This window comes from Coregonus clupeaformis, chromosome 27 (assembly GCF_020615455.1).
Source record: "Coregonus clupeaformis isolate EN_2021a chromosome 27, ASM2061545v1, whole genome shotgun sequence".
NCBI classification, from domain to species: Eukaryota; Metazoa; Chordata; class Actinopteri; order Salmoniformes; family Salmonidae; genus Coregonus; species Coregonus clupeaformis.
Genome location: NC_059218.1, coordinates 6,649,949 through 6,794,127, shown reverse-complemented (window position 1 = coordinate 6,794,127; position 144,179 = coordinate 6,649,949). Strand labels below are relative to the sequence as shown.

The window sequence follows — 144,179 nt, the reverse complement described above, 5'->3', positions numbered from 1 at the left end:
TACCTATCCCAGTGTACGAGATGATGACCCATCTGAGCATGTGGACAAGTTCTTTCAGGTACATTAACCCCCAAGCGTATAACCCCCTCCCATCCCACCCCCATGTCTGACATTTGACATGTTGTTTAAAACCTTCTGTCCTTCTGTTTGTATTGTTTCTGTCCTAAGGCTTTATTGTTTGGTTATTGTTTGATGAGAACTCTCGTCTGTTTTAATTTTCCCAACCTTAAAGCTTCACATTGTGTCACTGTGGAGGTTAGTAGTACTGTATGTAATCATACAAGATCTTTAATGGCCATCTTTAACAGAAAATGGATCGGAACAGAGACGGGGTTGTGACCATTGATGAGTTCATAGAGACCTGTCAGAAGGTAAACACATCCTCCACAAGCTTTACTGGTGAAAAGATGCCCAGACAAGCCACTGGCTATTACATGGTTTTAACTTGTCTGGCTAACATCCCAGGTATTCCTGTAGTTGGTAGACAGCAAGTTCTGTCAGGTTTGTCTTACAGAACCAGCACAACATGTCAGAGGAGCATAAAACATATGAACAGCTAAGAACAGTACTGCCATAAGTAGTGTTCAATTGACATTGTGTCCAAAAAAAACAGATTCCTTAACTCTTAATTTCTCTCACCAGGATGAAGATATCATGGCCTCCATGCAGCTCTTTGAGAACGTCATCTAGATCTAGGAACGGACAGAGAACATGGATCTATGTATAAATCCTGATGACCTTTTATTGAGTCCAATAACAGACCCTACAAGCCCCTCCCCTCTTTAACAATAACAGACCCTACAAGCCCCTCCCCTCTTTAACAATAACAGACCCTACAAGCCCCTCCCCTCTTTAACAATAACAGACCCTACAAGCCCCTCCCCTCTTTAACAATAACAGACCCTACAAGCCCCTCCCCTCTTTAACAATAACAGACCCTACAAGCCCCTCCCCTCTTTAACAATAACAGACCCTACAAGCCCCTCCGCTCTTTAACAATAACAGACCCTACAAGCCCCTCCGCTCTTTAACAATAACAGACCCTACAAGCCCCTCCCCTCTTTAACAATAACAGACCCTACAAGCCCCTCCCCTCTTTAACAATAACAGACCCTACAAGCCCCTCCGCTCTTTAACAATAACAGACCCTACAAGCCCCTCCGCTCTTTAACAATAACAGACCCTACAAGCCCCTCCGCTCTTTAACAATAACAGACCCTACAAGCCCCTCCCCTCTTTAACAATAACAGACCCTACAAGCCCCTCCGCTCTTTAACAATAACAGACCCTACAAGCCCCTCCGCTCTTTAACAATAACAGACCCTACAAGCCCCTCCGCTCTTTAACAATAACAGACCCTACAAGCCCCTCCGCTCTTTAACCCCTCACCGTTTGATAATTGAAGATTATTTGCACACATCAAAATGAGGACAGTAAACATTTAGCAGGGGGCATAGGGGAAATGTGACTCTAAACATTTAACTCCATTATGTATGGTCCTGCTGACAGTTCTACTTTCCTTACCAGGGAATGGCAACATAAGAAGTGAAATGTTAGAACACTGTACAGTAGTATGTCTACTGCTTATGCCTGAACAGATTATGATACTTTGCATGTTTGCCTGGGAGTAGTGTAAGTTAATATTAACACAGTTGAATGTAAGTATGAATTTTGTTATTGAGTAGCCTGAAACAGTTCAAATATTATTGTATTTGTTTGTGTGTGTGTTGGGGGGGTTATAAGTTGATATTCACACAATCACAGGAGGCCGGTGGCACCTTAATTGGGGAGGACGGGCTCATAGTAATGGCTGGAACGGAATAAATTGAATTTTATCTAACACATCAAACACATGGTTTCCATGTGTTGTGTTACCATTCCATTCACTCCATTCCAGCCATTATTATGAGCCATCCTCCCCTCAGCAGCCTCCTGTGCACACAATAGCTTAGAAATGTAAAAGCTTTTAACATTTCTGTACCCTCGGGTATAGCTCATCAGCATTGTGATTGGAAGGTGGGATTTATTGATCTTGCCATATCATATACCTACTCGCACCATACATACAGTACAAAACAATCACACTAAGGTACTTAAGTGTTACCCAGAAATGATTTGATATTGAGATCAAAATGGCTGCATTGGACTTTTAAGTTACATACACCATGACCAACATTGACATGTGCATAATGTTTTAGCCAGACTGGTCTGACAGCATTCCTGCCAGATACAACCAGAGGTACATCCCACTGGGCAAAAACTGGTTGAATCAACGTTTTGTCGTTATGAACATGAATATTTGAAATACATTTTCTGAATCAGTCATCTAAAGTAATGATTTGGTTGTGAGGATAGTAGGAGTACAGTTAAGATGGGTCGGAACTCAGACACTGAGGCTACCTCTGTATTGGAGTGTTGTGAAGCAAGTATTTTTTTGCACCGTATTTGTGGAACAATCTTGAACATTTTCTTAAATTGGATGCCTTGAGGGCAATACAGAAACCTGACTGAGGACCTTATTACTGATGAATGTGTTTATTTTTATGACTGTGTTTTGTTTCTACTTGCATTTTGTAATTGTATTTGATGTGTGCCTTTCTGTAATTTCTGTAATTCAGGGCTTATCTGTATGACTCCCTGATAAAATAAAGGATTAATAAAAAAACACTCAATCATGCATGATACAGCATCACTAGTACAATGGAGAATAGAATCATAGTGTTTAATGGATCAACCAAACTGTACATGCTCTTGTGTTTATTTGTTAATTGTAAAAAGTAAAGATGTGAGTAACAGATACACTACATGACCAAATGTATGTGGACACCTGCTCATCGAACATCTCATTCCAAAATAATGGTCATTAATATGGAGTTGGTCCCCCCTTTGCTGCTATAACAGCCTCCACTCTTCTGGGAAGGCTTTCCACTAGATGTTGGAACATTGCTACGGGGACTTGCTTCCATTCAGCCACAAGAGCATTAGTGAGGTCTGGCACTGATGTTGGGCGATTAGGCCTGCTTCGCAGTCGGCGTTCCAAATCATCCCAAAGGTGTTCGATGGGGTTGAGGTCAGGGCTCTGTGCAGGCCAGCCAAGTTCTTCCACACCGATCTCGACAAACCCTTTTGGATGAACCTCACTTTGTGCACGGGGCCGTTGTCATGCTGAAACAGGAAAGGGCCTTCCCCAAACTGTTGCCACAAAGTTCGAAGCACAGAATCGTCTAGAATCGTCTAGAATGTTAAGATTTCCCTTCACTGGAACTAAGGGGCCTAGCCCGAACCATGAAAAACAGCCCCTGACCATTATTCCTCCTCCACCAAACTTTACAGTTGGCACTATGCATTGGGAAAGGTAGCGTTCTCCTGGCATCCGCCAAACCCAGATTCGTCTGTCTGACTGCCAGATGGTGAAGTGTGATTCAACACTCAAGAGAACGCATTTCCACTGCTCCAGAGTCCAATGGCGGCGAGCTTTACACCCCTCCAGCCGACGGTTGGCATTGCACATGGTGATCTTAGGCTTGTGTGCGGCTGCTCGGCCATGACTGTAAGTCGCTTTGGATAAAAGCGTCTGCTAAATGGCATATTATTATTATTATATTATTATGGAACCCCATTTCATGAAGCTCCCAACGAACAGTTATTGTGCTGATGTTGCTTCCAGAGGCAGTTTGGAACTCGGTAGTGAGTGTTGCAACCGAGGACAGACCATTTTTACACGCTACGCGCTTCAGCACTCGGTGGTCCCGTTCTGTGAGCTTGTGTGGCCTACCACTTCGCAGCTGAGCCATTGTTGCTCCTAGACGTTTCCACTTCATAATAACAGCACTTACAGTTGACCGGGGCAGCTCTAGCAGGGCAGTAATTTGAAGAACTGACTTGTTGGAAAGGTGGCATCCTATGACGGTGCCACGTTGAAAGTGGCTGAAATAGCCGAATCCACTAATTTGAAGGGGTGTCCACATACTTTTGTATTTATAGTGTATTATAATCAATCTAGTATCCTTGCATGATCAGTCTTGTCCTAAAATGTGAAGAAGGAACAGTCATCCACTTAATAGCCAACAAGGTGTTCTCAGACTGAAGTATGTAGCGAACGATAGAGATGCGGAAGAATTCCGTTTTAGTCGTCAGGCAAGTTGACAGAGGAGGTCTCATGGAAGGTGAGAAGTCAGACTATTTTAACTTGCTATTATTTGGTTATTATACAATCTTAGTTTGTTGTTACTCACAATCATGATGGATGGAAATACATATTTTTCAAACAAAACAACAAAATTAGAGTTAGCCTAATCCATGCACAACTGGGGTTAGGAACATGCTGTTTGCTTATTTCCTATTCATTCTGGGGGGGTTTTATTATGAAAATAAAATAACTCCACGCCCATAGGTAAGAGAACACAGCCAAAAGCACGGCAAGGTGCAGAGAAGTAGATTGTCACAAAGAATCAGTTCTTTTAAGATGGACAGATTCTATCAAGAGAAAGGGAAACATGGGCCAATGGAGTGGAGTTCATCCTGGCATCAGTGGGATATGTTGTTGGACTTGGAAATGCCTGGCTTCAAAAGTGGTGGAGGTAAGCATAAGCCTGGGGGTAGGGGCCAGGTTGGCTGCTCGGGGTGAGGCCGGGTTGGCTGTTCGGGGTGAGGCCTGGTTGACGGTACTCAATGTACTTTTTTTAATCACTTTGGCACATTTTTCAGGCGTAAGTGGTATATTTTAAAAACTCAAAGTACAAAATTCTAAACTGAAAACACGTGTAATGCCCCCTATCGTATGTTCAGAACCTTTGATTGTGCATTCATTGGGGTTAACAAATCTTTCACTCCTGAGTCATTCATGCAAAATCTACGTTTTAGGTGAAATAACATGATAACATTTAGTTTAGTTAGCAATACATCAGATAATGACAGGCTCACCATTTAGTCATTTTAACTACCATTTAGTCCAAAAGCAAAAAAATGCAAGATACACATTTCAAAACTGTTCTTTCTGATGTGCTGAATAGAAAGAATAGGAGATGGTAAATATAATTTTCCATACAATATTTGACTATAACTTGACATGCACAATTTTGAAAGAAAATTGTATCCAATGGCATGTTGTGAGCATGTTGAGAAATATGTCAGTCTTATAGTTTCATTTTCCTTGTACAGTACATACGTAGGACAAATCATCAGAAATGTGGGTATTGTAAAGCAGTTGGCTACTGTAAAATGCACCCTTTCTACGTGACTTGTCAACTGATACAGTATCGCCTATCTCTTTGCTTGAAATTCATCAGCTTACAGTGAATCAATGAAATTCAGATTATATATAACCCAAGTATTTCTGCAGTGCATTGTACACTACACTATAATTCCAAATGGTAGCACATAAATTGATGTCAAATTGATAGATTTGAGGTAAAAATATACACATTTACAGTGTTCAGCTGTTATCAAACTACAGTTTTTTTTATCGCTTTGGTACTCTTTTCACAACTATGTTGTGAATTTTCAAAACTCTTACTGGTAACACTTGTTACACAGCCAGTCTTACATTCAAAACCTTTCACTGTGCATTCATTTTGTTTGTAGACATCTTTCACCACAGAACCAAAATATAAGTTTACCTTGAAAAATAATGTGTACATTGGTTTAATCACCAAAACACGACATAATGATATCTTCTCAATTTAGTTAGTTTAACAGCCAATTAATCCAATCAATCAATCAGATGTATTTATAAAGCCCATTAAGGCTAGATCGTTCTCCAAGATGTTCAAATGTTCATAGATGATCAGCAGGGTCAAGTAAAAATCACAGTGGATGTAGAGTGTGCAACAAGTCATAACCACAGGAGTAAATGTCAGTTGGCTTTTTATAGCAGAGCATTCAGAGGTCTCAGAGCATTTCGTATTATTCTGTTTGTAAATCCGAGACACTCCATTTAGTATGGTATTTTACGTTTCATATGGTATGTATTAATTTGCAGAGGTGGGACAAAGTCATTGTTATGCAAGTCACAAGTAAGTCTCAAGTCTTTGCCCTCGAGTCCCGAGTCAAGTCGAGTCAAAGATGAGGCAAGTCCCAAGTCGAGTCAAAAGTCAAAGCCATCAAGTCTCAAGTCGAGTCCAAAGTCCTACCATTTTAGTTTCGAGTCATTTCAAGTCCTCTTACCACAGAAATAAAATGTATACAAATCATGTATGTCTGTAAGATTTGTATTTATTTAAACCTTTTTATACAATAACATTAATCAAATACAGCAAAAAACATAACATTTAATTTTCACAAAAAAATGCTTGTATTTGAACAGCATATTGCACTAGAACAATGCAGAGAGAGAGAGAGAGAGAGAGAGAGAGAGAGAGAGAGAGAGAGAGAGAGAGAGAGAGAGAGAGAGAGAGAGAGAGAGAAGAGAGAGAGAGAGAGAGAGAGAGAGAGAGAGAGAGAGAGAGAGAGAGAGAGAGAGAGAGAGAGAGAGAGAGAGAGAGAGAAATGGTTTACGGGGAAGGACAAACACCAAAGCTCTGGAAGTAAAAACAGTGTGGGAACCTGCACTGCAAATGAACAGATCTTACTCCATGTGAAACTCCTACCACAGGAGAGAGAGAGCTGTGTGGACAGGTGATGAGCAGAGAGTGAGTGTGTGTGCGCGCATGCGTGCTGTGGACAGGTGGAGGGAGGCCCCTATACTGCATTGCATTTGCAAAAGATCAAATTGGCCAAAAGTCTGTCAGTCGTTTGTGCACGATGGGGACGCAGAATGATGCCACCATGGCTGAAAACTCGCTCCACTGGAGCACTAGAAGCAGGCACTGCCAAGACTCGGATGGCTACTTGAAAGAGTGAAGGAAGAGTCTTACTGTTCAGTGCCCAGAACAAAAGGGCATTCTGTCCTTCTGCCATGTCAATGTAGTGACTTAGCTGTACTGCTGGTGGGGTCCCAACATCCCTTTTCTGCCTCTTATGGTATGCAGCAAACAGCCCTTCTCCTTCCATGTCCTCTAGTTCTTCTTCAGCAGGCACCGGCACAGGCTGCTCTGTCTCTGCAGCATCTTGCAGGATCAATTCTAAAAATAAAAATAAAACGTGTCACAACAGCAGAAACAAAAGAGCCCTTATTTCTGATGTTGATGATACTGTTCAAGACTGAAATTTTTTATTATTGTTAAAGTCAGATTAATATCACATTAGATCCTATATCAGATTAAGATCAAATTATTGTACGTTGCATTTAAGTTGCATTGCAAGTCAATAATATTTACCTTTAACTCGTTGTGCCACCTCTGCCTTGATGTCACGGTTGACCAGCACATGGGGGCTCAATCCACAGCAGACAAAAGGCTGGATCCAAGGCAGCTGCTTTCAGGTAGACTGTGTCTGAAAAGGGGGCAGTGATCCCTTCTTGAGACTGGGCCATTTTTACATTAATGAAGATCCCAAGAAATCTTTTTTCAGGGATGCCTGCAGACCTCTGACCAGGCCACTCAGGAAACGAACTTGAGGCTTCAGCTTCTCAAGATGGTGATTGAGGGACAAGATGGATGGAACAACTGCACTGATTGTAATGACTTTCTCCCCCTGTGTCAAATCAGTTGCTTCTCCGAACGGTTTTAAGATGTCCACCAACTCCTTCAGCAGATTCCACTCTCGTGGTGTGAATGACAGTTCTTTATGCCCGGCCTTCTCAAGAACTGCGCAGAGCTTTTGCTGATCACAATGAAGGACTGCTTTTACCTGCCGCAGTGTGGAATTCCACCTCGTGCTCACTGCAGCAGGGATGCCTCTGTGCTCCCAAATTCACCATCGAAGATGTCTTTAAACGTTGTGCTTGTGTGGAGCAGGGAGCTAAGTTTTGATAACTTGGAGAGAGAAGGACATGCCGCTTTTGTTTCTTTCAAACCGTCTCCCACAACCAGCTGCAATGTGTGTGCAAAACACTGCAGGCGCTGTTTCTTTGCCATAGCAGCATCGACGGTTTGCTGGTCTTCTTGGGTTAAGTCATGCCATAGCTCAGGATCATCAAGATTATCTCCAGCATCTTCATCTTCCTCCTGTTCGCTGGGGGAAGCAGACTGTAAATGCCTTGCGCATGTTAGCAGCATTGTCACTAATTATATAGTCCAATTTAGCTTTGATGTTGTATTCATCACATATTGCCTCAAATTGGTCACAGATTCGCTCTGCTGTGTGAGAGCCTTTGAAGCGGTTGCAGGCCAAGAGATTAGTCTTTAGCTGTACCCTCTCTGCATCTCGCTCCATCCAGTGCACAGTGACACCAAGGAATCCCCCTCATCTTTCGATCAGACCAAATGTCCACAGTGACTGAAACATGGTCAGTGTTGCTCAATTGAGTTTTTAACTTTGACCGTCTCTCCTCAGCAAGGCTCTCTGTTTTTGTGGTCAGCGTTCGGCGACATACTGGGGTATACTTGCTGTCCAGCACAGCCAGAAAGTGACGAAAGCTCTTATTTTCCACAATAGAAAAATTGCAATCAATAATCAAGTCAGACAGTATCGCATTGGAGATGGCCTTCTGCTGTGGGTGGGTCAGGCTGTAACGCCCTACACGAGTGTCAAGGAATTGTGAGATTGAAGGCTGTTGTGGTTCATCTACGATGATTTTGTTCATCTGGTATTCTTCATACCTGTAACAGAGAAGAATATGAAACAGATGTCAGAAAATCCTTTACAGCCACACATGTTGTATTTGAAACTACTCTTTACTCATATCAATGTTGTTGTGTTAATATTCATTGCCTATTGTACACTACGGTTTACGATAATACATTTCAGTTTCAGTGTATGCAATATTAAGAATATTTTCACTGCTTCAAAATTCATAAGAAAGCCCTTTCCCTCAAGAAACTGAAGTCATATGCTTTATAGCAGTGGTTTTCAAAGTGGGGACGGGGACCCTTGGGTGCCAGCGAGGGGGTTCTAGGGGGCCATGGCAAGTTGGCATGAAAAGTATAGAAAAACAAAATAATTGAATAAATTAAATAACTAAAGTAAACCAAATTAAACCAAAAATAAGCTAAACAATATTCCCATTAGTTAAGAACTGCACTATAATAATCTATTGCATCTCTGAACATTACTACTATAATCGTTATTATTTTATTATATACTGTATATATCCCAGTGGTGCGCTGCCTCACAGACCTACTGTAGACTACGGTAGCACTCTGTCCATGCGCTGTCTGCTGTTTGGGCATGATATGAAAAGGGAAGGCTAATGGTGGATCTACTGTGACTGTGTTATCATTTTCCTCTTTACAATGTATACGTCTTACTATGTTTCCTGTTGTACTTGGATGGGTTTAGGGATGCACCAACTACATCCGAGTTGTGAAAGGGGGTGCATTCATTGTTTAATTGTGATATTTTGTCTTCAGCGACAGTTCTGCTTAGTTGTGATTAACCAAAATTACATAAACGACCTCAATGAGGCAGCACACCAGCAACTCTGAAACTGAATTCTAAAACGCTTAACGTGAAAAACGCTTAAGCGTTGCTTAATGCTTAATATACTAAGACAGTAATATTATAAGACCAAACTCTGCAAATATCATATTAATAAAGCATACTATGTACAAAACATCAGATGAGCCCAGAATATGAACGCAAACACGTTTAATAACACGTTGCGTTTTCCTCCCATAGAAAACCATTATAAGAAAAGGCTTAACGTGTCTTATGTACTAAGACAGTGTTATTAAAAGACCAAACTAAGTAAATATCATATCAATAAAGTATACTATGTACAAAACATCAGATGAGCCCAGAATACATAGTAGTCTACATAAGACATGTTAAGCCTTTTCTTATAATGGTTTTCTATGGGAGGAAAACACTTAACGTGTTGTTAAACGTGTTTGCGTTCATATTCTGGCCTCATCTGATGTTTTGTACATTTAGTATACTTTATTAATATGATATTTATAGTTTGGTCTTTTAATATTACTGTCTCAGTATATTAAGACACGTTAAGCCTTTTCTTATAATAGTTTTCTATGGGAGGAAAACGCAACGTGTTATTAAACGTGTTTGCGTTCATATTCTGGGCTCATATGATGTTTTGTACATAGTATACTTTATTAATATGATATTTACAGAGTTTGGTCTTTTAATAACACTGTCTTAGTACATTAAAGAACGTTAAGCGTTTTTCACGAAAGCGTTTTAGAATGTCCATATAATAGCAGTTCAAAAATCCATATTTTTGTAAGCATGAACCAGCAAGGGAGACGTGCGTTGTCTCGTTGATACAGTAAATATGCAGCAGCTAGCTAGTAAGTTACGGTACATCCGATAAGGTGCGTAGCATTCGTTCAAAACTTACCTTTCTTTGTGCAACTTCAGGTGTCGAACAAAGTTGGACGTTGTGGCAGCTCCGTCTGTAATCTTCGATCCGCATGTTTTGCAGATTGCAACTCGTTTTTTGTCGACTACCTCGTAATTTTTATAGCCAAACCAAATTATCTTCGGTATCATTTTGACAACTGGCGCGTTGTTGCTTGATGTGCTTCATTGGTTGTCTTGCAATGTGCCTGCTTAGATGCTGTCGAATCAAAACAACGTGGGACTACAGTGATTGGATAACGTGCAGGCAGCGCGCGCTCTCTGTATGCATACAGGTGGATGGTGCACATTTTTTTCACAGATGCAGATAAACGGAGAGCGGCGCGGCGCGTGAAAATTTTTTTTCCCCAGTTTTCATGGGAAGTAGCAAGTCTTCTCGAGTCATAAGGCGCAAGTCCAAGTGAAGTCACGAGTCATTGATGTTAAAGTCCAAGTCGAGTTGCAAGTCTTTGTACATTTTGTCGAGTCGAGTCTGAAGTCATCAAATTCATGACTCGAGTCTGACTCGAGTCCAAGTCACATGACTCGAGTCCACACCTCTGTTAATTTGTGATGTCCATCACCCATTTAGTATTATATGTTACGAATTACAATTTGTATTATTTGTTACGAATTTGCAAAACGTACCATATGTTACAAATTTGGAAATGTCCTTCACAGTTTTATTTGAGACGACTGTACAACCATCAAGATTAATTGTCAGATCAAATAGCAGATCAATTTTTTTCTTGGGACCTAGAACTAGCATCTCTGTTTTGTCCGAGTTTAAAAGTAAAACATTTGCCGCCATCCACTTCCTTATGTCTGAAACACAGGCTTCCAGGGTAGGCAATTTTGGGGCTTCACCATGTTTCATCAAAATGTACAGCTGTGTGTCATCCGCATAGCAGTGAACATTGACATTGTGTTTCCTTATGACATCACCAAGAGGTAGAATATATAGTGAAAACAATAGTGGTCCTAAAACTGAACCTTGAGGAACAACGAAACTTACCATTGATTTGTCAGAGGACAAACCATCCACAGAGACGAAATGATATCTTTCCGACAGATAAGATCTAAACCAGGCATGAATTTGTCCGTGTAGACCAATTAGGGTTTCCAATCTCTCCAAAATAATGTGGTGATCAATGGTGTCAAAAGCGAAGATTGCTACGGCGCATGACCATCTGGGTAGGGGCTGAGTGGCTAGGGTTGGAGGAAAAGGAGACAGAAAAGGAAACAAAGTAGAGATCAGAGACATGGAGGGGGTTTGCAGTGAGATTAGTAGGCTAACAGCCTCTAGTGAAGATGAGGTCAAGCGTATTGCCTACCTTGTGAGTGGGAGGTGATTGGGAAAGGGGGAGATCAAAAGAGGAAAGGAGTGGAAAGAAAGAGGTAGAAATAAATAAATTGAAGTCTGCGTCGGGAGTTTAAAGTTGCCTAGTACGATAAGTGATGAGCCATCATCGGGAAATGAGCTCGTCAAGATGTCAATCTCATTGAGGAACTCTCCAAGGACACCTGGTGGATGATAGATGACAACAACTTTAAGCTTGAGTGGACAAGTGACAACATGGAATTCAAATGAGGAGATAGACAGGTGAGAGAGGGGGAGAAGAGAAAATCTCTATTTAGGAGACATTAGTAGCCCTATGCCACCATAGTGACGACTAGATGCTCTCGGACTATGGGAGAACATAAAGTCAGATGACGAAAGAGCAGCTGGAGTAGCAGTGTTCTTTGGGGAAATCCATGTCTCCGTCAGAGCCAAAAAGTGTAGGGACTGAAGGGCAACATAGGCTGAAATGAACTCAGGCTAATTTGCTGCAGATCGGCAGTTCCAAACACTAGGAAGACTAGGAATTCCATATGGCTGTGTATGCGCAGGGTACACTAAATTAGAAGGGTTGCAGCCACGGGGTGTTGAGCGTCTGTAAAATGTACAGGGAGAGGAGCGAACTGGGATGGAAAACACACATACTTGCCAAAGCTATAAAATAGCTAAATGAGATCAGAAAATATCTAAGTAAGATACTCAAGTGAGAGAGTGGTGTGGATCCTTCCTCTTTCCTTTCTCAAACAACTCTGCAGAATGTCTTTGTTTCGGCGACAGTCTTCGTTTTGGTGACAATACTGCCGCTGAAAAAAACAGTGGAGACTGAAATACTAGCACTAAATTCCTAGCAGAGTTGAAAGACATACCTCCCAGCACTGACTGCTGATTGCCTGGCAGAGGTGAAGAAAACACTCCCTACAATACAGCACACCCACAATTTAGCATGACTGTTACACAAATTGGCCTGAAACTAATCTAAGTCCACAACGACAGTCACAAGTTCTGAGCAATTGGACAGTTCAAACACCAATGATTAACTAGGTGAAAAGATGGAAGCTTGTACAGAATAAAAATATTGCAAAACATGCATCCTGTTTGCAACAAGGCACTTAAGTAACACTGCAAAAAAATTGGCAAAAAATGAACCTTTTGTCCTGAATAAAAAGCATTATGTTGGGGGCAAATCCAACACAACACATCACTGAGTACCACTCTTCATATTTTCAAGCATGGTGGTGGCTGCATCATGTTATGTGTATGCTTGTCATCAGCAAGGGAGTTTTTTAGGATAAAAATAAATGGAATACAGCTGTGGAAACGCACAGGCAAAATCCTAGAGGAAACCTGGTTCAGTCTGCTTTCCAACAGACACTGGGAGACGAATTCCCCTTTCAGCAGGACAATAACCTAAAACACAAGGCCAATTCTACACCGGAATTGCTTACCAAGACAACATTGAATGTTCCTGAGTGGCCTAGTTACAGTTTTGACTTAAATCGTCTTGAAAATCTGTGGCAAGACTTGAAAATGGCTGTCTAGCAATGATAAAAAACCAACTTCACATAGCTTTAAAAAAAAATACGAATAAATGGCAAAATATTGTACAATCCAGGTGTGCAAAGCTCTTAGAGATTTACTCAAAAAGACTCACAGCTGTAATCGCTGCCAAAGGTGCTTCTACAAAGTATTGACTCAGGGGTGTGAATACTTATGTACATTTAATATTTCTGTATTTCATTTTCAATAAATGTGCAAAAATGTCTAAAAACATGTTTTCACTTTGTCATTATGGGGTATTGTGTGTAGATGGGTGAGAGAGAAAAATCAATTTAATCCATTTTGAATTCAGGCTGTAACACAACAAAATGTGGAATAAGTCAAGAGGTATGAATACTTTCTGAAAGCACTGTAGTTCTCAAAATCTGTGGTAAACAAACCAGTTTACATGTAAAATCTATAGGTTTACAAAACGTCACTGAGCTCTTCAGTAAGGCCATTCTACTGCCAATGTTTGTCTATGGAGATTGCATGGCTGTGTGCTCTATACACCTGTCAGCAACGGGTTTGGCTTAAATAGACGATTCCACTTATTTGAAGGGGTGTCCACATACTTTTGTATATATAGTGTATATACAGTATCAGTCAAAAGTTTGGACACACCTACTCATTCAAGGGTTTTTCTTAATTTTTACAATTTTCTACATTGTAGAATAATAGTGAAGACATCAAAACTATGAAATAACACATATGGAATCATGTAGTAAGCAAAAAAGTGTTAAACAAATCAAAACATATTTTACATTTTAGATTCTTCAAAGTAGCCACACTTTGCCTTGATGACAGCTTTGCACATTCTTGGCATTCTCTCAACCAGCTTCATGAGGAATGCTTTTCCAACAGTCTTGAAGGAGTTCCCACATATGCTGAGCACTTGTTGGCTGCTTTTCCTTCACTCTGCGGTCCAACTCATCCCAAACAATCTCAATTGGGTTGAGGTTGGGTGATTGTGTAGGCCAGGTCATCTGATGCAGCACTCCATCACTCTCCGTCTTGGTCAAATAGCCCTTTCACAGCCTGGAGGAGTGTTTTGGGTTATTGTCCTGTTGAAAAACAAATGATAGTCCCACTAAGCGCCAACCAGATCGGATGGGGTATCGCTTCAGAATGCTGTGGTAGCCATGCTGGTTAAGTGTGCCTTGAATTCTAAATAAATCACAGACAGTGTCACCAGCAAAGCAACCCGTACCATCACACCTCCTCCAACATGCTTCATGGTGGGAACCACACATGCGGAGATCATCCATTCACCTACTCTGCGTCTCACAAAGACATGGCGGTTGGAACCAAAAATCTCAAATTTGGACTCATTAGACCAAAGGACAGATTTCCATCGGTCTAATGTCCATTGCTCGTGTTTCTTGGCCCAAGCAAGTCTCTTCTTGATTTGAGATGGTTTGGGATGAGTCGGACGGCAGAGTGAAGGAAAAGCAGCCAACAAGTGCTCAGCATATGTGGGAACTCCTTCAAGACTGTTGGAAAAGCATTCCAGTATATATACTGAACGAAAATATAAACACAACATTCAAAGATTTTACTGAGTTACAGTTCATGTAAGGAAATCAGTCATTTGAAATAAATTCATTAGGCCCTAATCTTTATATTTCACATGACTGGAAATACAGATATGCATCTGTTGATCACAGATACCTTTAAAAGAAAAGGTAGGGGCGTGGATCAGAAAACCAGTCAGTATCTGGTGTGACCACCATTTGCCTCATGCAGCTCGACACATCTCCTTCGCATAGAGTTGATCAGGCTGTTGATTGTGGCCACTTCAATGGCTGTGCGAAGTTGCTGGATATTGTCGGGAACTGGAACATGCTGTCATACACGTCGATCCAGAGCATCCCAAACATGCTCAGTGGGTGACATGTCTGGTGAGTATGCAGGCCATGGAAGAACTGGGACATTTTCAGCTTCCAGGAATTGTGTACAGATCCTTGCGGTGTGGGGCAGTGCATTATTATGCTGAAACATGAGGCGATGGCGGCGGATGAATGGCACGACAATGGGCCTCAGGATCTCGTCACGTTATCCCTGTGCATTCAAATTGCCATCAATAAAATGCAATTGTGTTCGTTGTGCGTAGCTTATGCCTGCCATTACCATAACTCCACCGCCACCATGGGGCACTCTGTTCACAATGTTGTCATCAGCTAACCGCTCGCCCACACGACGCCACACACGTGGTCTGCAATTGTGAGGCTGGTTGTCCATACTGCCAAATTCTCTAAAACGACGTTGGAGGCGGCTTATGGAAGAGAAATAAACATTAAATTATCTGGCAACAGCTCTGGAGGACATTCCTGCAATCAGTATACCAATTGCACGCTCCCTCATAACTTGAGACATTTGTGGCATTGTGTTGTGTGACAAAACTACACGTTTTAGAGTGGCCTTTTATTGTCCCCAGCACAAGGTGCACCTGTGTAATGATCATGCTGTTTAATCCGCTTCTTGATATGCCACACCTGTCAGGTGGATGGATTATTTTAGCAAAGGAGAAATGCTCACTAGCAGGGATGTAAACAAATTTGTGCACAACATTTGAGTGAAATAAGCTTTTTGTGTGTATGGATCATTACTGGGATCTTTTATTGCATATCATGAAACATGGGACCAACACTTTACATGTTGCGTTTGTATTTTTGTTCAGTATTTTCAGTTGAAGTCGGAAGATTATATACACCTTGGCCAAATACATTTAACCTCAGTTTTTTACAATTCCTGACATTTAATCCTAGTAAAAATGCCCTGTCTTAGGTCAGTTAGGATCACCACTTTATTTTAAGAATGTGAAATGTCAGAATAATAGAAGAGAGAATGATTTATTTCAGCTTTTATTTCTTTCATCACATTCCCAGTGGGTCAGAAGTTTACATACACTCAATTAGTATTTGGTAGCATTGCCTTTAAATTGTTTAACTTGGGTCAAACATTTCGGGTAGCCTTCCACAAGCTTCCCACAATAAGTTGGGTGAATTTTGGCCCATTCCTCCTGACAGAGTTGGTGTAATTGAGTTAGGTTTGTAGGCCTCCTTGCTCGCACATGCTTTTTCAGTTCTGCCCACACATTTTCTATAGGATTGAGGTCAGGGCTTTGTGATGGCCACTCCAATACCTTGACTTTTTTGTCCTTAAGCAATTTTGGAACTTTGGAAGTATAATTGGGGTCATTGTCCATTTGGAAGACCCATTTCCGACCAAGCTTTAACTTCCTGACTGATGTCTTGAGATGTTGCTTCAATATATCCACATAATTTTCCTTCCTCATGATGCCATCTATTTTGTGAAGTGCACCAGTCCCTCCTGCAGCAAAGCCCCCACAGCATGATGCTGCTTCACGGTTGGGAGGGTGTTCTTCGGCTTTCAAGTGTCCCCCTTTTTCCTCCAAACATAACAGTTCTATTTTTGTTTCATCAGACCAGAGGACATTTCTGCAAAAAGTACGATCTTTGTCCCCATGTGCAGTTGCAAACCGTAGTTTGGCTTTTTCATGGCGGTTTTGGAGCAGTGGATTCTTCTTTGCTGAGCAGCCTTTTAGGTTATGTCGATATAGGACTGTTTTACTGTGGATATAGATACTTTGGTACCTGTTTCCTCCAGCATCTTCACAAGGTCCTTTGCTGTTGTTCTGGGATTGATTTGTACTTTTCGCACCAAAGTACGTTCATCTCTAGGAGACAGAACGCGTCTCCTTCCTGAGCGGTATGCTGGCTGCGTGGTCCCATGGTGTTTATACTTGCGTACTATTGTTTGTACAAATGAACGTGATATCTTCAGGCGTTTGGAAATTGCTCCCAAGGATGAACCAGACTTGTGGAGGTCTACAATGTCTTTTCGGAGGTCTTGGCTGATTTCTTTTGATTTTCCCATGATGTCAAGCAAAGAGGCACTGAGTTTGAAGGTAGGCCTTGAAATATATCCACAGGTACACCTCCAATTGACTCAAATGATGTCAATTAGTATATCAGAAGCTTCTAAAGCCATGACATCATTTTCTGGAATTTTCCAAGCTGTTTAAAGGCACAGTCAATTTAGTGTATGTAAACTTCTGACCCACTGGAATTGTGATACAGTGAATTACAAGTGACATAATCTGTCTGTAAACAATTGTTGGAAAAAGTACTTGTGTCATGCACAAAGTAGATGTCCTAACCGACTTGCCAAAACTATAGTTTGTTAACAAGACATTTGTGGAGTGGTTGAAAAACTAGTTTTAATGACTCCAACCTAAATGTATGTAAACTTCCGACTTCAACTGTATATAGTGTATATAGTGGGGGAAAAAAGTATTTAGTCAGCCACCAATTGTGCAAGTTCTGCCACTTAAAAAGATGAGAGAGGCCTGTCATTTTCATCATAGGTCAACTATGACAGACAAATTGAGATTTTTTTTCTCCTGAAAATCACATTGTAGGATTTTTAATGAATTTATTTGCAAATTATGGTGGAGAATAAGTATTTGGTCACCTACAAACAAGCAAGTTTTCTGGCTCTCAGAGACCTGTAACTTCTTCTTTAAGAGGCTCCTCTGTCCTCCACTCGTTACCTGTATTAATGGCACCTGTTTGAACTTGTTATCAGTATAAAAGACACCTGTCCACAACCTCAAACAATCACACTCCAAACTCCACTATGGCCAAGACCAAAGAGCTGTCAAAGGACACCAGAAACAAAATTGTAGACCTTCACCAGGCTGGGAAGACTGAATCTGCAATAGGTAAGCAGCTTGGTTTGAAGAAATCAACTGTGGGAGCAATTATTAGGAAATGGAAGACATACAAGACCACTGATAATCTCCCTCGATGTGGGGCTCCACGCAAGATCTCACCCTGTGGGGTCAAAATGATCACAAGAACGGAGAGCAAAAATCCCAGAACCACACAGGGGGACCTAGTGAATGACCTGCAGAGAGCTGGGACCAAAGTAACAAAGCCTACCATCAGTAACACACTACGCCGCCAGGGACTCAAATCCTGCAGTGCCAGACGTGTCCCCCTGCTTAAGCCAGTACATGTCCAGGCCCGTCTGAAGTTTGCTAGAGTGCATTTGGATGATCCAGAAGAGGATTGGGAGAATGTCATATGGTCAGATGAAACCAAAATATAACTTTGTGGTAAAAACTCAACTTGTCGTGTTTGGAGGACAAAGAATGCTGAGTTGCATCCAAAGAACACCATACCTACTGTGAAGCATGGGGGGTGGAAACATCATGCTTTGGGGCTGTTTTTTCTGCAAAGGGACCAGGACGACTGATCCGTGTAAAGGAAAGAATGAATGGGGCCATGTATCGTGAGATTTTGAGTGAAAACCTCCTTCCATCAGCAAGGGCATTGAAGATGAAACGTGGCTGGGTCTTTCAGCATGACAATGATCCCAAACACACCGCCCGGGCAACGAAGGAGTGGCTTCATAAGAAGCATTTCAAGGTCCTGGAGTGGCCTAGCCAGTCTCCAGATCTCAACCCCATAGAAAATCTTTGGAGGGAGTTGAAAGTCTGTGTTGCCCAGCGACAGCCCCAAAACATCACTGCTCTAGAGGAGATCTGCATGGAGGAATGGGCCAAAATACCAGCAACAGTGTGTGAAAACCTTGTGAAGACTTACAGAAAACGTTTGACCTGTGTCATTGCCAACAAAGGGTATATAACAAAGTATTGAGAAACTTTTGTTATTGACCAAATACTTATTTTCCACCATAATTAGCAAATACAGTCATTAAAAATCCTACAATGTGATTTTCTGGATGTTTTTTTCTCATTTTGTCTGTCATAGTTGACGTGTACCTATGATGAAAATTACAGGCCTCTCTCATCTTTTTAAGTGGGAGAACTTGCACAATTGGTGGCTGACTAAATACTTTTTTTCCCCACTGTATTTTTGTCCAGGGTCTGGTCTTGTGTTTGTGGTTTACCCAGAGATCTTCTCCACCATGCCTGTTGCCCAGCTGTGGACCTTCCTCTTCTTCCTCATGTTGATATTGCTTGGCCTGGATAGTCAGGTTTACCTCAGAACCACGCCAAACACACACACACACACACACGCTTATCTCAAAATTAGTAATATTTTACTGCACAGCAAATAATCTCATCCAAGTTTTGAATGTTTTGAATCATGCTGTATTGTACTGTGAGTTTCACAATTATTTTCCACCCCAAAATCTGGTGCTAAGGAAAATGTCACAATGAATCTGTTTTTCCTGAAAGATGTTGTCACTTCTCCTCCCGTTACTCCCCTCCGGCGCTCTGATTCGCCGGTCTACTGAGCCACCGGTCTGAGCGCACCACCTCGGCAACACTGGAATGGAAACCCAACGCACCCTAATCACCTCCAGCGCACCTGCACCTCATCATCTCATCACCACCCCTATATAGCCCTGGACTGTTCAGTGTTGTGTGTGATTGTTAGTGTCATGTTGTGTACTCACGCTTTGTTGTTCTCTTGCGCAGTGTTAAGTAAACATTTACATTGTTGATTCCTGCGTCTGTGTCCTGCCTCTTCGTATCCTCAGTACTCGTCACAGATGTAACGTTTTTGGTTTTGTCATGATTGCACATTTGGAGCTCCTGGTGACTTGCATTATGGATACCTTGGATCCTAACATTGTCTGCACCCTGACGCATAGGTAGCTGATGGCTCTGTTACTCTGCCTCCTGACTTTTCTGCTTGGACTTCCCTGCATTACCCGTGTGTGTGTGTGTGCGTGCCTCTATGACATTTGTATGCTACTCCACTTACTGTAATGTAATGTAATACTAGATATTATATCCTACCAGGGTAGTTACAAACAGCACAGGAATGAAATCATCAACATGTATTGATCACATCTTTACTAATGCTGCAGAAATTTGCTTTAAAGCAGTATCCAAATCCATAGGATGTAGTGATCACAATATGTTAGCCATATCTAGGAAAACCAAAAGTCTGTGCCTAATATAGTGTATAAGAGGTCATACGATAAGTTTTGTAGTGATTGTTATGTTGATGATGTAAAGAATATTTGCTTGTCTGTGGTGTGTAATAAGGAGCAACCAGACGCTGCACTTGACACATTTATGAAATTGCTTATTCCAGTTACTAATAAGCATGTACCAATTAAGAAAATGACTGTAAAAACTGTTAAATCCCCTTGAATTGATGAGGAATTTTAAAATGGTATGGTTGAGATGGCAAAAGGTATGACAAATAAGTCTGTCAGCACAACCAATTGGCAAACGTACTACAAATTGAGAAATCATGTGACTAAACTAAAGAAGAAGGAACTATACTATGAAACAAGCCTCCTGTAGCTCAGTAGTAGAGCATGGCGCTTGCAACGCCAGGGTTGTGGGTTCGTTTCCACGGGGGGCCAGTATGAAAATGTATGCACTCACAAACTGTAAGTCGCTCTGGATAAGAGTGTCTGCTAAATGACTAAAATTTAAAATGTAATATTCTTATGTTCCTTTTGGTCTTTATTACAGGGCGGGGTTTATGTCTTCCAGCTGATGGACCAGTCTGATGTTATATCAATGATGGTTATTGCTTTATTTGCAGTTGTTGCTCTCAGCTGGATGTTTGGTATGTGCTCCATTATTAGCGCATTGTATCTGTTTTCCTCACCTGGCCCTAAATGATTGTGGACTGTTGTACAATATGACATTATTCATTGGTTTCTATCTAGAACAGCTATGTTTGCAAGGAAATGTCTGGCAATTATAAACTTTTCCTCAGACCTCATTATTTTTATGTAGACATGATGATGATGATGCAGTTCTTCTGTTTGATTATGTACCATTTGAACGCCTTTACTCAATATTATTGATTTTCAGGAGTACAGCGGTTCTCTATCATGGTAATGAGGATTCTGGGAAGGCCTCCAAACATCTTTAAGGCCTGCTGGTTGGTGATCTCCCCACTGCTCATTGTGGTTAGTCTACTAGATTTTCATTCATGCACTAACTATCCTGTAACTGCCTCTGTCGCCAGTTTATTTCATGTATTAGCACTTTAGTTATTTCATGTATTTGCACTTTTTATTATTTAATTTCTTCTGAATTGTACGTTTACAGCAAGACGGAACTAATTATTGGTTCCGCCCGAGTGTTGTCACCCGAGCGCCTTTTAGCGACGCACCGAGGAAACTTTACCGCAAAAAGCGAATTATTTTTCCACTGTTATCATGTTTAAGTGCATACTTACAAAGAAAGTATACAGAAGAAGATAAAGGACATTTAAACGGATGTTTAGCACCTCTGTGTGATAAGCAGCAATGAGTTCTCACGGGTTGACCAGCATTAAAGCCCTGTATTCAAATCAAGACCTCTTGCCTCATGCCTGTCACTGGAGGAGCTACAGTGAGAACTCATCTGCTCTGCATGAGTAGACGAGGAAGACAGTACCAAAGAGCCGTGATCCATGGACAAGAAGGGACATCTCTACATCCAAGAGTGTGCATCTGCTCCTGACATTTACACAGCCGCAGCATCCACAGAAGAATCCAGGCGCCTTACCATGAATCCAGCTGATGCAAAGAAGCTTAAACTATTTCCCACAAGAGACTGACACATTTTTGCCTTCATATTCATACGGTATAGTTGTGTGTATGTTTAAGTGTTAACTAAGCTATAACCAAGAGACTGAATTTTGCATTTCATAGAACAACGTGATATTGATTTGTGTGAAGTAGATGTGAATATGTTCTAAAAAATAATATTAGTGGTAAAAATAGTATAAATGTGAATAGCTAATGGGAGCTGAATCACTTAGCTACAGGCCAAATTAGATATAACCCAAATTTAAGTACACCAAGTAACAATGTCAGAGCCTAGTCTTACCTCTGGGAGAAAGCAGGTTAATGTAGGTGAAAGTATAGAGCAGCAGTGCATAGACATGCAACCACAGGCTACTAAAGGCACAAGAGCTAATGACCACACTTCCTCACAAGAACCACGAAGAAGCCAAAGAGACCGAAAGTTAACAGAAAAGGGCCAAGAACTGTACAATGAGCAAATAAGAAGATTTGCTCACCGTTTCACTGTGAGCTATGAGGAGTGGAAGGCTATTGCTAAAGACGCCAAGCAAGCTTTGAGTGGACAATGCTCAAACAACCTGCTACATGAACACATAAGCAAAATAAGTGCTGCCTCAGAGAATCTGAACATTGCTTATGATGAGTTAAGGCACATAGACAACCCTGACCATGACACACGTCGCAGAATTGACACCTGTGATGCAGTAACCAGGAAGATCATCCAAACTGCAAAAGATCGTTTGGAGACAGCAGATAACGGTGGAGGAGATGAACAACGAGGCAACAGGGCGACATCGTCTATATTCAAGTCTGTAGCCTCAGACAAGATAAGTATCAAATCCCAATGCACTAAGTCCTCTCATGCTCAAAGCAGCTCCAGACATTCAAGTCAGATTTCTGTTAGCAGACAAGATGCCGCTGCTGAAGTTGCTGCCAATGAAGCTTACTCTAGAAGTACTACTAGAACAAGAGTGTTGCATTGAGGAATTGGAAAGGCTTGAAGCTGAAGCTGCAGAGAGACAAAAGGTGCTAGATGCAAAGCGGAGACAACTGGAGCGACTAGAGACAGTTAAAAAGTTCCAAGGCTGCTAAGGCACGTCAGCGAGTGTATGATCAGAGTGAGTGCTCAGATAAAGAAATAAGCAGTCTACTCCATCAAAGTGTCTGTATGAAGGAAAAGGAAGAAGTTAAACATGAAAATAATCTGTTGCAGCACCATTCTTCACCACAAGACCGGGCACATTCAAAGCAGGATGACAGCACAGCAGCTCTTGTTAGAGCACTTGCAGAGTCCATCAGTGCAGGTCGTCTTCCCTATACCTGAACCAACAATATTCAATGGCGACCCACTCAGATTCAATGACTGGAAGGTTTCATTTCAGAACTCATTGATCGGAAAAACATTCCAGCCAGAAGAAAATATATATTACTTGCGAAAGTATGTGGGTGGACCTGCTAAAAAGGCTATAGAGAGCTACTTCCTGCTTGGTTCAGAGTCAGCCTATCACGCAGCATGGAGGATTCTCGAGGAAAGATATGGAAATCCATTCCTCATAGCCAAAGCATTCAGAGATAAGCTGGAGGCATGGCCCAAGATAAGCTCCAAAGGCAGTATCGAACTTCAAGAGTTTGCTGATTTTCTTCGGAGCTGTGAGGCTGCTATGACTCAGATCAGAGGCCCTCGAAGTACTTAATGACTGCAATGAGAACCAGAAGTTACTTGCAAAGCTTCCAGACTGGCTGACCTCGAGATGGAACAGAAAGGTCATAGAAGTGGAGGAAGAAAGTCACACATTCCCAAGCTTCCAGCAGTTTGTAAAGTTTCTCACACGTGAAGCTAAGATTGCAAATAACCCAATAACATCTCTCCATGCTCTGAAACCTGCTGAAGGTGAGCAGATCAAGGTTTTAAAGAACAGAGCTCTCGGAGCAAAGGTACTAGCAACTAACTCAGATAAAAAAGCTTCCTCCACAAGCTGTGTTTTTTGTGAGAAGTCAGGTCACAGTCTACACAAGTGTTGGAAATTTATGAATAAAACCATCTCTGAGCGAGTCAAGTTTGTTCAAGGGATGAAGTTGTGCTTTGGCTGTCTGAAGCCTGGCCATCGCTCAAAGGAGTGTGAAAATAGAAGGATCTGTGATACTTGTGAGAAAGGACATCCAACCTGCCTACACGATAATCGCAGCAAAGAAAGAGGAATGTCAACAAGGACTGATGGAGAAATTGAGAGTGACAAGTCAAGAGAAGGAACGACAGATCGTTCACAAGAGAGGGTGACAAAACCATCACGCGAGGTAACATCTAACAGAGTTATCCAGAATGTTAAAGGCACCCATACATCCTCAGTCATTCCTGTGTGGTTGTCCACTACAAGTAAGCCAAATCATGAAGTTCTTGTGTACGCTCTTCTCGATACACAGAGTGACACGACCTTCATCCTTGAAGAGACAGCAAAGGTGCTTCACACTAAAAATGAACCAGTCCAGTTAAAGCTCTCCACAATGGCTTCAAGAAATACAGTGGTGCCTAGCAGAAGGCTGACTGATCTACAAATAAGAGGATTCTACTCCGATAAGATAATCTACCTGCCAGTAACTTACTCGAGAATTCATCCCTGCAAACAGAGATCATATTCCCACACCAGAGACTGCCAAGGCATGGTCTCATCTTGAGCACATTGCAGATGAAATTGCTCCTCTGCAGAGCTGTGACATCGGCCTACTAATTGGCTACAACTGTCCTCAAGCTCTTGTACCAAGACAAGTGGTTGCTGGAGAAGAAAATGAGCCCTTTGCTCAGAGAACAGACTTGGGTTGGAGTGTAGTCGGCTATGGCAACCCATGTCTTGACTTTGGAGATGCCTTTGGAATAAGCCATCAAGTCATTGTGAAGCAAGTGACATCAGTTCTTCCAAATCTCCCAAACGAAGTGCACTATGTCTGTAGAACACAGATCAAAGAAGTAGTCCTTCCAACAGACGTCATCAAGGTGTTGGAATCTGATTTTGTAGAAAGGGCTTCAGAAGATGAACACCTTTCTCAAGAGGATCTCCAGTTCATGTCAATTATGGAGAGTGGCATCAGACTCAAGGATGATGGGCACTATGAAATGCCACTTCCCTTCAAGAAAGGAAGACCAAACTTACCAGATAACAAGGTATGTGGCATCCACCGTCTCAGATGTCTGGAGAAGAAGTTAAAGGGAAATGAGCAGTACTGCAGAGACTATAAAACCTTTATGGATGAGACAATAGCTTGTGGAGACGCCGAGCTTGTCCCTGAAGAGGATAGCAAGACCCCAGCGTGGTACATCCCCCACCATGGGGTGTATCATCCCCCAAAAAGCCTGGTAAGATCCGTGTCGTTTTTGACTGCTCTGTAAGGTTTCAAGGGACAGCCTTGAATGACCATCTCCTGACTGGCCCAGAGTTAACAAACACCTTGGTGGGAGTTTTGTGTCGGTTCAGAAAGGGTCGTGTGGCAGTTATGTGTGACATAGAATGTATGTTCCACCAGTTCCATGTTAAGCCAGAGGACCAAGATTACCTCAGATTCTTGTGGTGGAAGGATGGAGATCTTAAAGCCCAGCCCTCCATCTATCGAATGAAGGTCCACTTGTTCGGTGCAGCTTCATCACCTGGATGTGCTAACTATGGCCTGAAGCACCTTGCCGCTCAAGGACAAGGACGCTTTAGAGAAGAAACCATCAGGTTTATCCAGAAGAACTTCTACGTCGATGATGGATTGGCAAGTGTAGAATCTGAAAACCAAGCAATCCAACTAGTGAAGGAAGCAAGAGAGCTTTGTCGCACAGGCAAACTTCGATTGCACAAGTTCATCTCCAACAGCAAAGAAGTCTTAGCCACAATTCCTGAGGAAGAGTGTGCTAAAGCCGTCAAGGACCTGACCATGATGTTGGGAGAACCACACATGGAAAGAGCACTAGGAGTACAGTGGTGTGTGACTTCTGATGAGCTGCAGTTCAGAGTGGTTGTCAAAGAAAATCCACTTACCCGCAGAGGGGTCTTGTCCACAGTTGCCTCGGTGTACGACCCACTTGGATTTGTGGCACCCTTCATCCTGGTAGGAAAGCAGATCCTGCAGCAGATGTGTCGTGACAAGCTCAGTTGGGATGATCCTTTGCCTGATGACCTTCGACCCCTGTGGGAGTCTTGGTTGCAAGATCTAAAAAACTTGGCTGGTGTGAGAATCCAAAGATACTATCTGCCATCAAGCTTCAAGGTCCAGCATTATGAGCTCCACCACTTCTCTGACGCCAGCGTGTCAGGCTATGGAGAGTGCTCGTATCTAAGAGCAGTCAGTACATCAGGTGAGGTCCACTGCTCCTTGGTCATGGGAAAGTCAAGAGTTGCTCCTACTAAAGTCACGACCATACCAAGACTCGAGCTGTCAGCAGCAGTGGTAGCAGTCCGGACCAGTGACATGCTCAAGAAATAACTAGAAATAGACTGCCAACAAGAATGTTTCTGGACTGACTCAAAGGTTGTACTTGGATACATCAGTAATGAAGCCAGAAGATTTCATGTTTTTGTAGCAAATAGAGTTGAACGCATCAAGCTAAGCACAGAGGCCAGACAATGGAGATATGTAGCTTCAGAAGACAACCCAGCTGACCACGCCTCAAGGGGTGTCACAGCAGAACAACTCACAGCTTCTAACTGGTTCACAGGTCCAGACCTTCTTTGGCAAAATGAGCTACCAACTGGAGTTGTCATGGTGGGAGAGATCGAGAGCAGTGACCCAGAGGTCAAGAAAGCTCAGGTTCATGACACTCAGGCAGAAGAAGCAAAAACAATTTTAGATCGTCTACACAAGTTCGCTGCTCTGGCACCCCAATGGTGGAACAAGCTCCCTCACGACGCCAGGACAGCGGAGTCACTCACCACCTTCCGGAGACATTTGAAACCCCACCTCTTTAAGGAATACCTGGGATAGGATAAAGTAATCCTTCTACCCCCCAAAAAAAAATTGTAAAGTGGTTATCCCACTGGCTATAGGGTGAATGCACCAATTTGTGAGTCGCTCTGGATAAGAGCGTCTGCTAAATGACGTAAATGTGCCCTTGAGCAAGGCACTTAACCCTAATTGCTCCTGTAAGTCGCTCTGGATAAGAGCGTCTGCTAAATGACTAAAATGTAATGTAAATGTAAGAATGGTGAAGGCTGTTGCCAGACTCAAGCGCCGTGCTAAGGAAATCAAAGGTCTCAAGCCAAAGTCCTGTGAGGCCTCGAACTTGGAGGAAAGGAAAGAGGCGGAGCTGACCATAATCAAGATGGTCCAGGAAGCAACTCTCTCTCAAGAAATTCAACGCCTTAGACATCATAAGGAGACAAAGGTCAAAGACAAAGCCAACCAGTTGCACAAACTATGTCCGTTCCTGGATGATCAAGGTGTAATCAGAGTAGGAGGCCGCTTAGCTAATGCTGCCCTACATCCACATGTGAGGCATCCAGCAGTACTTCCTAGAGACAGTCATGTTTCTGCATTGTTCGTCAAGCACTATCATGAGAGAGTGTACCATCAAGGTCGAGGAATGACTATAAATGAACTCCGATCCAATGGCATATGGATCCTGGGTTGCAGCAAGCTTGTTTCATCCCATATTCACAAGTGCACAAGTTGCAGAAGGTTCAAGATGCACAGAGCAACAAAGGATGGCAGACCTTCCAGAAGAGCGGATGGAAACAACTGCTCCATTCACTTACTGTGGAATGGACTGCTTCGGACCATTTCACATTAAGGAAGGAAGAAAGGAGCTAAAGCGTTATGGGCTGTTGCTCACCTGCATGTGTTCAAGAGGAGTTCACATTGAAGCACTTGATGACTTGACCTCAGATGCCTTTATCAATGCTCTGCGTTCATTCATCGCCATTCGTGGATCAGTAAGGCAGATAAGGTGTGATCAAGGGACAAACTTTGTCGGAGCAAGGCGTGAGTTCATTGAAGCACTGAAAGAGATGGATCAAGAAGAGCTCAAAGAACTAATTATTGGTTCTGCCCGAGTGTTGTCACCCGAGCGCCTTTTAGCGACGCACCGAGGAAACTTTACCGCAAAAAGCGAATTATTTTTCCACTGTTATCATGTTTAAGTGCATACTTACAAAGAAAGTATACAGAAGAAGATAAAGGACATTTAAAAGGATGTTTAGCACCTCTGTGTGATAAGCAGCAATGAGTTCTCACGGGTTGACCAGCATTAAAGCCCTGTATTCAAATCAAGACCTCTTGCCTCATGCCTGTCACTGGAGGAGCTACATATCCTATCCACTAACTATCTACACTTACAAAGGACCTTTCTTTAGAATTATGTTCATAAATCATATTTCATCAACTTCGTTGCCTATGAATAGTATCCTTTGCTTATGAAGTCTTGGCCATAAGACAAAATCTGAATATGCTTCTTTTACCTGCAGATTCTATTGGTCACGGCCATGGTCCAGTACACTCCGCTTCAATATGGGAAGACGTATCGCTACCCAACACGGGCAAACAGTGTTGCATGGATCATCTCCATGCTGTCCATTCGGTGGATCCCTGTAGGAGCCATGCATGAACTGCTCAGCAGGAAAGGCTATTTTTTGGCAGTAAAGACTGACAAGCTTCTATGTGAAGGTGCATGAATCCACATCCACTGTACTGTATTATAATATACGGTGTCTCTACACATGGAGGGTCTGATCCTCTGTACAGCCTATCTGAGATCATTCCTCTTCGCCAGGAGAAAGACTGACCATTACATTTTGAGTCATGGGGTCTCAAACCACTGAGGCCCCATTTATAATATCGCCCAACAGTATTTCATGTTGGTTTATTGCAAGATGATTTTGATATTTAGGCTATGTGGTGTGGTGGATGGTGTTGCAGCTTGTATTGTTGAACGTGGGTTTCATACTCTATTCATCCCGACAGTCTAATTAATATGAGATGGTTGTTTCTTAGCATCTTTATTAGTACCAAAGTCTGTTAAAAATTTCCACTGCCTGTGCCTTATGTGGACAGCAGTAGGATATTTAGTCTGCACACACTCGAGACCAACAATGTAGTTATATGTCTACTATGATTTAGGGCAGGCCTATGTGTTTATGTACAGTTTGTGTCGGTCATTGGATGCGCTCTACTGCTAGAACTCAATAGTACAACATATTGTCAAATAAGGCATCCTGGAGGTCTGTCTAGATGTACATCTTTGGAGGAGATGTACTCTAAGGTACTATACCTTACTGAAGTCTGTGAGATGTACTAACTCCTTCTATATCATTGTCTTTTTAACTATGGACAATAATCAATAAAGATAATAAAGACATCTAATTGAGAGACCTTCAAATGTCAAGTCTTCTCTATTCCCTGTCGTTAAGGTCAGTCACAAACATAAGAGCACATGCTGTTCTGTCACCATGACAGGAACAACTGCCAGGAAGTGTGGGGGTGTGGGAGAGAAAGGACAGATGCCAGGCAATGAAGAGTGCTGCTAGAAATGTGGAGCATTTACATTTACGTCATTTAGCAGACGCTCTTATCCAGAGCGACTTACAGTTAGTGAATACATATATATTTTTTAAATATACTGGCCCCCCGTGGGAATCGAACCCACAACCCTGGCGTTGCAAACGCCATGCTCTATCAACTGAGCTACATCCCTTCCGGCCATTCCCTCCCCTACCCTGGACGACGCTGGGCCAATTGTGCGCCGCCCATGAGTCTCCCGGTCGCGGCCGGCTGCGACAGAGCCTGGATTCGAACCAGGATCTCTAGTGGATCTCTAGTGGCACAGTTAGCACTGCGATGCAGTGCCTTAGACCACTGCGCCACTCGGGAGCACTGAGCATCATTGAAATAATGATTCAAATTGTACACTAAGATCAAATGCAGACCTTGCATTGGTCGAGCGAACAATGAGCAGAGGAAGTGGGTGAGAGAAAAAAAGGACAATTAGCTTAAACAATTAATCGTGAGCAAATAGTAAGGGGGATATGTTTTTCTAGAGAGGAGCAATGTTACCATTATGAGGCTGTTGACTGGATGCTGTAAACATGAATGGCAGTTGTGTAAGGTAACCATTGGAGACCCAGAGCAGTCTAATGCACTCTGGAGACAAAACAGACTGATCCACTCCAGCATCACCAGGAAAGGTTCTAAAATATAACACCTCTTTGCTTTGACAATTATACAATCCCTGATGCAAATATGGTTATATACAGGATGAATGTGTAATTTTGTGTTGATTGGTATAACTATGCTATTATTGTGTTATATAGTACTGTTATATAAAATATAATTGGAAAGATCACTACTTTTCCCAAAAAAAGTAGTACTGTTGTGTACCGGAGTCCTAGCTAGCAACCAGTGTCCTTCGCTAACGCCTGCCAAACACCTGCCTCGCCGTCATTAACAGAACTGAGGGAAAACAGTGCCCGACATGAGGGACGAAGGACACTGTCTACCGTTGTCCCTAGCTAGCTAGCTATCGGCGTTGTCGCCCATGCCTCTTCTGTGGAGTTTATCCAGAGCGACTTAAGTGCATACATTTTCATACTTTTTTGTACTGGTCCCCCTTGGGAATCAAACCCACAACCCTGACATTGCAAGCACCATGCTCTACCAACTGAGCCACACAGGATGTTGGATTCCAACATTATAGTGCATTACCGCCACATACTGTACTGGAACGCTCATATACTGTATATATTTCTTTCTCAGTTTACTCCATATTGGCTTAAATGGGTATCTGTTTTTTCGCTTCCCTCTGGAAAATCAGCTGTTAATATGAAATAAATACTAATAACTACATTATTTCTGTTGCCATTTGTCATTATGGTGTATTTTTACTTTGCTGTGTTATGCTGCATTATAATGTTGTAGAATAATGTTGCATAATCGCCTTCTGGTGTAAAAACAAAAAAATATGTTTTAAGTGAGAAGTAGGCATTGGTCTGAAGCTGAAAAAGAAAGGAAATTGGATACCTACTAACCCCAAAAAATATTTTACGAAAACATTTTTTTTCCCAATGACATGTTGTGCTAAGTAAAAAGGTTTAAGTAAATGCATGCAGGCATCACATTACTACAATACAAAACAGCTCGCTCAATCAAGCATGAGCTTGTTTTCATATAATTCAAAAAAGCTTGAAAAGGTAGTGGAATGGGATTAGTGTGGTGTGTGAAGAATCTAATACTTGAACTTGTATGGGGTACAAATGTTTGAGAAGGTTTGAATGCTAAGCAACCTGCATACACATTGTTTGAAGTAATAGACCAACATAGCTACTGTAGTAGGTCAAAGCCGTGTACTGGAAAACCTTTGTAGAGCATGGGTGGAATAGGCATTGTGGTGCTCCTGAATTTCCTTTATTCTTTGGCTTCAGACCAATGCATACTTCTCACTTAAAACATTGTTTTTTGTTTTTAATACACACATAGATATGTCAGACCAGATGGTAACCAAATTTTCTTGATACAAACTCAAAACAGACTTCATTAATTTGGAAAGGTTAGCATGACTAGGATTAGTGTGTGCACTTACATATGAAAAAAGGTCAGCACGCACATGAATGTGATTTGCAATTGAAGCTTCTATTGAATATGATTTGCAATAGAAGCTTCAATTGCAAATCATGTTCAAGTGAGTGCTGGCCTTTCTTAATTTGTATATGATTGATTCATTTGTTCCAAGCACCCAAATTACTGTCACGATCGTCAGGGAGAGACCAATGCGCAGCGTGATGAACGAACATACTTTAATTAGTTAAAGTGTAAACACAATACAAAACAAGAAACGACTCGTGAAGTCCACGGTATCAATGACCGAACACGGAACAAAAACCCACAAACACAAAGGGAAAACAGACAGTTTAAATATGGCTCCCAATCAGAGACAACCAGCCAACAGCTGACACTCGTTGCCTCTGATTGGGAGTCACTCAGGCAAACATAGAAATCAACAAACTAGAACCCCCAACATAGAAATAAACACATAGAATAAACACACCCTGGCTCAACAAATAGAGTCCCAGATCCAGGGTGTGACAGTACCCCCCCCTAAAGGCGCGGACTGCGACCGCGCCTCAACTAAACAAAACAGGGGGAGGGCTGGGGCGGGCATACCTCCTCGGCGGCGGTTCTGGCTCCGGCCTTGACCACCACCCTCCAATACACCCCCATAGCGCCCCTGGTCCAGTCTGGCCCGCCGGCTGGAGCCGAACTGGACTTAGCAGGAGCGGTTAGCTTCAGCTCCATCGTGGAGCAGTTGACCGGTACCTTACCAGGCACCGGTGACCCAGGCACGGGTTGTGCTGGACTGACGACGCGCACCCCTGGCTTGGTGCGTGGAGGAGGAACGGGCCTTACCAGGCTGACGACGCCGCACCCCTGTCTTGGTGCGTGGAGGAGGGACGGGCCTTACCAGGCTGACGACTCGCACCCCTGGCTTGGTGCGTGGAGGAGGGACGGGCCTTACCAGGCTGACGACTCGCACCCCTGGCTTGGTGCGAGTGGCAGGAACAGGCCGGGCCGGGCTGGCGACGCGCACCGTAGACTTGGTGCGAGTGGCAGGAACAGGCCGGGCCGGGCTGGCGACGCCGTACTGTGGGGAACAGGCCGGGCCGGGCTGGCGACGCGCACCGTATACTTGGTGCGAGTGGCAGGAACAGGCCGGGCCGGGCTGGCGACGCGCACCGTATACTTGGTGCGAGTGGCAGGAACAGGCCGGGCCGGGCTGGCGAGCGCACCGTATACTTGGTGCGAGTGGCAGGAACAGGCCGGGCGGGCTGGCGGCGCGCACCGTATACTTGAGTGCGAGTGGCATGAACAGGCCGGGCCGGGCTGGCGACGCGCACCGTATACTTGGTGCGAGTGGCAGGAACAGGCCGGGCCGGGCTGGCGACGCGCACCGTATACTTGGTGCGAGTGGCAGGAACAGGCCGGGCCGGGCTGGCGACGCGCACCGTATACTTGGTGCAGTGGCAGGAACAGGCCGGGCCGGGCTGGCGACGCGCACCGTATACTTGGTGCGTGGAGCAGGGACAGGCCGGGCTGGGCTGTCGACGCACACCGTAGGCTTGGTGCGTGGAGCAGGGACTGGCCGGACTGGGCTGGCGACGCACACCGTAGGCTTGGTGCGTGGAGCAGGGACAGGCCGGACCGGGCTGGCGACGCACACCGTAGGCTTGGTGCGTGGAGCAGGGACAGGCCGAACCGGGCTGTGGAGACGGATAGGAGCCCTGGAGTGAAGAGCGGCCACAACCCGTCCTGGCTGAATGCCTACCCTCACACACTCTGTGTGAGGCATCCGCACTAGGACGTACAGGGCGGTGTATCCGTAACCTGGTGGCCTCCAGAATCCGCCCCTTTTTTGCCTCCGTCAGCCCCGTCGTCCATGCCGTGTGCCCCCCCCTAAAAATGTTCTGGGGTTGCCTCTCGACCGCCCGACGACGACCCTGATCACGCCGTTGCTCCTCTCTACGGCGCGCCTCCACCGTCTCTTCTCCCGGCGCTTCCTCCCATGTCCAGCCCAAGAGCTGCCCCTGGACACGCTGCTTGGTCGTTGCATGGTGGGTTTTTCTGTCACGATCGTCAGGGAGAGACCAATGCGCAGCGTGATGAACGAACATACTTTAATTAGTTAAAGTGTAAACACAATACAAAACAAGAAACGACTCGTGAAGTCCACGGTATCAATGACCGAACACGGAACAAAAACCCACAAACACAAAGGGAAAACAGACAGTTTAAATATGGCTCCCAATCAGAGACAACCAGCCAACAGCTGACACTCGTTGCCTCTGATTGGGAGTCACTCAGGCAAACATAGAAATCAACAAACTAGAACCCCCAACATAGAAATAAACACATAGAATAAACACACCCTGGCTCAACAAATAGAGTCCCAGATCCAGGGTGTGACAGTACCCCTAAAGGCGCGGACTGCGACCGCGCCTCAACTAAACAAAACAGGGGAGGGCTGGGCGGGCATACCTCCTCGGCGGCGGTTCTGGCTCCGGCCTTGACCACCACCCTCCAATACACCCCCCATAGCGCCCCTGGTCCAGTCTGGCCCCGCCGGCTGGAGCCGAACTGGACTTAGCAGGAGCGGTTAGCTTCAGCTCCATCGTGGAGCAGTTGACCGGTACCTTACCAGGCACCGGTGACCCAGGCACGGGTTGTGCTGGACTGACGACGCGCACCCCTGGCTTGGTGCGTGGAGGAGGAACGGGCCTTACCAGGCTGACGACGCGCACCCCTGTCTTGGTGCGTGGAGGAGGGACGGGCCTTACCAGGCTGACGACTCGCACCCCTGGCTTGGTGCGTGGAGGAGGGACGGGCCTTACCAGGCTGACGACTCGCACCCCTGGCTTGGTGCGAGTGGCAGGAACAGGCCGGGCCGGGCTGGCGACGCGCACCGTAGACTTGGTGCGAGTGGCAGGAACAGGCCGGGCCGGGCTGGCGACGCGCACCGTATACTTGGTGCGAGTGGCAGGAACAGGCCGGGCCGGGCTGGCGACGCGCACCGTATACTTGGTGCGAGTGGCAGGAACAGGCCGGGCTGGGCTGTCGACGCACACCGTAGGCTTGGTGCGTGGAGCAGGGACTGGCCGGACTGGGCTGGCGACGCACACCGTAGGCTTGGTGCGTGGAGCAGGGACAGGCCGGACCGGGCTGGCGACGCACACCGTAGGCTTGGTGCGTGGAGCAGGGACAGGCCGAACCGGGCTGTGGAGACGGATAGGAGCCCTGGAGTGAAGAGCGGCCACAACCCGTCCTGGCTGAATGCCTACCCTCACACACTCTGTGTGAGGCATCCGCACAGGACGTACAGGGCGGTGTATCCGTAACCTGGTGGCCTCCAGAATCCGCCCCTTTTTTGCCTCCGTCAGCCCCGTCGTCCATGCCGTGTGCCCCCCCCTAAAAATGTTCTGGGGTTGCCTCTCGACCGCCCGACGACGACCCTGATCACGCCGTTGCTCCTCTCTACGGCGTGCCTCCACCGTCTCTTCTCCCGGCGCTTCCTCCCATGTCCAGCCCAAGAGCTGCCCCTGGACACGCTGCTTGGTCGTTGCATGGTGGGTTTTTCTGTCACGATCGTCAGGGAGAGACCAATGCGCAGCGTGATGAACGAACATACTTTAATTAGTTAAAGTGTAAACACAATACAAAACAAGAAACGACTCGTGAAGTCCACGGTATCAATGACCGAACACGGAACAAAAACCCACAAACACAAAGGGAAAACAGACAGTTTAAATATGGCTCCCAATCAGAGACAACCAGCCAACAGCTGACACTCGTTGCCTCTGATTGGGAGTCACTCAGGCAAACATAGAAATCAACAAACTAGAACCCCCAACATAGAAATAAACACATAGAATAAACACACCCTGGCTCAACAAATAGAGTCCCAGAGCCAGGGTGTGACAATTACTTGTTTATACAAGAGGATTTGGAGTTGAGCATGTTCTCTATCTTCACTTAGTGTGTGCACTATCTTACCGCCACATTTTTCATTAGTCAAAATGCTCTTTCGTAACCTGTTGATTGGAACTGGGCAAACAGGTCACTTGTGTACAGTCAGTTGTGGAAAAAGTACCATTAAAGATACCTTAATAGAAAATGACTCATGTAAAAGTGAAAGTCACCCAGTAAAATACTACTTGAGTAAAAGTCTAAAAGTATTTGGTTTTAAATATACCTAAGTATCAAAAGTAAATGTAATTGCTAAAATATACATAAGTATCAAAAGTAAAAGTAAAACTATAAAAAATCCTTATATTAAGCAAACCAGACGGCACCATTTTCTTGTTTTTAAAATGTAGGGATAGCCAGGGGCGCACTCCAACACAGACATAATTTACAAACGAAGCATGTGTGTTTAGTGAGTCCGCCAGATCAGAGGCAGTAGGGATGACTAGGGATAAGTGTGTCTGTCCTGCTAAGCATTCATAATGTAACGAGTACGTTTGGGTGTCAGGGAAAATGTATGGAGTAAAAAGTACATTATTTTCATTAGAAATGTAGTGAAGTAAAAGTAAAAGTAGTCAAAAATATAAATAGTAAAACAGATACCCAAAAAAACTACTTAAGTGGTACTTTAAAGTATGTTTACTTAAGTACTTTACACCACTGTGTACAGTATAGTAGTGCTGTGTCGGCAGAGCATGGGGAATGTTCTAGACCTCACATTCAATGAGGTGCCATTTGTTGTCTTGTTTGTTTGTTGCCGTGTGTGCAGCCTTTGGTTTTGAAGTGCGGTGGCGTGTGTAATCATCAGCTTTAATTCCTGTCTTAATGACATAGATTACAATGGACTTGACGGACGGTCTCTGTACTGCTGAGTTTGTTTTGGTTCCCTACAGCTACAGTACATTGAATTGAGCTGTGCATTACTACTGTTCCTGTGCCTTCATCTCATTCAGAACATATCATTGACAAAACTCTAAAACATACAGTATATTAGAATTCTTCTTACCTGGGATCATTTTCTAACACTTGAACAATAGATTGTGCTCAGATTTGCTTACATAACATTTTACCAGTGTATTTTGTCTTTGCAGGAATCTCAGGTCATGATTGGCCAGCAGAAGCTTCTCCTCCTGTGGGCATGGATGTTGCTGGTGGCAGCGCTGTACCCAGGTGTCCTATGCAAAGGCTGGGGTGGATTCAGGGGCTGGGGAAAGAGTGTAGGGGTGGGAGGCAAAGCGCCCACCTCCCAGAGCGGTGGCTCCTCCAGACAAGGGCTGAAGATGGCAGGGGCAGCAGCCACCGGGGCACTGGGTGGGGCTGCCATTGAATACAGGCTGGGGTCACTCGGTAGGCCAAGACATGGCTACGTGGGGGGGTATGGCTACGACGCATTCTCATCTGAGGAGGACCAGAGATTCTACAATCCTGAAGGCCAAGTGCTTCACAACCAGTCTGACTGGCGCCGCTACAGAAACACTGCTGGTCCCGGACATGGCCCCATGAGTAACATCCTCCTCACACTGGGATCAATGGTGCCTTTCTTCTTAGGGGACTGGATGAGGGGCATCTGGTCATAAACCATTTCCTTGGAAGTGGATTCTATCTGAATTACTGGTCCGAAAGACTAGTGAGTGGACTGAATTTGAATTCAAACTCATTTTGAATAAGTCCTGATCTTGTTGTCCTTTGGCATAGGCCCACCACCACCTTTACAAAGCTATACTCATAGGAACTTCATTAGGGAGGGGGGCTCCTGTCATATTGTGTTGTAAAATCATGTGTCACTTGTCACTGTCAAAGATCCTTTTTCAGCTTCATCCACTGTAATAACTGGATGAACTAAATTAGGATGTTGCAAATATGTTCCTATTAAGATCTACTTTGCTGTGATTTTGATAATGTTATTACTCATATTTGGTCATTGCAATAAATGTGTGATTATTCACTAGCTTTTATATCTGCAAAAAGCAAACATATGTTTTTTACATTTTATATTATTTTCTATGGATTTGGTAATATGGGATTCTTCACAATGCTTGATTGATCTACTCTGGTCCACTAATAAAATGTAGATGTGTGTGTGTGTGTGTTGCTATATTACGCTCATGTTCATTATGATGCATGTGACAGTAGTTAAGTTCAGGACCATATAGAGACAACATGGATAAGTATAGGAGGAGCAGTAAATATTAAATAAAGAGTGTTTCCCTCCGCATTTGGATTAAATAAATAATAAAAGAATGTAAGGAAATCTCAACATAGTACTTTCAAATATAAGCCTTGTGTGCAAGGCTTCTGCGAAGAGAAAACATGTTTTTTTTAAACGTATCCCAGAAACACAAAAACTGGTTTTGATTGAATAATAGGGCCTTAGCTCACAATAAAATACATGTTTTTGTGTATGAGATGAGTTGAGATCTTTGTGTTCTGTTGTAAAGATAGCTTAAGGATCATTTAACAGACAGTAATGGGAATTGTAATGCTGCAACTAGCAGGCAGAAACCCTGTCTGTTCGATTTTCTCACAGTAGTGACTGTTCTGTAACAATTTCCCTTGAGGCAATTAGACTCCTAGCAACAGATGTGTCTTTTAAAGCTTCAATGTGCTCTGTGAGATTGTCACGGTAACTGCCTTCATGTTTTTCTAAAGAGAGAATGGCTGATCATGTGTTTTATTTAGTTTTTATTCATCCTGTACCTGGAAGAATACATCAGTCAGATTTGAGCAATATTTAAAGGCCAAGTAACATTCACCATTTAGTTCTAGCATGGCAAAGTGGTTATTTTAAAGTTCCAAAACACATTAAAAGAATGCATGTTGTATGTTCCTCACTAAATACATGCTTGGGAAAAAAGGAAAAGAGTTGTTTATATCCATTCGGCAAGAGAAATAAGTGCACTTCTGATAACCAGGGGACAGGAGGACATGGAGAGGGAGACTAGATGGGGAGGTAGAGAGGTATGGGACAAGGTAATAGGACATTTTTTAACCAATTGCTGCAGACCACATAAGATGGACCCTTTACAGTACAAATATAAACATCACAGCAGAGTATAATGTACCGTTTAGTTCACACAAAAAACATTTCTGACCAAATTGATTTCCAGCTAATATCTGGCAGACAGGTGACATAATGCTTTATGTAACGTGGAACCACACTGGCAAAAGACACTGAATCCCCAGTCAGGTGATAGCTTCCTTATTTCATGTTCTATCACATAATAACACATAACAGGTTACAATTGGCTAAAATTGAAATTGGTTAGTGCCTACGTACAACCTGATAGATATCCAGAGTCAATAGAAAGCTTTATACTGTATGTCCTTGTAGTGTTTGTGTGTTAGTGTTAGTGTTATATACAGAGATATATCGTAATAGATACACAGATACAATATTAAAGCATCATGCATTTGGCATGACCTGACCAAATTAGTGTTTTACAGAACAAAATACAGTGATCAACAGAGTATTCTACCAGAAACTGCTCTGAAACAATGCAATGAAAAAATAAGTGCAATAGAAAAGAAGTCTAGAAGTACTACAGCGAAGATCCAAATTGACAGGGGATCAGTGCAAATGTTAGAGACACAAATGAGATGGGCCATTAGACAAACAGTAAAACTATATTTAAGCTCAAATGTCCCCATAAAATGTGGAGGAAATTGACCTTATCGTGCACCTGTGTCCCTGGAAGTTATTTTCCACTGACTTCCTTTCCATCATAATGACACCTGATAAGTGAAAGGAGTGGTTATATCTCCACCTTACTTATTTAACCTATTCTCACAAGATATCAGTGGCATGATGAGGAAGGGGGACTATGAAATGAAGCTATTCCAGACAACAGGGACACACCTAATGTATGTCTCAGTGCAGCAGAAGAGTGCTGCTCAGGACCATGAGGAGGCTGGTTATCAGCTGTACCAGCCCCTGACCGAGGGGGTTGCTGCGACTGTTCAGATTTTTGTTGTTGTTGTTGTTGCTGCCGCTGCTGCTGCGTTCAGCTGTCTGCTTCTCCAGGAAGATCTCTGAGTAGTTTATGTACAGCTCCACACACTTCCGGTTCTTCAGCTGCTCCACCAACGCAGGGTAACCAATCTCTTCAATGCTCACTGTGGGGCCGTCAACCTCCTCCTTATCTTCTCCAGCTATCTCCCCAGGAGCAGGGGTGAGAGGCTTCACTTTGTCTGTTCCCTCCTGGTTGCTAGCTGGACTGCTGTTCCCCACCTCAGGAGTGATGGGTATGCTCTGGCTGTTGGATCCCTGGGGGTTGTTCATCTGGTTGTTAGGTGTGGCCTGGGAGTCTCTGCCCTGGTCCTGCAGAAGGTCTTTTCTCTTCATGCAGGTATCCATGAAGCTGTCGTAGGACTCTGCCCGCGGTGGTACTTTGTAGGTGTAGTCCCGGCCATAGTCGTTTTCGTCTGTGGAGCGTTCGCCGTATTTGCTGTACATGTAGTTGTTGTAGGACTGCTCCTCCTGAGGGTTGCGGAAGTTGAAGTGTGGACGAGGGAAACGCCCAAGGCCGTAGCCAACCGCCATACCTGCCACGGCCCCAACCCCTGCAGCCATAAGAGCCTTCTTAGCAAAGCCCTTGGACTGAGTAGAGGGGTAGTGCCCCATACCCTGAACTGAGCGTGAGAAGGGAGAGCCACCTCCCATACCTCCGTGCCCACCTCCATAACCATAGCCTCCACCATAGCGGGGACTGAGGATCTTATTGTTTGGGTTCCAGTTGGGTTGGTAACCTCCTCCCATCCCTCCACCAGGGTAGCCCCCTGCCTGCCCCCAGCCAGTATTTCCCCCTCTTACTGGGTAACCTCCAGCTGGGTAACCTCCGGCTGGGTATCCCGGATTGACTCCTCCTCTCCCTGGGTTCTGGTTGGGGTAGCCTCCTGCTGCAGGATAACCACCAGCTGCAGGATAACCACCCGCAGCGGGGTAACCTCCAGCTGCTGGGTTCTGGTTAGGATATCCCCCAGGATTTGCCCGGCCTGGATACTGCTGGTTGGGATAGCCACCTGCTGCAGGATAGCCACCAGCAGCTGGGTAACCTCCAGCTGCAGGATTCTGGTTTGGATATCCCCCAGGATTGGCTCTGCCTGGATACTGCTGGTTGGGATAGCCACCTGCTGCAGGATAGCCACCAGCGGCTGGGTAACCTCCAGCTGCAGGATTCTGGTTTGGATATCCCCCAGGATTGGCTCTGCCTGGATACTGCTGGTTGGGATAGCCACCTGCAGCAGGGTTTTGGTTAGGATATCCTCCTTGGTTGGTTCCCTGGCCTGGATACTGCTGGTTGGGGTTTCCACCTGCTGCAGGGTATCCACCGGCTGGGTTCTGGTTCTGATTGGTACCTCTCCCTGGATAACTACCTCCTGCTGGGTACGGGTTGGGGTTCCTGTTGGGGCTCTGGGGTTGTCTGGGGTAGCTTCCCGTCTGTGTGTTTGATGTTTTCGCCGGATTTTTTTCTGAGCCCCTGTTGTTGGATGATGTCTTTTTGCTGCTACTGCTGCCACTTCTCTTGGCCCATGTAGAGTCAGTATGAAGCAGAGCCAGGAGGGCCAGAGACACCAGGGCCAGCTCAAACAGCTTTCCCATGATGACTGCCCTGGAAAAAAATATGATGATGTCATTAACAGTAAGTACTTGGACCAATAATTTTTCTGAAGCCTCATCTCGTTATTCCTGTTGACTTAAAACTGAGCTAACCCTCTCATGTCACTGACACTCCTGTCACTGACTGTATAATTGATTTGCTTAATTAGTTTTCTGGATATCAAATATAAGCCAAAGCCTACCCTGTTCTGTTGCCAGAAGATTAACCTTAAAGTAGCCTAACAGAAAATTAATGTAACATAATATTATTAGGGACAAGATTTCCCTGATTGTTCAATAGGCTGCATAGAATTCCAGAGAATTCCAGCAGTTAGGCCTATATTTTTCAGCTTTTATTTAGGCTAATCAGTAGGCTAAACATAATAAAATAGGCTACCACGGTGCCATAAAAGCCAACAAATATCCAAGGGCAGTTTGGCAGTTTTATTAAAAATAAAATATGGCATAGGCTATATATAATTTGCTTAATTAGTTTTCTGGATCTCAAGTATAAGCCAACGCCTACCCTGTCCTGTTGCCAGAAGATTAACCTTAAAGTAGCCTAACAGAAAATTCATGTAACATAATATTATTAGGGACAAGATTTCCCTGAATGTTCAATACGCTGCATATAATTCCAGAGAATTCCAGCAGTTAGGCCTATATTTTTCAGCTTTTATTTAGGCTAATCAGTAGGCTAAACATAATAAAATAGGCTCCCAAGGTGCCGTAAAAGACAACACATATCCAGGGGCAGCTTGGCTGTTTTATGAAAAATAAAATATGACATAGGCTATATATAACTGGACGTGAAGGCAAATTAAGCTATATGCGCAGTTCTATTTTTCGGAACCGGACCCGATATTCGCATATTATGTTACGGTCTTTTTCAATAAAATGGCGCTCTAGCGCTTTTACGCAGGACAGCCCGGGCTGTATGGTCACCTGCTACTCCTTTATAACTAATGTGAATATCGTAAAATAACCTACCGTTGGTGATTCGAGACGATTCTGTACCCTTTGTAGAAAAGTAGTATTTTTCATCCGTTTCTCTGTTATGGTTCTGTGTCGTTCGCTCACTACTTTGATTCGGAAGGGAGGTGTTCCTATTTATCACCGCACATAGGCTAGCCTGGCTACGTCAGTCACCACGGCACTACTAGCTATAATAAGTTTCATGTTTTACAAACAAAACCACATTTTCTTACCTTACACAAGAAATTGAACTATATTTTAAGACCATTAAATACTCTACCAACAAAAAAGCTGTTAGAATTATACATGTGTGTATGCCCCTTAAGATCCTTGTGTAATGTGATATTGTCCCCCTAGCCCAGGGTTTCCCAAACTCGGTTCTGGGGACCCCAAGGGGTGCACATTTTGGTTTTTGCCCTAGCACTACACAGCTGATTCAAATAATTAACTAATCATCAAGCTTTGATTATTTGAATCAGCTGTGTAGTCCTAGGGCAAAAACTCAAACGAGCACCCCATGGGGTCCCCAGGACCGAGTTTGGGAAACGCTGCCCTAGCCCAATTGTCCTTTGTATAGTCTTTATATATAATAATAATAATAATAATAATAATAATAATAATATTATTAATAATAATAATAATAATAATAATATGCCATTTAGCAGACGCTTTTATCCAAAGTGACTTACAGTCATGTGTGCAACATTTTTACGTATATATACTTGTGTTCCCCCATGTACTTTTTGTATTGATTTGTTGTTAATAATAATAATATATCTTTTCATGCTTGCTGAGAGAATGCGAAGACTGTGCTAAGCTGTCATCAAGGCAAAGGGTGGCTATTTGAAGACTCTCAAATATAAAATATATTTTGATATGTTTAACACTATTTTGGTTACTACATGATTCCATATGTATTATTTCATAGTTTTGATGTCTTCACTATTATTCTACAATGTAAAAAGTAGTAAAAATAAAGAAAAACCCTTGAATGAGTAGGTCTGTCCAAATCTTTGACTGGTACTGTATGTAGGCTGTTCATGAAGTGCCGATGTGTAGCCTAGATCAGGGGTTCCCAATGTGGGGTCCGCGGACCTCCAGGGGGTACTGCAGGAGGTCCAAGGCCAGATCTCAACATATAAAATAAAAACATGTAGGACAACAATAATTTGTTCATGAATATTGCTAGCAACAACAGATTAAACAAATTTTGGACAAGGGATCCGTGGAAAACGTTTGGGTGCAATACAATGTAGGCTAATATTATTCATCCACAATTTATGTTCTTAACCCTTAAAGCTCAGACGCATAGGGTTGTCAAATCTTTGCCTGCCGACAGTACTTAGCACCTCTTAGTCTCGGCAGTCAATTTATTTTGTGTTCACACAGCAAAGACCTTGTAAGTCGTCAGCCTTGTTAAAATACTCCAAACCAGAAGTTGGCAATAGCTTTGTTTGGCAATGCATATCAGTGCGTATTGCTTATGGTCTAGATTCCAAGCTATCTGCGCCAATGTTGCTATTTTGCAGAAAGACCCTTGTTGATACTAGCCAGATGCCCACAGCTATATAACTACCTAGCAAGATGACGAGGAAACAATTTAATTCACTCTCCATAATCACATACTGCCAGTGCCAGCCCATAGCAAAATGTTTAGCTAGCTAGCTAACGTTAGCATATTTGCTAAATAGCTAAGGACACTAACTCGACAGTTAACACATGCAGCTGTTTCATGGAAACTAGCTAATCCATTGTGATTTAATTATAATGTCAATACTAGCTACAGTGGTTAGCTAGCTTGGAGAAAGTATTTAATATTGTGTGTATTGCATCTGTGCACTTAGCTAGCTACCATCCCATAGCCTACATAGAGCTCGCCAGCTTGTAGTCCTAAAATCCGGAAATGACTGGTTCGTTCAGCCATTCCTATGGGGAAAATGAATGTGGAAAGAATAGGGTTTGGGGATGAATGCCGGAAATAAGGTCTGAGATTAACAGAGACTTAGAAGATCTTATACGTTTTGTTCTATGAGATAATATCAGTCAGTTATAGCATGACCTTTATGAATTATGAAGCCTTTATGTGCTTTTTTTAAATTACATAAATGCTTCACAATTTTACAAAAAGTGACATTGGCTGATAAAGATTATCTCACAGGATATTGGTATCCACAGTACTCCAACTTAATTATTCTTGTATTCCCAAAAAATTTTGTTTTGAACATAATGCACTGTAATTCAATCTTTAAAACAGCAAAATGTTATCTCTTCCCCAAGGCAAAAATGTGTAGAATTGCAAAAAATTCCTTTAAAGCTGCAACATCTTCTCTCTGATGCAAAGACAGGGGCCTTTAAAATGTTCTTTCCCAGGGCCTGTCTTGCTTAGTCTGGCCATGCACTGCAGAAGTAATTGTACAACTTTTATTGCACTCTATGGACAGTGGAGACGTCATAATACCCATAAAACCTAGCAGTCAAACACAGAAATATTCAAATCATTTTTTCACTATTCATTTTTCCCATAGGGGATTTTAAAACCACTTCAAATAAGGTCTGTGTTTCATGTAGGCTTTCTCTGACGTGACGTTTTGACAACAGTGTAAATCTCTCTCGGACAAGGTGACTTTTATCAATATATTCGGCTCCATTTACTTTCAGATTCGAAAATTCTAATTTGCATCAAAGTAGACATAATGCAAGACTACAAATCCCTGCAAGTTCCTGCATGTCATCTCTAGCTAGCTACTACCTACCTTGATCCAAAATGAAAGATATATTGAACATTTTCATTTATTGTTCCATATTTGATATAACTAATATTTGTTGGCTTGTTTATGAATTTGGTTATGTCTTTTTAGGAAAACTATCCTAGTAGCAGTCAGATATTTACAATGTGCCATGAATACCAGGCTAGTTTTTTGCAAAGAAGCTAGCTAGCTACCTACATGATATTAGCAACATACCTTTATTTTACCAGATCCTTTTCTCCTTCAGCTGGTGGAGGAGTATACCAAACATTATGAGGATCTTCCTAATATTGAGTTACAAATGGAGAAAAACTGGATGTGTAAGGTAGGTTTAATATAAAATACTAAGTTAACTCCAGCAGAATGACAAACACACTTAACAGACCCAAAACAAGGAAGCCATGCCTAAACACAGCTATATCAACACCCTTCTTGTCAATTTAACACTGTCCATGTTGCTGCTGTCAATTGTGAGCAGCACATTTAACACTGCATTCAACGGGAAGGGAAAGGCGATACCTAGTCAGTTGCAGAACTGAATGCATTCAAACGAAATGTCTTCCACATTTAACCCAACACCTCTTCAGTCTGAACCCCAGAATAAGCAGGAGGACAGCATTACACAGGTGAAAAAAAGGTAGCAAAAACAGTACACCACAACACTTAAACGTGTTACTGAGTCTAGATGTTATCCAATTAGGAGAAGAACAAGAGAAGGAAGCAGCATGGGGAAAATGGGTGAAGGTAGGGTGGGTTTATAGAGATAAGATGGAGAGTTCCAAAGTGTCTGAAGTTGAGGGACCATGGGGCATAAAAGGCATAGTGTGGAATAAGGGGTAGCTAGAGGGATGGTTGGCCATGGAATAAACATAAAACGGGGTGCTGATGTGCTTCTGCACCCCTTTTAGGTTGTTGTCACAAATATCCGGCCCATGTCCAGTCATACTCGGGGTCTCAGCATGTGTCCCTCGACGTCATTCTGTCTCAGTTGCAACATTCATCATGGTCATCGTGTGTCTGTGAATCACAACATTAAAGACGATGAATGATCACAGCATTTCCACAAATTGAGCCATACACAATACAATTTAAGCAATGAGGACAGCATTTTGTTGACTACATGGTGGTTTACATTATGTCTACTGTGTGTGAATGATGGAAGAATCTTGCCCCAGCTGTAGTGCTGCTTAAATGTCTTCGGGTCTGCATCTATAAAGGTCAAGTACAAAATGGAGGAAGTTAACAATCAGTGGCTTAGATTGAATTCAATGTTGACACTAATGATAAACTAAGCAATAAGATGCAACAAACTACTACACATATGAAAGACTGTACCACACAGGCCAGTACATTGACCTATAGATGGAGAGGAACCTAAAGGTACATACAGTAACAACCAATACTACTCACCGACAGTGCTGCCTTGGCTGCAGTTTTCTAGTCCGCAGCTGCTCCCTTCTTCTTAGCAGCCACCGCCTTGGCATCAGTCAAGTTAAACTTTAACTTGAGAATGGATCATGCGTTATATATCAATACCATCTAAATGAATCCCACTCCCCACCCTCAATTGTACACTAAGTAAGGTGGAATATTTTGCTGGTATTTTACAAATGTTCCGTCCCAAAAATAAATAACTTTTCTCCGGGGTAACCCAGTATTTCCCGCCAAAACCAGAAGTGTAATTCAAAAGCATTATAAAGCATATAAATAGGCCTATGTCTGGATTTGATTAGAGCTTTGATCAAAAATTCAAGCCTGATGCTACCTGAGAAAAACATAAAAGCCCATAGACGTAGCTAGCTACATGCTCTCTTGGGTAAATAAATGAAACAAGCTCAAGTAAGCTAATCGTTTTGAGTGTGAACTGTATTACTTTACTGATCGAACCCGGGTCTCTAGTGACGCCTCTAGCACTGCGACGCAGTGCCTTAGACCGCTGTACCACTCGGGAGGCACCGCAAATTCTATTTTAATTTTGAAATATAATAGGGCCTATTTGTATAATTAGTAGGTTGACACATACAGTGCATTCGGAAAGTATTCAGACCCCTTGACTTTTTCCACATTTTGTTATGTTACAGCCTTATTCTAAAATGGATTGAATAAATAAAAATGTATCATCATCAATCTACACACAATACCCCATAATGACAAAGCGAAAAAAAGGGTTTTAGAAATGTGTGCAAATGTATTAATATATAAAAAAACGAAATACCTTATTTACATAAGTATTCGGACCCTTTGCCCTAAGACTCTGAATTGAGCTCAGGTGCATCCTGTTTCCATTGATAATTCTTGAGATGTATCTACAACTTGATTGGAGTCCACCTGAGGTAAATTCAATTGATTGGACATGATTTGGAAAGGCACACACCTGTCTATATAAGGTCCCACAGTTGACAATGCATGTCAAAGCACAAATCAAGCCATGAGGTCGAAGGAATTGTCCGTAGAGCTCCGAGATAGGATTGTGTCGAGGCACAGATCTGGAGTAGGGTACCAGAAAAATATCTGCAGAATTGAAAGTCCCCAAGAACACAGTGGCCTACATCATTCTTAAATGGAAGAAGTTTGGAACCACCAAGAGTCTTCCTAGAGCTGGCTGCCCGGCCAAACTGAGCAATCGGGGGAGAAGGACCTTGGTCAGGGAGGTGACCAAGAACCCCCTGGCCAGACGGAAGTCACTCCAAGTAAAAGGCACATGACAGCTCGCTTGGAGTTTGCCAAAAGGCACCTAAAGATGCTCAGACCATTAGAAACAAGATTCTCTGGTCTGATGAAACCAAGATTGAACTCTTTGGCCTGAATGCCAAGATTCACGTCTGGAGGAAACGTGGCACCATCCCTACGGTGAAGCATGGTGATGGCAGCATCATGCTGTGGGGATGTTTTTCAGCGGTCTCTGAATGTCCTTGAGTGGCCTAGCCAGAGCCCGGACTTGAACCCGATCCAACATCTCTGGAGAGACCTGAAAATAGCTGTGCAGTGACGCTCCCCATCCAACCTGACAGAGCTTGAGATGATTTGCAGAGAAGAATGGGAGAAACTCCCGAAATACAGGTTTGCCAAGCGTGTAGATTCATACCCAAGAAGACTCAAGGCTGTAATCGCTGCCAAACATGCTTCAACAAAGTACTGAGTAAAGGGTCTGAATACTTATGTAAATGTGATATGAGTTTTTGATTTTTAATACATTTGTAAAAATGTCTAAAAACCTGTTTTTGCTTTGTCATTATGTGGTATTGTGTGTAGATTGATGAGGGGAAAAAACAATTGAATCAATTTTACAATAAGGCTTTAACGTAACAAAATGTGGAAAAAGTCAAGGAGTCTGAATACTTTCGGAAGGCACTGTACACCTTTCATAATATTTCCCCTTATGTTATTAGCCTACCACCTCTTTTTCTCTCTAATGTTGCTTCATTCCTTCCTCGCTTTCAACAGTTAAATTAAATACGTTTCGTTGTCCTTATCTTCATCATTCGAATGACATGCTTGAATAATATATGACTAGAATTAGAGCAAGTCTCTTCTTCTTATTGGTGTCCTTTAGTAGTGGTTTCTTTGCAGCAATTGGACCATGAAGGCCTGATTCACACAGTCCCCTCTGAGCAGTTGATGTTGAGAAGTATCTTGTTACTTGAACTCCGTGATGCATTTATTTGCGCTGCATTTTCTGAGGCTGGTAACTCTAATGAACTTATCCTCTGCAGCAGAGGTAACACTGGGTTTTCCATTCCTGTGGTGGTCCTCATGAGAGCCAGTTTCATCATAGCGCTTGATGGTTTTTGCGACTGCACTTGAAGAAACCTTCAAAGTTCTTGAAATGTTCCAGATTGACTGACCTTCATGTCTTAAAGTAATGATGGACTGTCGTTTCTCTTTGCTTATTTAAGCTGTTCTTGCCATAATATGGACTTGGTCTTTTACCAAATAGGGCTATCTTCTGTATATCCCCCCTACCTTGTCACAACACAACTGATTGGCTCAAACGCATTAAGAATGAAAGAAATTCTACAAATTAACTTTTAAGAAGGCACACCTGTTAATTGAAATGCATTCCAGGTGACTACCTCATGAAGCTGGTTGAGAGAATGCCAAGTGTGTGTAAAGCTGTCATCAAGGCAAAGGGTGGCTATTTGAAGAATCTCAAATCTCAAATATATTTGGATTTGTTTAACACTTTTTTGGTTACTACATGATTCCATATGTGTTATTTCATAGTTTTGATGTCTTCACTATTATTCTACAATGTAGAAAATAGTAAAAATAATGAAAAACCCTGGAATGAGTAGGTGTTCTAAAACTTTGACTGGTACTGTATATCTTTACCATATCTATGCAAACTAGTATTCTTCCTGAAGATTTGAAAATTGCCAAAATTATCCATCTTTATAAATCTGGGGATCCAATATATTTTATAATATAATAATAATATGCCATTTAGCAGACGCGTTTATCCAAAGCGACTTACAGTCATGCGTGCATACATTATTTTAATTTTTTTTGTGTATGGGTGGTCCCGGGGATCGAACCCACTACCTTGGCGTTACAAGCGCCGTGCTCTACCAGCTGAGCTACAGAGGACCATTTTACAAGTTATCGCCCAATATCTGTACTACCATGTATTTCTAAAATCCTAGAAAGATTGGTTTATACGAGAATGTTGAAACATTTAAATAAACACTGTATTCTATATGAGCACCAATATGGTTTTCGTAAAAACTACTCCACAGATATGGCTCTTTTGCAACTCGGGGATAAAATCTTTACAGCCCTTAACAACAATTAACACACTCTTGGCATCTTTTTAGATTTATCAAAAGCGTTTGACATGGTTGATCATGAAATATAACTTTCTAAATTGCATTATTATGGTTTTCATGATTATACATATAATTGGTTATATAGTTATGTTTATGATAGAGAACAATTTGTTTATGCAAATGGAGGTGCATCTACCAAGGGCAAGATATCCTGTGGTGTGCCTTCTACCGTACTTCCCATTCTCTTTGCTGATGATACCAATTTGATTTTATCACACAAGAATTTTGATTCACCAATTAATGAAGCCAACACAGGTATGGCCAACATTTCTGAATAGTTCCAGATAAACAAATGATAATTAAATGCTAAAAAAAAAATCAACTTTATTGTATTCACTAGTAAGAATAAGAAATATTGTATAAAAAAATAAAAATAATAAAAATAGGAGCCAGAATCTCAATTGTTGGGAATGAAATGGAACAAGTCACATCCACTATATTCATTGGAGTTCTAATTGATTCAAAGTTATCATCTCGGAAAGATCATATTCTATTTGTCTGTAGCAAAGTGATGAAATCTGTTGGTGTCATCAGAAAGATTAGTGGTTCATCATGATTGCTTCCTAACTCTATACTATAGCTTCATTTACCCATATATCTCATTTACTGTAATCATGTCTGGGCCAGTACATATGCCTCCTACCTACACATATTACTCATCATACAAAATACATTTGCAAGACTAGCCAACTCCTCTAATTACCTGGCTCTATCTGCACCTTTGTTTAAGAAACTCAATATCTTGTCTATTTACGACATTAATGTACGCCAATTATGCACTTTCATCTACAAATACTCATACCTCCCAGACAGTTTACCTGAACCCTTCAATGGATTCTTCCAGATTAATTCTGAAATCCATCTATATAAACACAAGACACTGCGATAACCTTCACCCTCCCCACTGCCGCACCTCACATAGTCAATTCTCTATCAGATACAGAGGTACCATACTCAGGAATTCTTATCTTCACATTGCCAAAACCTCATCATCCCTCAATAACTTCAAGCGAAGACTGGGGGTCAGCTTGATGAACCAAACTACCCAATAATCCCCTCCATGTAGCCTAACTCACACACTCACACATAATCAAACATTGTTTTTCTTTAACAGATTGAACAAACTTTTTTTTAACTTATATATTCACCTATACAGTGGGGAGAACAAGTATTTGATACACTGCCGATTTTGCAGGTTTTCCTACTTACAAAGCATGTAGAGGTCTGTAATTTTTATCATAGGTACACTTCAACTGCGAGAGACGGAATCTAAAACAAAAATCCAGATAATCACATGATATGATTTTTAAGTAATTAATTTGCACTTTATTGCATGACATAAGTATTTGATACATCAGAAAAGCAGAACTTAATATTTGGTACAGAAACCTTTGTTTGCAATTACAGAGATCATACGTTTCCTGTAGGTCTTGAACAGGTTTGCACACACTGCAGCAGGGATTTTGGCCCACTCCTCCATACAGACCTTCTCCAGATCCTTCAGGTTTCGGGGCTGTCGCTGGGCAATACGGACTTTCAGCTCCCTCCAAAGATTTTCTATTGGGTTCAGGTCTGGAGACTGGCTAGGCCACTCCAGGACCTTGAGATGCTTCTTACGGAGCCACTCCTTAGTTGCCCTGGCTGTGTGTTTCGGGGTCGTTGTCATGTTGGAAGACCCAGCCACGACCCATCTTCAATGCTCTTACTGAGGGAAGGAAGTTGTTGGCCAAGATCTCGCGATACATGGCCCCATCCATCCTCCCCTCAATACGGTGCAGTCGTCCTGTCCCCTTTGCAGAAAAGCATCCCCAAAGAATGATGTTTTCACCTCCATGCTTCACGGTTGGGATGGTGTTCTTGGGGTTGTACTCATCCTTCTTCTTCCTCCAAACACGGCGAGTGGAGTTTAGACCAAAAAGCTATATTTTTGTGTCATCAGACCACATGACCTTCTCCCATTCCTCCTCTGGATCATCCAGATGGTCATTGGCAAACTTCAGACGGGCCTGGACATGCGCTGGCTTGAGCAGGGGGACCTTGCGTGCGCTGCAGTATTTTAATCCATGACGGCGTAATGTGTTACTAATGGTTTTCTTTGAGACTGTGGTCCCAGCTCTCTTCTGGTCATTGACCAGGTCCTACCGTGTAGTTCTGGGCTGATCCCTCACCTTCCTCATGATCATTGATGCCCCACGAGGTGAGATCTTGCATGGAGCCCCAGACCGAGGGTGATTGACCGTCATCTTGAACTTCTTCCATTTTCTAATAATTGCGCCAACAGTTGTTGCCTTCTCACCAAGCTGCTTGCCTATTATCCTGTATCCCATCCCAGCCTTGTGCAGGTCTACAATTTTATCCATGATGTCCTTACACAGCTCTCTGGTCTTGGCCATTGTGGAGAGGTTGGAGTCTGTTCGATTGAGTGTGTGGACAGGTGTCTTTTATACAGGTAACGAATTCAAACAGGTGCAGTTAATACAGGTAATGAGTGGAGAACAGGAGGGCTTCTTAAAGAAAAACTAACAGGTCTGTGAGAGCCGGAATTCTTACTGGTTGGTAGGTGATCAAATACTTATGTCATGCAATAAAATGCTAATTAATTACTTAAAAATCATACAATGTGATTTTCTGGATTTTTGTTTTAGATTCTGTCTCTCACAGTTGAAGTGTACCTATGATGAAAATTACAGCTGTGTTGTTTTGATATTTTTTTGTGTGCTTTTGTTTTGTACTAAATTGCAAAAAAAAATACTTTAAAATTAAATATATATATATATATATATATCCCTTCCCTGATGGACAGCTAGCATGTCACCACCCGTGGGGTCTGGGGAAAAGTCTACACAAACGATGAGCTAAAGTAACTAGCTAGCTAAACGTTAGCTAAATATCTCTGCCCTGGTGGGCTAACATTAGCTAGCATGTCATCATGTCGAAAAATGTGACTACACGAACGGTGAGCTAACGTTAACTAGCTGGCTAGCTAGCTCACAAAGGACTTGTGGGCACAATGTTTTCCCATACAAAACACAAAACGGTTTTGTTCCACGAGTGCATCTGTTGTACATGACTAATCAAATGACCTGTGAAGTCAGTTATACATGTCAGCAGGGATGAAAATTAAGCTAACCCGAGGCTAGTACTTTTCAGACTGGGCTAATAGACAATGTGCCAAACTAGCGTGACACAGCAGTGAAATGGCTAGTAGAAAATGTGCCAAACAAGCCTGACACTGCAGTGAAATTTTGCCTTTACAAACATTGCATCCCCCATTCTCATCGATGGGGCTGTAGTGGAGCAGGTTGAGAGCTTCAAGTTTCTTGGTGTCCACATCACCAACAAACTAACGTGGTCCAAGCACACCAAGACAGTCGTGAAGAGCGCACGACAAAACCTATTCCCCGTCAGGAGACTTGGCATGGGTCCTCAAATCCTCAAAAGGTTCTACAGCTGCACCATCAAGAGCATCCTGACTGGTTGCATCACTGCCTGGTATGGCAACTGCTCAGCCTCCGACTGCAAGGCACTACAGAGGGTAGTGCGTACGGCCCAGTACATCACTGGGGCCAAGCTTCCTGCCATCCAGGACCTCTATACCAGGTGGTGTCAGAGGAAGGCCCTAAAAATTGTCAAAGACTCCAGCCACCCAAGTCATACACTGTTCTCTCTGCTACCGCACGGCAAGCGGTACCGGAGTGCCAAGTCTAGGTCCAAGAGGCTCCTAAACAGCTTCTACCCCCAAGCCATAAGACTCCTGACCATCTAATCAAATGGCTACCCAGACTATTTGCATTGCCCCCCCTCTTTTACGCTGCTGCTACGCTCTGTTTATTATCTATGCATAGTCACTTTAATAACTCTACCTACATGTACATATTACCTCAATTACCCCGACTAACCGGTGCCCCCACACATTGACTCTGTGCCGGTACCCGCTGTATATAGCCTCGCTATTGTTATTTTACTGCTGCTCTTTAATTAATTTGTTACTTTTATTTATTTATTTTTTAGGGTATTCTTTCTTAAAACTGCATTGTTGGTTAAGGGCTTGTAAGTAAGCATTTCACTCTAAGGTCTACACCTGTTATTTTCGGCGCATGTGACAAATACAATTTGATTTGATTTAGGACCTGAATGTTACACGGGCTAGTAGAAATTGTGGTCTGCTGGCCAGTGCCCAAAATCCTTATGTTCCATCCCTGCATGTCAGTCCCTTTCAGACGATCCCCCATCACTGTTGGTCCTCCTCAGTGACCTCACGGCTGATATTTTTAACTTTCCTCTTGAGAATTAGAAGAATCAGAAGTACAGTCGTATAGCTCATCGCAATATTTCACCTCTTCCCGCAAATAGTACCCTAGACTGTCCTGATCATCTAGTTGAGCATTCCAGATAATTCCTCCATCCCAGCAGAAATGTCCCATCCACATAGTAGGATTTTATATGTGCAGACCAAAGCCCAGTCTATTTGACAGTTACTATAGTCAAGTCTGTGGGTTATGGTATTTTAATATAGATGTTACCATTTTAGTAATCATCTTAGCTAGCTAGTAAAAGTAACTTCTTTTTTTTGTCTTTCAGATGGGCGGACTGGAAACCCAGTGACAGCACTCGGGTCTGCAGCTGCCATTTTCCGGTGGGAATGAGAAATGGCCCTGTATTTACCAGAAAGGTAGCGAATCCACCATTACAGAAGAGGAAGATCCAGACTGTTGATTGGGAAACAAAAACAAACAATGAGGCATGTTTGTCCAAGATGGGTTTGGTGTTATGATAAACAATGCATTTTTTGTCCAGATAAAGATGTTGATACGGCATTGAAAAAGACCCACCACTGACCAAATGTCTCTTTGTTTTCCATTCCAACAGGAGTGCATCCCTCAGGCCTTCCGGTGCATGGGCATCCTGTGTCAGTGTGATCCGAGAGCAAGAGTCCAGTTGTAATGTCAAGGGGTGCTGAAGGTGGGTGTGGTGCAGGAATCAAGCGCAGGACGCAGAAGCTCAGTCCAAAAGACTTTAGTGAAATATTCACGTAGTAAATGAGCACAATAAGCCCGGAGGCGAAATAACGGCGCACACAGGCGTCAAACAAACGGCGCACTAACATGTGCGAAAACCTCTCCAAACACTGGAGGGAAGTACGTAGCTCAAACACCAAAACAGAAGAGCAATCACACACAACCACAGACACACACAACGAGAACTAAATAGGACACTAACGAGGACTAACTAGACACAGGTGTACAACATCAAGACAAAACCAAACGAACATGAAACATAGATCGGTGGCAGCTAGTACTCCGGGGACGACGACCGCCGAAGCCTGCCCGAACCAGGAGGAGGAGCAGCCTCGGCCGAAACCGTGACAGTACCCACCCCTTGACGCGCCGCGGCTCCAGCCGTGCGCCGACCCCGGCCTCGGGGACGACCAGGAGGACGCGGAGCAGGGCGCGCGGGATGGTCCCGGTGGAACTCCGACAGGAGAGATGGGTCTAGGATGTCCCTCCGCGGCACCCAGCACCGCTCCTCCGGGCCGTACCCCTCCCACTCTACGAGATACTGGAGACCCCCCATCCGGCGTCTTGAGTCCAAGATGGACCGAACGGTGTACGCCGGAGCCCCCTCGATGTCCAGTGGGGGCGGAGGAGTCTCTCCTATCTCACCTTCCTGGAGTGGACCAGCTACCACCGGCCTGAGAAGAGACACATGGAACGAGGGGTTAATATTCTTATATTCAACAGGTAGATGTAACCTATAACACACCTCGTTCAATCTTCTCAGGACTTTAAAAGGCCCCACAAACCGCCGACCCAGCTTCCGGCAGGGCAGGCGGAGGGGTAGGTTTCTGGTAGAGAGCCAGACTCGATCTCCGGGTGCGTACACCGGCCCCTCACTGCGGTGGAGATCGGCGCTCGCCTTGTGACGACGGATGGCCCGCTGCAGGTGGACGTGGGCAGCGTTCCACGTCTCCTCCGAGCGCCTCATCCAATCATCCACCGCAGGGGCCTCGATCTGGCTCTGCTGCCAAGGTGCCAGAACCGGCTGGTAACCTAACACACATTGGAAGGGGGTTAGGTTGGTAGAGGAGTGGCGGAGAGAGTTCTGGGCCATCTCGGCCCAGGGAATGTACCGAGCCCACTCCTCAGGCCGGTCCTGGCAATACGACCTCAGAAACCTACCCACATCCTGGTTGACACGTTCTACCTGCCCGTTACTCTCCGGGTGGTACCCTGAGGTAAGGCTAACCGAGACCCCCAAACGCTCCATGAACGCTCTCCATACTCGGGAGGTAAACTGGGGGGCCTCGATCAGACACTATATCCTCGGGTACCCCGTAATGCCGGAAGACGTGGGTAAATAGGGCCTCTGCGGTTTGTAGGGCAGTAGGCAGACCCGACATAGGGAGAAGACGACAGGCCTTAGAGAACCGGTCCACAACGACCAGGATGGTGGTATTCCCCTGAGAGAGGGGAAGGTCTGTCACAAAATCCACCGAGAGGTGGGACCATGGTCGTTGTGGAACGGGCAGGGGTTGTAACTTACCCCTGGGCAGGTGTCTGGGTGCCTTACACTGGGCGCACACCGAGCAGGAGGAGACATAAACCCTCACATCCCTGGCTAACGTGGGCCACCAGTATTTAGTGCTAAGACAATGCACTGTCCGGCCAATACCCGGATGTCCAGAGGAGGGTGACGTGTGAGCCCAGTAAATGAGTCGATCCCGAATCTCGAGCGGAACGTACTTCCGACCCTCAGGACACTGTGGAGGGCTGGGGTCGGTACGCAACGCTCGCTCGATTTCAGCATCGACCTCCCACACCACCGGTGCCACAAGACAAGACTCCGGTAGTATGGGAGTAGGCTCAACGGACCTCTCCTCCGTGTCATACCGCCGGGACAGCACATCTGCCTTACCATTCTGGGACCCAGGGATGTACGTGATTTTAAATACGAACCTGGTGAGAAACATACTCCATCGAGCCTGGCGAGGGTTCAGTCTCCTCGCTGCCCGGATGTACTCCAGGTTCCGATGGTCAGTCAAAATGAGGAAAGGGTGTTGAGCCCCCTCAAGCCAATGCCTCCACACCTTAAGGGCCTGAACTACAGCTAACAGCTCCCTGTCCCCGACGTCATAATTACGCTCCGCCGGGCTGAGCTTTTTAGAGTAAAAAGCACAGGGGCGGAGTTTAGGTGGCGTGCCGGACCGTTGAGAGAGAACGGCCCCTATACCAGACGCGTCCACCTCAACCTGAAAGGGTAATGCAGGATCCGGATGCGCCAGCACCGGAACCGACGTAAACAGGTCCTTCAGTCTCCTAAAGGCCCTGTCCGCATCAGCTGACCACTGCAGGCGCACCGGACCCCCTTTCAGAAGGGACGTGATGGGAGCTGCCACCTGTCCAAAACCCAGGATAAACCTCCGGTAGTAATTCGCAAAGCCCAAGAACTGCTGCACCTCTTTGACAGTGGTTGGGGTTTGCCAATTACGCACAGTGGACACACGATCCACCTCCATTCTCACCCCTGACGCGGACAACCGATAACCCAAAAAGGAGACCGACTCCTGGAAAAACAGACATTTCTCTGCCTTGACATATAGGTCGTGCTCCAACAGCCTCCTCAATACACGACGCACCAGGGTTACATGCTCGGCTCGGGTAGACGAGTACACCAGAATGTCATCAATGTACACGACCACCCCTTGCCCCTGCATATCCCGGAAAATGTCATCTACGAAGGATTGGAAGACTGATGGAGCATTCATCAACCCATATGGCATGACGAGATACTCGAAATGACCTGACGTGGTACTAAACGCTGTTTTCCATTCGTCGCCCTCCCTAATGCGCACCAAGTTATACGCGCTCCTGAGATCCAGTTTTGTGAAAAACCGCGCTCCATGCAATGACTCCTTCATGGTCGCAATCAGAGGGAGTGGATAACTGTATTTCACAGTAATCTGATTGAGACCACGGTAATCAATGCACGGGCGCAACCCTCCATCTTTTTTCTTCACAAAAAAGAAGCTCGAGGAGGCGGGAGAAGTGGAGGGCCGAATGTATCCCTGTCTCAAAGATTCTGCTATGTAAGTCTCCATAGCTTTTCTCTCCTCTTGAGACAAAGGATACACGTGGCTCCGTGGGAGCGCTGCTCCTGCCTGGAGATCAATCGCACAATCCCCCTGTCTATGAGGAGGCAACTGCGTCGCCCTAGTTTTACTAAACACGAGAGCTAAATCCCCATATTCAGGCGGAATGTGCAGTGCGGGCACTTGGTTTGGACTTTCCACCGAAGTCGCCCCCACGGAAACACCCAGACATCGCCCCTCGCACTGAGCAGACCACCCATCGAGAGCCCTCTGTTGCCACGAAATAGCAGGGTTATGGGTGCTTAACCAGGGAATTCCCAGCACCACTGGGTACGCAGGAGAGTCGATCAGATACAGCTGTATAGTCTCTTCATGACCCCCCTGCGCACACATCCTAAGTGGTGCTGTGATCTCCCTAATCAACCCCGACCCCAACGGGCGGCTATCTAAGGCATGAACGGGAAAAGGTTTGTCAACAGGTAGGAGAGGAATCCCTAAATCTAAACAAAACTTTTGATCAACAAAATTCCCAGCTGCGCCTGAATCTACTAGCGCCTTATGCTGGGAATGAGGTGCAACCTGTGGAAAACAAACAGGTATACAAAAGTGCGCAACAGAGAGCTCTGGGTAAGTGGGGCGTCTACTCACCTGGGAGGGCTCCCCAGTGCGTGGCCTGTTGTCTTCTCCCCGGAGAACCCTCCCCAGCACCTGGCCGCAGTGTGCCCTCCACGACCGCACTTGGTGCAGGAGACAGGCCCCCTCGGGCTCCTCCTCCTCCTTTCTCTAGCGCCGGCACCCCCAAGCTCCATAGGGCTCGGCTCGGAGGTGCCGGAGGGCGGAATGGACGGACCCCCCTCGGGACGTCCACGGGTGGCCAGCAGGGTGTCCAGACGGATGGACATATCGACCAACTGGTCGAAGGTGAGATTGGTATCCCTGCAGGCCAACTCACGTTGAACGTCCTCCCGTAGGCTACATCGAAAATGGTCGATGAGGGCCCGTTCATTCCACCCTGCGTCCGCCGCTAGAGTCCGGAACTCCAGCGCAAACGCCTGTGCGCTCCTCCTCCCCTGTCTCAGGTGGACTAGACGCTCCCCCGCCGCTTTGCCCTCAGGTGGATGGTCGAACACGGCCTTGAAGCGACGGGAGAACTTGGCGTAGGAGATGGTGGTGGCGTCCATCTTCCTCCACTCGGCGTTGGCCCATTCCAACGCCTTGCCCGTGAGACAGGAGATGAGGGCGGAAACGCTCTCGTGTCCCGAGGGCACCGGGTGTACAGTGGCCAGGTAGAGCTCCACCTGCAGGAGGAACCCCTGACACCCGGCAGCTGTTCCGTCATACGCCCTCGGGAGCGAGAGCCGAATCCCCCTGGGTTCCGGACCTGGGACTGGTGGACCGGCCGATGGGGTTGGCAGGGTAGGTGGAGGTGTGGGTACCCCTCCGGCCTCCCATCGGTGCAGGGTGTTGATGACGTCCTGTAGAGCAGTCCCCAGTTGTCGTATCTGGTCATCCTGGCCGCGGACATGCTCCTCGAGCGACTCAGGCGTGACTGTTGATCCTGCTGATTCCATTCAATTGGTGTGTGATTCTGTCAAGGGGTGCTGAAGGTGGGTGTGGTGCAGGAATCAAGTGCAGGACGCAGAAGCTCAGTCCAAAAGACTTTAGTGAAATATTCACGTAGTAAATGAGCACAATAAGCCCGGAGGCGAAATAACGGCGCACACAGGCGTCAAACAAACGGCGCACTAACATGTGCGAAAACCTCTCCAAACACTGGAGGGAAGTACGTAGCTCAAACACCAAAACAGAAGAGCAATCACACACAACCACAGACACACACAACGAGAACTAAATAGGACACTAACGAGGACTAACTAGACACAGGTGTACAACATCAAGACAAAACCAAACGAACATGAAACATAGATCGGTGGCAGCTAGTACTCCGGGGACGACGACCGCCGAAGCCTGCCCGAACCAGGAGGAGGAGCAGCCTCGGCCGAAACCGTGACATGTAAAGACTACAGCAGATCGAGCCTGTGGACGGACAAGTCAGTAACTCAAATGTGATACAACAATGAATTTGTAGATAAACAGTGTCTGAGCAGTATGTTTGTCATGTTTGTGTATGGCTCTCATTTCCTAAGATTGGGTGTTGAGGGACCACTTGTCACATTGCCCAAGGTGTGTTTTTGTTATGATAAACAATGCGTTTTCTGTCCAGATAAAGATGGTGATACAGCATTGAAAGACCTACCACTGACTAAACGTCTCTTTGTTATCCAGTCCAACAGGATGGCATTCCTCAGACCATCCGGTACATGGACATCCTGTGCCAGTGTGTTCCGAGCGCGAGCATCCAGTTGTGGAGACTACAGCACATCAAGCCTCTCTCTCTCTCTGGGGGTAAGACATAATTTAAACATCACAGATATAAATTCCCACTGTGCCCATGATAAAATGCAATGTGAATTGTGTTGTACTACTGAATGAAACTGAGGAGATGCACTCAGACCAGCCTTTGTGATTGAACTTACGTTAACCAATACTTTAGTTGGCTGCTTTGAGTAAAACTTGTATGTAATATAACCTATTCTGGGAGCATGTGTGTATGAACTATGCAGAATATTTTTGGACCATTGGCTTCTCTGAATTCAGGTACTGACAGGAGGACCTCTGAGTCTGTCAGAGGTCAGAGGTCATCACGCTGGATGGGAATGGTGGTGGAGGCTTTGGTGGTCCACACAACGAAGAAGCAGGTGTCCCTTCCAGTGATGTGCAGCTGACCTTGGACCTGGTGCCAGTAAGGATGGTCTTCACGGAGGCAGTAAGACCCTCCCTCCTTGATATAGAAATCCTTTGACTTAACTGCCTCTTCAATGGTAAGGTCCCTTGCACCATAGGGACACTTGACCTCGACCACTGCTGTGGTGCCACCAGACCATCCGGTTAGGCACCCAGGAACCCAGACCCCTGACTCCTGCATATCCATCCCTGTAGCCATATTGAATGATGCCTTTGATGCCCTCCTCTTCGTTATCTGTGCCCCACTTTACAGACAACACCCCATCCAACGACTTTGATCTGAGGACCCTTTTTAGCAGTGACAGAGTAACGCTTTTGGCCCTAACCATTGATCCATAATTGCTGGCCGTCAACCTCCCTCTTTTCATGGTGTGCCAGTTGGGGTTGGTGCGCTGTCCAACTGTTGCCTGCCATATAGCCTCCTGCTGCTCCACCGACAGCGCCATGCCAGCCAGGATGCCTGCATGCCCCAGGTGCCCTTGTTTTTTAACAATGTCCGGTACAGACAGGGATGACAGGGAGGGTAACAGTTGTTCTGCCTCAGGTTCAAGGAGACATTGCATTCCACTGAACCTGTCCCGGAGACGGTTCCTTAGCCACTAAAGATCCTCCTTGTAGTCTTTGGCCGGGTACAGGTCCTCCACTAACTGCACCTGGTTGGGCACGGCTGGCTTCCTCCACTCACATTTCACATCCGTACGGCTGATATTGTGAACCATCAAAATAGGCTGCATGGCTACACTTATGAGCTCCACGGAGGCATTTGCATGTGGTAAAGGGAATCAATCAATCTAATATATTTATAAAGCCCTTTTTTCATCAGCAGATGTCACAAAATGCTTATACAAAAACCCAGCCTAAAACCCCAAACAGCAAGCAATGCAGATGTAGAAGCATGGTGGCTAGGAAAAACTCCCTAGAAAGTCAGGAACCTAGAAAGAAACCTAGAGAGGAACCAGGCTCTGAGGGGTGGCCAGTCCTCTTCTGTCTGTGCCGGGTGGAGATTTTAAGAGTACATGGCCATTAAGGACAGATTGTTCTTCAAGATGTTCAAACGTTCATAGATGACCAGCAGGGTCAAATAATAATCACAGTGGTAGAGGGTGCAACTGGTCAGCACCTCAGGAGTAAATATCAGTTGGCTTTTCATAGCCAAGCATTCAGAGGTTCAGAGGTTGAGAGAGAGAGAGAGAGAGAGATGCCAAGCGCCAAATGACTTTGAACCTCGAGACTTCCTTAATATTAGAGATTGGGCACCAGCTGTTGTTAACAAAGAGACACACACCTCCCCCCTTAAGCTTACCCGACGCTGCCGTTTTGTCCTGCCGAAGCATAGAAAAACCAGCTAGATGTACAGTGGGGAAAAAAAGTATTTAGTCAGCCACCAATTGTGCAAGTTCTCCCACTTAAAAAGATGAGAGAGGCCTGTAATTTTCATCATAGGTACACGTCAACTATGACAGACAAACTGAGAAATTTTTTTCCAGAAAATCACATTGTAGGGTTTTTAATGAATGTATTTGCAAATTATGGTGGAAAATAAGTATTTGGTCACCTACAAACAAGCAAGATTTCTGGCTCTCACAGACCTGTAACTTCTTCTTTTAAGAGGCTCCTCTGTCCTCCACTCATGTTGAGGACAGAGGATTGAGAAACTTTTGTTATTGACCAAATACTTATTTTCCACCATAATTTGCAAATAAATTCATTAAAAATCCTACAATGTGATTTTCTGGAGAAAAAAAATTCTCATTTTGTCTGTCATAGTTGACGTGTACCTATGATGAAAATTAAAGGCCTCTCTCATCTTTTTAAGTGGGAGAACTTGCACAATTGGTGGCTGACTAAATACATTTTTCCCCCACTGTAGCTGTAGAATATTTAATAAACTACAATTTTCACATGAGGACAAACTTTTAATTGGTAACTTGGGATTTTATCACTTGACATATCAATCATACAGTGGGAAGGATCCTATAAATCAAGACTGTGTGAATGCATGTACCACTCCAAATAAATAAATACTGTGCCTTTGAAGATTTTTCTTTGGTTATGCAACTACAATACAGGCTGGATGTCTAAACAAAGTCAATAATTGTGAATGTCAATAGATTTTTACATTCATTCACATCAATGACAACGTTCTGGAACGGACCAATCACTCACCTAAATGTGGTATCCGGGGTAATCTGGTTAATGATTTATATAATTGATTAAGTGGTTCTATCCTTGTTGAATGTTGACAGCTGTATAGAACACATTGTATTGCTAAGATGCTCAAACTTAACTTAATAGCTACTCTCACCAACACAGGATAAACTTTATCCCTCATGCTGGCCCTGACCAAACCGGTAAGTTGACCCTCACTATAGCTGCACTTCTCCACATGGCCAGACTTATAGTGGTCTTCTCCCCTTTTAATGCTCTTCTGCTCATCCTTGAAAAATGCCATAAGGTCTAAAATCGATACCAAAGTCGATATACTGTACAAACAATGATCTAGGCTAAGTAAAACAAAAGTATTTTTTGATCTACTGCCCTGCTTACTAGCTAGCTAAAGTGTAGTCAGTGGCTAGCTAAGACAGAAAGGGGATGTAAGAAGTTCAACACTTTATTCAATTCATTTCAATACAGCACATGGGTTCATCACAGATTGGGCACAGAAGGTCTAATCGCACTGGTGAGTGAATGGTAGCTTACATTGTCGGCTAGAGATGACGTGCAGGAGCTTCTGCAAGAATTTGTAGACTTGCTGAGGACTCCTCTGTTGCTAATTAGCATTTCAAATATTTTTGAGTAAATTGAGGCGAATATATTGATAAAACTCACCTTGTCCGAGAGAGAATTACACGGTTATCAAAACGTCACACCAAGTTAAGCCTACACCAAACACATATTTAATTTGAAATGTTTGTCAAATTCACTATCTGAAAAATGAATGGTGGAAAAACGATTGGATATTATGGGTATTATGGCATGCCCACTGTGGGGGACTATTGTGCAAATTTCAAACTTGCCCAAGACAGTCCACAGAATTGTCAATTTCTTCTTCTCTGATATAATGGCGTTCGCACAAATTTTATGTGAATGCCGCCACCAACTGTACGGGTAGTGAACTGGAGAAAACATTTAAATCCATTACAGAAATGGAAAATAAAAACAACATCATACAAAATAAAATAAAATAATCTATCAAAAACCCCATCCCACTCATTCAGTTATAGTCCAATACAAATCACACACCCCTGCACAGGCTCAGGAGCCTGGGAAAGGGGATCATCTTCAGTCAGTATTCCCTGCAATGTTTTAGCTGTTAATTCTTGAATAACCAAAAACCTTGCAGCCGCAGATACAATTATGTCCAGCTTCTTGGACTTCTTGCTCGTTTGGGCAGTACAATTAATCACTTGCGCAATAAATGGCACACAATCCACCTTCTTCACTATCAATGTATCTGTATCCTACAACTGATGTACGATATTCTGAATCTCAACTGGCTGCTGGGCATCCACTGCCATAGCTTCCTCAGCTCCACTCGCTCCTTCAACAATTTTCTGTGCCTCTGTGTAGGAGACCTGCTTTACAGCCCTGATCAGTGCTACTTCAAACTCCTTCACTCTAGCGGTGCACTCCATAAATTCGGCGACGTGATTTCCACCACAATTGCATCACCGTAGATCATCACGTTCTTCACCAACATATTGCTTCTGTCGTCACACACTTGATACATGCCATACCTTTTGCAATTTCGACACTGCAAAGGTTTATTCAGAAACGCTCTCACTGCGTATCTTATGTATCCCAGCTTCACATGAGTAGGCAGGTACTCCTCTTCAAACACCGATTCACTTTCCTCCTTCTTTCCATCTACTACACGGTTTAGGCGATGTGCTCCAACGACTTCTGGAATCTGCTTTGTCAGATAACTAGTCATAATGTCCAACGAGACTCCAGATATAACATATTTTATTGGTGCTTTGCTCCGAAAATCTAAACTTTCCTGTTAACATATAGACTAATATGTTATAAATTGTGTTCTTACACTGGTACAGTTATGCCCTATGAGAGATGTACAACTGCGCATGTGTGAAAATAAAGAAAGGGCATTTTCCCGCGTTCTGGTTGAAACACCAACGATGAACATGTGTGTTTATTCCTCCGTTAAGTAAGCCGGTATTCCTGTCCTGAAGATGACAGCACCAACAGGTTATGGGCCCAGGAAGGAACATGGAAGCCGATGGAATAGATTATGTTTCGACGGAGATGAAAAAAACTACGAGTTATAGGAGACGAAGTTTTTGGGACACTTGCGTTTGCTAGGGCTAAAGGCCACCATATTGAGCGTGGATGAAGATGAAGAAGACGGAGAGAAAAATGAAGAAGCCTACGCCGAATTGATACAGGTTTTGGATGATAAAAGTCTTTCCCTGATAATGAGAGAAGCAGCAGATGATGGGAGAAAAGCGTTGAAGATATTGAGGGAACATTATGCAGGTAAAGGGAAGCCACGTGTGATTAGCCTCTACACTGAGCTAACTTCTCTTCAGAAAGCCAGTGACGAAAGTGTTACGGATTATATCATTCGTGCTGAGACGGCTATTACAGCACTGAGGAATGCTGAAGAGACTTTAAGTGACGGGCTGTTGATTGCAATGATTCTGAAAGGTTTGCCCGAATCATTTAAGCCGTTTGCCATCCACATAACGCAGAGTGACGAGCCGACAACTTGTGGCAAGTTCAAAACCAAGTTGAGGAGCTATGAAAGCACCGAGAAGTTTAGCGCCATTTCCACTGACGACAACGTGATGAAGGCAAGTAACATTAAAGTTAGCTGGCCAAGAGGAAGAGATAAAGGGACCGAGATAACCTGCTTCAACTGTGGCCAGAAAGGGCACAAGGCCAGGGAATGTAGTGTTACTGGAGAGCACAGAGAACGGAGACAGTGGTGTAGTTTTTGCAAGCGCTCCACTCATACTGACGCAAATTGCAGACGAAAAAGAAGAGACAATGTGAAACAAGCAACAGATGCTGAAGGCCACACATTTGCATTCAAAATAAGTGACTGTCAGGTTCGTGGACTGAAACATAAAGGGCTGATGGTTGATACGGGAGCAACGTCACATATAGTCACGGACATCGGGAAGTTTAAGGAGTTTGACGAGACTTTCAAACCGGAAAAACATTCCGTGGAGCTGGCTGACGGAACAAGAACGAATGGTGTCGCGGAGAGGAGAGGTGCAGCGGAGGTTTACCTGAGAGACAACACGGGTCGTCGGGTGAAAACAACGCTGACGAAGGCGCTGTACGTGCCGTCGTTTCCACAGGACATTTTCTCTGTTAAAGCAGCGACAGCCAACGGAGCTTCAGTCAACTTTCGACAGGGGTGTAACAAGCTCATCCACAAGAACGGTACCACTTTTGACATCGAGGAGTACGATAGACTTTACTATCTTAACACTGTAAGTGATGAAAATGATGATGGCTGTCATGGGTGCTATGATATTCACACATGGCACAAAATTCTTGGCCACTGTAATTTTGAGGATGTGTCAAAGTTAGAAAATGTGACAGAGGGAATGAAAATCACAGGTAAGATTGACAAATCTACCCTCAACTGTGAAATCTGCACACAGGGAAAATTTGTTCAGAGCAGAAACAGAGAGCCTGATGAAAAGGCAAAAGCAGCTCTTGAGCTTGTGCACACTGATTTGGCTGGCCCTATTGAGCCAGAGGCGAAAGATGGGTTCAGATATACTCTAGCATTTACGGATGATTATTCAGGGACAGTTTTTGTGTATTTCCTAAAAGCAAAAAGTGATACTGTAAAAGCTACTGAGAAGTTTATTGCTGATGTGGACCCTTATGGAAAAATAAAGTGTGTCAGGTCAGATAATGGCACAGAGTACACAGCCAAAGAGTTCCAGTCACTGCTCAGTAAGAATGCCATAAGACATGAAACTTCAGCCCCTTACTCACCCCATCAAAATGGGACCGCTGAGAGAAATTGGAGAACACTGTTTGAAATGGCAAGATGCATGCTACTTGAGAGCAACCTACCAAAGAAATTGTGGACATATGCTGTAATGACTGCTGCAGTAATTCGCAATAGGTGTTACAATAAGCGTGTAGGACAGACTCCACACTACATGTTTACTGGGAGAAAGCCTGATCTTTCAAAGATGAAAGAATTTGGATCTGTTTGCTATGCATACAGACAGAACAAGAAAAAGTTGGACTCAAGATGTGAAAAGGGTATTTTTGTCGGGTATGATAAAAATAGTCCAGCATACCTAGTCTACTACCCAGACACTGGAAAAGTTCTTAAAAAGAGATTAGTCAAGTTCGTTACAAAGGTGTAGTCGAACGCCAAACTCAGACAGATTTGGAAATGAGTGATGATCTTCATGGGGAGAGATTTCAATCCCCCATGCCAAAAGCCAAGATGGCAGATCAAAATTCCGAAGAGACACAAGATGTGCAAATCGAGACTTCAGATAGTCAGAGTCCACGCTATCCAGACAGAGAGAGGAAGAAGCCCCAGTACTTAAAAGACTATGAGTGTAAAGTGAAGTGTGATGACCAGATACCACCTAGTGTTGACTACTGCTACAGAGTAATGTGCAATGCACCACAAACCTTCAAAGAAGCAATGATTTCACCAAAATCAGAGATTTGGGCTACTGCTATGAAGGAGGAGATGGATTCCCTTAGGGAAAATGATACATTCACATTGACCACACTGCCAGAGGGTAAAAATGCAGTGGGGGGCAGGTGGGTCTATGCGGTCAAAAACAATTCAGATGAGACTGAGACATACAAGGCAAGATATGTTGCAAAGGGATATAGTCAAGTGGCAGGAATAGACTATAAGGATACTTTTTCTCCAACTGCAAATATGACATCAGTACGTTGTTTGATGCAGCTAGCAGCTCAGTATGACTTAGAGTTACATCAGATGGATGTCAAAACAGCATATCTACATGCTCCTATTGACTGTGAAGTGTACATGGAGCAACCAGAGGGTTTTGAAGTCAGGTCAGATACAGGTGAGCAACTAGTCTGCAAACTGAACAAGTCACTGTACGGCCTGAAACAGTCAGGAAGGAACTGGAACAAAATGTTGCATGATCACCTTAGTGAAAATGGTTTTACACCGAACCCAGCTGATCACTGTGTTTACAACAAACAAACTGCAACAGAAAGAATCATTTTGATAATTTGGGTCTATGATCTAATTATCGCTGCTAGTGATAGTGACTCACTCACAAGTGTAAAAGAAATGTTAAGTCACAATACCTATCACAATACCTATCAGAACCAAAAGTGCAACACTGGATAACAGCTAACATGTGTTGAGGTACTTGAAGGGGACAATGAATCAGGAGTTGTGTTACAAAAAGGGGGTGGAAAAACTCAACCTCGTAGCATATAGTGATGCTGATTGGGCAGCAGATCAAAGTGACAGACGAAGCATAACAGGGTATTGTTTTAGTTTAACTAAATGTGGACCTGTTATTTCATGGAGGTCTAAGAAGCAGCCAACAGTAGCTTTATCTACATGTGAAGGAGAGTACATGGCACTGGCTGCTACTACACAAGAAAGTTTGTACCTTGTACAGTTATTGGGCCAGATGGATAGTGAGTGCCAATATGCACCAGTAACAATCTTTGAAGATAACCAAGGTGCAATTGCTCTGTCAAAGAACCCAGTATGTCGTCAGAGATGTAAACATGTTGACATCAGATATCATTTCATTCGATCTGCGCTCAGTGATGGCAAAATAAGTATTGAATATTGTCCAACGGCAGACATGGTTGCAGATGTTTTGACTAAACCTGTAACGAAGTTCAAAAATGACAAATTCTTGGGTTATATGTTTGGAATGTAAACTGACATTTGTGAGATGTATAACTGTAAGCTAAATGTGTTGATAGTTAGGTTGAATACGACTTGTACAGTATAAGAGCAAGTGGGGGTGTTAACATATAGACTAATATGTTATAAATTGTGTTCTTACACTGGTACAGTTATGCCCTATGAGAGATGTACAACTGCGCATGTGTGAAAATAAAGAAAGGGCATTTTCCCGCGTTCTGGTTGAAACACCAACGATGAACATGTGTGTTTATTCCTCCGTTAAGTAAGCCGGTATTCCTGTCCTGAAGATGACAGCACCAACATTTCCACTTCAGATCCTGATCATTTATAGAGCCATAATGCTTTCTCCTTCTGCTCTTTCGAGATGCAGGAAATCAAAACAAAAACACTGCTGGTCACTCTGACTGACTCTACCTTTCCTAATGCCTCCTTTACCATCTTCGTGACCTGAAATGCATCCCCCAGAAATACATAATTGTTGATTAATCGCACTCCTACAAAAAACTGATGTTCGTTTACAACTTTCACTCTTTTTGCTTCATTTTCCGTTGTCACTGTCTTCCATTTATTCGCACCGACTTCACTCAACTGCACGCCATGGACCAGCACTTCTGCCATCTCCTCTGACCCCGACAATCACATTTGAAATGCGTTGATCATTTATATCGCTGCAGCATAAACCATGGGGTAGCAACTAAATATGCCGTAAACTCCACAACACATTTTTCGAACGGGGGTGGTGTCCGTCAAACTAGGAGACCGAATTATCAATTTAAACAAATGTAGCCCATTTTATTTATTACTAAATTTAGCTAACATTAGATAGTTAATCCAGAGATTCTTACCTTTGCCTCGATTCAGCAGTCTCGTCCAGCTCATCATGGCCCTGGCAAGTAATGTGAAGCTTGAGACAGGCATTTGTAGTTCTGTGCGATAGCCACATTATCCGCTAATTAGCATTTCATTTTGGGGGGGTAGGCGAATATATTGATAAAAGTCACCTTGTCCGAAAGAGAATTACACGGTTATCGTTATTTAAGTCATGTTTTTAACTAATCTGAGGGTAGATCTTTTGCATTTTGACTCAGAAAGTGATCTTGACTCAGAAAAGGTTGGTAACTATTGCCCTATGGGAAAAATGTCTGGTGGAAAAACAATTGGAACCATTTCTGTGTTTGAATGACTAGGTTTTATGGGTATTGTGGGGATCTATTTTCTTATAACTTGATGTGATGCCTAGCTTAGAAAGAATACATTAATGATTAAACATAATAGGTTTGTGCTGTACTGATATAGATTGTTTAACATAACAAGCTGTGATTAATGTGAGGAACCGTTATGGGGGTAGGCTGAGACAGACTTGTGACTCACATACACACACACACTGCCTCTTTGTTAAACCGCTCAAGGACGTGTTCTGCTACAAAGATGTCTGAGGTTGCTGACTCGAGACAAGTTGTGGAGATAACAACTAATGCCTGGCAACAGTGAAGCGCCAAGGGGCTGGGATCAGCCTGTGCGCCAACGATAGGCTGAGTAAGTCTAAAACCACGCTCAGTCTCTACTCTGATAGGCCTGCTTAGAGCAGGAACTATCTCTGTCAGAGTATTTAAAGAAGAACTTATAACAGTGGCTCAGTTCTCTGACTGCCCTGCGTGGTTTTTCAGTGGGCCCGTATATACGAACATCATATTTACCATTCAAGTGTTTGCATTAATTAAAATACTAGTATATCTTAGAAGTCGTGTTGACCTCTTTTGTTCCAATACCAGATTTGAATTGACGCAACTTAACAGTATTATGACTCATACTGTGGTACTCTATAGGGCAGTGGTCACCAACCTGTTCTGAGTCAAGATCACTTTCTGAGTCAAAATGCAAGCAGAGATCTACCACTCAGATTTTTTTGGAACATGACTTAAAAAACGTAATCCTATTAAAAACAGTACTGTAGCAATGAGGTTTGTGAGGTAGGCTATAGGCCCAATACATTATCACCGCATATTAGCTTTGCTTGAATTGCCCTGCCAATGCATTGCTGTTTGGACCATTAAAAAATATATATATAATTTTTTTTCAAAATTTGAGGTAGGCTATATCATCACACCAGTAATAGATCCGTTGTTGTTGTATTACTTGTGAGGCACAGCTGAGTGAGCATACATTTAAATAATTTGCTTTTTATTTTTATTTTACTGGGCTGAAGGTGCCTGCTCCATCTGATGGTCAGTCTCAGTGGAGGGAAAGAGCACCAGACTGATAAAGGTCCACCTCTCAACATCCCTCCACTCTCCCTTTCCTCTGCTGATGCTGACCCGCTGATGCAAATGGGACACTGTCTTCCAGCTGATGGCGAAACTCGAGTCGCACCGCATTATTTCTGCCTCATGCACAAATTCATGTTGTTACTCCTATGAACAGAGAAAGTGAAATATTCCTTGATATAAAAAAAAACACAAACCGATAATAATAACAATGCAAGCCTATCCATACACTTTACTACTCATTCATTACAGCTGCAGTACTGGTTGTCCCGTGAGTGGAAGTACGGAGAATGCACATTTTATGGCTTATAAAAGTACTGAATAAAAAGTGTTGATAGTGCTGAGTAACAAAAACATGAGGGCACCGGTAAAAGGTGTTATTTCTGGAGTCCCGTTGGACATTGATAATCAATATCTTAGGCTAAAAATTCCAGGAGTAGTTAATGCACGTCGCTTGACCCGTATGGAGAATGGGAAAAAGGAGCAAAGTTTATATGTATAATTTATGTTTAATGAGTATTTATCACCCTATGTAAAGTTGGGATATATAAGATACGCCATATGAGCGTTCCTGCAAAACTGGATGAAGAACATTGAAGGGGCAAGAGGCCACAGTTCTGAAGAAGATATGGCGGTGGCTGCACCACAACCAGTTGCAAATGTTATACTTCAATCAAGTGATCTGGATGCACTTATTGTGAAAAAGGTGGCTTTTGTAGCATTTATAGCCACAGTTATTAATTGTACTGCACAAGTGTCACAGAAGTCCAAGAAGCTGGACATCATTATAAATGCAGCCGATACGTTTTTGGGCCTCCAAGACTTAACGGCAGAAGCACTACAAGGACCACTGTCGCCTGGAAATGTCCCGCCATCACAGAATCCTTCTGAGCCTGTGTAGGGACCTGATTAAAACAGAAAAGCAGGTAGATTTAGTTTAACATTTCGTTACTGATAGTTTGTATGTCATTTTTAAAATTTATTTTTATGTTTTTAGACCCTTATTATCCCCCTGTACAGTAGGTGGCGGAATGCATTTATAATTGTTGTGAACGCCATTATATCAAAGAAGAAGAGGAAGAGGCGAAGCGACAGGGTCGACTCCGCCCAAAATCTGTCCGCGCAGATTAAGCAGACCAAGGATGGTGTTTTTTTTATGGGGGCAATGAGTGTTACATTTGATCAAGTGAATTGCTATTTTGATAGGTGAGGCTTATTTGATCGAATAGAAGCTGAATAATGCTTAGGTTGTTACGAGTGTATTGGTATGTTTTCTACAACAGATCATTAACTAGACCGTTCCCACCTGATCTCGCCTGACATTCGCCTTTGCGGACATGTATTTCCATTGTTAGAGCGGTCAGTCGACCATCTTGTCAAGTATAATAGATCATCTTTGATTAATGTAGAGAGAGCCTGCATTTGCGTGCGCAGATGTGACGTCTGGCCGAGGAATCACAAGACTGGAGGACCGGTATTGCGCTGTCGGCGTGCATTTGTGTGTGACTGGAAACATGTCCGCAAGGATTGTGCACACCGGAAAATCAATGAAATCCACCAAAACCTAAAGAACCAGTGCAATTTGACCCTTCAAAAGAATTGGACATACTCCGGGACCCTTTTCTACGGTTGTGTTACCTCTCTGACTCGCGTTTTAGCCTATACAGTGGCAGAAGTATCCAAAACGAATGGTGGAAGTCGAATAGTCTCCAAAAGTAGGCTAGGCCGAGAGTGGAGTGGAGTGGAGAGTGAAGGGCTCCGCAGGTAGATACGGGCGCTCGCTCTTGAGGAATGTTATCCGTACTCTCCTATGGAAGACTAGTTGCGAGGGCTGTCCTTAGCGGACTCTCTCAAACTGATGGTCGGGATTACAGCCTGGTCACAGCTAGTTGTGGGTTTGGGAAAGACTTTCGTAAAGGGATCTTGAAGAAAGGAATGTGCTACGGGGATGACGCTTGTTTCATTGCCCGGCATAGGTCCGCCGATGTATTGGGTAAGTCTCACTTTAATATTCCCATTATCTGTTTGGTAAAGACACCGTTAAAGTAACCTAATCGTTTATTATAAGAAAACAAAAGCCACCGTGAAATATGCAAGGTATTTTGGGGGATAATAGGCCTATAGCATTTTCCATATTTTACCTTAAATATGTAGCCTAGCACGTGTCGCCAACCCATGTCACGAAAACAAGGGGATATTCCCTATCCCTACCCCTTACCTGATTTAACCTCTATCGTCTTAAAAGTTGGCACGGTGTTTTCCGATGCTTGCCTTCTACGGTAGGCTACAGCTGTGGTCTGTAGGTCTATAAACCACCGAGAAACATTGCGCTAAGAGTTACAAAAAATGTATACTTTGTTGAAGATGAATTGTAAAGACCTTTCACCTAAATACATTTTTTCTGGACAAGCCCTCCTACCAGCGCTACTAGTGGCGATACTGTGAACATGTATACAAAGTTATACAATGTATACACAACTATTTCATAGCGTGACAAATGTGGAAGTCGCAGGTTGATTGTGGCTATAAATTGTTAGCCTACAAATTGTGCCGCCTTTCGATGCTAAGAACAATACGGTTTGTTGGAAGAGTTAAACAAAATGTATCGTTCTGTTATGATAGCCTATAGCTTAATATTCATTAGCCTTAGCCTATTTTGCTGTGGATTTTACACATTTCACACACGCTTAGGGGAAACTCGCTATCCCATGTTTTCTAAAGGTCAGAATGGTTGAGCATGGAGGCAGCCATGTTTCCAGGACACATTCACGTTTCAGACTCATGAGGGGGAAGTGCTTTTGTCCTTACAGCAATCGACCGTGTGTTGTCGTTTTACCGGTTGTCCGACCATATCATTATCAAGTTCTTATTTACCAGATGTCACACTTCACATTCAGAACGGTGCCTAAAGCAGGGTTGCACCACTGCGATATAATAAGAACTGGAGACTACGTCCGAGATGTCCGCCTGTTGTTTTCAAGGTAATCTACTGACGTTTGCATACGACGATTCATGGACCGTCTATATCCGGGTTGCATCCGGTGTATACGGACCAACATCACATAGGGCGGATTCGATTATGCTAAGCCACGGGGCACAAGTCTATGGCCCGTTAAACAATGGGCGAAAGGGGGAGGGAGGAGCGCCCTTCTCCAATCTAACAGTAATCTGTGTGGCTCGGTCATTTTGTCAACAAGGCTGTATGGTACATCATCCAGAAACATACAACATCTCTTTTCCATAAAATACATGTTTGAATTTCAATTTTTCATTGGGAAGGCAGGTAAAGCCTTTTTATCAAAAAGCAATATTTTTTGCATGGGAACTCTGAATCCTAGTAATTACTACACATGCTTAATTACTTTTTTTGAGCTGATTTTGCCATGGGCATTGAAGGCGCATCTGGCTCACGCCCCGGAGGCAGCCAGGTTCCAAATCGGATGCCATCAACTTTCAGGCGATGCAAAACACGCCTACACGGGCGCCCAGGTGGGATTTATCGAACCCACTCATAGATACACAAAGGAGGCAGGGCTTAACGTGACCACGCCCCCGAGTAGGGTACAGCTGTAGGGTACTCCCGTTACTCCTGTTGTTAAATTGCCTACTTTACTCATAATCCGACAACAGCTTTATTCTTTTTTTAATCATTTGTTTATTTTCTCCCCCTTTCTCCCCAATTTTGTGATCTCTAATTGCGATCCAATTACGATCTTGTCTCATCTCTGCAACTCCTCAATGGGCTCGGGAGTGGCGAAGGTCGAGTCATGCGTCCTCCGAAACATGACCCGCCAAACCACGCTTAACACCCGCCCACTTAACCCGGAAGCCAGCTGCACCAATGTGTTGGAGGAAACACAGTTCAACTGACGACTGAAGTCAGCCTGCAGGCTCCCGGCCCACCACAAGCAGTTGCTAGAGCGAGATGAGCCAAGTAAAGCCCCCCCGGCCAAACCCTCCCCTAATCCGGAAGACCCTGGGCCAATTGTGCGCCGCCCTATGGGATGCCAGGTCACGGCTGGTTGTGACACAGGCTGGGAACGAACCCGGGTCTGTAGTGACGCCTCAAGCACTGCGATACAGTGCCTTAGAGCGCTGCGCCCCTCGGAAGGCCGTTTAATCATTCTATAAACATTTTGGATATGCTTGGTAGCCATGATTTTTTTTTTTTACATACTTCCATGTCATCTTAATCAACAAACTAAATCATACCTAAAAAACACTTTCATTCTAAACGTAAAAATGTTAGCATGAACAGATAGACTGTCGCGTGGAATGTACATCACGATTATCAACTGCCCTGTTCAGAATGAGCAGAATTACACATTTACATTTCAGTCATTTAGCAGACGCTCTTATCCAGAGCGACTTACAGTTAGTGAATACATTTTTTTTTTTTATACTGGCCCCCCGTGGGAATCGAACCCACAACCCTGGCGTTGCAAACGCCATGCTCTATCAACTGAGCTACATCCCTGCCAGCCATTCCCTCCCCTACCCTGGACGACGCTGGGCCAATTGTGCGCCGCCCATGAGTCTCCCGGTCACGGCCGGCTGCGACAGAGCCTGGATTCGAACCAGGATCTAGTGGCACAGTTAGCACTGCGATGCAGTGCCTTAGACCACTGCGCCACTCAGGAGACTTACACAACATCCATGTGTAGCAAATAACTAGCAGTTTTATGGAATACATTTCTATCTGTAACACTCTTTTGTACCTCATTGAATATAGTTAGGATTAGGCTAGTTCATCATTTTAGCTTGGTTTAAGTTGCCCTGTTTTCTTGATAGGATGTAGGCCTAACTCTGCATTATGTTAAGGCAGTGAATGAGATGCCTTTCAAAAACATGCCCTATTTGACTGGTAGAAGAGCAGGATGAGACATTGCAACAAGTCGTGCCGAACTAAAATGAAATGGTTGGATGTCTAGTGTAGGCTACTGCCTGCCTCTACCAGTGGGAACCTTGGACCTGAAACATTACTGCAGCAAAGCTCTTCAGTATGCTCATTGTGTCTAGTGATGATACTTTTGGGAGTTTTTACATGGATAGCTTTAGTCTGCTCATGCTTTAGGGAAATACAGTGGTGCTCACATTCAGGTCTACTGATTTCTCATGATGGACCACATCAGGTCAGGGGCTGAGGGTGAGCTGCTTTCCTCTGTGGCTAATTAACTGGTCATGGAGACAGGAGACAGGATCAAACACCCACAGAGACTGCTGGCTCTGGGCTTATGTATACAGTGTCCCACCTGGGTGCTATATTACTTGTGTTTGGCTAACAAAATCTGTGGACGGGGAGGATTCCAACCTGGCCTCTGCTGATCATTATAGACCTCCCTATACCCAATATAGTTTTAATGTCAATGTAGTTTTTAATCTCTTGGAAATGCCCGTTTTGCCATGGCGAGAGTAGCGTTGGGCCTGTACTATGTGCTGCTGTGGAAGGTGGTGTAGGACATGCATCTGTGTGTGTGTATATGGAAGTGTGTGTTTGTGTTTTAGGCACCAACAAAGAGTGTTGCTAAGCTAGCAGAGGGGGCTCCGTGTCAGTGTTGCCAACTCATTTTCAGGGGCAGTTTCAAATAAAATAAAATACATTTTTATTGGCCCATGCGCTGAATACAACAGGTGCAGACATTACAGTGAAATGCTTACTTACAGCCCTTAACCAACAGTGCATTTATTTTTAATAAAAAAGTAAAATAAAATAACAGTGTTGAGGAAAAAAAGAGCAGAAGTAAAATAAAATAACAGTAGAGAGGCTATATATACAGGGGGGTACCGGTGCAGAGTCAATGTGCGGGGGCACCGGCTAGTTGAGGTAGTTGAAGTAATATGTACATGTGGGTAGAGTTAAAGTGACTATGCATAAATAATTAACAGAGTAGCAGCAGCGTAAAAATATGGGGTGGGGGTGGGGGGGCAGTGCAAATAGTCCGGGTAGCCATGATTAGCTGTTAAGGAGTCTTTTGGACCTAGACTTGGCACTCCGGTACCGCTTGCCGTGCGGTAGCAGAAAGAGCAGTCTATGACTAGGGTGGCTGGAGTCTTTGACAATTTTGAGGGCCTTCCTCTGACACCGCCTGGTATAGAGGTCCTGGATGGCAGGAAGCTTGGCCCCAGTGATGTACTGGGCCGTACGCACTACCCTCTGTAGTGCCTTGCGGTCGGAGGCCAAGCAGTTGCCATACCAGGCGGTGATGCAATCAGTCAGGATGCTCTCGATGGTGCAGCTGTATAATTTTTTGAGGATCTGAGGACCCATGCCAAATCTTTTCAGTCTCCTGAGGGGGAATAGGCTAGTGGCAGGTCAATTTGTTGCTAAAAGTTGCATAATGACGTTGTCATTGCGTCATTACGTAGAATACACAATAACGTTACTCAAATTGACTGGCCATCTTGGCGGAAAATATGATTTGACATTTGTTAGTTTAGATTTGTTTGTTTATTATCACATATTTTTATTTGTAAAAGTTATAAACACAACACTTTATATGATCAACAATTCTTTTTAAAAACACAACACGTTGAATTATTGAAGAATTACACATTACATATTATTGAACAATTAAATTTTATTAATTTTCTTTTTAACTAGTAAACCTACACATTCTGAACAAGTATAGTTTTAAGCAGTGTATTGGTAGTTAGTTAACATGCTACCTAACTGATCAACAATTATAGGTATAAGCTAATAACAAGGTATATATGCGATCTTATTGAACAAGCAACTTAACTCAAATAATGATGTGTGCACTAGGCATCTCTCCAGGTTGTTGTGCTGCTTGGCTGGCTAGCTGCTCAATGGTTTCCTCCAGATATTGCCACTGTTCTCGCTCACACAGCAGTGCACACTGCCACCATCAGCTGTGTGTCTCCGCCAGTTCCAGGAAGTCCACTCCTTGCATACATCATTTGGCTGAACAGCCGTTCAACCTCCGCATTTGAGTGTGGCAAGGAGAGGGCAGCGAGTGCAGCTTTGCACAGTTCTTCAAATGGATTTGACCCAGAAGAGTCTGTGTAGTTATTTACTTCACTCCAAAACTCGACTGTATTTTCAGTTGAGTCCCACCTAAACAGATGGATGTTTGTATCAATTGTTTGTGGCTGGTACCCCAGTAGCTCAGCTACTTTAAGAATTTCAGTGGTGCCTTTATTGTGCTTTAGCGTTTCCTTAACACTGAACAAGGCCATGTTTTGCAAGGCTTCTAGGTTGTCTGGGAGCCTTGCTTGCTGCTCCTTGCTTAAAGCAACAATGTAGTTGGTGCACTGTCTCCGAATGACCTTTTCGTCCTCTGGCGCAAGACTGAGTTGGTACACTGTGCTCTCGAAAAGGTACCCAAGGTATGGTTATGGACTGAGATGTCCATCAATGGCAACCTTCAGGACATCAATTTTTGCCATAGGGTTGACTACTCTGCTGCAAGTTGATGTTAAGAGGTGTACCAGATTGTCCAAAAGCTTAACAGAATCTGTTTGCTCTCCCTCAAATGACTTCACGGCAACTTGTACATCGGACAGGATTGATTTCAAGAATGTCAGGTAGACATAGTTGGTCTTGTACATGGCGTGGAGCACATCCGCCATGTAGCAATGCTCACTGGCCTTGGTCAACTCAAAGTGGAGTTTCAGTTCTTCCCACTGGCTCAATAAACGAGTTACCGCAGGCTCAATCGATAGCCAATGTGTGGCACACACTTTGGTGATCTGCAGGGATTTCTGGCCACAATTAATGGTGGCATACACTGCTTTGTACGCCTCGCGTCGTTTTGGGGAACTCGAAAACCAGTTGTAGGTTTCCCTGATTAAGTACTCAACACTCCTAGGGATGGTTTCTTTGGATAATGTACTGACAGCCAATTGTAAAGAATGGCACACACACCGGATGAGTACCAAATTGGGCAATGCACATTCTTCCTTTAAAATCTTGTGCACCCCAGTCATCACGGACGCATTATCAGTGCCAATACCCTGAATATTCTATTTTTTAAGGTTACACTTCTCAAGAAACTCAACTACCGCCTTTGCTATTGATCTGGCATCGCCCCCTCCAATTCAACCAGCTCGAGAAATGTGGACACAACAGTTATTGTTTTAGCACTGAAATACCGAATCACCACACCCAGGTATTTCGAGACACTGACATCAGTGGACAGAACTTCTCATCCCCCACATCTGATGTTACCCTTTTGAGAAAATAAGGAGCCTGTACTCCCCTAATCATTTCTGTGCACTTGGTGCATTTGGAAGTTTGTTGCTGCCACAGAATCTGAAAAGGCAGCTTTGCAAGTCATAGCTAAATGGTTGCATGCTAGCAGCGAACAATGCTCTGCAATGGCCATTGCCATAGTAACATCTGCGCTTTTGCAGTTATCCACTTTCTTAACCAACTGATTTATTTATATGCTTTGCTGTAGCACAATGTTTTTGGATGTCATACATTTTTGCAAGCATATCTGATTTGCAGTACGCACAGTATGCCTGACAATATGCCTCAGTTATGACTGAGTGTGACAGAGAAAATTGTTTTAATGTTTGGCCTGTCTGGTGACATCACCAGGCAATACATTAGATAATAGACCAATAAGAAAGTTCCAAACCTCTCTGCCAATAAAAACTAGTTTTCAGTTTTCCCCTCCCAACCAGACTACTCCCAGACAGTCCTAGAAAAGTTATTGCTTGAGAAAATGCTCTTTGCTAAGAAGCTATTTTTGTTTCTTTTTTTACCATTTGAATTGAAATCATAGTAAGGTACTTAATTGTTACCCAGAAATGATTTCATAATGAGATAAAAACAGCTGCATTTAAACTTTTAAACTTTGCATTCATTGGTTTTTGTTTGGCATACATTTTAAAGTGAAAAATCTGAGTCTCCGCATCATTCTGTTAACGTGGAATTGCCTGCATGTTATCACCGGGTGGGTCAAACAGCTGTAAATCAAGGCAGGGGCCCCTGATTTCACTCTGAACTCACTCACTCCTCCTTTGTCGGTGAGTTAAGCATCAGCAGGTTGTTCAACAACTGCATGTCCATAATTTTCTATTTGAATCGAGTGGTGTAATTCGATTTGTTAATTTTGTGTCACTCGTGTACCTTTGGGTAATCTGCAGTGATATGCCTAGGTCCAGGATGAGCAGTTTAGAGCAGCTCATGGCTTGTATTGTTTTGTACTATTACTTGGTGTTGTTTAAGGATTGGTTATTTCTCTTTCTTGCTGGAGTCCAGACAGTGATGTGAGTTGATGAGTAGTTTGTCTGTTCAGTGGTAACCAGAGGATGGATGTCTGGTCTTTGTCTCTTGTCACCATGCAACTGGGAACAGCGAACAGCTGCAACTTACAATGACAAAACACAATGCCCAGCCAGACAGCCAGGGTGTGTGAAAGAGAGCGTGAAGGCGGGGTTTGACCTCTAACCCCTTTGTGCAGGGTTTGACCTCCAACCCCTTTGTAGGAGTTGACAACATTGGTACTTTACTTGGTGGTATTACAACATTGATGGTAGAATATGGCAAAGATAATCAATCACTGTTCTGATACTTATACACTTTCCTTTTGCTCTGTGTGCCTCAGGTGTGGCGGATGGTGTAGGTGGATGGAGGGACTACGGGGTGGACCCGTCCCAGTTCTCTGCTACCCTGATGAGGACGTGTGAGCGGCTGGTGAAGGAGGGCCGCTTCACCCCCAGCAGCCCTGTGGGCATCCTCACCTCAGGCTACTACGAGCTCCTACAGAACAAAGTACCCCTGCTCGGTGAGCAAACACAAAACACACATTCTCTCTCTTTTGATATTTACACTATTAAAATAATAATAATCAATATTGTCAATGGGACAACAATAACCAAGGGTCAAAATAACCGTTGAACAATAACAATATAGAGGACATGTGCAGGTTGGTTGGTCTGTCAGACGCTGTCCCTCATCTTATGGCAGGCAGCAATGTAGTGCGCTGCCAACCCACAGCTCTGTGCGTCCTCCCCCAACAGGACGGGTAGCCTATTCTCATCAGAGAGGTCTTTGAAACCTTGAAAAATGGTTTCAAATTTGGGTAAATGACACTAATGACACCATGGTCAAATAGTTAGCCACGGTGTACTGTCAGTTTAGGGCCAGATAGCACTGCATTTTACTTTGTGCTTGTGTTTCCCAATAAGCAATGTAGTTTTGTTTTGACTGTGTTGTAATTTGGTTTATTCTGATGGATTGGATGTTCTGGTCCTGATGCTTCAGTGTGTTAGTAGAACAGGTTTGTGAACTCAGCCCCAGGACCAGCTGGATGAGGGGACTCTTTTCTTTGCTCAGCTCTTGGCATTGCAGGGCTTGGTAATGATATGAGAGGGGGTCACTGTGTTTTTAGATGTTTCCAAAACTTAATTGCAATTTTTTGAGTTTTTATTATTAGTGGATATTGGCCTAATTCTGCCCTGCATGCATTGTTTGTAGTTTTCCTCTGGACATGTAGGAGAATCTTACAGAACTCTGCATTTTTTATTATTTTTATTTATTTCACCTTTTATTTAACCAGGTAAGCCAGTTGAGAACAAGTTCTCATTTACAACTGCGACCTGGCCAAGATAAAGCAAATCAGTGCGATTAAAAACAACAACACAGAGTTACATATGGGGTAAACAAAACATAAAGTCAAAAATACAACAGATTGCATGCAGGGTTTCAATGGGTTGTTTGTCCCATTTGGTGAAATCTTGTTTTGCAAGTGGACCCCACACCTCGCTGCCATGAAGTGCAATTGGTTCAATGACACATTCAATTAGTTTTAGCCATATTTTAATAGGTATTTGAATTTGTTTTTTAATGGTGTAGAATGCCCTGCGTGCTTTCTCTCTCAGTTCATTCACTGCATCATTAATGTGTCCACTTGAGCTTATTTTTAAACCTAAGTAATTGTAGTGTGTGCAGTACTCTATATATTTTGTACCAATTGAGAACTTTGGTCTAATTCCCTGAGATCTAGGTCTTCTCTGGAAAATCATTATTTTAGTATTTTTGGGGTTTACTGCCAGGGCCCAGGTCTGGCAGTACTGCTCTAGCAGGTCCAGGCTCTGCTGTAGGGCATGTGCTGTGGGTGACAGCAGGCATAGGTCTTCTGCGAAGAGCAGGCATTTAACCTCTGAATTGTGGAGACTAACACCAGCAGCTGGGGATTTTTCTAGAATAGTGGCCAATTCGTTTATGTAAATATTGAAGAGTGCAGGGCTCAGATTGCAACCCTGGCGAAGGCCCTGCCCCTGATTTAAATAATTATGTTATTTTCTTGCCAATTTGATGCTGCACGTATTGATTTAATTATGTCATGTGTTTTACCACCTACACCACCTTCAATAACTTTGTAGAACAGTCCTGTATGCCAAATAGAATCAAAAGCTTTTTGGAAGTCGATAGAGCAAGCGTACATTTTGGTATTATTTTGGTGGACATGTTTATCTATCAGGGTGTGTAGGGCGGAAATATGATCGGTCTTGCGACGTTTTGGTATAATTCCAATTTGGCTTTTACTCAAGATATTGTGCTTATTAAGGAAGTTTAGAACTCTTACATTTATAATACTACAGAAAACCTTCCCCAGGTTACTGTTCACACAAATGCCTCTGTAATTGTTAGGGTCAAATTTGTCTCCGTTCTTAAAGATTGGGGTTATGAGTCCTTGATTCCAGATGTCAGGGAAATAACCTACACTCAGGATCAAATTCAACAGTTTTTTAATATAGCCAATTGACATTTTGCACTAGTGAATTTGAGCATCTCATTTAGGATGCCATCAGGTCCACATGCTTTTTTAAATTTGAGGGCCTGAAGTTTCTTATAGAGCTCCTGGTCAGTTACTGGGGAGTCCAATGGATTTTGATTGTCCTTTTATAGCTTTTTCTAATCCATTCAACTTCTAATGAATTTAGCATTGTTCTGCGTTTGTGTCAATTTGAACGGTGTTGTATAGTGTTTTAAAATGGGTTAATTTTACAATCTGCACCAAACCAGTTGTCATCTGTGGTCTTTTTTGTTTTGCCTAAATATACACTACTGTTCAAAAGTTTGGGGTCACTTAATTTTTCTGTCCATTTACAATAACATCAAATTGATCAGAAATACAGTGTAGACATTGTTAATGTTGTAAGTGGCTATTGTAGCTGGAAACGGCTGATTTTTAATGGAAAATCTACATAGGCGTACAGAGGCCCATTATCAGCAACCATCAGCCCTGTGTTCCAATGGCACGTTGTGTTTGCTAATCCAAGTTTATCATTTTAAAAGGCTAATTGATCATTAGAAAACCCTTTTGCAATTATGTTAGCACAGCTGAAAACTGTTGTGCTGATTTTAAAGAAGCAATAAAACTGGCCTTCTTGAGACTAGTTGATTATCTGGAGCATCAGCAATTGTGGGTTCGATTACAGGCTCAAAATGGCCAGAAACAAATAACTTTCTTCTGAAACTCGTCAGTCTATTCTTGTTCGGAGAATTGAAGGCTATTCCATGCGAGAAATTGCCAAGAAACTGAAGATCTCATACGACGCTGTGTACTACTCCCTTCACAGAACAGCGCAAACTGTCTCTAACCAGAATAGAAAGAGTGGGAGGCCCCGGTGCACAAATGAGCAAGAGGACAAATACATTTGAGTGTCTAGTTTGAGAAACAGATGCCTCAACTGGCAGCTTCATTAAATAGTACCCGCAAAACACCAGTATCAACGTCAACAGTGAAGATGCGACTCCGGGATGCTGACCTAGGCAGAGTTGCAAAGAAAAAGCCATATCTCAGACTGGGCAATAAAAAGAAAAGATTAAGATGGGCAAAAGAACACAGATACTGGACTTTTTCTTTGCAACTTTCTCTCTACTATTATTCTGACATTTCACATTCTTAAATAAAGTGGTGATCCTAACTGACATAAGACAGGGAATTTTTACTAGGATTAAATGTCAGGAATTGTGAAAAACTGAGTTTAAATGTATTTGGCTAAGGTGTATGTAAACATCCGACTTCAACTGTGTATATACAGTGAGGGAAAAAGTATTTGATCCCCTGCTGATTTTGTACGTTTGCCCACTGACAAAGAAATGATCAGTCTATAATTTTAATGGTAAGTTTATTTGAACAGTGAGAGACAGAATAAAATAAAAAATCCAGAAAAACACATGTCAAAAATGTTATAAATTGATTTGCATTTTAATGAGGGAAATAAGTATTTGAACCCCTCTCAATCAGAAAGATTTCTGGCTCCCAGGTGTCTTTTATACAGGTAACGAGCTGAGATTAGGAGCACACTCTTAAAGGGAGTGCTCCTAATCTCAGCTTGTTACCTGTATAAAAAGACACCTGTCCACAGAAGCAATCAATCAGATTCCAAACTCTCCACCATGGCCAAGACCAAAGAGCTCTCCAAGGATGTCAGGGACAAGATTGTAGACCTACACAAGGCTGGAATGGGCTTCAAGCCCATCGCCAAGCAGCTTGGTGAGAAGGTGACAACAGTTGGTGCGATTATTCGCAAATGGAAGAAACACGAAAGAACTGTCAATCTCCCTCGGCCTGGGGCTCCATGCAAGATCTCACCTCGTGGAGTTGCAATGATCATGAGAACGGTGAGGAATCAGCCCAGAACTACACGGGAGGATCTTGTCAATGATCTCAAGGCAGCTGGGACCATAGTCACCAAGAAAACAATTGGTAACACACTACGCCGTGAAGGACTGAAATCCTGCAGTGCCCGCAAGGTCCCCCTGCTCAAGAAAGCACATATACAGGCCCGTCTGAAGTTTGCCAATGAACATCTGAATGATTCAGAGGAGAACTGGGTGAAAGTGTTGTGGTCAGATGAGACCAAAATGGAGCTCTTTGGCCTCAACTCTGCCGTGTTTGGAGGAGGAGGAATGCTGCCTATGACCCCAAGAACACCATCGTCAAACATGGAGGTGGAAACATTATGCTTTGGGGGTGTTTTTCTGCTAAGGGACAGGACAACTTCACCGCATCAAAGGGACGATGGACGGGGCCATGTACCGTCAAATCTTGGGTGAGAACCTCCTTCCCTCAGCCAGGGCATTGAAAATGGGTTGTGGATGGGTATTCCAGCATGACAATGACCCAAAACCCACGCCAAGGCAACAAAGGAGTGGCTCAAGAAGAAGCACATTAAGGTCCTGGAGTGGCCTAGCCAGTCTCCAGACCTTAATCCCATAGAAAATCTGTGGAGGGAGCTGAAGGTTCGAGTTGCCAAACGTCAGGCTCGAAACCTTAATGACTTGGAGAAGATCTGCAAAGAGGAGTGGGACAAAATCCCTCCTGAGATGTGTTCAAACCTGGTGGCCAACTACAAGAAACGTCTGACCTCTGTGATTGCCAACAAGTCATGTTTTGCAGAGGGGTCAAATACTTATTTCCTTCATTAAAATGCAAATCGATTTATAACATTTTTGACATGTGTTTTTCTGGATTTTTTTGTTGTTATTCTGTCTCGGTCACTGTTCAAATAAACCTACCATTAAAATTATAGACTGATCATTTCATTCTCAGTGGGCAAACGTACAAAATCAGCAGGGGATCAAATACGTTTTATATTACTGTTCATTGAACAAGTAAACTTTTAGTACAATAGGTATGTGTGCGCATTTAGTGCAGATGTGCGCACTCCGCGTAGCTGCGCTGGTCCTGCTGTTGGGCCCTGTGGAGTGGAGGGGGGCCAGGTCTGGGCCGTGGGGCTTCCTCTCTGGTCTGGTAGAGGTGGTGGTCTAATGCGTGGTAGTAGGCTGGGCCTGGTCCAGTCTGGCTAAGCCGATGGGAGTGGTGATGCTCTGGTGGTGGGTGGGGCCTGTGGGGTGTGCTGGGTCTGGTGGGGCTATGAGGGGTCCTGGGGCTCCTTGGTGGTGCAGTGGTCTGGTAGGGGTCTCTGAGTGGTCCTCTGTCCAGTGTGGCATGGGGTGTTTGTCTACCAAGTGCCACATCCTTTAGAGACTTGGCAAACATCCCTACTGTCTGCTTCCTCCGGTGGGAGTGGTCGTGCAGATGCTCTGGGGTGATTGTTGGGTGGTGAGCAATGTTCGGGAGTAGACCACACCCTCTGGCGATGTCAGCGTTGACTTTCTGAATAGTACGGGGATGAAAGTCTTTGCGGGGCAGCAGAGTGGGAGATGTGGGAGTTGGGGAACCACTCAGAGGCCCTCTCTGCTACTCTGTTGACCAGGCTGGGTACTCTCTCCTGCTCCTCTCGTTGTTGGTGCCGGTGTGAAAAATAATAATGTGGCCTGGTGTGCCAAAGTCAGCCTGGGACAGGATGTGGAGTGCATCCTGCGTTTTTGGGCACCATATTTTGGACACCTTGTGGTTGGGGAAGAGTTTATCTTCTTGGATGAATTTCCCATTTGAGTCAATGAGGATGGCCACCTCAGTGGGTTTTACCAGAGTAGTGGGTTTACGGTGTGGGGCTAGGGCTGGGGTACACAGGGCCTTTGTACAAGGAGGGGTGTGTCGGGGGGCCAGAGAGCTTCTCTCTGTAGTAGGTGTCCCCATGTGAGCCTCCTTGTTGACTGGGGGTGTGGGTAAAGGGTGATCGGTGGGGGGGGTGTTAGGGGTGGTGAGGGGCTGCAGCTTCTCTCTATGGGTCTCTACAGTCTGTTCTCTATGCTGCAGCACCCTCTTGATGACAGACAACTCATTTACCATCTCCTCTTTTACCTGCACCAGCTCTCTCCTCATGGTGGCCTTTACCTCCTTAAGCTCTGTGGTGAGGCTCTCTCCTCATGGTGGCCTTTACCTCCTGAAGCTCTGTGGTGAGGCTCTTTCCTCATGGTGGCCTTTACCTCCTGAAGCTCTGTGGTGAGGCTCTCTCCTCATGGTGGCCTTTACCTCCTGAAGCTCTGTGGTGAGGCTCTCTCCTCATGGTGGCCTTTACCTCCTGAAGCTCTGTGGTGAGGCTCTCTCCTCATGGTGACCTTTACCTCCCTGAAGCGCTGTGGTGAGGCTCTCTCCTCATGGTGGCCTTTACCTCCAGAAGCTCTGTGGTGAGGCTCTCTCCTCATGGTGGCCTTTACCTCCTGAAGCGCTGTGTTGAGGCTCTCTCCTCATGGTGGCCTTTACCTCCTGAAGCGCTGTGGTGAGGCTCTCTCCTCATGGTGGCCTTTACTTCCTGAAGCGCTGTGGTGAGGCTCTCTTCTCATGGTGGCCTTTACCTCCTGAAGCGCTGTGGTGAGGCTCTCTCCTCATGGTGGCCTTTACTTCCTGAAGCGCTGTGGTGAGGCTCTCTTCTCATGGTGGCCTTTACCTCCTGAAGCGCTGTGGTGAGGCTCTCTCTCAGCTCCTGGACAGAGTTCTTCAGCTGGGTCCTGCACTCGTTGATCTGGTCATATAGAAGCTCTGTGTCTGGGCTGTAGGTGGTGTAGCTGGGGGGCTGCTCCTTTAGCTCAGTAACCCATACCTCTAACAGAGCCAGCCTGTCTTTCAGCAGGCTGATGGTACTGTGGTCTTGGCTCTGGTGGTCGTAGGCAGGCAGGGGGGAGGACAGACCTGTTGTGTGGCCTGGGCACCTGCTGTTGGAGTGCCTGAGGTGAGGGGAGAGGTCGGTGTGCTGTCCTTGTCCTTTTTGGTTTCTGCTATCTTCCTTAGGATGGGGAAGTCCTGTACAAAAGAGCTGAGTGCAGCCTCACTGCCCTGGACCATGACAGTGCCGTTCTGGTACATGTTTACCGTCAGAAACCTGTTTTCCTGGTCCTTTTCGCTGTCCTAAAAAATGGATTTGCCTTCCCTTGCAGATGCCTTTCTTTGTCCTATAGCTGAAATGCCTGGTTACAGCTGTATGCCAGGCAGTAGTGTGGTCTGTGTAAAATAACAGTTTTGTAACAGTTGTGTAAGGGCTATTTGACCAAGAAGGAGATTGATGGAGTGCTGCATCAGATGACCTGGCCTCCACAATCACCCGACCTCGAACCCAATTGAGATGGTTTGGGATGAGTTGGCCCGCAGAGTGAAGGAAAAGCAACCAACAAGTGCTCAGCATATGAGGGAACTCCTTCAAGACTGTTGGAAAAGGATTCCAGGTGAAGCTGGTTGAGAGAATGCCAAGAGTGTGCAAAGCTGTCATCAAGGCAAAGGGTGGCTACTTTGAAGAATCTAAAATCTAAAATGTATTTTGATTTGTTTAACACTTTTTTGGTTACTACATGATTCCATATGTGTTATTTCATAGTTTTGATATCTTCACTATTATTCTATAATGTAGAAAATAGTAAAAATTAAGAAAAACCCTAGAATGAGTAGGTGTGTCCAAACTTTTGACTGGTAGTGTATATATAATTGTCTATTATTTTTTACAAATCGATACTTGGAGTCAGTATCAATATAATATCGTCCAAAATGATATTGCGATATGTAACTGTATCGATCATGTAACTGAAATGGTGCCGTCCTTTAGTCTGCCGCCACCCAGTTCTAAGGTCCAACTCCACAGAAGTCATTGGAACAAACATTTGGCAAAGTCCCTACTCCCGCAGCCCCCTCCTCGTGACCATTTCACCCCATTGCAGAGCACCTAAAAGGTCAGTGGAAGGAGCAGTAACTGACACTGCTCACGGGTCCACACGTTTGTTTGAAGGCACTGGCATGTGACAGACTTGGGCCACATTTCAACTTAGACCCAACACCACAGGCAAGGCTGCCTGCAAAGAGAGCCACCGCTATCCACCAAGTCACACAATGTTTGTCTTTCAAAAGTGACCCGTTTCTTATTTTGGGATAGTGGGAGAGCAGCTAAAGGTCTGTGTTTGACTGTCCCTTCAAGGTCAGTGGCAGTCTAGGAGCTGCAGAGTGGGGACAGGGGAAGGACATGGCATTTGTTTTTGGTCTCTGTGCCAGACTGACTGATCCAACATGATCTCACACACTCCTTGCTCACAAGGAGAAAGGCTATCAAGTGATGGCTAACCATATGTTTTTCTATTCCCCCCCTCTTCCCCAGGGAGCAGCACAGCCTGTATCGTGGTCCTGGACCGACGGAGCCATCAACTGCACACATGTAATCTAGGTGACTCTGGTTTCCTGGTGGTGCGGGGGGGAGAGGTGGTGCACCGCTCGGACGAACAGCAGCACTACTTCAACACCCCTTTTCAGCTGTCCATCGCTCCCCCAGGTGCAGAGGGAGTAGTACTCAGTGACAGGTCAGACTACCTCCCTCACTTCTCTGACCCTCCACCTGGTCTCAAATTAATATTTCTGTAGAGAACTGGCTTTAGACCAGGGGTGTCAAACATACGGCCGCATTTAATTACTATTATTATGTTGTTGTTTTTTTGCTATTTGAACGGTTATTACAGTGACCAGTGTAATTTGGCTGACCAATAACCGTCATCCAAAATTCCACGACAGTCACAGCCCTATTCGCCCAGACCCCTTTCCGCTGGGCATGTTCTTTTTCTGTCTCCAAGAATCTTGGAAGAAGAGGCATTCTTTTGAGCTCCTCCATGTGTTTCTACACCTTTCATGTTTTATATTGCAGTCTCACTTTGCATGAACACGCACACTTGCACATTGTCACAATTCATGCTCCCATGCATACCACTCAGCAAACTCACACACACCGACTCATGTGTTCACATTTACTCTCTTTCTGGCATGGAGGGGGTTTAATAGGGTGAAACTGTTATTTCAGGAGGAGATCTGACTGACGAAGCGCAGTTAGAGTCCCATCTTGTAAAATTCATTTTTCACATCATTGAATTACTCAGACTTTTCCAGGCAGCCTGTTGACGCAAACTGTCCTCATTGACGCCAAGGCCCAAGATGGCCAGGTCAACTGAGACGGGTTAGAATAAAACAACAGTCTTGGCTTAATCAGGGGCAGAGGGTACAGCCAGCTCCCATGAAATGAACCTTACTAGGAGCCAGTGAGCATGCTGGGCCTGGGGGGTGGGGCTGGAGCAGGGCAGGCAGCACTGTGTTCCAGGAGGAATCAAGTGTCTTATTACCCAGGCATCAGCTGTCCCTCTGGCGCACAGTCACTTTTGACCTGCTTCCTCCTGATCATATTTCTGTTTGTGAGGAGCACTAGTACTGTCTGTCTGGTAGCAGCTTTCTAGGGCCCTCTGACTGGTCCTGACTGACAGTCCTGTGTTTTCTTCGCCAGCCCTGAGGCCGCTGACAGCTCCTCCTTCGACGTCCAGCTGGGTGACATCATCCTGACCGCCTCGGATGGCCTCTTCGACAACATGCCCGACTACATGATCCTGCAAGAGCTCAAGAAGCTCAAGGTAACACATTACAGTACCTCATAACTGCTTGCACACACTCTTATATTTACAAATTCACTTTAGTAAATACCTGCACACATTTCTTTGGTCCTAATGCTAATGGTTGTATTTCTCAGAGCACGAACTATGACAGCATCCAGCAGACGGCACAGAGCATTGCAAAGCAAGCCCATGAACTGGCCTATGACCCCAACTACATGTCCCCTTTCGCTCAGTTTGCCTGTGACAATGGTCTGAATGTAAGAGGTACGTATCGGGTTCTTGGGAAGTCCTTTACGTCCCTAATAACACCTCCAGCATCACTGTCAGTTTGAAGATTGGGCCATTCAAGGTTGACTTTGATCTCTGGAAAGCCAATTGACACATTCTCTTTTGTCTTGTGTCCTGCAGGGGGGAAGCCTGATGACATCACAGTGCTGCTGTCCATTGTGGCAGAATGCACAGACTAAGTGTGTGTGATGTTTATTGGAACTGTTTACTTCCTTCCCTCTGTCAGTCTTCCACCTGCCTCCTTCTCAAATGCATTGCTTCCTGTCGGACGGACTGGGGAGCCCCCCCTATCCCTTCACTGACCTTCCCATCTCACCGCCACAAAATAGAACACGCGCTCCTCACCACAGAATTGGGCTCCATCTCTATTCTTCCATTTTGTTTTGGGACTGTAGTGAGGAGGCAGGCAGCTAGGACTTTCTCATGTTGATCGTGATGCAGGAGGAGCAGAACGGCATGTTGGTTCCCCACTTCATTGGGACTGCGACTGAATGGCAGTCCTGAATGCAGGAGAGTTTGCTTTTGCATGGAGTTGGGCTTGGTAGCCCTGAAACAAGCAGCGGGTATTATAAGTCAAGTAAGCCATGGTTTGGGGTTGGGGAGATGTGGTTGTGTTGCCTATATATTTTGAATGTCTGTGTTGTACGTGTTGTAGCTGTGTGACTGTCTGTTCCAAGTTGTCTATGTGTGTGTGTGTGGATGAATACTAAGACTGGGGAATTGAGAGAGACTGGGTTGTGGGGTTTAGAGAAGTTGCAGTGACTTGTGATCAGAAAGGATGTAGATCTGGGTTTGGTGTCAGTGTCTTGGATTAGGATAAAGGGGTAGCTGGACAGTGTAATTTACTAGCTCAGCTAGCAGAGATCTCTCCAGAGTGCCACCTATAGGCTAGTCTGAACTGTTACCACATTGAGGGTACTGAAAAGTTCTGTCGCTGCACACATCCTCATGGGTTAGTAAATATTGTGTGTCATGTACAGTGAGGGGAAAAAAGTATTTGATCCCCTGCTGATTTTGTATGTTTGCCCACTGACAAAGAAATGATCAGTCTATAATTTTAATGGCAGGTTTATTTGAACAGTGAGAGACAGAATAAAATAAAAAATCCAGAAAAACGCATGTCAAAAATGTTATAAATTGATTTTCATTTCAATGAGGGAAATAAGTATTTGACCCCTCTGCAAAACATGACTTAGTACTTTGTGGCAAAACCCTTGTTGGCAATCAGAGATCAGACGCTTCTTGTAGTTGGCCACCAGGTTTGCACACATCTCAGGAGGGATTTTGTCCCACTCCTCTTTGCAGATCTTCTCCAAGTCATTAAGGTTTCGAGGCTGACGTTTGGCAACTCGAACCTTCAGCTCCCTCCACAGATTTTCTATGGGATTAAGGTCTGGAGACTGGCTAGGCCACTCCAGGACCTTAATGTGCTTCTTCTTGAGCCACTCCTTTGTTGCCTTGGCCGTGTGTTTTGGGTCATTGTCATGCTGGAATACCCATCCACGACCCATTTTCAATGCCCTGGCTGAGGCAAGATTTGACGGTACATGGCCCCGTCCATCGTCCCTTTTGATGTGGTGAAGTTGTCCTGTCCCTTAGCAGAAAAACACCCCCAAAGCATAATGTTTCCACCTCCATGTGTTCTTGGGGTCATAGGCATCATTCCTCCTCCTCCAAACACGGCGAGTTGAGTTGATGCCAAAGAGCTCCATTTTGGTCTCATCTGACCACAACACTTTCACCCAGTTCTCCTCTGAATCATTCAGATGTTCATTGGCAAACTTCAGACGGGCACGTACATGTTCTTTCTTGAGCAGGGGGACCTTGCGGGCGCTGCAGGATTTCAGTCCTTCACGGCGTAGTGTGTTACCAATTGTTTTCTTGGTGACTATGGTCCCAGCTGCCTTGAGATCATTGACAAGATCCTCCCGTGTAGTTCTGGGCTGATTCCTCACCATTCTCATGATCATTGCAACTCCACGACATGAGATCTTGCATGGAGCCCCAGGCCGAGGGAGATTGACAGTTCTTTTGTGTTTCTTCCATTTGCGAATAATCGCACCAACTGTTGTCACCTACTCACCAAGCTGCTTGGCGATGGTCTTGTAGCCCATTCCAGCCTTGTGTAGGTCTACAATCTTGTCCCTGACATCCTTGGAGAGCTCTTAGGTCTTGGCCATGGTGGAGAGTTTGGAATCTGATTGATTGCGTCTGTGGACAGCTGTCTTTTATACAGGTAACAAACTGAGATTAGGAGCACTCCCTTTAAGAGTGTGCTCCTAATCTCAGCTCGTTACCTGTATAAAAGACACCTGGGAGCCAGAAATCTTTCTGATTGAGAGGGGTTCAAATACTTATTTCCCTCATTAAAATGCAAATCAATTTATAACATTTTTGACATGTGTTTTTCTGGATTTTTTATTTTATTCTGTCTCTCACTGTTCAAATAAACTTACCATTAAAATTATAGACTGATCATTTCTTTGTCAGTGGGCAAACGTACAAAATCAGCAGGGGATCAAATACTTTTTTCCCTCACAAGGCAGAGAGTGTCTTCACTTTGTCACTGATAAGGATGCAAAGGATGATTATTTAGCTATTGTGCCAGATGTGTACACAAGCATTCACAATATATAAAGGGTTGAACCTTAAGTAAATATTCTCAATCCCTCCCTTCCATGGGCCAAAAGAACCACGACGTTGAGATGTCCATACCATGTTCGACTCGGTAGTAGTGTGTCAGGGCAATGACATTAGCATGTCTGCGTGGCATGTCTTTGTCAACGTGTTTTTGTGTGTGTGTGTCTATGTTATGTATGTATGTATGTATGTATGTATGTGTGTTATATATATATATATATATATATATATATATATATGTATATATATATATATATATATATATATATATGTGTTATATATATATATATATGTATATGTATATGTGGGTGTAGGTTCTTGTTTGAATGTTGTTGATATGTGTTAACTTGCAAAGCGAATGGTAGCATCTGGGAATGCTTTCAACCGAAACAATAGGTCAGGTATGAATTATTAAACAAAGTTTTATTTTTATAACTTAATGTTATTAGTTTGAGAGCCATGATGTGACAGTTGAAATGTTATCCAACATATGGATTCACCGTTTGATTATTTTGTGAAGCTATATTTTGCTTAATGGATGGCAAATAAGAATCATGCCATCTTACTATTAAGCAAGAATCAGTCTTTGTGTGGTGGGTGTCATCTCAAAATTGTAGTTTTGTTCTAGATTTGTTCTGTCTCCCAATAATAATTACCTGCTGCTTTTATTTTGTCAATTAAATGTGTTTAAGACTGTACATTTATGTGTGTCTGTGTGTGCGCAATTTCATTATTTCATGAAAGCTTGAAGTTGATCATCCTATTCTGGTCTTGGCATGCTGTTGATTCTTCTGCATAATAGCAGAATACACACCCGTCTTCATTGTTAGCCAATGTTTGCTCTGTTATGAAGCCGGCGCACCAAAGAGGAGTACTTGCTATCTTTTCCCTCTTGTGTTCATTTTGGTTTGGAGACTAATCTGCACCAATACTGTAACATAAAATGTATTTTCTATTTGAAAATTGAGAGCATATCTGTCAATCAGTTTGACAGGTAAACCGTCATTCTGCTTGTGGGGAATGATGCCCAGTCGTATTTACGGTGCAAAAACAGTCAAAGACCACTAAGGTGTCTTTTTAGTTGTGCCTAGAATACAATGTGACCAGAACGGGTTTGAACATATGTGTGGCTCTAGTTACATGTGACAGGTAGTATGTGAGAAACAAACAACAATGCAGGTTTTTGAATCCTTAAAGAAACCAAATAAGGAAAGCCATAGCTTCACAAGCATGACCAGGGTACAGCTTCTAATCTAAACCCTGCAGTCAGGCTAACAGTGTAATGGAGACCAATGTTGTCACTGTATTGATCATCTAGCTTACTTTAGTATACAAATAATTGAAAAGAACGTCAATGGTTACATTTACGTTTGTGGAGTAAATACTATTTCAATTTGGTTTAAGTACGTTTTCTGTAGCCTTTGAGACTTAATTTCATGAATATCATCTGTCCTATGCATTCTATCTTTGCATGACAAGCTATTTGTACTACTGGAATTTTCTTACCTGCAAATGTGCCCCCTAATACCTGATCTGATTTTGAGACGAGAAGTCATCCTCTATGGTTTAAGGACACTTATCTGTTACATGTGCTGAACCAGGAAGGGCGGGGCAGGTTGTAGTGCTGTTTATTGATAATGGTGAGGACCGATTCCGCCTTAACAAATAGATCTGTACCATCCTATCAAGAGGCCTTGTCTGGCAATGCAAGCCTGTCTCGTTTGGACTTGTATGTTGCTCAGTGTTCAATATCAATTATGTCCCCCTCCTCTCTTTCTGTCCACGCTCTCATTAGTTTTTCGATGGTGCTTCTGCAGTCAAGACAAGGATTTTTTGTTCTCTAAGCAAGCAATGTTTGAGTATGAAAGCTATGTAAGTGTAATAATGCAGAACTAGATTCTGCAAATATGTTTTCAAAGTTGTAAAATATTCAAATAAAGAATATAGTATTTGTACTAAAATTCATGCCTCTGACTTTTTGTGACTATGCGTTATGAGTAGAGGCTAAAACCGGTTTCCCACAAAACCCCAAAACAGTATGAGACTGTCATGAGATTATGCACTTCTGTTGATTGCAGCATTCCATGTGATGGCATTGCCTGTGACAAATTTCACTAGCAGTGTGAAACATTGCCCAGCCTGCAGATTAACCTCCACTGGTGAGGTCAGCTCTATGAAGATGGGCTATTTTAGGCCTGTCTTGATAAGTAAGGGCTTAATGAGTTTGCCTTACTGTCATGGTCAAATGCTGGTCTCCTTTTCAACCCTTCAGGGATAGCGTGCTGTCAACCCCCTGCAATATCCTTGAATACCTCCCAAGCATTCATCAAAGGACTTTGGCATAATGTAAGAGCTAACCTGACCCTCAACTGTGTGATGATCTTCCTTTACGTGGAAGACGGCCTACCAAAGCCCAAAGCCACTAGTCCAGATTAGTCACCATTTTATTTTTGTTTCTTGTTTGTGTATTTCTTGCAATTATGTGACCAACCAACTATCCCTCTCTCTGTCATTGTCATGCACATCCCTTTTTTGTAATCCTATTTCCACCATGTCATTCTCTTTCTCAGTTCATCTCTATCTTCCTCTCTTTTTCACTCACTCTCTCGCTCTCTTTTTCCACACGTGTCAGACATGGCATATGAGCCTGTGTGACCTTGAACACTGTAATGTGCCACTGTGTGTCACCACCAAAACAGGCCCATATCTGCAGGCTATGTATTGAATACAGATGCCAAACCTATTTCCATATCCACCCACATGATGAACAATGCTGCATGTGATGTGTTGTGATCTGAGCTCTTCACAGTCCAGTGGAGGCAGAGCATGAAAGGAGTGCCCTTCAACCACGAGACGGACACGTGCTAGCCGACCTATAGTATTTGTGCCAGTGCCAGGGGTGCCACAGACTGGTAGGCGACTGTGGTCAACTCATGGGTTTTCTCTCATGCACACACAACCCCACTCACACTACTAAAGTGGGGAAAAAAGAGGACTGAGCACGCCCCCATTCTCATCGACGGGGCTGTAGTGGAACAGGTTGAGAGCTTCAAGTTCCTTGGTGTCCACATCACCAACAAACTATCATGGTCCAAACACACCAAGACAGTCGTGAAGAGGGCACGACAAAGCCTATTCCCCCTCAGGAGACTGAAAAGATTTGGCATGGGTCCTCAGATCCTCAAAAAGTTACACAGCTGCACCATCGAGAGCATCCTGACTGGTTGCATCACCGCCTGGTATGGCAACTGCTCGGCCTCCGACCGTAAGGCACTACAGAGGGTAGTGCTTACAGCCCAGTACATCACTGGGGCCAAGCTTCCTGCCATCCAGGACCTCTATACCAGGCGGTGTCAGAGGAAGGCCCTAAAAATTATCAAAGACTCCAGCCACCCTAGTCATAGACTGTTCTCTCTGCTACCGCATGGCAAGCAGTACTAGTCTAGGTCCAAAAGGCTTCTTAACAGCTTCTACCCCCAAGCCATAAGACACCTGAACAGCTAATCATGGCTACCCAGACTATTCATTGCCCCCCCACCCCAACCCCCTCTTTTACACTGCTGCTACTCTGTTTATTATTTATGCATAGTCAGAAAGGGGAGTTTCACGGGACTTGTCTGAAGGTAACCCATACAAATTAATGGAAATATGGAGGTAGGTTTGTGCCAACAAAAATAAAGGGTTAAATATGTCCCAGAAAATATTTCCTAAGCTTTCTTATATCTCCTAGATATAGGACAGACACTTCCAACTCTTAAGAGTGCAAATAGCTGACCTGATATCAACTAAAGCACCTCTGAGCAAATATGGGATACACCTTCAAGGTTAATTATTGCAAAATTGTCTTTGATAATGCCTGATGAAATAAAATAATATAATGAAAATGCATTTTATTAGTAAATAAAGCTAATAATAAATAGATAAATAATAATATTAGCTAATAATAAATCACTCATAGTGCTCAGGGCTGTCTGGCTGGAACATCACTAATCATCCTGGACAATGTCCCAGCTCAGATTACACACATCTCACATTGGCTCTGTACTGCAATTGAACTGCAGTTATACTGCACTGTTACTGCAGTTACACTGCAAAATTACTGCAGTATTTGCAGCATACATTTTTACATTTACATTTTAGTAATTTAGCAGACAATCTTATCCAGAGCGTCTTACAGTAGCGAGTGCATACATTTTTCATACTACAGTGTACTTCAGTTATACTGCATTCTGACTGCAATATGTTTTCTTAAGGGAGACAACATATACTTTGGCGAACCTTGGGACTAACAGTATCCCCTACTACCTGCACCAGTCATTTTGGAAGGATTGAAGCCAGACAAACATTTTGAGAATCATCCAATGAGTTTACCATTTAATTTCTGTGGAATCATTTACCCCAGTGCACTCACAATTAAGTATAGCCACTGCAAAATAGACATGTATTTTTAGCCCATCTCTTGGAGCATTACTTTGGGACATGTAGCTAGCTAAATGCATCGAAAGGTGGCGACAACTATAAGTTAAGAGAGTGGTAGTCAAAGAACAAAACAGCTGATGCAGCAGCAGAGATTTATGGGCACGTTTCGGCTGATCTTTGTTGTAGTCGCTCTGCGCAGAAGATCGCCCAACCTCAGGACAAGTGTTTAGCTTGTCTGGAACCACATCCATATGATATGCACACATCACATGCAGAATCATTCTTTACCATATTGATGTGGTTTCCGAGAACTAAAGGTATCCAATCTTTTTCATATTTTACTAAATAAGAAACGACCTGGAACGTGGTCTTTGCCTCCATGACAGTCAGCTGACGCTAGCAGTTCCGAAACATCAACCGAAGATATTTATAACTAACCCAAAATAGTTCATCTGTGTCGTTTACAATGGTAGCTAATGAAGCATAGTGGGCAGAACAAGCAAGGAGGTGGCTAAGCCAAGCACGAGCTAGCGAGATCATATTGGCGCGTTGTAGCATGTATTTGCATATTTCCGTTTGGGAACGCCCCCTCTGTGTAGCGCGCGTGTGCACAAAGTCAATTCGACCTTGCACTCCTTTTTTTATTTCACCTTTATTTAACCAGGTAAGCCAGTTGGGAACAAGTTCTCATTTACAACTGCGACCTGGCCAAGATAAAGCAAAGCAGTGCGATAAAAACAACAACACAGAGTTACATATGGGGTAAACAAAATATAAAGTCAAAAATACAAACAGAAAATATATATACAGTGTGTGCGAATGTAGTAAATTATGGAGGTAAGGCAATAAATAGGCCATAGTGCAAAATAGTTACAATTTCGTATTAACACTGGAATGATAGATGTGCAAAAGATGATGTGCAAATAGAGATACTGGGGTGCAGTATAAATAACTTATTAGCAAAATAAATAACAATATGGGGATGAGGTAGTTGGGTGGGCTAATTTCAGAATGGCTGTGTACAGGTGCAGTGATCGGTAAACTGCTCTGACAACTGACGCTTAAAGTTAGTGAGGGAGATAAGAGTCTCCAGTTTCAGAGATTTTTGCAGTTCGTTCCGGTCATTGGCAGCAGAGAACTGGAAGGAATGGCGGCCAATGGAGGTGTTGGCTTTGGGGATGACCAGTGAGATCCTTCTAAACAAAGCACTTTTTAAAAAACGTTTGCAAAGCGTCAAGTCTATAAAAATTAGTACACTGTGTTCGTAACACATTTTAGTTTTGGGAACAGAAAAAGGTATTGAAATCAGATGTTTCATCGATGAGAAAATTAGCAGAATGTCGGCCTAGTTTCACCTAGTTCCATCCTCTCCCACTACCTGCGCCTGGACTTCTTCTGACTACCATATTTGGTGGTGAGAAAACGTTCTAAACGGATGCTTCCGCTTTATAGCCCTGTGACATGCCTGGGTTACCCCTTCTGTCTGTGCATCAACTCTTCAGACTTGCCAGGCCTGTGAGAGGTTGATTGTCATTTGATTTAAATTGTTTTATTGGGCTGAACAGTCGTTAGAAGTAGACCGATTTTTGTGTTCTGACTTGTGGTGTTGTTGTTGTTCGACAGCTAGTGGCATGCTTCTCACTGGCAATGCTAGCGGTTAGCTAACATAGCCAGTTAGCTATCTAGTTGCCATTCATTGAATCTGACTTTCTGTTTTTAATTTCGCTAACGTTAGTTGGTTGGTGAGTTAACGTTTATTAACATATTAGTTAGTCGAGCTAGCTAGTTGCTTTGATTAAGGCTAGCTAGCTAGGTCACTGATTTAACTGCGACGATGCAATGGTCAGCTTATGACATGATGTTGGACGACCAAAAACTAGCTACCTAGCTAAAGTTTTCACTGAAATGTTTGAGTTAGAATTCAATAATGGAAGGTTTACTTGACTAATTATATTTTAAGAAGTAAGCTAGAGAGAGCTAGTGGTTTAAATGGCAAGAATAGAACCAGGTAATGGACTTAAGTCAGCAGAGTCCCACAAAAGTTTGCGGAGCACAAGAGAAAGTCTGGCACTGACAGATGGAGAAGGCAACTCTTTCAGCTCGGACTCTGAACTAAATGGCTATACCAGTGAGAGACAGACGGATAAATATGGATTTATTGGGGGTGCACAACAATATTCAGAACAATCGTAAGTATGACCCATCTGTTTAGAATTGTCCATCAGAAATGACGTAGCTAGCTAGCTCGCTCTGTCTGTGGTTGACAGACATGACTGTTCTAAATTGTCAAAACGTTTTCATAAGAAGTGCGTCTTCCTTCATTACAGATTAGTCATCTGATTGACCCCTTGTCATCTGACTTCACACACCACTTTACTGTTTGTCATTTTCTAATATGCAATCCATATTTTTATCAGTAGCCTGTTATTTTGTTACCCCTGGAGGCCAACAGAAACAGTTATTCCTCTTGCTCAGTGTTACACTCCAGACTGGTCTCATAGACTAGACGTAACATAATAAAAGTAAATCCGGAACACTCAAATTAGTATGATATGTTACGTTTGGTATGGTTGCATAAGATAGAAGGATACTTAAGGCCTATAATGCGAATGTCTAGTAACCCAAAGGCTGCGCGTTCGAATCTCATCACGGACAACTTTAGCATTTTAGCTCATTAACAACAACTTACTACATTTTATAAACTTTGCAACTACTTAGCATGTTAGCGACCCCTTCCCCTAACCTTAACCCTTTTAGCTAACCCTTTCCCTAACCTTAACCCTTTAACCTAACTCCTAATCTTAACACTTAACCCCTAACTCCTAGAGCTAGCTAAGGTTAGCGTTAGCCACAACAAATTGGAATTCGTAACATATTGTACATATTATGCTTCCAAGGAGACTTGACAGCCTTTGTGTTGTATGGCATTGTTTTTCCCTTTCTCATTTTGTTTACCAATGTGTGTTATGTTAGGCCGGGTACTGCTGCCTTGTAAAGTGCTTTTGACTTTACAGTTGTAAGTGGCCGTGGCTGAAATCTGTCTTGCCTACTATTGGAATCATGTCAGGGGAGATAAAAAAAGAAGTGAGGGAATGCCCATTACCAGAGCTGTCATCCAGGTTAAGGCCCTGGAAATCGCCAGAGAGCTCAACATCACTGGATTTAAAGCCAGCCTCGGCTGGTGTCGTAGGATGATGCGGCGTAATGGACTGTCACTTAGACGGAGAACGAGTTTGGCCCAACGCCTGCCGTCAGACTTCGGAGAGAAGCTGCTTTCGTTTCAGCGCTTTGTTATCAACCTGAGGAAGAAGCACTCCTACCCGCTGGATCAGATCGGCAATGCTGATCAGACACCCGTTTATTTCGACATGCCAACATCGGTGACTGTCAATAGAAAGGGAGAAAAGTCTGTGTTGGTGAAATCAACGGGCAACGAGAAGAGCCGCGTCACTGTCATGTTGACATGTCTCGCTGGTGGCAGCAAACTCCCCCCGTATGTCATTCTTAAGCGTAAGACTGTGCCAAAGGACCCAATGCCAGCTGGCATTATTGTCGCGCCCAGGAGAAGGGGCTGGATGGAGTCGGGGCTTGTAGTGGACTGGCTAAAGGTTGTGTGGGGCGCACGCTACGGGGGACTGAGGAAGAGGAGGAACATGCTCGTTCTGGATGCGTTCCGCGGACATCTGACTGAGCCCGTGAAAAGTCAGGTGCGAGCAATGAACGGGGATCTTGTGATCATACCAGGGGGAATGACAAGCCAGCTACAGGTGTTGGACGTAGTTGTGAACAAGCCTTTCAAGGATAACCTGCGAAAAAAATACACAGAGTGGCTCCTGTCTGGCAACCACGCACTCACACCGACCGGGGAAAATACAGAAGCCGTCAGTCCGTCTACTGTGTGAATGGATCCTGCATGCATGGGATACACGTCGAGAGCTTTTTAAGAAGAAGGAAGGGGAGGAGTACTTACTAAAACGACATAGCCTACTGTGTGCTAATATACTACATACTATCTAGAACGTACTGTTTAGTAAAAACGTAGCCTATGTAGTAAGCAACAAATATGAACAAAATGCTCATCCACACTGAGAAGGCGTCATCTAATGCGCAATCAAACTTGTTCCCCACCATTTGTTCATCTGATTATCAACTGTTGTCAAACCCGTGTGTGAAAAGATGATTCTCTTCCTCAATAGCGTGCAGCGATTTCTACTTTATGAAAAGCCAAAATGAGTATAACATCCTGGCATTTAAAGACCCAATGCAGATGTTTTCATCTCATTATCAAATCATTTCTGGGTAACAATGAAGTACCTTAGTGTAATTTTTTTCTATTAAAATCAATCAAATTTGATATCAAATGTATCTATAAAGTCGTTTTTACATCCGCAATTGTCAGTGCTTATACAGAAACCTAGACCAAAATGGCAAGCAATGCAGATGTAGAAGCACGGTGGCTAGGAAAAACTCTCTAGAAAGGCAGGAAACTAGGAAGAAACCTACAGAGGAACCAGGCTCTGAGGGGTGGAGATTATAAGAGTACATGGCCATTAAGGTCAGATCGTTCTTCAAGATGTTCATAGATGACCAGCAGGGTCAAATAATAATCACAGTGGTTATAGAGGGTGCAACAGGTCAGCAACTCAGGTGTACATGTCAGTTGGCTTTTCATAGGGGGGAGAGAGAGGGTCGAAACAGCAGGTCCGGAACAAGGTAGTACGACCGGTGAACAGGTCAGGGTTCCATAGCCGCAGGCAGAGCGGCAGAAACTGGATGAGCAGCACGACCAGGTGTGCTCGGGACGGTTTTGGTAAAAACAGTAGGATAAATACACATGTAGGTAGAGTCCATTCCATTCCATTTTTTTCTCCTTTTCTTTTAAGATTGAGTGAAGTTAAAGTATTTTGAAACTTCTTAATAATTTAGTATATTTACTGGTGGCTGAAAGGCATATTTTTGTTGAAAAATAAACAAAAATAGCTTCTTAGCAAAGAGCAATTTCTCAAGCAAGAATTTGCTAGGACTGTCTAGGAGTGGGGAGGGGAAAACTGAAAACTAGCGGTTGTTGGCAGAGAGGTTTGGAACGTAACTTTTGTTTTGTACATATGTTTCCGCCATCGTTTCCTATGACCGAAAAGAGCTTCTGGACATCAAAACAGCTATCACTAACCTAGATTTGGACGAGGACTTCTACTTCAATGAGTCAAAGGCGAAGGACATATAGATTTTTCCAGACCAGGCCCAAATCCCCGACTCTCGAAGAAGGAGGAGATGGCTCGATAGAGGCCGGCGCGCGGGCACACTGATGAAACTATGGCGGCAAGTAAATAAATTGCCTCTACCCACTGTATTGGCGAATGTGCAATTTCTGGAGAATAAACTGGATGAGTTCCATTCGAGACTATCCCATCAACGGGACATTAAGAACTGTAATATACTATGCTTCTCGGAGTCATGGCTGAACAAGGACATGGATCATTTACATCTAGCTGGTTTTTCTATGCATTGGCAGGACAGAACGGCAGAGTCCGGTAAGATCGGGGGGAGTTATTTGTGTCTTTGTCAACAACAACTGGGGTGCGATCTCTAACATTAAGGAAGTCCCAAGTCTAGAATACCTCATTATAAACTGTAGACCATACTATTTACCAAGAGAGTTTTCATCTGTATTTTTCGTAACTGTCTATTTACCACCACAAACCGATGCTGGCACTAAGACCACACTCAACGAGCTGTATCGGGCCATAAGCAAATTCTGAAAAGTGAAAGTATACCCGCGAGAGGTGTCGCCCTGGTAGTAGTTGTAGGTTTTTATACAGTACCCAAGACCAATCTGTGAGTTAATTTGACAATTGGAAAAAGAGCTACTGTGTAAATACTGCAATGCGGGTTGGATTGAATTGAGGCCCTAATCTTCATTTTCAAGGTGATGATTGCACTTTCTTCCCAACACAATACCGCAATACATGTGAGTCCACATTTCAATTATTTTTTTATAGCGCCCCATGGAGGATTTGAATTTACACCGCAAGTGGCAATCGATGTCAAAAACTCACTCTTACCACTGTGAGGTAACTGTCCAAAGCTGTATTTGCTCACGATGCACTTAATTTGATTATCAGAGCGTGCCAGTGGACTTCGGGTATGTTTTAGTGAGAAAGTGTTGGGATCAGGTACAACTATGTTTACCCACCCCCAAAATTAATATTTATGAGCAATTCCCCCCCACCCACAACTTCTCAACTGAATAGATTTTTATTTTTTATTTTTTTGAAGGGGTTGGGTAAAGGCTGAAATTGGGGTTGAGAGTTACCCTTTAAAGCATACTACATTTTTGAAATGTCACATATTATAAAATGTTCTATTTTCGAATAGAAAAGGCCATTCAAGACGGTCAAAACCCTTTTCGGCATCAACAGCCATTGATAAATCTATAACTTGTTTTTTGGTGTATTGTATTAAACTGAAACATGTTATTGTATTTGTTTGTCTATTTTTAATAAACCCTGTTTGATATGTGTCAAGTCTGGTAGGATGGTTGCCATTCTATTGCTAATAAGCTTTGTTATTATTTTGTCACAATTTTATTAAACTTATGGTTCTGTAATCAGCAGTGGACTCTCCAGATTTTCCTGGTTTTAATATAACTGAAATAACTGTTTGATACATGGAACTAGGAAGCACTGAATTGAGTGACATGTTGTCATTTGTCTAAATAGGGGTGCTACTTTGTCCCAAAATGTTAAATGGAATTCTATGGGAAAGCCGTCCTTTCCTGGTGTTTTTCATCTGCGCCAATCTTTTAACAATGTCTCTGTTTTATTGATTATTTTTTGTCTGCTGATAATTGATTCAGGGTTGTTGAGTCTAAGAAGGCTGTAGGATCAGATAAAAAAATTTGCTTGCCCAAAAAGCCTACTATTTAGAACACAAGTATGGGTATTCGGACACGGCCATTGTCTTTTCTACACTAATATGGATTTTAGCCACTGAGTGCAACATGAGCCGCTGGTTCCCTGCAAAACAGAATACCTGCCTGATCTGTCACCACTTGGTCCAAACAAACGCCTTCTGACTCTACATACAACCTATTGTGATCTGCATTTCTCTCGTGTTTAGGCCCCCTGTGAGTGGTTGATGAGCACCAGGAGAAGGAGTGGGGAGGGAACAGAACTAGGGGAATGTTCTCTCAGAGCTTCCTGTTTTCTGTGTGCTTCACAGGCTGTGGCAAGTGTTCCACTGTTTTGTCTGAGGATTAATTTCCTTTGAGGAGTAGGAAGAGCTCAGACGCTGCTCCTCCCCCACCAATGACAGGCCCTTCCTCCTAGAGTGCTAAGATGTGATAAAAAGCATGCCACATCCTAGCACTCTAAACTGTTTGTATGGTGTTTTGTATTTGAGAGTGAGTGCTCAAAATGATAGTATTTGGACTACACCTGTCCCTGTTTGCTTAGAGCTTCCTGAGATCACCCTCGACCCGGGATAACTGTAATCTGATAGTCTGCACTAATTCAGCCAGGCTAATGCCAATCCCTGTCTGTCTGTGCTGCGCTCAGCCCTTTGTACTACCTGGTATTTGTCTACCTTGTAAAGCAGGTGCTTGTGTGAGGCACTGCTGTTTGCACGGCATGAGTGACCCCTTGTCTTTCATTCTGGCTTTTTAGGTCCTAGTATCTGTCATGTCATATGATCTGCTGGAGTTTGAAAGAGAATGCAGGCCTAAATGTTCAGCCCATTTTGTTGGATGTAGACTAATGACTGCAAGGCAGTCCCTAGAAAAAATGTAAAAAATCACAACATAAAGGGGACTTGTCAAAGCCTCTTAGGCGAAGAGCTTGTTAGTTTTAGCCTGTCCAAACTGTATTTTTTTATTATGAAGCCTTTTTGTGATGGGTTCTGCAGAATGATTATCTGGCTGTTTGGTGTGCTCCGTTGGAAGGGAAAGGTCATGTTGTCCTTTGACTAATGATGCTACTACGGCTACCACAGTTGCTGCCACTGTGACAGAACAGTGGTATCTGTGTGTTCATGGATCTGTGTGTGTGTATGTTCTATTGCCTTGTATGCTTGATATTTCTGAGGTCTGTGCCTCTCCTTAGGTTTTTATTTATTTATGTAACCTACAACATACGACCTCGTTTCATTCATCGCTGAGAAAAAGGAGAGGCTATTTATAATGAGGACCATGACACAGTATAATTCAAAATCAAATGCAGAGTTAAATATATATATATATATATATATATATATATTTTTTTTTTTATAAATACACAGTGAATAACAATCAAAATAACATGGCTATATACAGGTCGATCATTGTCAGTTTATAGTCTCTGCTCTGTGTGTGTTGGTGTCAGTGTAAGTACAGTATATGTGTGGGTAGAGTCCAGTGTGTGTGCATAGTCATCGAAGGGTAAATGGAGGTAGCTATTTAGCAGTCTTGTTTAGAAGTCTTATGGCTTGGGGGTAGTGATGTGCAGTTCACAAACGATTTGTTCTTTTTGAATGACTCTTTACTGACTCGAGAGTCATGATTCGTTTTTTTCCGAGTGACTCATTCATTTTAGTCATTAGTTTAACCTGCTAGTCCGGTTGCGGCCACAACTAGACCTCGTTTCAAATGTATCAAATAATCGTATTTGTATGCCTAGCAATCAACAAATGTACATTGTTTAAAGCTCCACTACAGCCCCATCGATGTGGATTGGGGCATGCTCGCCCCTCCATTTCCTGTAGTCCACGATCAGCTCCTTTGTCTTGCTGACGTTGAGAAGTTGTTGTTCTAGCACCACACTGCCAGGTCTCCGACCTCATCCCTATACGCTGCCTCATCGTCGGTGATCAGTCCTACCACCGTCGTGTCGTCAGCAAACTTGATGATCGTGCGCAGCCACGCAGTCGTAGGTTAACAGGGAGTACGGGAGGGGACTAGGCACACACCCCTGAGGGCCATCCATGTTGGTCAGCATGGCAGATGTGTTGTTGCCTACCCTCACCACCTGGGGGCGGCCCATCAGGAAGTCTAGGATCCAGTTGCAGGGGATGTGTTCAGTCCCAGGGTCCTGAGCTTGGAGGGTATTATGATGTTGAATACTGAGCTGTAGTTAATGAACAGCATTCTAACATAGGTATTCCTTTTGTCCAGGTGGGTGAGGGTAGTGTCTAATGCAGTAGAGATTGCGTCATCTGTTGGGGCGGTATGCGAATTGGAGTGGGTCCAGGGTGTCTGGGATGATGGTGTTAATGTGAGCCATGACCAGCCTTTCAAAGCATTTCATGGCTATAGATGTGAGTGCTATGGGGTGATAGTCATTTAGGCAGTTTACCTTGGCGTTCTTGGGTACGGAAACTATGGTGGTCTACTTGAAACAAGTTGGTATTACAGACAGACCGGGTTAGGGATAGGTTGAAAATGTCAATGAAGACCCTTGCCAGCTGGTCAGCACATGCTCTGAGTACGTGTCCTGGTATTCCGTCTGGCCCCGCGGCCTTTGCGAATGTTAACCTGTTTAAAGGTCATACATCGGCTACGGAGGGCGAGATCACACAGTTGTCCGGAACAGCTGGTGCTCTCATTCATGGTTGTGTTGCTTGCCTCGAAGCGAGCATAGAAGGCACTTAGCTCGTCTGGTAGGCTTGTGTCGCTGGGCAGCTCATGGCTGGGTTTCCCTTTGTAATCCTTGATAGTTTGCAAGCCCTGCCACATCCGTCGAGCGTCAGAGCCAGCGTAGTAGGAATCGATCTTAGTCCTGTATTGACGCTTTGCCTGTTTTATGGTTTGTCGGCGGTCTTAGCGGGATTTCTTATAAGTGTCCGGATTAGTGTCCCGCTCCTTGAAAGCGGCAGTTCTAGCCTTTTAGCTCAGTGCGGCTGTTGCCTTTAATCCAAGACTTCTGGTTCGGGTATGTACGTACGGTCACAACGGGGATGACTTCGTCTATGCACTTATTAATGAAGCTGGTGACTGATGTGGTAAACTCCTCAATGCTATCGGATGAATCCCGGAACATATTCTAGTTTGTGCTAGTGAAACAGTCCTGTAGCTTAGCATCCGCTTCATCGGACCACTTCCGTATTGTGTGTCACTGGTACTTCCTGTTTAGAGTTTTTGCTTGTAAGCAGGAGGATAAAGTTATGGTCTGATTTACCAAAGAGAGGGTGAGGAAGGGCCTTATATGAGTTTGTGTATGGAGTAAAAGTGATCTAGAGTTTTGTCGCCTCTAGTTGCACAGGTGACATGCTGTAAAACATTTGTTAAAAGGATTTAGTTTTTCTGCATTCAAATAACTGGCCACGAGAAACGCCCCCTCTTGATGTGCATTTTCTTGTTTGCTTATGGCCATATACAGTTCGTTGAGTGCGGTCTTAGTGCAAGCATCAGTTTATGGTGGTAAATGGACAGCTACGAAAAATAAATAGTATGGTCTGCAGCTTATCATGAGGTATTCTAACTTGGGCGAGCAAAAACCTGAGACTTCCTTAATATTAGAGATTGCGCACCAGCTGTTGTTAGCAAAGAGCCACACCCCTCCTCCCTTCGTCTTACCCGAGTCTGCCGTCCGGTCTTGACGATGCATAGAAAAACCAGTAAGATGTACATTATGTCCTCATTGTATATTATCCGTGTCCGCCCTGAGAAACATAGAATATGACCGTTTTAAAGGTCCTGTTTGCTCTCCATTGACTGCACGTTCGCCAATAGAACAGAGGACAATGGCGGACTATTTGCTTGCCAACATAGTTTCATCAGGATGCCGCCTCGCCTGCCTCTCTTTCGTCGCCGCTTCCTCTTTCGAGTCCCAGGGATTAGGGCCTGGTTTGGAGGAAGCAGAACTTCCAGAGCTGCCGACTCGTTGAAGTAGACATTTTCATCCAAATCGAGGTTGGTGATCGCTGTTCTAATGTCCAGAAGCTGTTTTCGGTCATAGGAAATGATGGTGGAGACATTACCTACAAAAAAAGTTACGACCAGCGTAAAAAAACACAAAATAGCAGAATTGGTCAGGAGCCCGTAAGACTGCCACTGCAGCGCCATCGACACAGTTCACCCCTCCTTCCTCCATCCCCCTTGGCTAATTTGACCACAGTCGTTCCAGTTTACCTGGTGTGTCTGTCAGATGGATGCAATAAAGATGCTCTTTCTCAGAGAGGCCTCTTGAGGGTCCCTTCTGAACTGCCCTCGACTCTACTGTCCTCGCCTCCATCCACTGCCTTCTCTCTTTCAAGGGAAGGAGCACAAGCCCAACTCTCCTCCTATGTCTCTTGTTTTCATCTGGAGAGGCGCTACAATAGCAGCCATTGTCCTTGTCTTTTTTATATTTTCTTCCATTTCCGCTCGTTTCAATGGACACTACGATCATATGGCTCAAGTTTTCTAGCGAAATAATTGTTTCTGAAAGAGAAACAATGTAGGCTCCTCTGGCGAATGATTTTCAGAAGCTACAGGAAGCGGCTTGTATTTTTGTTTTTCTCCAAGACAACTTCCTGTGTGAGGGATGGCACTTCCTGTTTGGCCCTCGGCCCGCCCTCCCTCACTCTGCTCTTGTTTCACTGTTGTCTGTGTTGACTACCTTTTTGCTTTTCATGTCTCAAGTAATACATCAGAGTTTTTGTTTGGAGAGACAGATGTATGTAGCTGTAGTATAACCCTGGGTCTGTCTGTCACTCCCTGATTCCCACAGAGCTGAAAACATCCCTCCTGAGGTGCTGAGACAGAGGGAGGCCAAATGGCTGGACATGCTCAACAACTGGGACAAGTGGATGGCAAAGAGACACAAGAAGGTAAGTCAGTCAAACGCTGGCTGATCTACAGAAATCCCATTGCTGACGAAAACAGCAAATTCATGTGTTGGTCTTTATTAGAAACATGTTAAGGTAGCCTTGCAAGCTGTTATGTGCCACCCCTTTTACTCCTGTTGAGTGACTGCTTTGGATGCTGCAGTATGTCAGGTCACAATACAGTCACCACAGCCCCACCTGTTTTGCAATATGTAACTCGGAGCTGATTTATTATTACACACATAGTGTACACAAACCACCCTGGAGAAAAGGCCTAAGGGCATGTACTGTGGAAGGAAAATAATTGAACACATACAGTGCCTTGCAAAAGTATTCATCCCCCTTGATGTTTTTCCTATTTTGTTGCATTACAACCTGTCATTTAAATTGATTTTTATTTGGATTTCATGTAATGGACATATGAAAAAAATAACTTGTTTCAAAAAATTCCAATATATAAATAACAGAAAAGTGGTGCGTGCATATGTATTCACCCCCTTTGCTATGAAGCCCCTAAATAAGATCTGGTGCAACCAATTACCTTCAGAAGTCACATAATTAGTTGAATAAAGTCAATCTGTGTGCAATCTAAGTGTCACATGATCTGTAACATGATCACAGTATATATACACCTGTTCTGAAAGGCCCCAGAGTCTGCAACACCACTAAGCAAGGGGAACCATGAAGACCAAGGAGCTCTCTAAACAGGTCAGGGACAAAGTTGTGAAGAAGTACAGATCAGGGTTGGGTTAAAAAAAAATATCAGAAACTTTGAACATCCCATGGAGCACCATTAAATCCATTATTAAAAAATGGAAAGAATATGGCACCACAACAAACCTGCCAAGACAGGGCCGCCCACAAAAGCTAATGGACCAGGCAGGGAGGGCATTAATCAGAGAGGCAACAAAGACTGGGATGGAGGTTCACCTTCCAGCAGGACAATGACCCTAAGCATACTGCTAAAGCAACACTCAAGTGGTTTAAGGGGAAACATTTAAATGTCTTGGAATGGCCTAGTCAAAGCCCAGACCTCAATCCAATTGAGAATCTGTGGTATGACTTAAAGATTGCTGTACACCAGCGGAACCCATCCAGCAGTTTTGCCTTGAAGAATGGGCAAAAATCCCAGTGACTAGATGTGCCAAGCTTATAGAGACACACCCCAAGAGACTTGCAGCTGTAATTACTGCAAAAGGTGGCTCTACAAAGTATTGACTTTGGGGGGGGTGAATAGTTATGCACGCTCAAGTTTTCAGTTTTTTGTCTTATTTGTTGTTTGTTTCCCCCTTCAAAGTGGTAGGCATGTTGTGTAAATCAAATGATACAAACCCCCAAAAAATCCATTTTAATTCCAGGTTGTAAGGCAACAAAATAGGAAAAATGCCAAGAGGGGTGAATAATTTCGCCAGCCACTGTACTTGAACAACCTGTCCCCCTTGCTTGATATCTAATCTATTACGCTGATGGAATTCCCATGATTTTGAAACTAATCTCACCGTGCATGATAATGATGAGTGGCTGTGACCGTAGCACTAACTTCCTATCCCCAGATGAAGCTGCGCTGTCAGAAGGGCATCCCCCCCTCACTGCGAGGCCGGGCGTGGCTTTACCTGTCAGGAGGAAAGGTGAAGAGGGAGCAGCACAAGGGCAAGTTCGAGGTCAGTCATTATCCTCACTGTTAATACCTGTCTCTCTCTATCTCACAAACACACACACACACACACACACACTTACTCATACTTTTACACATAGTGTAAGCATGTAAATAACTGTGTGTGTGTTTCTTTTTAAGGAGCTGGACAGCCAGGCAGGAGACCCTAAGTGGGTGGATGTGATAGAGCGGGACCTCCACAGACAGTTCCCCTTCCATGAGATGTTTATGGCAAGAGGAGGCCATGGGTAAGAAATGTGAATGGGGCATTGGGTTTCTGTCACTGTGTTTCTGTTGATGTTACTTGTGCCTTTGTCTCAGTATTTTTCTGTTAGTTTTTTAGTAACTGAATTGTGCTTACTGTGTATGTAGGCAGCAGGACCTGTACCGTGTCCTGAAGGCCTATACTCTGCACCGGCCAGAGGAGGGTTACTGCCAGGCCCAGGCTCCCATCGCTGCTGTGCTGCTAATGCACATGCCTGCTGAGGTGAGCCTGCACACACACACACACACACACACACACATATATACTGTTACTCACGCTACAATAATGTTTTCTGATAATGTTGCATGCATACGCCAACCGTCATGTTTAATTTATGTTTGTGCTTTATTGACAGGATGCATTCTGGGGTTTGGTCCAGATCTGTGAGAAGTACCTTCCTGGATACTACAGTGCAGGGCTGGTAAGACACATAACTTCAAACTACATACACATTCTCTCTCCTTCACTCACACTTATACTCAAAATGAACACATAGACACAAAAATAAAATGAACCAAGATCACGTGCTTTAGAGAATTTGCTGACTGTTGGCTGTGACAGGGTGAGGTCTTTTACTAGGGTTTAAAGATCAGGCATACAGGATACAGTTTGATAAGGGCAGAGCTAGAGAGTAACTCAAAGAGCTTACCTGTCACTAAAATAAAGTCAAACATTCATTCAGCATGTTTATCATTGTCAGGAACACCCGTGTCTTGGAAAAGAAAAGCTGTACAATTTTAGGTGACAATCATGTTGAATGCAGGCAGCCAGGTCATATTATTGGACCAGCTCTCTAGCTGGCATGTGCTGCTGTCATTGCATGCCTGTAGCTTGTTGTCTGTGACCGTGACAAGCTAATGACCTGAGTGAACGGGTGACCAGACAATGTGGTCCAGATAATGAAACTATTAGATTTAACAAATGAAGGAGTCTGTTCTCGTGTCCTCTCACACTCTCTCTCACACTTTCTTTCTCCCTCTCGCCCCTCCCTGCCTCTCTCCCTCGCCCCCTCTACTCTCCTTTCTGACTGTTCTTCCTGTGTGCTCCTGTAGGAGGCGATCCAGCTGGATGGAGAGATCCTGTTTGCTCTGCTGAAGCGGGTGTCTCCTCTGGCCCACCGCCACCTGAAGAAGCACAAGATGGATCCTATCCTGTACATGACAGAGTGGTTCATGTGTGCCTTCTCCAGAACCCTGCCTTGGGCCTCCGTGCTGCGCGTCTGGGACATGTTCCTCTGTGAGGGTGAGATACAGAGTAAACATACGCACATTACATTACATTATGGCCACATGAGAGCACTCTCAGAGAGGCAGGGTCTTTAGACAGACAAGCACACACGCCAGCATACTCATCATTACATACATCATAGACACATTCAAACATACAAAGGAACACACACACTTATCTCAGGAGGGTTATCTCAGGATCTCCTTCTGGTGTGTGTTCGTCCAGGAGTGTTATCTCAGGATCTCCGTCTGGTGTGTGTTCGTCCAGGAGTGTTATCTCAGGATCTCCGTCTGGTGTGTGTTCGTCCAGGAGTGTTATCTCAGGATCTCCGTCTGGTGTGTGTTCGTCCAGGAGTGTTATCTCAGAATCTCCGTCTGGTGTGTGTTCGTCCAGGAGTGTTATCTCAGGATCTCCGTCTGGTGTGTGTTCGTCCAGGAGTGTTATCTCAGGATCTCCGTCTGGTGTGTGTTCGTCCAGGAGTGTTATCTCAGGATCTCCGTCTGGTGTGTGTTCGTCCAGGAGTGTTATCTCAGGACTCTCCGTCTGGTGTGTGTTCGTCCAGGAGTGTTATCTCAGGATCTCCGTCTGGTGTGTGTTCGTCCAGGAGTGTTATCTCAGGATCTCCGTCTGGTGTGTGTTCGTCCAGGAGTGTTATCTCAGGACTCTGTGTGACTTAATCTGTCCGCCTGGTGTGTGTTCGTCCAGGAGTGTTATCTCAGGATCTCCGTCTGGTGTGTGTTCGTCCAGGAGTGTTATCTCAGGATCTCCGTCTGGTGTGTGTTCGTCCAGGAGTGTTATCTCAGGATCTCCGTCTGGTGTGTGTTCGTCCAGGAGTGTTATCTCAGGATCTCCGTCTGGTGTGTGTTCGTCCAGGAGTGTTATCTCAGGATCTCCGTCTGGTGTGTGTTCGTCCAGGAGTGTTATCTCAGGATCGTTCCGTCTGGTGTGTGTTCGTCCAGGAGTGTTATCTCAGAATCTCCGTCTGGTGTGTGTTCGTCCAGGAGTGTTATCTCAGGATCTCCGTCTGGTGTGTGTTCGTCCAGGAGTGTTATCTCAGGACTCTGTGTGACTTAATCTGTCCGCCTGGTGTGTGTTCGTCCAGGAGTGTTATCTCAGGACTCTGTGTGACTTAATCTGTCCGTCTGGTGTGTGTTCGTCCAGGAGTGTTATCTCAGGACTCTGTGTGACTTAATCTGTCCGTCTGGTGTGTGTTCGTCCAGGAGTGAAGATTATCTTCCGGGTGGGCCTGGTGCTGTTGAAGTGCATGCTGGGCTCCCAGGACAAGCTGAAGACGTGTCAGGGCCAGTATGAGACCATGGAGTTGCTCAAGACCATAGATACACGCTACATGCAGGAGGGGTTCCTAGTGCGGGAGGTACGGCCATGCACAACCACCCACAGCCATACTTATAGAACCAGAAACATCAAATACTGGAAAATGCTGTGTCATAGTTCTTAGCCACTTTGAGAATTACTGACATGAATGTGATGAGACTATGTCATGGCCACATTGCATGCTAAGGGCTATGGTGTAAACTGAAAAAAAGTGTTACTTTAATAAAACAGTATGATATTAGTCATGATTTCTGCTACCTTGTCAAGCTGACAAGAGTTTAAGACCACTATGGTTAACCACTACCCCTTTTGCTCTGTCCCAGATTATAGAGCTGCCGGTGTCAGAGCGGAACATTGAGAAGGAGCACCTGGCATCAGTGCGGCGCTGGAAGGAGACCCGGGGTGAGTTGCACTGCAAGTCCCCTCCAAGAATGCACGGCGCCAAAGCCATCATGGCCGCCGAGCCGCCCAGTCACCAAGACCTGAGACAGAACCCCACCATCATAGTCGAGTCGCCCCTGGCAACCAAGCGCAATGGGGAGGACAAGGAGAGGAAAAAGACCAAAGAGGAGAAGAATGGGAAGAAGAACCACTCTCCGACCCCAGTCGCAGCCAACCCCTTCCCTGAACCCAGCGAGCCCTCCCCCCTCCTCAAAGACACAGCCATGCAGGGCTCCAATCAGAGCCTGAGCAGCACAGAGCATGACACCTACCTGTAGCAGATGGAAGGAGCTGGGACAAGCTGGGGGTTACAACACCTGTTTACTGCTCACTGACTCCATATCCCCAGTATACCTGTACCCTCTGACCCATCCCCACCTCTGCCCTGACCATCAGGTCCCACACCTCTTGACCGACACTTTCCATTATAGCCAAATGCATCCATAGCAAAACACTCTAAAATAATGGAAGCCTCTGGCGTAGACCAAGTAGTAGTTGTTTTTCACACATATATGGGAGATGACAATTCAATCATCAGTTGGGAGAGTGCAGAACTAACCTTCGTTCAGTTGGCTATACGGGTATACATGCACTTGGGCTGAGGGTAGATTATACAGCCTGCCGCTGAGATCAATCATATCAGTTGATTATTTAAATCTTTTCTCACTAAAGAAGTCTTAGACTGAGTCAAGATTAGGTGACATAACTATGAAGTCTGCTTAGCCAAGAGTCCTGGATCTGTCCTACAAGATCTGGGGGTCTTTTGCTAGAGGCTGGAGCACTACCTATTTACATCTTGCACCTAATATATACTGTAGTATGAGGCACTACACTGCCAACACACACCAATCCAGAATTGTTAGATTAAGTTCTCAGTCACAGGGAATGTCAATTCAGTTAAATTGTAATCACAGCAGAATATGGCTTGAATCACATACGTTGCCAACATACTGTATAAAGATTAATGCTATTGTCATTCACTCATTGGTGCATCCTTTCTCTCTGATTGTAGTTGATGTTGATTAACACTAGAGGGCTCTGTGGGGCAATTTTCCTGCCCTGACCAATGAAGGAACTTGAATGACCGTGGTTGAGGGGAAAATCAGTGATCTGTTTATCATCTTCATAGTTTCAAATTAAGGAAATGAAAGTTTGCAGGACAATTCCTGTCACTAGACCAAAGCTTGTTGATTTGATGTTTTGACATACATTATGTGTTGTAAGATCCATGCTGTCTGAATTATTCCTGAGTGTGTTGATTCTTTGCTGAGCTCCAGAGAACAGACAGTGAGTGTGTGTGGTCATGCAGTGGGAGAAACATGGGAGAATGCCAATCGATGGACCACTCGTATCATACTCAGCCATGTTGATTAATCTAGCCATGTCTAGTTGATGAGATAAGTATAAGCTATTTGTGTATACCTGTTTATTAACTCTGTCCATAATTGCTTTATATGCAATCATCAATGTTTTACATAAATGTGTGTCAAGGTCAAATATCTGCCTTTAGATCAGATTAGAACCGCTGAAGTTGATGTTTCTGAAGGGACTATTTGTATGAAAGAACATTGTCCATTTTTGAATGGTAAAATGATGATTTCTGTAAAAATTGCTGTAGATTTTCACACTTGCACAGAGCATAGTATAACACTACATATACAATAGGTTTATATTTGTCTAAGATTAAGCACTTTGTCCCTGGTCAAGCCCTTTAAGAATAGAATGAACAATAACATTTTGTTTGTCTTCTGTAAAATTGGCCGTGTGTGTATATACACTGAACAAAAATGTAAACGCATCATGTAAAGTGTTGGTCACGTATCATGAGCTGAAATAAAAAATCCCAGAAATGTTCCATATGCACAAAAAGCTTATTTCTCTCAAATTTTGTGCACAAATTTGTTTACATCCCTTTTAGTGAGCATTTTTCCTTTGCCAAGATAATCCATCCACCTGACAGTGGCATATTAAGAAGCTGATTAAACAGCATGATCATTACACAGGTGCACCTTGTGCTGGGGACAATAAAAGGCCACTTTAAAATGTGCAGTTTTGTCACACAACACAATGCCACAGTTGTCTCAAGTTTTGAGGGAGCGTGCAATTGGCATGCAGGAATGTCCACCAGAGCTGAATGTTAATTTCTCTACCATAAGCTGCCTCCAATGTCATTTTAGAGAATTTGGCAGTACGTCCAACCAGCCTCACAATCGCAGACCACGTGTAACCACGCCAGCCAGGACCTCCACATCTGGCTTCTTCACCTGCGGGATCGTCTGTGGTGGGGTGCTGAGGAGGATTTCTGTCTGTAATAAAGCCCTTTTGTATGGAAAAACTAATTCTGATTGGCTGGGCCTGGCTGCCAAATGGGTGGGCCGTTGCTCTCCCAGGCCCACCCATGGCTGCACCCCTGCACAGTCATGTGAAATCCATAGTTTAGGGCCTAATGAATTGATTTCAATTGACTGATTTCCTTATATGAACTGTAACTCAATAAAATCGTTGAAATTGTTGCATGTTGGGTTTATATTTTTCTTTAGTATACAGTGCATTCGGAAAGTATTCTGACCCCTTCCCTTTTTCCACATTTCATTACGTTACAGACTTATTCTAAAATTGATTCAATTATTTTTTTCCCTCATCAGTATACACACAATACCCCATAATGACAAAGCGAAAACAGGTTTTGCAATTTTATTACAAATAGAAAACATAAATACCTTATTTACATAACTATTCAGACCCTTTGCTATGATAATCGAAATTGAGCTCAGGTGCATCCTGTTTCCATTAATAATCCTTGAGATGTTTCTACAACTTGATTGGAGTCTACCTGTGGTAACTTCAATTGATTGGACATGATTTGGAACGGCACACACCTGTCTATATAAGGTCCCACAGTTGACAGTGTATGTCAGAGCAAAAACCAAGCCATGAGTTCGAAAGAATTGTCGGTAGAGCGCCGAGACAGGATTGTGGAGAAGGTACCAAAAAACTTCTGCAGCATTGACGGTCCCGAAGTACACAGTGGCCTCCATCATTCTTAAATGGAAGAAGTTTGGAAGTACCAAGACTCTTCTTAGAGCTGGCCGCCCGGCCAAACTGAGCAACCGGGTGAGAAGGGCCTTGGTCAGGTAGGTGACCAAGAACCCGATTGTCACTCTGACAGAGTTCCTCTGTGGAGATGGGAGAACCTTCCAGAAGGACAACCATCCCTGCAGCACCCCACCAATCAGGCCTTTACGGTAGAGTGGCCAAACGGAAGCCACTCCTTAGTAAAAGGCACATGACACCCCGCTTGGAGTTTCTCTGGAGAGACCTGAAAATAGCTGTGCAGCGACACTCCCCATCCAACCTGACAGAGTTTGAGAGGATCTGCAGAGAAGAATGGGAGAAACTCCCCAAATACAGGTGTGCCATGCTTGTAGCGCCATACCCAAGAAGACTTGGGGTTGTAATCGCTGCCAGAGGTGCTTCTACAAAGTACTGAGTAAAGTGTCTGAATAATATGTAAATGTGATATTTCAGTTTTTCAAAAATAATCTGTTTTTGCTTTGTCATTATGGGGTATTGTGTAGATTGATGAGGGTAAAAAATAAGGCTGTAACAAAATGTGGAAGTAAATGTCTATTGTAGCTGGAAATGACTGATTTTTAATGGAATATCTACAGAGGCCCATTATCAGCAACCATCAGTCCTGTGTTCCAATGGCATGTTGTGTTTGCTAATCCAAGTTTATCATTTTAAAAGGCTAATTGATCATTAGAAAACCCTTTTGCAATTCTGTTAGCACGGCTGAAAACTGTTGTGCTGATTTTAAAGAAGCAATAAAACTGGCCTTCTTGAGACTAGTTGAGTATCTGGAGCATCAGCAATTGTGGGTTCAATTACAGGCTCAAAATGGCCAGAAACAAAAAACTTTCTTCTGAAACTCGTCAGTCTATTCTTGTTCTGAGAAATGAAGGCTATTCTATGCGAGAAATTGAAGATCTCGTAGTGTACATTTTAGTCATTTAGCAGACGCTCTTATCTAGAGCGATTTACAGTTAGTGCATACATTTTTCATACTGGCCCCCCGTGGGAATCGAACTCACAACCCTGGCGTTGCAAGCGCCATGCTCTACCAACTGAGCCACAGGAGGCCTGTACTACTCCCTTCACAGAACAGCAAAACTGGCTCTAACCAGAATAGAAAGAGGAGTGGGAGGCCCCGGTCAACAGTGAAGAGGCGACTCCGGGATGCTGACCTTCTAGGCAGAGTTGCAAAGAAAAAGTCCAGTGTCTGTGTTATTTTGCCCATTTTAATCCTTTCTTTTTATTGGCCAGTCTGAGATATGGCTTTTTCTTTGCAACTCTGCCTAGAAGGTCAGCATCCCAGAGTAGCCTCTTCACTGTTGACTGGGGCCTCCCACTCCTCTTTCTATTCTGGTTAGAGCCAGTTTGCGCTGTTCTGTGAAGGGAGTAGTACACAGCGTTGTACGAGAACTTCAGTTTCTTGGCAATTTCTCGCATAGAATGGCCTTCATTTCTCAGAACAAGAATAGACTGACGAGTTTCAGAAGAAAGTTATTTGTTTCTGGTCATTTTGATCCTGTAATTGAACCCACAATTGCTGATGCTCCAGATACTCAACTAGTCTCAAGAAGTTCTATTGCTTCTTTAATCAGCACAACAGTTTTCAGCTGTGCTAAAATAATTGCATAAGGATTTTCTAATGATCAATTAGACTTTTAAAATGATAAACTTGGATTAGCAAACACAACGTGCCATTGGAACACAGGACTGATGGTTGCTGATAATGGGCCTCTGTACGCCCATGTAGATATTCCATTTAAAAATCTGCCGTTTGCAGCTACAATAGCCATTAACAATCTCTACACTGTATTTCGGATCAATTTGATGTTATTTTAATGGACAAAAAATTTGCTTTTCTTTCGAAAAACAAGGAAATCTCTAAGTGACCCCAAACTTTTGAACGTGTGTGTGTCTGCGCTCATCACTGGGGCCAAGCTTCCTGCCATCCAGGACCTCTATACCAGGCGGTGTCAGAGGAAGGCCCTAAAAACTGTCAAAGACTCCAGCCACCCTAGTCATAGACTGTTCTCTGCTACTGCACAACAAGCGGTACCGGAGTGCCAAGTCTAGGACCAAAAGGCTTCTTAACAGCTTCTACCCCAAGCCGTAAGACTGTTGAACAGCTAATCAAATGGCTACAACATTCTACTCTGTTTATTATCTATGCATATGTAACAGTGTTGCTTCTGTCCCTCTCCTCGCCCCTACCTGGGCTTGAACCAGGGACCCTCTGCACACATCAACAACAGTCACCCTCGAAGCACCGTTACCCGTTGCTCCACAAAAGCCGCGGCCCTTGCAGAGCAAGGGAAACAACTACTTCAAGGTCTCAGAGCGAGTGACGTCACCGATTGAAACGCTACTAGTGCGCACCGCTAACTAGCTAGCCATTTCACACCGGTTACACATAGTCACTTTAACTATACCTACATGTACATATTACCTCGACTAACCTGTGCCCCCGCACATTGACTCTGTACCGGTACCCCCTGTATATAGCCTCCCTACTGTCGTTTTTACTGTTATTTTACTGCTTTTATTTTTTATTATCTATTATTTACTTAACACTTATTTTTTTTAGCTGCATTGTTGGTTTAAGGGCTTGTAAGTAAGCAGGTCTACACCTGTTGTAATCGGAGCATGTGACATAAGATTTTATATATATTAATTACTACCAGTCAAAAGTTTGGACACCTAATCATTCAAGGATCTTTCTTTATTTTTACTATTTTCTACATTCTAGAATAATCGTGAAGACATCAAAACTTTGAAATGGCACATATGGAATCATGTAGTAACCAAAGAAGTGTTAAACAAATCCAAATATATTTGAGATTCTTCAAATAGCCACCCTTTGCCTTTATGACAGCTTTGCACACTCTTCGCATAAAATATATTTTGATTTGTTTAACACGTTTTTGGTTACTACATGATTCCATGTGTTATTTCATAGTTTTGATGTCTTCACTATTATTCTACAATGTAAAAATAAAGAAAAACCCTTGAATGAGTAGGTGTGTCCAAACCTTTTACTGGTAGTGTATTTACATTTTAGTCATTTAGCAGACGCTCTTATCCAGAGCGACTTACAGTTAGTGAATACATATTTTTTTTATACTGGCCCCCCGTGGGAATCGAACCCACAACCCTGGCGTTGCAAACGCCATGCTCTATCAACTGAGCTACATCCCTGCCGGCCATTCCCTCCCCTACCCTGGACGACGCTGGGCCAATTGTGCGCTGCCAATGAGTCTCCCGGTCACGGCCGGCTGCGACAGAGCCTGGATTCGAACCAAGATCTCTAGTGGCACAGTTAGCACTGCGATGCAGTGCCTTAGACCACTGCGCCACTCAGGAGTACAATATATTAGTGGACAATCTATATCCACCTGAGTTCTGACACATTTAACCAACACTCTGACACAATAGAAGGTGAACTGTGGAGAAGGCTACCTCAGTGCTTCAAATACTGGTCTGTACAGTAGGTGGTACCATTGAGCTTTGGCAAAAGGAAAGTCTAGCATGGGTCTAATCCTTCTCAAATGTGCTAATGATCCTGGGTGTTGAACCTGGGTCATATTTCTACAACAACGTTAAGTGTGCATGGATTTTTTAGGAATAGGGGGTACGTATGGGAAAACGGTTATAAATTAAGCACATTTGGGAGATTCTCTGTTGCTGGAACCTTACCTGTAAGAAGAATTGTGAATGTTTGGAACCTAAATGCTAACATATTAGGCCTTGTGTTAGTCTCATTGTAGGTTATATTTAGGAGGAACCAGAATAATCTAGCTATCAACTTTCCACATGGCCATCAGTGATGATGATTAGATAGTAAAGGCACTCCTCTCCATTTTTGTTTTCTTATTAGACTACATCTCACTGTATCTACTGGCTGTTTATGAACCAAGGCACTTGCATTTACATGAATGAAATGTGATACCCTTGGACTAATCGGTTTTGTCTGTTTCTCGTTCAATGTAGTAAGACATTTGGTGCAAAAGAGACTGATGGCAGAACAGAAGACGACTGGATAGAGGGTAATGTGATCTCCGTATACTCTCCCATACGCACATTAGCGCACTTCCTTGGACACCTGTTTCTCTGGGTCTTTCAACTCTGAGCGGTATTTGCATCTCAATGACGGCGGATTCCCACAACACGCCTCGCCCCAACTATTTCCCATCGCCCGTTAATGGATGTGCAGAGCCTGTTAAATGTGCAACAGCCAAACAATAAGGATAGCCATGTTCCTCACTCTGATGCATTTATCTAGACGGTCATAATTACCAGAAAAGCCCGTTTCATACTCTGCCCTGAGGCTATGTTATTCTCTTCAACATAATTTGCATCTAAAGATACTGTACCAAAAAATAATTGGGCTTTTTCATGTTGCTGTCTCCCTGCCATAGATGCACTGAAACTTAAGGTAACGCAGACCTGAGAGATATACGTTGGCTCCTTATTTCGTGATGTCTCCTCTCCACACACTTCCGATCCTTTGTAACAGAATACATTTTAGGGCCTCTGTGGATCGCCTCTTCCCTTGAGATGATGAAGAAGAAGATTTATTTACTATACCCCAAGGAAAAGGAGAGCGGGATCCTCTCTTCTACAGATGGCCAGAAGACAAGATTATATGAATTTGAGATCAGATGATGGAGTCTAATTCTTTCTCTTTCCTCTGTTTGGCATTGGTAAGCTGCCCTCAGAGCCACCATCATTGTGTCTATCAGAGAATACCAGTCATTGGAAGCTTTTGCATGGTTTCTCTTGTCTCCTTTTGACCGTTCTCCTGATTACTGGGGTAAACATTGCGTCTCCTTTTGACCATTCTCCTGATTACTGGGGTAAACAATGCATCTCCTTCTGCTTTCCACCTGTCCCCTCTGTTGCTCAGGGACATTCAGACAGGGGCCCAGATTACAGGGAGTGTAATAGAAGACCAGTGAATAGCATCAGAGCTAATCTGTGGAGGACAAACGACCCAGACATGCCTCTAGAACCAACCCAACCTACAGGACATACTGTAACAGTGTAGGTCACTGTAACCAGCCAGAGACTCCACATTTCCTTGTCATTAAGTATATCCCAGTAAATCAAGGCATTGATACCGGTACACTCATGTTTTATAAGATTAGGATCCTTTGTTATGAATCCCTTGCTCATCATCTTTCCATGATGTGTTTGTGCATTGTAGCACTTTATAGGGGTATGTCTGTATGTATGGTGTGGCGGGATGATCTCATAGGGCCATATGTGGACATCGTCTGTCTGGGGGATTACAGTCTGGCTTAATGAGCCCTAAAGCTCCTCAAGCTTTTTGGTGACTGAGTGTCTCCCTCTTCCATTATCCTAGTCAGTCAGCCCCTTCTTAGCCCACTGTCTCACAGCCTATGAAGGGGTGCAGAGAGAAGCTAGAGTTCAAGGGCACAGGTCAACGTTATTATGACAATCTTATTGTCTTTATTGGTTGATCTAGCATGCAACATCTGACACTTTTTTTCTTCCCTTTGTAGTGAGGATCACACTATTGTGATGCTATCTGAAATGTGCAAAAGTGCAATTATATACAATATACCAGCCATAAAACACAACAGCATATAACTGCAGTTGTCACATGCAATAGAGTTCAAGGTTATCTTATTTTATCTTTACAAATGTAAAATGGAACACTCCCACTGAGGAGGGGGTAAGTTTACTGTAACTCTGACTTTGTTAGTCAACGTCTGATTGACCTAAACCAAGCGGTTGAGACTCAACGCCGCCACTGGATGAAATGGAGTTCCCCAACCCATTCATGTGATGTTTCCATGTCCTTCATGTCTGTGGGAAACAGCTTTGATGAAACCAGATTCCAGTAGTCTCCTCCTGAGCATGTGGGACAGGAAGCTGGTTCAGACTAGTAAAGTGTCAGGGGTCAAAGAGATGCTTTTACAGTAGACAGATGATGATGCAGATGATACAGTCTTATACTCAGCTGGCCCCTCCCTGGATTTTGTGTTAAACGCTCTACAACAAAGCTTTCTTAGTATCCAACAAGCTTTCTCTGCCCTTAACCTTTTTCTGAACACCTCCAAAACAAAGGTCATGTGGTTTGGTAAGAAGAATGCCCCTCTCTCCACAGGTTTGATTACTACCTCTGAGGGTTTAACGCTTGAGGTAGCCACATCATACAAGTACTTGGAGTATGGCTAGATGGTACACTGTCCTTCTCTCAGCACATATCAAAGCTGCAGGCTAAGGTTAAATCTAGACTTGGTTTCCTCTATCGTAATCGCTCCTCTTTCACCCCAGCTGCCAAACTAACCCTGATTCAGATGAACATCCTACCCATACTAGATTACGGAGATGTAATTTATAGATCGGCAGGTAAGGGTGCTCTCGAGCGGCTAGATGTTCTTTACCATTCGGCCATCAGATTTGCCACCAATGCTCCTAATAGGACACATAACTGCACTCTATACTCCTCTGTAAACTGGTCATCTCTGTATACCTGGTTGATGCTTATTTATAAAACCCTCTTAGGCCTCACTCCCCCCTATCTGAGATACCGACTGCAGCCCTCATCCTCCACATACAACACCCGTTCGGCCAGTCACATTCTGTTAAAGGTCCCCAAAGCACACACATCCCTGGGTCGCTCCTCTTTTCAGTTTGCTGCAGCTAGCTACTGGAACGAGCTTCAAAAAACACTCAAACTGGACAGTTTTAGCTCCATCTCTTCATTCAAAGACTCAATCATGGACACTCTTACTGACAGTTGTGGCTGCTTCGCATGATGTATTGTTGTCTCTACCTTCTTGCCTTTGTGCTGCTGTCTGTGCCCAATAATGTTTGTACCATTTGTGCTGCTACCATGTTGTGCTGCTGCCATGTTGTGTTGCTACCATGTTGTTGTCATGTGGTGTTGCTACCATGCTATGTTGTTGTCTTAGGTCTCTCTTTATGTAGTGTTGTGGTGTCATGATGTGTGTTTTGTCCTATATTTTTATATTTAATCCCCCGTCCCCGCAGGAGGCCTTTTGGCAGGGCTGTCATTTAATTTGTTCTTAACTGACTTGCCTAGTTAAATAAAGGTTAAATAAATACAAAATTAATAGACAGAGGACAGGAAGTGTATTTGCCTTTTTAATTGTGCTAGATAACACTAGGTTCCCCATGCCTCACTTACAGTGCATTGGGAAAATATTCAGACCACTTGACTTTTTCCACATTTTGTTACATTACAGCCTTATTCTAAAATTGATTAAATTGTTGTTTTCCCTCATCAATCTATACACAATACCCCATAATGACAAAGCAAAAATAGGTTTTTAGAAATGTTCGCAAATGTAATATCACATTTATATAAGTATTCAGACACTTTACTCAGAAATGTGTTGAAGCACCTTTGGCAGCGATTACAGCCTCGAGTCTTCTTGGGTATGACGCTACAAGCTTGGCACACCTGTATTTGGGGAGTTTCTCCAATTCTTCTCTGCAGATCCTCTCAAGCTCTGTCAGGTTGGATGGGGAGCGTCGCTGCACAGCTATTTTCAGGTCTCTCCAGAGATGTTCGATCAGGCTCTGGCTGGGCCACTCAAGGACATTCAGAGACTTGTCCCAAAGACACTCCTCGTTGTCTTGGCTGTGTGCTTAGGGTCGTTGTCCTGTTGGAAGGTGAACCTTCGCCCCTGTCTGAGGTCCTGAGCGCTCTGCAGCAGTTTTCATCAAGGATCTCTCTGTACTTTGCTCTGATCATCTTTCCCTCGATCCTGACTAGTCTCCCAGTCCCTGCCGCTGAAAACATCCCCACAGCATGATGCTGCCACCACCATGCTTCACCATAGGGATGGAGCCAGGTTTCCTCCAGATGTGACGCTTGGCATTCAGGCCAAAGAGTTCAATGTTAGTTTAATCAGACCGGAGAATCATGTTTCTCATAGCCTGAGAGTCCTTTAGGTGCCGTTTGGTAAACTCCAAGTGGGCTGTCATGTGCCTTTTACTGAGGAGTGGCTTCCGTCTGGCCACTCTACCATAAAGGCCTGATTAGTGGAGTACTGCAGAGATGGTTGTCCTTCTGGAAGGTTCTACCATCTCCAAAGAGGAATCTGGAGCTCTGTCAGAGTGACCATTGGGTTCTTGGTCACTCCCCTGACCAAGGCCCTTCTCCCCCGATTGCTCAGTTTGGCCAGGCGGCCAGCTCTAGGAAGAGTCTTGGTGGTTCCAAACTTCTTCCATTTAAGAATGATGGAGGCCACTGTGTTCTTGGACTTTCAATGCTACAGAAATGTTTTGGTACCCTTCCCCAGATCTGTGCCTCGACACAATCCTGTCTCGGAACTCTACCGACAATTCCTTTGTCGTCATGGCTTGGTTTTTGCTCTGACATGCACTGTCAACTGTGGGGCCTTATATAGACTGGTGTGTGCCTTTCCAAATCATGTCCAATCAATTGAATTTACCACAGGTGGACTCCAATCAAGTTGAAGAAACACCTCAAGGATGATCAATGGAAACCGGATGCACCTGAGCTCAATTTTGATTTTCATAGCAAAGGGTCTGAATACTTATGTAAATAAGGTATTTGTTTTTTATTTCTAATACATTTGCCAACATTTATAAAAACCTTATTTTACATTGTCATTATCGGGTATTGTGTGTAGAAATTGAGATTTGTTTTTTTATTTCATCAATTTTAGAATAAGGCTGTAACGTAACAAAATGTGGAAAAAGTCAAGGGGTCTGAATACTTTCCAAATGCTCTGTATGTGCTTCTGTAGTTCTAAACTTTAGACGTGTGTGTGTGCGCATCTGCTTAACACATCCATTTGTTGTCCAGGTTTGTGTTCATTAGCAAGATATTGATCAACAGTAAGTGGTGATTGGTATCTTTTGAGGAATGTACACACTGGGCACAGATGTCTAGTTTTGACTTAATTTTGGTTGAGTTGTCAAGTCAATTCAACATGAAATCAACAAAAAAAATCACAATGTCATCGGATTTAGCTTAAAAGTTGGGTGAAAAAAAGACAATTGCATTACGTTGACTTTTTGCCAATCCAATCAGTTTTCCACATTGATTCAACGTCATCGCATAGATTTTCTGATGTTGTTGAAATTACGTGGAAACAATGTTGATTCAATCAGTGGGGTTGAGGAGTATTTGTCTCCGCTAATACAAGAGTAATAAAGGTCTAGGTCACTAAGAATGTGGAATAATATTAAAAAATATATATTATTATATATCTTTTGGGGGTGTAGCAGCAACCTACTTCCCGCGGCTATGACTGTATGTTTCTCGTAAATAAAGTACATTGCTTTGGCTCTGTGACTACTTGCTAGGAGTGGTGGAGTCAATCTGTTGTAGTTTAGCAGGTGTGAAAGGTCAGGTGCTTATCTGTTCATTTAGGAGCAAATTCTTGTGATAATCTGTTTGTTTGGAGAATCGAATCTGCTCATTAGAGGAGTGTGTTTTCTGATTGCTTAACAAGGATGAAACTGTCCATTGGATGAGTGTCTGGCGAGAGGAGAGTATGATTTTTGTTGATCTGTCCTTGGGGGAAGTTTGTTTGGTGTTTATCTGTCTGTGTGTTTGGTGCTAATCTGTATTAGATAGTCACTTTCTGCCATTGTTGTGTCACATCCCCTCTTCCCGTCCACCCAGTCCTCTGTCCCCCAGCAAGGAAGCCAAGGGCTCAGAGAGGAGTAGGGTGGGGGTGTGTGTGTGTGTGTGTTTTCTTCTCCATGGAACACTTGCCCTAATAAAGCTAGGACCGGACAGACAGACAGGACTGACTGACTGACATTTAAGGGTTGAAGAGGTAGATACAGGACCTGAACATGAGTGGTAAAAGCAGTCACTTCAGAGCTCTGTTATAATTGAGACTGATGACAAAACCATATGGACAGCAGGACCTTTGGTCTCAGGGTACAATAGCTTATTGTGTTCCAACCGATGTGGTCATGGGTGTTACGTACAAACACCATAACACTGTGTGTGTGTGTGTGTGTGTGTGTGTGTGTGTGTGTGTGTGTGTGTGTCAATAGAAAGCTGTTATGGAGTGCTTGGCACCACCTATACAGAGCAGTAGAGCCTGGTAGATGAAGATAATGAAGAATGATGGTGTTCAAGGTGAAAACCCGCTCTTTAGTGTTACGTTCATCTGTCTTCCCTCTCTCATCTGCAGAGGATGAACACATGACTGTTTCCCGAATAGGGTTGCAAAATTCCGCCAACTTTCAATAAATTCTCTGGTTTTCCCAAAATCACGGTTGGAGGCTGCCCAGAATCAGGATGGAATCAGCAGGAAATCCAGAATCTTCCAACCAGGATTTCTGGAAAACCCAGGGAATTTATTGAAAGTTGCCGGAATTTTGCAACCCTAGTCCCAAATTACACCCTATTCCCTATTTAGTGCACTACTTTTGACCAAGGCACTTAAGGTTTCCCATAAGGCTCATAGGATGCCATTTTGAAAACACTACAGCTCTGTCTGTCTCTTAACCAGCCAGGAACACAGTTCTGTTTAGGAACTAATGAAGTTCCAGATGGCCTACTGTCATCAACATGAAATAAAGTAGACAAGGAACAAGACACACATAGCTAGAACACCCCATGACGCCTAAAAAGAACATGACAACCGGGAGGAAAAATCAAGGACACAAAGATGAAAAATCTTTCACAAAAACTGGTTAAATGGGTCAATGTGCTGAGTATTTGAGCGGTTTGTATTATATTGAGCCCAGCAGGGAAGGAAGCAGCAGGCTTCTCTTGGCCATAACAGGGAGGGATATGATGGACCACACCACAGAAGACCTGGATTCATATCATATTCAAAGTCAAATCCTTCAAGCGGTTGCTTTAGCCTGCCTGGAGTGCCAGAAGGGCAGGGTATGACATTTACTGACTATTTTATTGGTTGCATTGTGCTAGGCAAGCTCAATCAACCACAGATAAAGTATTTGAAATAATTAAAAATGGTATTTGAACCCAGGTTTGGACCATGGGACTGTTCTGCTATGTTCTATTCCCCCCATAGCCCTCCAAAGCCTCTCCTCAATCAGACAGATACTCCAGAAATTGATTACCACCTCTCTCTCTCTCTCTCTCTCTCTCTCTGTGTGTCTCTGTCTCTGTCTCTCTGTGTGTGTGTGTCTCAATCTGCTAAATCTAAATTGTGACTCCAGACACGAAGAAACCAGCCCATGTTCCTAGAGCACACTAAATCACTCTCACACACTCCCTCTCCTCCCCCCTCCCCTTCTCAACCTCTCCATTCCACTGCCACATAAAGAAACACCCAACAACAGAGAGCAGACAGAGCTCCGGAACTGAATGTAGAATAATGCTGCCGTACTGAAAAAGGAATGCTGCTCTACTCCCTATATGTCCTTATAATCGAAGCAAGGAAAATCTCTGTCCCCCCCCTTCTCTCTCCTTCTCCATCTCAGTCTCTCTCTCTTGAAGGTTTTCATTACATTGGGTTTCCTGGACACTGAGGCATTCTTTAACCCTGAACCTCCCAGCTGAGTGCAGATACGCCCTAGTCATGACAGTGTACATGTGCACACGTACTTGTTCTCTCTCTAGAAAAAATTATATATTTTTATTTCTGACATGCTTCATGAACAACAGGTGTAGACTAACAGTGAAATGCTTACTTACAGGCCCATCCCAACAATGCAGAGAGAATAAATAAGAGAAATAATAGACTTGGGTGGCTGGAGTCTTTGACAATTTTTAGGGCCTTCCTCTGACCTCCTGGCAGGGAGCTCGGCCCCAGTCATGTACTGGGCCGTATACACTACCCTCGGTAGCGCCTTGCTGTCGGATGCCAAGCAGTTGCCATACCAAGCGGTGAGTCAAGATGCTCTCAGCAGCTGTTTAACTTTTTGAGGATCTGAGGGCCCATGCCAAATCTTTTCAGCATCCTGAGGGGGAAGAGGCATTGTCGTGTCCTTAGTGATGCGGACACCGAGGAACTTGAAGATCTCGACCTGCTCCACTACAGCCCCGTCGTTGTGGATGGGGGCGTGCTCGACCCTCCGTTTCCTGTAGTCCATGATCAGATCCTTTGTCTTGCTGACATTAAGGGAGAGGTTGTTGTCCTGGCACACCACACTGCCAGGTCTCTGACTTCCCTGTAGGCTGTCTTATCGTCGTCGGTGATCAGGCTTACCACCAATGTGTCGTCTGCAAACTTAATGATGGTGTTGGAGTCATGCGCAGTCGTGGGTGAACAGGGAGTACAGGAGTGGACTAAGCACGCACCCCTGAGGGGCCCCCATGTTGAGGGTCAGCGTGGGGGATGTGTTGTTGCCTACCCTCACCACCTGGGGGCGTCCCATCAGGAAGACCAGGATCCAGTGGCAGAGGCAGGTGTTCAGTCTCAGGGTCCTTAGCTTAGTAATGAGCTTGAAGGGCACTATGTTGATGAACGCTGAGCTGTACTCAATTAACAACATTCTCACATAGGAGTTCCTCTTATCCAGGTGGGAGAGGCCAGTGTGGAGTGCAATAGAGATTGTGTCATCTGTGGATCTGTTGGGGCTAGGGCTGTTATGGTGACCGTATTACCGGCAAACTGGCGGTGTCACCGCCACACCAGCGGTCACGAGTGATGAAGGCAGTCACATTCCACGTGACCGTTTAGTCACGGTAATTAGGCTTCTCCAAGCCTACCAAACTTGCTAACTGCCTGGGACTCAACAGTCTCTACTGTCCCTCTAATCAGCCTGACATCAATGCAAATAAAATCAAAAATCTAATCAAACACTTAATGAGAGCCCATGAGCTCATGTTGCGCAACATTTCTATAGGCTATGCAATTGCGTGAGAAAACAGAGTGATGGCCTCTATTAAAAAGAGGAGGATCCCATCAGCTTTCCATAGGCTAGGCCTACTATATTTATTTCTCAACTTTCCTAATATTAAGCACATTGCTTCTCTTTACAACAGGAGTATAGTCTATCTGGCTGGCATGAAAGTGAACCACGGGAAAAGCGTCCTCCATTCACTATTTAAGTGCATAGATGACATGTATTTTTTCCCCTGCCCCTGTTTCAAGAGAGGTGCATGTTAATGGTCCATTTGAAATCAAAACAGATTTCACACATATATTATTTAGTATATGTAAAGACCAGATTAAATCAAGAATAGTCTGATGGGTGACAATATTAGCCTATCACTTGTGATTTATATATTATCACTGGTGAATGATGCCCCTCGTAAGGCAAGAAACCAAGTCTTTTTTTTGCGACTTTTTCTAATCATAGTCGCACACCTCATGTAGCCTAGCCCATAGGCCTATATGTTTTGAAAAGGTTTATATCATAAACTAAAGTGGCAAAATAACTTCTTAAAATTAAGCACATTAATCTGCTTTACAAGGAGTGTAGAGCCAAACTGGCATACATAGTCCCTCCTATAGCTCAGTTGGTAGAGTGTGGCGCTTGCAACGCCAGGGTTGTGGGTTCGATTCCCACGGGGGGCCAGTATGAAAAATGTACGCACCCACTAACTGTAAGTTGCTCTGGATATGAGCGTCTGCTAAATGACTAAAATGTAAATAAGCAGCGCATAAGTTTGGGGAAGATATTTTTCACCATAAAAATGCACTTTTATAATAAAAGCATTACATGCATAATCGCATTTGCGGTCACTTTTGATAATGGTGTTTTCCCGCTAATGGAACATTCGTGCTTATAGCCTACTGCCGCGTGCGCATTGCTGCGGTTATAATGTGAAGCAATAGCCTAATAGTTTATCAACATTTTAAGCTAAACGTTCTGATCTGTTGCGTCAGCCTCATTGCATTTTTTTTTTTTTTTGATGCTAGTGGTTGTATTAATTTGGGATCGATCGCATCCCACAACAGTCCCAGACTATGTTTGGAATATTTATTTCTCGCACAGAATAGAATAGGTTAACTTTTGTACTACGGGGGATAGTAGATTGACATAGGCTAGTGCTTTTGCTGTTTGTTAGGCCTACTCATCTTGTTGGCTGACGAAAAGTAAATGTGGACAGTTCTTCCAATATCTTCAATATGCACCTCGAAATTGGATAAGGACGTGCGCAGTTGCGTCCCCGATGTGTCTGTCTTCACTTGTAGCCTGTGAGAAAGACCCGATCAGGTGATGGAGAGTCATGTGAGTGAGAGGTGCTTCGGAGCATGCAGCACTCAGGGAGAAGGGAATTATAATTATTATATTTAGCTTTGGATAAAAGCGTCTGCTAAATGGCATATTATTATTATTATTATTATATATTTAGCCCAAGTGCTTGTCAAATTTTTTATGAGAGACTGATGAAGTGTGTACAGCCTGCGCAAAAAACAACAAAGCAGAGCACATGCCTTTCAAGCGATAAAAAACAAACAAACATTAGAGTCGCATCATGCAGCCTTACAGCGGCGGTGTGGCGGTAATACGGTCACCGTAACAGCCCAAGTTGCCCCAACAGATCCACAGATGACACAATCTCTATTACACTCCACACTGGCCTCTCCCACCTGAATAAGAGGAACACCTACACTACCGGTCAAAAGTTTTAGAACACCTACTCATTCAAGGGTTTTTCTTTATTTTTACTATGTTCTACATTGTAGAATAATAGTGAAGACATCACAACTATGAAATAACACATATGGAATCATGTAGTAACCAAAAGAAGTGTTAAACAAATCAAAATATATTTGAGATTTGAGATTATTCAAATAGCCACCCTTTGCCTTGATGACAGCTTTGCACACTCTTGGCATTGTCTCAACCAGCTTCATGAGGTAGTCACCTGGAATGCATTTCAATTAACAGGTGTTCCTTCTTAAAAGTTCATTTGTGGAATTTCTTTCCTTCTTAATACGTTTGAGCCAATCAGTTGTGTTGTGACAAGGTAGGGGCGGTATACAGAAGATAGCCCTATGTGGTAAAAGACCACGTCCATACTATGACAAGAACAGCTCAAATAAGCAAAGAGAAACGACAGTCCATCATTACTTTAAGACATGAAGGTCAGTCAATACGGAAAGGTTCAAGAACTTTGAAAGTTTCCTCAAGTGCAATCGCAAAAACCATCAAGCGCTATGATGAAATGAGGACCGCCACAGGAATGGAAGACCCAGAGTTACCTCTGCTGCAGAGGATAAGTTCATTAGTGTTACCAGCCTCAGAAATTGCAGCCCAAATAAATGCTTCACAGAGTTCAAGCAACAGACACATCTCAACATCAACTGTTCAGAGGAGACTGTGTGAATCAGGCGTTCATGGTCGAATTGCTGCAACGAAACCACTACTAAAGGACACCAATAAGAAGAAGAGACGTGCTTGGGCCAAGGAACATGAGCAATGGAAATTAGACCGGTGGAAATTTGACCTTTGATTTTTGGTTCCACCCGCTGTGTCTTTGTGAGACGCGGTGTGGGTGAACGGATGATCTCCGCATGTGTATTTCCCACCTGTAAAACATGGAGAAGGAGGTGTTATTGTGTGGCGGTGCTTTGCTGGTGACACTGTCTGTTATTTATTTAGAATTCAAGGCACATTTAACCAGCATGGCTACCACAGCATTCTGCAACGATACGCCATCCCATCTGGTTTGGGATTAGTGGGACTATCATTTGTTTGTCAACAGGACAATGACCCAACACACCTCCAGACTGTGTAAGGGCTATTTTACCAAGAAGGAGAGTGATGGAGTGCTGCATCAGATGACTTGGCCTCCACAATCCCCTGACCTCAACCAAATTGAGATGGTTTGGGATGAGTCGGACCGCAGAGTGAGGGAAAAGCAGCCAACAAGTGCTCAGCATATGTGGGAACTCCTTCAAGACTGTTGGAAAAGCATTCCAGGTGAAGCTGGTTGAGAGAATGCCAAGAGTGTGCAAAGCTGTCATCAAGGCAAAGGGTGGCTATTTGAAGAATCTCAAATCTCAAATACATTTTGATTTGTTTAACACTTTTTTTGGTTACTACATGATTCCATATGTGTTATTTCATAGTTTTGATGGCTTCACTATTATTCTACAATTTAGAAAATAGTAAAAAAAATTAAGAAAAACCCTTGAATGAGTAAGTGTTCTAAAAAGTTTGACCGGTAGTGTTTTCGAGAATGTTGTTCATTGACTACAGCTCAGCGTTCAACAACATAGCACCCTCCAAGCTTATCACTAAGCTAAGGACCCTGGGACTGAACACCTGCCTCTGCAACTGGATCCTGGATTTCCTGACAGGCTGTCCAAAACATACAGTTGAAGTCAGAAGTTTACATACACTTAGGTTGGAGTCATTAAAACTCGTTTTTCAACCACTCCACAAATGTCTTGTTAACAAACTATAGTTTTGGCAAGTCAGTTAGGACATCTACTTTGTGCATGACACAAGTAATTTTTCCAACAATTGTTTAAAGACAGATTATTTCACTTATAATTCACTGTATCACAATTCCAGTGGGTCAGAGGTTTACATATACTAAGTTGACTGTGCCTTTAAACAGCTTGGAAAAGAACATTATGTCATGGCTTTAGAAGCTTCTGATAGGCTAATTGACATGATTTGAGTCAATTTGAGGTGTAACTGTGGATGTATTTCAAGGCCTACCTTCAATCTCAGTGCCTCTGCTTGACATCATGGGAAAATCAAAAGAAATCAGCCAAGACCTCAGAAAAAAGATTGTAGACCTCCACAAGTCTGGTTCATCCTTGGGAGCAATTTCCAAATGCCTGAAGGTACCACATTCATCTGTACAAACAATAGTATGCAAGTATAAACACCATGGGACCACGTAGCCGTCATACCGCTCAGGAAGGAGACGCGTTCTGTCTCCTAGAGATGAACGTACTTTGGTGCGAAAAGTGCAAATCAATCCCAAAACAACAGCAAAGGACCTTGTGAAGATGCTGGAGGATACAGGTACAAAAGTATCTATATCCACAGTAAAACGAGTCCTATATCGACATAACCTGAAAGGCCGCTCAGCAAGGAAGAAGCCACTGCTCCAAAACCGCCATAAAAAAGCCAGACTACGGTTTGCAACTGCACATGGGGACAAAGATCATACTTTTTGGAGAAATGTCCTCTGGTCTGAAGAAACAAAAATAGAACTGTTTGGCCATAATGACCATCGTTATGTTTGGAGCAAAAAGGGGGTCGCTTGCAAGCCGAAGAAAACCATCCCAACCGTGAAGCACGGGGGTGGCAGCATCATGCTGTGGGGGTGCTTTGCTGCAGGAGGGACTGGTGCACTTCACAAAATAGATGGCATCATGAGGAAGGAAAATTATGTGGATATATTGAAGTAACATCTCAAGATATCAGTCAGGAAGTTAAAGCTTGCTCGCAAATGAGTCTTCCAAATGGATAATGACCCCAAGCATACTTCCAAAGTTGTGGCAAAATGGCTTAAGGACAACAAAGTCAAGGTATTGGAGTGGCCATCACAAAGCCCTGACCTCAATCCTATAGAACATTTGTGGGCAGAACTGAAAAAGCGTGTGCGAGCAAGGAGGCCAACAAACCTGACTCAGTTACACCAGCTCTGTCAGGAGGAATGGGTCAAAATTCACCCAACTTGTTGTGGGAAGCTTGTGGAAGACTACCCAAAACGTTTGACCCAAGTTAAACAATTTAAAGGCAATGCTACTAAATACTAATTGAGTGTATGTAAACTTCTGACCCACTGGGAATGTGATGAAAGAACTAAAAGCTGAAATAAATAATTCTCTCTACTATTATTCTGACATTTCACATTCTTCAAATAAAGTGGTGATCCTAACTGACGTAAAACAGGGACTTTTTACTAGGATTAAATGTCAGGAATTGTGAAAAACTGAGTTTAAATGTATTTGGATAAGGTGTATGTAAACTTCCGACTTCAACTGTAGCCCAAAATTTGTAGAACAACTATAGTTACATTAATAACTCTAAATTAAGCATATAGGAGTACCTATTTATTTGTTAACCACTCCACACAGAATACCCACATGTGCGCACTCCCTCAAATCGTTTGGAGAAAATATCCTTTCTATTTTATTCAAATTTGTTCAATTGTATTCTTCAGACTATAAAATAATATAAAATAATGTCACGGAATTCTAAGCAAATCTTGTCTGCTAAATTAACTAGTGTAGCCCACAGCCATATGGCATAGCCAGATCAGGACCTAACTTAAGGACATCACAGAGTATGCTATTCTGTTCTTCTGAAATAGACTACATTTTCTTCATATCATGTTTCTTTAGACCTGTCTAAAATAAATAATGGATTTATTGTGAAGGTGTAGGCTATATTACATGGATGTATTAGACTTTTTTAAATGTAGATGTTCCAAAGGTCTGCATCAGTGGCTTGTAGGCTATGTGTGGAAGCCAGGAGATGCTAAATGTGTTTATGTTAATTAACGGTCAATTACCTTTATTTGGTTGACAATCACTGGCTGACGAAATTTCGTGACCGCCAAAGCCCTAGTTGGGGAGGTCTGTGAATTGGAGTGGGTCCAGGGTGTCTGAGATGATGGTGTTGATGTGAGCCATGACCAGCCTGTCAAATCATTTCATGGCTACAGATGTGAGTGCTATGGGGCGAAAGTCATTTAGACAGGTTACTTTGGCGTTTTTGGGCACAGGGACTATGTAGTCTGCTTGAAACATGTAGGTATTACAGACTGAGTCAGGGAGTGGTTGATAATGTCAGTGAAGACACTTGCCAGCTGGTCAGCGCATGTTCTGAGTACGCATCCTGGTAATCCGTCTGGCCCTGCAGCCTTGTGAATGTTAACCTGCTCAAAGGTCTTACTCACATCGGCTACGGAGAGCATGATCACACAGTCGTCCGGAACAGCTGGTGCATTCATGGATGGTTCCGTGTTGCTTGCCTCGAAGCGAGCATAGAAGGCATCGTCTGGTAGGCTCGCATCACTGGGCAGCTCAGCTCGCGGCTGGGTTTCCCTTTGTAATCTGTGATAGTTTGCAAGCCCTGCCACATCCGACAAGCATCAGAGCCGGTGTAGTAGGATTCGATATTAGTCCTGTATTGACGCATTGCCTGTTTGATGGTTCATCGGAGGGCATAGCGGGATTTCTTAAAAACATCTGGATTAGTGTCCCGCTCCCTGAAAGAGGCAGCTCTAGCCTTAAACTCAGTGTACAATGACTGTAATCCATGCCTTCTGGTTGGGATATGTACGTATGGTCACTGTGGGGACGATGGCATCGATGCACTTATTAATGAAGCCGGTGGTTGCCCTTCTACTTCCAATGTTTGTCTATCGAAATTGCATGGCTGTGTGCTCGATTTTATACACCTGTCAGCACGGGTGTGGCTGAAATAGCAGAATCCGCTAATTTAAAGGGGTGTCTACATACTTTTGTATATATGGTGTAGCTAATTTAGCCTAATCAAACAGCAGTTACGCCCGCCGGTGTAAATGCTAAACTGCTTGCTGACTGTACACTGTACTGCGTGATTGTAGCAGGTTTACTAACGCATTAGTTCTAGTAGTTATGTTGACTATGACGTTAGCTAATATGTTGACAACAATGTAGGCTGCGTGTAGCGGTTAGAGGTTATGATATGAAGGTTTGGCTTGGAAAGGTTTTTTCGCCTGGTCACAGACAGCTGATGTTTTGTGCACTGAAGTCCACAAGTGAAGGGAAAAGGTGATAGGAGAGCGCGTAGAAGCGAGAAGGAATTATACAACGAGCTAAATGATCATCCTGTTTGTATGTGGCTGCTATGAAAGTGAACTGTGTTTGCATGTGATCAGGGGTGTATTAATTCCTCTGATTCTGTTGAAAAACGTTTCTTAAATGGAAGCAAACGGAACGAAACGAGGATAAACACATGAATTTGTCCAATGGAAACTCTCATTTGCAAATGTTGGACTAAGGATTACACCCTAGATACTCTAGATGCAGGCAAAAGTGTGCAAGGCAGTATTGAATGTGTCACTGTCTGTCACCTTGATTACTCTGTTTCTCTGGACTTTGTGCACCTCCGTTGTAAACTTTCATTCATAGGCTAGGTTGTAGCATGATGGGTATAGGGAAAATTCGAGTAGCCTAAACCTATCGATGTTACATTGTGCTGGGTGAACGGAATATGAATGACAGTCATCCAAAATGCTGTAATAGAAATAAGGCCATGGTCCTCTGTAGCTCAGCTGGTAGAGCACGGCGCTTGTAACGCCAAGGTAGTGGGTTCGATCCCCGGGACCACCCATACACTAAAAATGTATGCACGCATGACTGTAAGTCGCTTTGGATAAAAGCGTCTGCTAAATGGCATATTATTATTATTATAAACATCACGGATGCCACTGGTATAAATTCTAATATATCTGACATTGTATTTCCATTTGAACTTTGTTGTGTTTTTAAATGGTTGAAAGAGCATTGATAACACATTTAGATGACAACTAAACAAAAAATCAGACATTGTTTTCCATTAGAATTTCTTTGTGCTTTTAGATGGTTGAAAACATAGTGATAACACATCAGGAATTCAAAAAACTTCTGGCTGTCTTTTTTAGTGTGTGAATAAAGGTTGAAATCTCATTGATCAATGTCTCAACCAAATATTACCCACATTTCCACGGTGAAATTACGTGGTGTGCCCAGTGGGAAGACATTGTTAACAATAAATTATATATTCTCCTGTCCTAGAGCCTAGGCTATTTTTCTATCCAGTCCTAATCCCACTGAAACCGAAAATCCGGACTCCGGTCTCGCATGAAAATTGCTAACTTTATTCTGTAATCCACAGGTTGCATTATCAAAGCACTTCTCTCTCCTATGCATGTCAACCTACCGCTATAACATTTCCCTCGCTTCTCTGCGCTGTCTACTTGTTGCCCATATGAGAGCCACTGTAGAGAATGTGTGATCAACAAACGGTATGAGAGTAGATCTGGATATTTTTTTAACAGAGTTGGTCCTCGTTATTCATTAGCTGATCTGTCCTTTGTATAATCATCAACTCGATTTTGCCAAATATAGTTGATATTCTGTAAATTCGTTGGAGGTTATCTAGCAAGATTAGCAACTTTGGTCATTTGACTTTTGTTTGACTGCCTTTACAAAGTTTTTATGTTTCGACAAGGCTATACTCCGGGTGCGCTGTATGAATCCTAAACGTGCTGTGTCGAGATAGCCTACTGCTGAACTGCGCATAATTAATTGAGGAACATGATAACGCTCGGAATTTATGAACTGCCTGTTTGGCAGTTCACAACAATGTCTTTGGTGATCAAAGATGCTTACTCTATCATTACTAAATATCAGTCTCATTTGCTCTGAAGTCTTTACATAGTGGGGCAGTCAAGCCGACAAGGTGGCGCAGCGCTCCTCTTACTGTATTTGTGGAGAACCCTGGCACAGTAACCATATCCTGGATTTAAACGCTTTAAATGGGCATTTTCGATTATTTTAGCGGTATTTCCCGCGACTCTCAGGATAAATATGAACTATCCCCGGTATTGAAACTTGGTAGATTTTCAGGAAAATATTAATCCCTAACATATATCCATTAAGTCTTGAAGAATATAAACTAAACATGACTCATAAACTTAGCGCAACTGTCATACCCCATCAGGACCCAAAATATAAACTGTATAACCTCAAAACATGGTTAAAACTAAAATGTTGATCTCATGGATGATCAGTCCTTGCATCCATAGCTTTATCTATGCTGAGGTAGCCATGCTGGAGGGAGATGTCTGTATGTCTCTTTCATTCTGTCTGTCTGTCTGTCTAAGTGTGACTGCCATTATGTCTGTCTGTTGGTCTGTCTGTCTGTCTGTCCGTCTGTCTGCCATTTATCTGTCTGTCCATCCATCCATCTGCCTGTCGTGCCTCTGTCTGTCCTTCTTTCTCTGTTTGTCGTCTGCCTGTCATTTTCTTATCATCTGTCCATCTGTCCATGTGCATATGTGTGTGTTATATGGCCTATATTAGAAGGCAGGGTGGAGTGCAGTGGTGTAAAGTACTTAAGTAAAAATTAATTAAAGTACTATTTAAGTAGTTTATTTTGGGTATCTGTACTTTACTATTTATGTTTTTGACAACTTTTACTTTTACTTCACTAAATTCTTAAAGAAAATATTGTACTTTTTACTTCATACATTTTCCCTGACAACCAAAAGTACTGGTTACATTTTGAATGCTTAGCAGGGCAGGACAATTGTCAAATTCATGCATTTATCAAGAGAACACACGGCCATCCCTACTGCCTCTGGCCTGGCGGACTCACTACATTTTTACATTTTAGTCATTTAGCAGACGCTCTTATCCAGAGCGACTTACAGTTAGTGAGTGCATACATTATTATTTTTCATACCCCCCGTGGGAATCGAACCCACAACCCTGGCGTTGCAAATGCCATGCTCTACCAACTGAGCTACATCCCTGCCGGCCATTCCCTCCCCTACCCTGGGCCAATTGTGCGCCGCCCCATGGGTCTCCCGGTCCAGAGCCTGGATACGAACCAGGATCTCTAGTGGCACAGCTAGCACTGCAATGCAGTGCCTTAGACCACTGCGCCACTTGGGAGGCTCACTAAACATCTTTTGTAAATAATGTCTGAGTGTTGGAGGATGCCCCTGGCTATCAGTCAATATTAAAAACAAGAAAATGCTGCTGTCTGCATTGCTTAATATAAGGAATTTCAAATGATTTATACCTTTACTTTTACTTTTGATACTTAAGTATATTTTAGAAATTACATTCACTTTTGATACTTAGGTATATTTAAAACCAAATCCTTTTAGACTTTTACTAAAGTAGTATTTTACTGGCTGACTTTCACTTTTCCTTGAGTAACTTTTTATTAAGTTATCTATACTTTTACTCAAGTATGACAATTGGGTACTTTTTCCACCACTGGTGGAGTGGAGCTACTACCATAAGATGCTGTTTTTTAACCCTTTTTCATAACCACTGGTTGTTGCTGTTGGATCGAGCATCATATTCATGCAGCCCTCATAAGTTGCAGAACTCTTCAGACCACAAAGTTTAAAATACCCACTTGTTTTTCCATCATCATCCACATGTTTTTATCTGTGGTATTTTACCACATCTGCTAGCTCTGCTCTGACACTTCGGTCCTCCAGCTACTCAAAGGAAACCAGATCGTATGATTGCCAGGGTAGGAGCTAGGTGTTGTCTAGTGGTATTTAAAGGAAAAATCTGCGTTCGGTACATCCATTTCTTACTTTTAAATTAATGTTAAATACCCATTATTGAAGTCTTGAAGAATATAACCTACACATACCTCATACATGTAACTCAACTGTCACATCCCATCAGAACCCCAAATATAAGCTGTATATCCTCAAAACATGGTTAAAATTATCCCTTTGATCTCATGGATGGTCAGTCCTTGCATCCATAGCTTTGTCTATGAATTTGAGAGTGATTACATTTCTCCAACCCATCCCTCAGCTGTTTACTAAAAAAGTGGTGGGGTGGCAGTTTTGTTGTTGTTTGCATTGCAGAATGCCCCTTTAAGATGTTGAGGTAGCCATGTTTAGGGTTGCAAAATTCCATGAACTTTCAATAAATTCCCTGGTTTTCCAGAAATCCTGGTAGGAGGATTCGAGATTTCCTGCATATTACATCCTGATTTCTGGAATCTCCAACCAGGATTTTGGGGAAACCAGACATGTTGAAGGGAGGGGGTAGAAATATGGAGGAAGAGATGAGTGATGAGATTTCTGTCTGTCTGTCTGACTGACTGCCTGTCTCTCTGTCTGTCTGTATGCCATATGCCTGCCTGCCTGTCTGTCTGTGTGTGTGTGTGTGTGTGTGTGTCTGTCTGTCTGTGTGAGTGTGTATGTTTGTTTCCACAGTGAATTGGGTTGTTAGACAACATGAACCTGGTCCTGATTATTTCTCTGTTTGTCTCTCTGCATTGTTGGGAAGGGCCCGTAAGTAAGCATTTCACTGTTAGTCCACACCTGTTGTTTACGAAAATGTGACGAATAAAATTTGATTTGATACTCACTCTAGTCTCTGTGCCTAATCTTTCCTGTGAGTTGCTGCTGTATTTCTCTCCTGTTTTCATCTAGACAATTGGACATTATTCCAGCAGGAAGACTATTTGTGCGTCCCAAACGTCACCATATCCCATATAGTGCACTACTTTTAACTAGAGCCCTATGGGCCATGGTCAAAGTAATGCACTAAATAGGGAATATGGTGCCGTTTGGGAGGAAGACTGTGTTTAATTAACCGCTGTCTTTCCATTCCACTGATTTCCATTCTTACTGTTCTAACTATACAACTCACTGCGTTTTAAACACAGGGAGAAAAACACTACTTTAAATGCAATGATTAGAGGGATATCATCAGATTTGGAGAATAACGTAGCCACTGATGCATAAATCATACCAACACAGTGGTGTGCATGCGTGTGTGTGTGTGTGTGCATCTGTGTGTGTGTGTGTGTGCATCTCTGTGTGTGTGTGTACATCCAATGTGGGTCTGACTCTGTAGGTATCATCTGTAATATGTTTCACCACAGCTCTGTCATTAATGTCTCCTTATCTGAGTGCGTACCAAATGGCAACCTATTCTCTACATTGTGCACTACTTTAGACCATAGCTGTATGGGCCCTGGTCAAAAGTAGTGGACTAGGGAAAAGGGTGCCAGCCCTTATCACCCTCTCAAACAAGCCACTTAACATGAGAATGAATCAGAGACCTTGTCCTTATTGAGAGGCTCTGCCATTATCTGGAATGGATCTATTTTCTGTTCTCTCTGTCAGCTAGTTGGAATGCATTACATTACCTGTGGCAGCATTGAAATTCTCTGTCTCTGTCCCAAATGGCACCCTTTAATTTGTGTCTCTCCTAACTGCCTGACTGACTGGTGTGGCATTCAAGTACAAGAGCCAAAGCACTGTCATTGTGTGTATTTTACACATGCACGCACGCACACACACACACACACACACAGAAATGCGAGGGCTGAGATTGAATCTATATGATGTGCTTTTGGTTAAACATCGTTATTGTAATCTCTGCTATAGTATTATGGCTAACGAGACTAGACATCTTCATTTACATAAATATAATGTCATTTCATATAACTTACTTCTCTCAGCAGACATGGTTGTGTCTCAAATGACACCCTATTCCCTACATAGTGCACTATATAAGGAATAGGGTGCCATTTTGGAGGCAGAGTATATCTGTTTTCTAAGGAGAAGTATCAATATGATGAATGGAGATGATTATGGTGGGAAAAGCAATTGAAAGAAGGGTAGAAGACAATGATGTCATCCATCCATTCCTCCACGAGGCCTTGTGAGGCATCTATCGATTGGGTCTGCATCCCTAATGGCACTCTATTCAAATTAAATCAAATCAAATGTTATTTGTCACATACACATGTTTAGCAGATGTTATAGTGGGTGTAGCTAAATGCTTGTGCTTCTAGCTCCGACAGTGCAGTAATATCTAACAAGTAATATCTAACAATTTCACAACATATTCCTAATACACACAAAACTAGTAACGAATGGAATTTAAGAAAATATACATATATGGACAAGCAATGACAGAGTGGCATGGACTAAGATACAGTAGAATATTATAGAATAGAATGCAGTATATACATATGAGATGAGTAGTGCAAGATATGTAAACATTGTTAAAGTGACTGTAAACATTATTAAAGTGACTAGTGTTCCATTTCTTAAAGCGGCCAGTGATCGCAATAGACAGCAGCAGCCTCTAATGTGCTAGTGATGGCTATTTAACATTCTGATGGCCTTGAGATAGAAGCTGTTTTTCATTCTCTCTTTCCCAGCTTTGATGCACCTGTACTGACCTCGCCTTCTGGATGATAGCGGGGTGAACAGGCAGTGGCTCGGGTGGTTGATGTCCTTGATGATCTTTTTGGCCTTCCTGTGACATCGGGTGCTGTATGTGTATTGGAGGGCGGGTAGTTTGCCCCCGATAATGTGTTCGGCAGACCGCACCACCCTCTGGAGAGCGGTGCAGTTGCCATACCAGATGGTGATACAGCCCGACAGGATGCTCTCAATTGTGCATCTGTAAAAGTTTGTGAGGGTTTTAGGTGCCAAGCCGAATTTCTTCGGCCTCCTGAGGTTGAAGAGGCTCTGTTGTGCCTTCTTCACCACACTGTCTGCGTGGGTGGCCCATTTCAGTTTGTCGGTGATGTGTACGCCAAGGAACTTGAAGCTTTTCACCTTCTCCACTGTGGTCCAATCGATGTGGATAGCGGGGTGCACCCTCTGCTGTTTCCTGAAGTCCACGATCATCTCCTTTGTTTTGTTGACGTTGAGTGAGAGGTTATTTTCCTGGCACCACACTCCCAGAGCCCTCACCTCCTCCCTGTAGGCGGTCTCGTCATTGTTGGTAATCAAGCCTACTACTGTTGTATCGTCTGCAAACTTGATGATTGAGTTGGAGGCGTGCTTGGCCACGCAGTCATGGGTGAACAGGGAGTACAGGAGGGGGCTGAGCATGCATGCATGAAGTGTTGAGGATCAGCGAAGTGGAGATGTTGTTTCCTACCTTCACCGCCTGGGGGCGGCCCGTCAGGCTCAGCATTCAACACCATAGTACCCTCCAAGCTCATCATCAAGCTCGAGGCCTTGGGTCTGAACCCCGCCCTGTGCAACTGGGTCCAGACCCAAGGCCTCGAGCTTGATGATGAGCTTGGAGGGTACTATGGTGTTGAATGCTGAGCTATAGTCAATGAACAGCATTGCTTAAATGTCTTACTCACGTCGGCCACGGAGAAGGAGAGGCCACAGTCCTTTTTAGTGGGCCTCGTCAGTGGCACTGTGTTATCCTCAAAGCGGGCAAAGAAGGTGTTTAGCTTGTCTGGAAGTGAGATGTTGGTGTCGGCGACGTGGCTGGTTTTCCTTTTGTTGTCCATGATTGTCTGTAGACCCTGCTACATACGTCTCGTGTCTGAGCCGTTGAATTGCGACTCCACTTTGTCTCTATACTGATGTTTTGCCTGTTTAATTGCCTCTCTAAAATGTGCAGTTTTGTCACACAACACAATGTCACAGATGTCTCAAGTTTTGAGGGAGCTTGCAATTGGCATGCTGACAGCAGGAATGTCAACCAGAGCTGTTGCCAGAGAACTGAATGTTAATTTCTCTACCATAAAAAACATTGTTTTAGAGAATTTGGAAGTATGTCTAACTGGCCTCAGAACCGAAGACAACGTGTAACCAAGCCAGTCCATGACCTCCACATCCGACTTCTTCACCTGCGGGATCATCTGAGACCAGCCACCTGGAGAGCTGATGAAACTGTGGGTTCGCACAACCAAAGCATTTCTGCACAAACTGCCAGAAACTCTCAAGGAAGCTCATCTGCATGCTCGTTGTCCTCACCAGGGTCTTGACCTGACTGCAGTTCGGCATCGTAACCGACTTCAGTGGGCAAATCCCATTGTC

At 43.7% G+C, this 144,179-nt stretch overlaps 5 protein-coding genes and 1 long non-coding RNA gene across 10 annotated transcripts in view; 4 read left to right on the top strand and 2 right to left on the bottom strand.

The window, feature by feature from the left end:
- LOC121541781 (calsenilin) overlaps positions 1–1,382 on the top strand; it is a 7,814-nt gene extending 6,432 nt beyond the window's left edge. For 2 of the 3 annotated variants that reach the window (XM_045208018.1, XM_041851079.2), the window contains 3 exons: positions 1–58; positions 309–371; positions 643–1,382. The exon at positions 1–58 is cut by the window's left edge and continues 47 nt beyond it. In XM_045208018.1, coding sequence (XP_045063953.1) covers positions 1–58; positions 309–371; positions 643–690 — 169 coding nt within the window. In that variant the 3' untranslated portion in view covers positions 691–1,382. The remainder of the gene's footprint in view (positions 59–308; positions 372–642) is intronic. The other variant, XM_045208016.1, reaches the window with a different exon arrangement.
- Positions 1,383–24,815: 23,433 nt separating this feature from the next.
- LOC123482022 lies at positions 24,816–26,584 on the top strand. Its single transcript, XM_045208268.1, has 2 exons — positions 24,816–25,097; positions 25,265–26,584. The coding sequence occupies exons 1-2, from the start codon at positions 24,816–24,818 to the stop codon at positions 26,204–26,206; spliced, it is 1,224 nt and encodes a 407-aa protein (XP_045064203.1). The 3' UTR covers positions 26,207–26,584.
- Positions 26,585–37,886: 11,302 nt separating this feature from the next.
- Positions 37,887–42,108, bottom strand: LOC121541780 (calcium-binding protein P). Of its 3 annotated transcripts, XM_041851076.2 has the most exons (3): positions 41,808–42,107; positions 40,457–40,830; positions 37,887–40,348 (listed from the first exon to the last, which is right to left on the bottom strand). In XM_041851076.2, the coding sequence occupies exons 2-3, from the start codon at positions 40,818–40,820 to the stop codon at positions 39,090–39,092; spliced, it is 1,623 nt and encodes a 540-aa protein (XP_041707010.1). In that variant the 5' UTR covers positions 40,821–40,830; positions 41,808–42,107; the 3' UTR covers positions 37,887–39,089. The 3 variants fall into 3 exon arrangements, with proteins under 3 accessions (XP_041707010.1, XP_041707009.1, XP_041707008.1); XM_041851075.2 differs by having other exon boundaries at positions 37,887–40,825; positions 41,808–42,108; XM_041851074.2 differs by having other exon boundaries at positions 37,887–40,830.
- A 2,795-nt stretch (positions 42,109–44,903) lies between these two features.
- LOC121541197 lies at positions 44,904–46,116 on the bottom strand. Its single transcript, XR_005995726.1, has 3 exons — positions 45,950–46,116; positions 45,672–45,748; positions 44,904–45,556 (listed from the first exon to the last, which is right to left on the bottom strand). It is a non-coding gene; the product is annotated as an uncharacterized LOC121541197 (long non-coding RNA).
- A 25,422-nt stretch (positions 46,117–71,538) lies between these two features.
- On the top strand, positions 71,539–90,972 carry LOC121541779 (protein phosphatase PTC7 homolog). Its single transcript, XM_045207968.1, has 6 exons — positions 71,539–72,395; positions 79,978–80,157; positions 88,370–88,568; positions 89,534–89,657; positions 89,774–89,903; positions 90,048–90,972. The coding sequence occupies exons 1-6, from the start codon at positions 72,194–72,196 to the stop codon at positions 90,104–90,106; spliced, it is 894 nt and encodes a 297-aa protein (XP_045063903.1). The 5' UTR covers positions 71,539–72,193; the 3' UTR covers positions 90,107–90,972.
- A 7,170-nt stretch (positions 90,973–98,142) lies between these two features.
- Positions 98,143–115,524, top strand: LOC121541778 (TBC1 domain family member 10A). Its single transcript, XM_041851071.1, has 9 exons — positions 98,143–99,175; positions 108,668–108,767; positions 110,318–110,425; positions 110,560–110,666; positions 110,791–110,905; positions 111,039–111,104; positions 111,736–111,925; positions 113,131–113,285; positions 113,569–115,524. Exons 1-9 carry the CDS (start codon positions 98,976–98,978, stop codon positions 113,962–113,964), a joined length of 1,437 nt encoding a protein of 478 aa, XP_041707005.1. The 5' UTR covers positions 98,143–98,975; the 3' UTR covers positions 113,965–115,524.
- The last annotated feature ends 28,655 nt before the right edge of the window (positions 115,525–144,179 follow it).

Coding starts and splice junctions, on each gene's coding strand:
- LOC121541778 (XM_041851071.1), top strand. CDS start 98,976: ATGGCAAGAATAGAACCAGGTAATGGACTTAAGTCAGCAGAGTCCCAC. Junction 108,768..110,317: donor TGGCAAAGAGACACAAGAAG/GTAAGTCAGTCA, acceptor TCCTATCCCCAG/ATGAAGCTGCGCTGTCAGAA. Junction 111,926..113,130: donor GGACATGTTCCTCTGTGAGG/GTGAGATACAGA, acceptor GTGTTCGTCCAG/GAGTGAAGATTATCTTCCGG.
- LOC123482022 (XM_045208268.1), top strand. CDS start 24,816: ATGGAGAGTGGCATCAGACTCAAGGATGATGGGCACTATGAAATGCCA. Junction 25,098..25,264: donor ATCATCCCCCAAAAAGCCTG/GTAAGATCCGTG, acceptor ATGTTCCACCAG/TTCCATGTTAAGCCAGAGGA.
- LOC121541779 (XM_045207968.1), top strand. CDS start 72,194: ATGTTATCCGTACTCTCCTATGGAAGACTAGTTGCGAGGGCTGTCCTT. Junction 72,396..79,977: donor TAGGTCCGCCGATGTATTGG/GTAAGTCTCACT, acceptor TGTGTGCCTCAG/GTGTGGCGGATGGTGTAGGT. Junction 88,569..89,533: donor GGAGTAGTACTCAGTGACAG/GTCAGACTACCT, acceptor TTTCTTCGCCAG/CCCTGAGGCCGCTGACAGCT.
- LOC121541780 (XM_041851075.2), bottom strand. CDS start 40,820: ATGGGAAAGCTGTTTGAGCTGGCCCTGGTGTCTCTGGCCCTCCTGGCT.